The following is a 101,279-nucleotide window of genomic DNA, read 5'->3' on the forward strand; positions in this document are numbered from 1 at the left end:
ATGAGCCCCCATCTATGCACATAAAACATATGTACATTCCACAATGCAGAATGTCCCATAATATTCATCATTGAAGTATAATTGTCACCACTATTTTGCATAGTTATCATTTCGTTACTATTATAAAATCCGCGTATAATAAGAACGCGGTCATCAAAAAATACACCAATTTTACGAAATCGTTTATTTTTCGACATCACCGGTATAATAATAAACAAGATTTTTTTCTAAACATGTCGACATCACTGCGAAGTTCACTAGCTCCAATATAAACTTTATCAAATACCCATCCCTATGAAATTTAGAGATGAAACATAGTCCTGTTTATTAATTATTAGATCATACAGATACAAATTTGCAAATTGTAGGATATGACACACGAAGTATACTCCCACGAATTTTAGTTGTTGTTTTCCTCTTTGTAACAACTATACTCCAATAACGAACCAATATGAAACTTTCACTAATGAATGATGCACGTTCTGATATTTTATTTGAAATCTAAACAAAACTTACAAGTTAATTTGCAAGATTAGCGATAACACGTCCTTCTCTGACGATAAGGCGAAAACGACTGAACGATGTCACGTTAGAGTATTATGTATGTATGTATGTATGTATACATACATATGTGTACTCTCAACATTGATGATCATGCACATGTTTGCTGTTCCATGATGATGTTGTTGTTAAAGGCTTATAAAAACATAAACGTAAAGCTTTTGGTGATAAAAACACATATATAAGTACTTAAGTAAAGACTGAGTATATTAAAAAATTCTCATTGAGGCATCATTTACATAGTTTACTGAGTATATTAAATAATTTTCATTGAGGCATCCTTTACATCCTTTCATTGAGGCATCCTTTACTGCCGACGATCAAAATATAACAATATTTTTACGTACAACGTAGTTTAACTGGGTAATAAAGAGCATCATTGTGTTGGCGTAAATTACTCGCATAAAGTCATCACTATATCTTGATATTGTATGCCACTGATGATTAAATGGCGATCCATAATACTGACCTCTTGTTATAAATATGAAACATCTGTATAGAAAAATAAACTTTCTAAAATTAACTTAATATTTTGCTCCCAATAGGCATCTTCAATATACACTGGTATACAACGTTAGGAACTTACAGTATTATACATAAGTTGAACAAAAACCGATTAAATGTATACAGAGAAATATCATAATTGGAAATAAGAGCAATGCCGGTATTTATTTTAGATTTTACCTCTCCATATAATATGTACGTACATATTTATTCCTTGTTGTTATTTTATCAATTATTATCAGCGATAAATATGGAATATGAATAACATTAAAACACTACACCAGCGGCTCCTAACCTCTTTTGTTCCATTCCTTTTTTCTCCATAGTTCAGAATATAATTCTCCCCCTCTTTTTTTATCCAATACAATTTCCACCGTTTTGATCAAAATTTCCCCAATTGAATGTGGTTTTTTTTCTTTGCTATCTCTAGTGCTACAACATAAGAAGCTTCAATGATATTGTAACCAGTCATTTCAGCTTTTCCAATGTGGGAGGGCGGCAAAAATTTTGACCAGTAAAAAACTACTTTCTAGGGAGGGGGGGGGGGGTGTATTATATTTAAAAAATGAGTTTATATAAATTTTAGCTATTTCTTTTAATCATTTTTTTTATTTATATATTTTTATCAATAAAATTAATAGTAAAATAATTTTAAAAAATCTATTGAGAGTTTTGGGTATAAACGCATTTTTTATAAAGTACAAAATAATCTCCTTAAAATAGTCACAAATATCCAAGTCTGACCAGCGGCATTACAGATCTACTCAGAATAAATTATTTTCAATGGAGGTCAACTCAACGAACACGTCAATTCTCGGTACTAGGCAAAAACCCAACCACCGAGACATGCTGCTGGCTAATGGATATGCATACACGTGCGACCTCTCAAACATATGCATTCTGCATGTGCAACTACACCCGAATTTGGTTTGGGGAACACCCACTGTTTACGGTCACAGCGGGAAGCCGAGGACGTGACGTCCCATACCACCCAGTGTGTTTTCGCCCGAAAATACCTCTACGACAACTGTTGCGTCTCTCACTACGATCTCGTTCCTCTACACGTCCACTCTCCGTTATTTTAGTTGCATTTTTCTTGAAAATCCCTTGTTGAATCCTTCATTCGTTTTTTTACTTACCTCTTCTTACCTTGCCTTATGATAAGAATTCAGTAAAAATTTTGGCTCTTATCCGATCGTTTTCATACTTTGCCATTTTGCTCGGTTTGGTCATCAATATAAGTGGAAGTGTCATCCGCCATTACGATGGTGAAAAAAAATCGTATTAGACACGTTTGAAAATACTCCCTCGAACTTCTCACTGACGTTTATCCAGCGTTTTTTTAGCTTCTTCTCACTTTTTGAGCTTGTAATATGAAGATTTATGAGAAAAAATAACAATGAGAACCCAAGCAATTCAATAATTAGAATCCCCATCGGTTGGGAGCCCCTGCATTACACAAAGTATACTTACTACTCGATACTTTTTTCAATTAACGTGCATGAACTGCACTCGTGCACGTCATTCGAGAAAAACTTACCTATGTTCTTGGAAAACCAAAGAAAATGTATCAACCTCGTGTGGCACGATTCGTGTATACAGACTGTTTGAACTATTATTTATTTCAAAACGATCTTTCGCCATATTCCGTGTCCTTTTCATCGACCGATAATTTTATAATAGCCTCAAATGAAGGGCGTCAAACAATGGCCGATTGATTAAGCAAATTGAACACGTCAATGGCACCCTTGCTACTTACCAGTACGTGGAGTGCATATTTTTTTATCAGATTTAACCGTTGTGTGTTGAAAGTTTTTGATTTTAAAATCAATTTTTTCGACTGCAGACTTTATCGTATCGAAAAGGTGTTCGTGTTCGCGTGTTTCAGTTTTTTTTAGAATAATACGAGTATATTTTTATTATCACGAATTGAATTCTGCCTTTTGGTCGATCGTGTATAGATTGTTCAATTTTATTAATACCTATTAAGTACTGAAATTATGCGATTACCAATGATTACGAAATTGGTCGTGTATAAATACTTTCTTCGATAGTATAGCTTTGTAAGTCCACAGATTTTAATTTAGACTTTTATATATATTTTTTTTATTTTTAAATGCTTTTTATTATTACGAAATTATGTTCACAATACATCTTATATCTATTTTAATAGCTACTGATCTACTGATCATTTTCTATTTTACAATTTAATTTAATTTGGTTAGTAATCACAGTATTATATTATTCTAATGTTAATCTAAAGCATAATAGGAAAAAGAGCTCAAAAACCTATTTACAATCCTTAGTACTTTTATATGATTGAGATCATATGTATGAGATATATGTACATATGTTGAATAAATGCCACAATTAGACAATGCTTACAAAAACGGTTAGGTATGAGCAAATGCCTGAGGAACAGTTTCGGCCGTTTTTAAAAGCCTGAGAAATGCTGGTCAAGTTCGTATTATAGCTATGTACTATTCATATTTTTCAATCTTGAATCATCAATTTTGGTACTACAAATTCGACTGTAGATTTGATCATTTTAAAGGGGAATTACACTGAACTTTAATTCGCCTACTTTACACTTAAAATTTAATAGTATTCACTTTGTACACCCAAACTTTATTTCAAATAATCTTAACTTTAAAACAGATACTTGATACACTCGGTTATTTTATTAGAAAAAATAAACAAATAAAAAAAAAAATTGTTGTAATTTTCTACTGAAATTGTTTCTAACTAGTGTTGTACCCGATGATATATCATTGCATGGGTGTTGGCATATTAAGTTATTAAATTAAATAAAATATATGTCGTCGGTCATGAGTTAGATCCCCACATGGGCGAATTTTTTTCAAATACCTTTTAAATATATTTTTATTTAATTGTTTAATACGAAAAAACAGGTAAAAACTATCTACCTACCTACATTTAAACAATATAACCAGCAGCGTGGTTTAGTGGTGAGTGTTGTATTCTTTCGTGCAAAGTGTCACGGGTTCGATTCCCACTAGAATCTCGTTGTTGGACAGACCTTGGTATGTCGAGGTCCATCATTTCTTATCAGAATTTTCCAATTTTTCTGATTTTCATTGAAACGGTTCCTGTAAAACTGGCTTTCCTATCCAATTTTCTATTTCAAGCCTTGAGTTATTGTTATATCTCAGGATTCGCCAGAATTCTCTCCATAGATGTCTCTGTGGATGATTATTGAATGTAAAAATTCGTATTGTTACATGAAAAATGTTATTGATCGTATTGTTTACGATGCTTGTAATGTCTGATCATAGATGTTTAATGATTAATTGAAATAAAAATAAAATAAAGACCAATATAAAAATGAATGAATTAATTAAATAAACTTTCAATAGATGGCGGTATATTATTTCTGTCTATTTTCCTAACGGAAACATTCATATCGAACAGTATATATAGAACTTTTTTTCTTTTGTTATTATTTGTATTACATTGTACGTCATTTTGTTGGAAGCAGTATAACTTACGTACACATGTGTGTCGAATCGAAATGACTATTATAGTACAGCGAGCGTCATCTCAGACAGACACACATACGGAATAGCGCTATTATATACTTATACATATGTATGATGATAAAAAAAATACTGATGACTTTGTGGGATTTAGTGATTTTTAAGTGTAAATAAATAAATTAATTAATTAATTAATTAGTGTGATAATAATTTTTCTCAAGAATGTTGGAAAAATTTGTTTAATGTTGAATATATTTCGTAACTTAAGTTGAATAGTTTGTTTTCCATGCGATGTATTTGCTATGATGTACATTATTTTTATGAAAGTGAATGTGGTCAAAACTAAAGTTCCATTAATTAGCACCCATTTTTTAATGGCCGAGCAACGCTGGGCGATTCGACTAATCTTTATTAAAATACTTGCATACAACATGTATGTATATTCACAGGTACATACGTATTTACATACACATGTTTTTTAAAATCTGTATGTGTTCCAAATTTTATTAAAAATAATGCAGACTAATAATAAGTTCAATACATACACACTCGTTTAAAAATACATACTCATGTCAACTTGAAACTTTATTTTATTTTTCAAAGAAATTGTATTACGTGAGAAATGGGCGACGGAAGAGTTTGCATATTTTCGAATGGAAATTTAACGGTTTCGCGTGTAATATATATCCGAGAAGAACCTAAAATTAAGACATATCACCGATTCGAATCACCAATCAAACACGGTGTCTAATGTCCTCAACATGAAAAATTTCCCTGACAAAGTGTTGACTGTAGACTGTAGTATGTATTTATGTACATACATACATATGTATGTATGTATGTAGTGTTCGACCACTCGACATATGTACATGGGTAGGTTCATTCGATCGAGGTTTTCCCCATTGCTAATCATTTTAGAGTCGTGCAAATAATTTGTATTACCAAAATACACTTCAAAGAAATCGATCTCCCTTTTATTCAATTATGTATGTACATAAACACATTCATTGGAAAGTGGTGTAAGCCTATTTTTCTTGTATTAAATTAGTGATCATTTTTCTATGTATATATATTACATTACCTTTTATATCTTTCATGTTGAATAAATACCATCGCAGGAGTACGTCTTGTTAAAATGCCCAAAATACCATTTAATTTAGCTTATCATAAATTTAGTTAGATCTCGATTCTTATTTATCGACGAATATTATTATTAACCTTTAGCGTGCATGATTCATATTGGTCAGTCCATCATAACTGACTAAATTATATTAATTGTTAGCCTAAATGAAGTATAGATTGTGATGTTAGATGCTGATGAAAGCTAAAGAATTATAGACGCCTTTAAGATGTGATGCTAGAGGCGTATGCTTGAGAGTATTGTAAAGTGGGAACATGAGAGAGAGAGAGAGAGAGAGTATCCACTGTATAAGTGTATTCGTGGGTAAATAATAGAGACCCCGAATTAGACTAAAGGGACTTAGTAAGTGCCCGAACAAAAGATACGCTAGAGTTCTCACAGACCTGGGTGAGTATGTGCGTAAACAATAGACTCGCCAGGGTAGACCTTTGAGTGGCTAAACAATAGGCACATTAATGTATCGGGGAAGCTGTGCTGTGCAACTTGTTCTTTATAAGGAGTTACACGCGGTAGATCAGATTATTCTTGAGTGAGCGGTGGTTCCGTGTGGCCCTCTGGAATCGTTGAATAATTGCTGTGAAGCGACTTTGGCCTTCCATTTGGATTCTGAATCCACCTCTACGCAAAATATTTATGTACAGCAGGGAGAACAAATAGGACAGACAGGAGAACTGTCCTTCAGGAAGCTACATAAGATTGTCAATAGACCGTCATCAGTCTGATATCAAAGACTATTAGGCTTCTATGTAGTTAGAAGAGAGCCGAATAGCTTAGAAATACTACTTTGCATTCGGAGAGTTTTCGGAGAAGGTTAACTAATCGATAGACCAGACAGGTCCAAATCAATATTGGATCTTCTATGACTAAAACCATCTAGCGTAATATCAGAAAAGATGGAGACGAGCAACGAGATGGCTGATGGACTTCCACAGATAAAGAAGAAGACAGACTTGAGAAGAAGAGTGATGCTGAAACAACTTTTCTAGATCGGACCAATACTGGATCTCAGTGACGTCTTTCTAATCAAGTCTTCTTTTCAGTTCTATGTAGGTATCTATAGTAGGTCACCTTAGAAAATGGTATTGCCTTACCGAAAATACTGCTGAAACTAGGCGAGGCGATTTTTCAGCACGCAAATATTCCACATACATGTATATATTTTTAGGCTTAGAATCTCGATGAAATCGGTATTTGATTAAATCAGCTATTTCATTATTATTATGAATCCCATTATACCGAAAGTTCGCGAGATAAGGATCGAGCATTCGACACGCAAACCGACCCCTACCTAAACGCACGTTGTTCACATTTTCCACATTTTCGCGTTATCTGAGCTAATCGAGTATGACATTTATCAGAATTTCACTGTGGAGTAATATGCAGTAGCATCTAAATGTGTATTCTAGAAATATCCAGGGCCTTGAAGTAAGCACAGTCACTACAGGTACATTCATACGCATGCTCAAGTGGTATCCAAGAGAATATACAAAATCAAACTGTATTTGAAAAATGACATAAGAAGGTCTACTTGTAGATTTATCAGTTTTTGCTTTTTACTTTATGTATGTGCGTAGTAACAATATATGAAGTTTTGTGATCATGCGAAAATTCGAACTTAGAATCGATCACTGATCACGTTTTCATGTTCTAGAAAAAATTTGTCTATGAATTTTGGGGATTTTTTGAACACCGTTACTCCTATCAAACTGAAAATTAGTTTCGGTTACTGAAATTCTTATCTTAATTCTTAATATTTTTCAAATTTTTAAGTTAACCAGAAATGGTACTTCCCCTTATATGTAAGAGTCCTCTTTTTCTTAAGTTTTTGAATTCAATTATCTCCCAAACCGCTAATTGAATCAGACCAAATTTTTTACATTCATACAATAGAAATTATAAAATTTATACTGTAGCGTATGCTAAAAGGAGCCGCCGTTATAATTGTTTTCGAGGATTATCTCCAGGCTTAACTGCAAGTCGGCTAAACAATGAGAAACCCCCAAATGCACTTAGCGGCGATAACGGCACTCGGTCGCATTCCCGTGGAGTTCTTAGAACTGACAACGCCAAAGCGTGGGACTGCACATCCGAGTACGTGACTAAACAATGGGGAAGTAACCGGACGTCGAAGATGCCCTGAGCGACCTGTTCATTATAAGGAGGTACTTAGTCGATATCAAGACATTCTAGACGGAGCACTGCCAGTGTGTGTATCTCCTTAATCACCAATAAATGCTGTGAAACGAATTTGGCCTTTTACTTGGATCCTTCACCCACCTCTAAGCAACAATACCATAATATTTTTTGAAAATTTTTACCTCAACCGGAAATAGTACTTTTACTCTAGAGCATGGTTTTCCAAACTGTGTTCCGCTGAACCTTAATAGGTGTTCAATCAACATTGATGTTTAGATTAAATTTTAAAGTAGACGAAGAAGTTTCCAAAGTATTTTTAGAACACCTACATAGTAACTTGAAAACAGCTCGCTTGCAATATTTTCCGAAAACTAGTAAGGACGATTCCTGGGTTCGGAATCCATTTTCCGTGACAGCTAAACCAGTAGGCTTAAGTGCACGTGACATATGGAAATCTAATTGATTTAATTAGTGACTCTGATTTGAAAAAAATACAAATATCAGCCTTTAAATGATTTCTGGGTTAGTTCGTCAGAAGAGTACCCCAGTTTTTCAAAACATGCCATACCTAGTCAGCACGTACCGACTTCAGCAGGTATCCGGCCGTACGAAAAGTATTCTTTGGTACATTTTGTATGGGTATATTCATACCAACCGTCACGTTTACGCCACGGCAGGCTTACAGCAGTACCCGACATTTCCTGTTCATACCTTACAGCAACATCCGTCAACGTATCGTATCCGTTTTTTTGGCCATCGTGGAAATATACACGCGAGTTACGTGCCATGAGTCTGCCGCTTTGCTGTTTTGGACCAATTATCGATATTGACAGTTGACAGCTGTTCAATCCTTCGACATGGTTTTGGCGCAAATATTTAAAAAATATTTTAAAAAATTCAAAATTTTTTACGGAAATATTTAAAAAAAATTTGTTCATCATCCACAAGCTCCTTATACAGTGTCCAAAATTCTCCTTCGGTTTTTCTATTTTTTAACATGGGATGCACATCAAAACACTTCCGTGCTTTTTTATTGCCTTCTTGAGCTTCTTCTTCCAACAACAACGCGATTTTGCATAATTTTTCGTTCGATAAATGCCGAAACATTTTTGCTGACTTGTATTCTGACGCGTAGCTACGAATGCATGTGTATGCATTCATATTGTAAGTACTCGACAATACGACGTAAGCAATATTGCGCCGTATCGTCATGGCCTGTAATGTATAAGTATGCCAATTTTGCCTTGCACTCGGCCAAAGTGCTGTGAACGTGACGTGACCGCGACGTGTAGGTAGATATGAATAGAAATGTAATAAAATGACATATTTGAAACGGAGTCGTGCAGTGCTGAAGCCGTGCAGTGCTGTTAAGTATGAACAGCCCTTTACTGTTTCACTTATATTTCCTACAACCTATTTATGCGGAGCGGGATTTTCTTATTAAACTGCAACGAAGCAAAGTGCAGGAACAGGCTCGACGCCACACCAGATATTAAAATGCAACTTACCAATATTGTGCCCGATATCATGAAGATATTCAATTCATTCATTCAGGGCTTTATTTATTCATATTTTTATGTTTATATTATATTATAGTCTTATATTTAAAAATAATGACTAAATACATAATGTGTTTTAATAACATATTTTTTTAATTTTTACTAGTAGGGATTAAAAAATAAGTGTTAAATTGCGAAGTGTTCCATTGCAGAAAAAGTTTGGGAATCCCTGCTCTAGAGAATCAAGGTTTTTTTATGTTTTTCTCACAAATAGTTTATTGAACTGAAATTTCACTAAATTTAATAAACAGGAAGTGGGATAATTACTTTTAGAACGGTCAAAAATGTTCTGTCCACACCCCTGAACATATCAAGCTGAAAATTTTGTTTGTATTCTTTATGTAGTAACTTAGAGCTGAAAAGATTTTGGTCAGAATTCGTAAACCGGAAGTAGTATTTTTTTTTAAACAATATCTCATTAATTTATTTTTACATTTTAAAATATTTTAAATATTTTTAGTGATTTTAAGTAATGAAAAAAATTTGAACAAAATCCGACAACCGGAAGTAGAACTTTTGTAAGTTTCCTTACATTTGGACTCAATTTGTATCGAAAATTTTCTCATAACTGGTAAGTGTGAACGTGTATGTACATATGTTTAATTATCGAATTTTGTTTTTTATCCTTCTTATATTCCTCAAATAGAATCATGGTTTGGTCACAAATGAATTTTTAATTTTATGTTCGGTTCAACCACATTTCGGTATCGCTTCGACATATGATAAGACCAATGACAGATTCTTGATTTTAGATAACGACGGCCTCGGTGAATATAATGAACGCATGAGTTGAAGAGTGGAATAAATGATCATGATGATGATGCGAAGAATACGAAGTGAATAACTAATAAACCATGCATACCTCGGCTATTAGGTGCGAATTACATCATCAACGTAGCGTACATACATATAATTGAAAATTTAGTCATCGAAAATATGTGTATAAAATTCAACTTGTAATGATTATAAACATATTTAATGCATTCACCAAAATATCCTCAAATAATGCACATTATAAACTCAACATACACATACGATTGCCAAAGAATACACAAACTTTCCACACCGAGTGACACTCTAAACAAAAAAAACAATTTATACAATAAAATTATACTATACAATGTAAAACAATTTACGAGGAAAAATCGAAATCAATTTTATATTAAACGACGGAAATATTGGTTCAACACTTCACGGGTCGGATATTCTTGCAATGGGTGGTTGGGGACAATTTCTAATCAATTTCAATTTTGAGCAGTGTTTCTTGAACACGTTCTCAGCATATCTTGACAGAATTCGTCGCAAAATCATCGAAGCTGCCGGAGTACATTTGTCGATGCAACTTCTAACCATGCACGTGTTAAAATTGTGCCAGGAACTAGAACACGAAAATTTTTTAATCGATTGTAAATAAAAATAAAATTTAAAAAATCTTTTAAGCAATAATTTAACTTCCTTAGAAAGGAATACAGAAGAATAATTGGTTTTAATAATAATAATACTATTTTTTTTTATTCCAAATGATAGAAAGAATAGTGTAATCCCTATCGACCATATAAAAATAAATAAAATCACTATTCCATGTAAACACCTCTTAAATCAACTACTCCTGTAAAGACACTGCTCCTCTCTTAACAACCTTCCTGTTCATATTTACCTTTTATTTTTAACTAGTTGTTTTAACCGGCTTGTAATATAAACAACAGCTTAAAAATGGCGAATCTAATAGTAAATATTCATTTGTTTTTTTATTAGATTTATTTGCACCCCCCGGGGCTTTGTCCCCGGCGCGCCCCGGGCCTTATAAACTCGACGATGAAATACACCGAAAAATTTGGAAAAACGAGTCTGGAAATGGAACGAGGTAGACCCAAATGCTATCTACATAATATATTTTTCGAATATTTACTGTTTTAAAAAAATTCTCGACTATTAGTATTATATGTCCTGTTATGTTTGAAACACTGTATGTATTTGTGCAAATAAATTATCTAACCATATTTGTCGCATTGGGGTAATATCTGTCATGACACATATGATGTATGTAGTATGTACATATATGTATATGTAAACATAAAAAATAAGAATAAAAAGTGAACGCTGAATTTTCTAAATTTCGTCATACAAATTTTCCTGTATATATCCTTTCTAAATATTGAGATTTCTTTAACACTCCTTAAATATCATTAATATTTGATGCAAGTTTCCCATTTATACATGGTTTAATTTTATCATTAGTTCATTTTTTGTTATTGTACACTGTGCATTTCTGTCTAAATAAATAAAATAAAAATATAAAGCTTACCTTGAACGAAAAACCGGTTAAGAGTCATAGAATTAATTGTTCAACATGTTTTTTTTTTACATTTTTAAATGCCTTGAATCGTCCTAGATATATAATCCAAATGTGTGTATGTATGACGTACATAATTGTATATAAAAAAATCAAAAATGCGTAGGAGCATAGGTAGTAAATATTCATAAAAAAATCTGTAGACCATAAATTACACTCATCACTTTATCGATCATCCATTAGAACGAGATTGACCAGCCGACCATTTCCCACCTGAAGATATTATACTTGCGAGCATTATTTTTGCATTGTTTCTGTTTTGTATTACTTCGTCATACAAAACAGAGCTATACCGTATTCAAACGCGAATATTTGTGTCGGTGAAATTGGAATATCGCCAACGTTGACTTGACACGAAATTTAAAATAGCGAACGTTGATCGGTTTGTCTACCCGGGCTTTGAGGCCCTCCGTTAAATTTGCGAAACTCTACTAGAAATCAATTTTCATTTTCATTGATTTGGTGCATGCTTCATATCACTAGAAGCAAACAAATATTTCATCAAAGAAAAAAAATTAAACATCCACGATTGCTATGACGTATGTATGTATATATGTATAGCAATTATGTAACACTGTCAGATTTTAAAGAATGTCGTAACATATGTACATATGTAAAAAATCATCACCACATTATAAAAAGTCCTAAATTCATAAAAAGTTTGTGCTAGAATCACAAATTTTTCATTTGGTGTATCTTTTTAGATCAAAATGCTTCCGACGAAAAAAATCACACTCGCCACAATACAGTAAACATATGTATTACATTAAAAAATATGGTTTTTCATTGTAGAATATATAATGTTCCACAAAATCAGACTCATATTGTCCAATTATATATAAATCAGAAGATTTACAATTTGACATCGGATGGTTATTAGAGCAATGACAAATGACAATACACGGTCCAACAGTGTTTTATCAGGGCCCGGTCACACCGGGTGATTTGCGGGCAACTTGGTGGGTGACTTTGTTGCGCGAACGGATCAAATGTGTGCAGTTGTATGGAGCATGCCACACCGGGAAACTCACCCGTTGCCCGAGTCATAAAGTCGTACGGTCTGATCAGTCTAGAGCCCGGAATCTGAAGGGGCTGTTTATTGTTCGAAGATTGTAAATGCATTGTTAAAGGTTTGCCAAACCTTTTTAACAAAGGATTTACAACAATGGAACAATAGGCGGCACGTTTCCGGCCCCTTCAGATTCCGACCTCTACTGATCACGCTGATTTTAAGCAACTGACGCAATCCTTTAAAAGTTAAAGCGTTTTATTGAGAGATGTAATAAGAATAGAGGGGCCGTTACGAATAAATAATTGTTGTCAATTTTACGCGACACATCTCTATAAATACGCTACATCTCACGGAATACACACGGATAAATTTACTTATAAAAATGTATCCCATGCTATTTATTTTGTGTTTTTGAATGTATTGTGCAATTTTTACCGATGCTTGCCCATCTTGCGAGTAATATAAACAAACAGATAAGTTTTTATCGGACATACGTCGAACACCAAGCGGACAGATCTAAAATTATTTAGATCTGTCCGTGGACAGAATGTCACTTGACAACAAAAGAACACCTAAAGCCACTTCTATTAATTTACAATTACATTTCTCTGGGTGCCACCCTCCGTGATTAATTGCCGGTGACAAAAATGAAAAAAGGTTCCACCGTACGGCACAGACTCTGAATTGATGAAGACTCGAAAAATGAACTCGTACCAAAGCATTAAGATTAGGGGTGGGTGGGGGGGGGGGGTAGACGGTTTACGGGACAAGTACGCGTGTATGCGTGAGATTCATGGGAGGAGCTGACGAAACCGTCTATCCCCACTCCTAATATTAATTCTTTGGTACGGGTTCATTTTTTTCGAGTTCATTTTTCGAGTCTTCATCAACTCGGAGTTTATGCCGTAAGGGCCACCGATGAAAAAAATATGAACATGTGTCACACATTGAAAACACTTAATAGGTATTAGTGAGCGGATTCTTGGTCGCTTCTGGTTGCCCGAGCTGTATAACCAAGAGTGACCACGAGCAACTACGCTTGGACAACAATGTCACTCGCAAGTTACCCGGTGTGGCCCAAAGAAATTAATGTTGAAAAAGTTATTATAATCTAATATATAATTTCGTCTTTTCTTAGGCAAAAACCAAATGATCGCAATCAGATCAGAGAGCGGAGTAATAATTAGGAATAGAGAAGAAATCATAGACAGAGTTTACACGTTCTATGCAAAACTATATGAGAACGACAACGGCCAATTCCCCGCTCTGGAATCGACACACGGCCAAAGGGTTCCTGCAGTATTGCCTAGCGAAGTAGAGGCCGCGCTAAAAACTGCAAAGAACGGTAAAACCCCAGGGGAAGATAATATTCCCATTGACTTACTAAAATGTGGCGGCCCCCCCCTAATTAATATCTTAGCTAGGCTTTTCAGCAAATGCATCCAGAACCAAGCTATACCAGAAGGATGGAATAACGCAACTATCATTTTAATACACAAAAAAGGCGACAAAAGCGATATCAAGAACTACCGACCCATTAGTCTACTTTCAGCGGTCTACAAGCTCTTCACGAAGGTTATTACAGAAAGGCTGAAGAATATCCTCGACGAGAACCAACCTATAGAGCAGGCAGGGTTTAGGGCAAATTTCAGCACAATGGACCACCTCCAAGTAGTTGGCGAACTAATCGAGCGCGCCAACGAATATCAACGGCCATTGTGCCTAGGTTTCGTCGATTATGAGAAAGCCTTCGATACAGTTAGTCATAATGCAGTACTTAACGCTCTAAAAACACAGGGAGTGCCGGAACCCTATGTGGGACTGTTAGCTGCAATATATAAGAATGCCACAGCTTCGGTTAAAATTTTTTCAGGTACAGATAGATTTAGCATAGGAAAAGGAGTAAGACAAGGAGATACAATCTCGCCCAAGTTATTCAATGCGGTGCTTGAGGGAGTTTTCAGGAAATTGGATTGGGATACAGCCGGAGTAAGCATCAATGGTCGCTTTTTGAGTCACCTTCGGTTCGCAGACGATATAGTTCTAGTAGCTCGTGATTCAGCTGACCTACTTATCAGACTAACACAGCTGGACAGGGAAAGTAGAAAAGTAGGATTAAAAATTAACGTAGATAAGACTAAACTAATGTTCAATAGTTATTGCATGCCTGATAGCATCCCCTTAGATGATAAACCAGTAGAAGTAGTAAATAATTATTTATATTTAGGTCAAATAATTGACATGTCTGGTAGTAAAAATGAAGAGATAAAGAGACGTATGAAATTAGGGTGGAGTGCATTTGGACGGATGAATGCTGTTTTTAAATCAAAAATGCCACTCTGCCTGAAGAAAAGGATCTTTGATCAATGCGTTTTGCCAGTGATGACGTATGGATGTGAAACTTGGACACTGAACGCCAAGATGCAAAATAGAATCCAATGCACTCAAAGAAGTATGGAACGCTGTATGCTTGGCATAACGAGGAAAGACAGGAAGCGGAACACGTGGGTGAGAAATATGACAAGGGTAGTGGACATAGTGGATAGAGTGAAGAGATTGAAATGGCAATGGGCGGGTCACGTAGCTAGGAGGATGGACGAAAGGTGGACAAAAGAAGTGCTTGAATGGTACCCGAGAGAAGGCAAAAGAGTAAAAGGAAGACCGCAAGGAAGATGGGTGAACGAAATTAGGAAAATGTGCGGAATGAGATGGATGAGTGTTGCGCAAAACAGAGACGAGTGGAAGCGTGTTGGAGAGGCCTTCATCCAGCAGTGGATGGCGAATGGCTGTAAATGATGATGATGATGATATAATTTCGAAAGAGACTTTGTATGTTTGTAAGGTTTAAAGGTTTATTGGGAGCATCGAAAACAAATCAAAGTTTCTATGGCGACGACATCGATATCGTCGAATATTATTTTTTTTCGATTTAAATAAATTTAATAAAAAAAATGAATGCTTAAGCTGTTTATATTACAAATACTGAGCAAAGCCGGGTAAAACCACTAGTATATTATACATGTATCTGGTGTGGCTGGGCTCTAATGCAAGATAGCAATAAAAAAGATTTTCTACAACGTTAAAAATAGTCGATGTCTATTTATAATATAAATATAGTATCACTCTGAACAAGAAAAAACTTCATATACAATGGCATAAATAATTCAATGTAACCCATCAGTGACGTAGTGCTATATAAGAATAATCCCAGAGTAATGTTTAATTTTACGAAAAAATAATTAAGTTTTCAAAACTATTGGTTGATTGCATAAGTTCATGCCCGATTTCATATTCGGTTTTTGAACTGTAAACGGGCATGAACTTATGGAATCATCTAATATTTGGAATTTAGGTCTCATTTCTAAGCTAACTTAAATGTAATAAATAGTGAGTTGCGAAAGTAGACGGTGTTTTTGGGCTATGAGAATCAAAATATTGTAAATTGTATGTAAAATTGAAAAAAAATTGACCGAGTGATGACCTGATGTACTACAACATTGATATGTGCATTTTCTTAGGTAATCAATATGATCATAAATCAATTTTAAGAAAGTTTATTTAAAATTCTATACAATATAAAAAGAAGCATGCTTTCTAATATTCCATCTATTAGTTGAGAAACCATTATAAATATAAAATTATGAAAGAAGTTACTTATTTTGCTCACAAGCTCATCTACATAACTTCAGTATTCCATCTCATACCATTTTTAAAGAATACTTAGATTTCATATACGTATGTACATGTACATAAGTTTTTGAAGCAATGGCTTTGTATAAACGTGCCAATAAACAAGCAAAAAAAATTGCACTTATTAGATCACCTAAAACCTGACTAAAAGATATGTGAAATATCTGAAATCCATGAAAAAAAACTGCGTTCAATTTTATAGATGTTTGGATAGATTTGGAAATAATTGAACAATGATTAACTATTTGTGACCAAATTAAAGTAGTTTAATTTCTTTTTGTGACCAGTTTTTAGTATCGAACTACAAAATCGTTAGCATTTCCTTCCATCCATTCTGTCACATCCCAGAATACGTCACTCAATTGAATTCTAGTGGAAAATTAGGTATCGAAAAGTATTCACATTTAATACAATAGGACTGTAATTCATAATAATTTGATAAATCTTTACCAGCACAGATTCAACTTGACTTCTGTTGGTCCTTGAGAAGGTCTTGTATAATATTCTGCCATTTGTTGAAACGCTTCTGTACAAAGCCACATATTATCCCTGGCGCTGGCGAAACTTTTCGCCTCGTTTAGATACTCTTAAGTAATCATAATATTATACGTATAAGTAGAATACAAATATGCAAAAATACAGATTTTTTTCATTACCGTCGTTATAAAAAGTGTGCTGTTCACACATAAGATAAGCGACATGATCCATGATATGAAGCTGCTTGGTAACTGCACTTTTTTGAATGTCCGTCAAACAATTCACCTTCCATGTGTTAACACATTCCCAAACGTTATCATAGTATCTGTGAACCAATTCAATTAAATGTAAGAGAAGAGCGATTTAATTATCATTTGATATGTTGAAGTAGTGTGATTACTCGCATAGTATTAGCCTCTCTGACTCGTTGATGGGAAATTCGCTTATATTTTGAAATATTCTGTTCTGAATGCAGCTTGACATTCCTGTACACTTATTGACATGATCGCCGTTGATTAACGTGACAAGATCTAAAAATATCATGCATAAAAATGTCTGAGAATGTTCAAAAAATTGTAAGAAATTAAAAATAATTACCATTTACCATAGAAAATTATCAATAATGCAATGGTTCGAAACGACATATTTAATGGCAAATGGTAAGTGATCAAAAACAAGTGAAAAATACATATATTATCGTTTTACGTTTTTCAAATAAATGAATATATTTTTAAAATATGCACTCAAAACTGCATATCCACTAATATATGTACAATTAATCATGGCGTAATGTAAAAATTAATCTATGAATTTATATAATAATACACATAGCTAAAGATGTGCCACAGCTGCACATTATTGTGTACAAGGAAAATAGAAACAAAAAAAAAAATCATCATATATATACAGTGCCGGCCTTACACCCAATCGCCATGCGCCATCGGGCAATTTTTTCTAAACACCCTTAGAAAAAAAAAATGCCTTTATTTTGTATGGTTTTTGTTTTGTATGACTCTATTTTGTAAGGCTTTTGGCACTCTAATTTTAAATTTTAAAGCGCCTTTGACGCATCGAGTGGCGCCCTAACTTATTTGGGGCCCTCGGGCGCCGCCCGACCAAGGCCCCCCCCTAAAACCGGCACTGTATATATATAATATCGCAATTCTGTGTGTCTGTCTGTCTGTCTCTGTATCTGAGATAACGTTCGCCGTACTATAATAGTCGTTCCGATTCGGCATATATATGTACGGCACAGCTAAACCACTGCCAACAAAACATATACGAATATAATAACAAAGGAAAAAAACTTCGATATATACTGTTTGCTACCAATGTTTCGTCTAGGCAAATAGACGGCGCTAAGTCTCTGAACAATTAAATTTAAATATTTAACTAAATATATTTAAAAGGTATTTGAAAAAATGTTATTGTTTAATACAGAGAAATGTTATATTGATAGAAGTGGCGTCAGGCGTCATATTGTTGTCAAGTGACGATTGTCCACAGACAAATCCTAAATAATTTTAGCATCAGTCGTATTTGATGCTTGGAGCTCGACGTACGTCCGATAAAAACTTCTCTGTTTGTTTATATTACTCGCAAGATGGGCAAGCATCGGTAAAAATTGCACAATGCATTCAAAAACACACAATAAGCAACATGGGATACATTTTTATAAGTAAATTGATCCAATTGTATTCCGTGCGTATATAGAGACGTACCGCGTAATATTGACAACAATTATTTATTCGTAAGGGCCCTTCTATTATTATTACATTTATTTGGGTAAATATGAAAAAAAAATTGTAAAAACTACCTACATATAAACAATATAAAACACCAATAGAAAATTAATCAAGTAAATTTTCAATAGTCGGCGCTAATTCTCAGAGACTTACCTAGAGGAAAAATTAGTAGCAAACAGTATATATGTATATGTATATATAGAAGTTTTTTTCTTTCGTTATTACATTCATTGTGTTGACAGTGTTTTAACTGCGACGTACATATGTATGTATGTCGAATCGAAACGATTGTTATAGTACGGTGAGCGTTATCTCAGATACACACACACAGAGAATAGTGACATTATACATATATATGATAATTATGATGCAAATAATAGAACAAAGCGATTTTTTTTCCAAACACTTTTTTCTGTGCGTCATTGGACGGACACAACAGGTAAAATTACAAACAATTTTACAAAAACGACGGGACAAATGCAAAGCGCGTAAAATATGTGACTGTTCTAGCCAAGACGGAATCAAATTTTTAATGGATTATCGTTACGAAAATTTGTCTATAGCACTATTTATTAAAAATAAAAAATAAAATTAAGATGTAATAATGAGCTACTTTTTTATGATTGAAAATATTAATTATGATGATACACAAAAATATGTATTTGTTTTATTATTTTCCTTTTTCATAAACAAATAAAGCCATTAAGTGATCAATATTATACAATATGAAACTCACTAATCAAAACTAGCAAAATTAATAACCCGATAAATATTATATGAGTTCGTTGAAATACACCGATTCTAGCTCAATGTGATGAAATTAGAATTCTTTCAGATATTGTTTAAATCATCAAAGAAAATTCAAATATGAATACTAAAATTAAAAATGAACGCAAGTTTTTTTTCAAATAAAATCTTTAATTTCGATTACACAGTTTGACTACATTTATGACTCATTCACAAAGTCGTCTTGTTAATTAATGTGAATTCAGTTTCGTGCTAAGAATTTCGTAATGCGCTATATGAGGCCACATACTAATGCATAAATAAGGAATTACTTGAAAGTTCAACGTATTTAAAATTTGATTACAAGTCGTTAAAGTCAAAATTGATAGCCATAGAAATTATTAAATCGAAAAATTCAATGAAAAATGTATACATTAAGGGTTGTACATGTTCACAATAAACAGTTGAATTGAAAAGAAATGTATCAAATCGAAAAGGCAATGTTAAACCATATTTGAAACACAAATATATCATGTTTGCTCTGCTTCACGAATGCTTGGGTTTGTCTTTCGTAATTCTCGACACTACCATAATCCCACTGTTTTGAGGCTGCTGTACAATGCTCTAGTTAGGAGTATCTTGGAATACGCCTCTATGATCTGGAATCCTTCCACTAAATCTCTATCTATGAAACTTGAACTTATCCAAAGACGCTTTCTCCGACTGCTTTATAAGGAGCAATATGGGATTTACCCATATTTATTTCCTTCACAATTCGTCATGGGTATGGTACGCTACACTTCTCTTGACCACGGGAGGAGTGTTGCCCTCATCAAGTTCTTGTTTTCCATATTTAGAGGCTATATCTCCTGTCCGTCTATCCTGGCTGAGTTGGGCCTTCATGCTCCGGAGAGTGTGATATGGAGCCGCATCGTCCCCTTTTTCACACTCCTCTGACTAGAACTGTGGCTTTTAGTTATTCTCCCATTCCTCGTGGCCTCCGTTTCTTAAATTCACTGGATGGTGCCATTGACATTTGTCACATCTCTCTTCATTCACTGCACCACTTCCTAAGTTACGGAAATCGCGACCATTTAGAAAGATTGAGTTAGTTTATTTAATTATGAATTTATTAAGATTTTTTTTCTATGTCATGTTTTATTTATTTTTCTTTTCTTTATTTAAGTATTTTTAATTGTAAATTTCATGTACTTTTTTCCTTTTGTCCTTTCTTAATCTTTTTAGCACACTCGTCGCTTTGGATCAATCTGTTAGATGAGTGTGCTTGATTAATTGATGTTGTATAATAAAATAAATAAAATGTTCAATGTACATATATCATTTATATATACATACATATACACACCTTATAAAAACAGAAAAGTATCAATAAAACGTTGTTAGATGAAAATGATGGATACCCAACCCTGTTAATGACCCACAATCGAATCAGTGTGTCCTTCATAGGGTCACACCTTTATTACATTCGTCATTTTGTTTCACACCATTTCGAAGAACGGCTGATATCCAAAATACATGTTTAGAATTAACATTTTTTTAAATTAAAATTTGCATATGTAATTTAAGATTTGATTTATACAAATATGCATAATTTAAATACTCAAGAAAATGGGTACAAATCCAATTACGCCCAAAATCCCAATCAGAGACAGCAGATAGATAATTTGAAGAAAGTTAATGACAACAATGGAGGAAATGGTATATACATATGTAGTATTATAATACAAATCAATGTTTTTTAATTGAATTTCACTCGTAGCTTTGGATCCTGGGCTTGTACACCCTCAGATAACTGATAACGATGGCTATTTGCTGGAAAAGCATGACAGTTTCTATCATACAACCAAGAGTTTGTTGGTGCTCTTTCAAATTATGGGTGTTATGCCCATCATGAGAGTTCCATACGGTAATTTTTAATTTGAGTAAAATTTCTATATATACATATATACCAATGCTTTTATCGCACAACTTTACTAGCCTGTGCGTGAACAGGATACAAGGGGACCAGTTGACGTCATACCGAGTCCTCTTGTATCCTCCTCGCACACGTAAGTGAGCCTGTGCGATAAAAAGAGGGAGATTTCCACGGCACGCCATTGATACATACATATGTACATATGTAGGTCCTTCTTAACTAAATTTACTGTTACGTACAGAGAAAAAAACCGCAATTAGGACAACCTACAAATGGATTTCAGTTGCCACATTCTGGGCATATATAATATGGGGCCTTGAAAGTGTTGTAGTCATTACAGGTAAAATACTTTATTTTATAATAAATATTTATTTATAATTCTAAAAAAAATATACATTTATATATATTTTCAAGTGGCTAGAGATCGTTTAGGCACATTTATGAATAGCTCCGAAAAAAAGTTCGACGAAGTCATCTACAATGTTATATTTATCAGTATTCTCATTCCACATTTTCTGCTACCGATTGCCTCTTGGAGGCATGGACCTCAAGTAGCCATCTTCAAGAACATGTGGACGCACTATCAGGTAATACTATTTCAATAAACGAAATATTTAATCCTTTACGGAACAATACTAACGACAATGATTTAATTTTCAGCTCAAATTCTACCGAGTAACTGGTACACCGATAGTGTTTCCAAACTTATACGTTTTAACTTGGGTTTTGTGCTTCGTAGCTTGGGGTCTCAGTGCCGGCATTATACTGTCGCAATTCTATCTGCAAGATGATTTTGCTTTCTGGCATACATTCGCTTACTATCACATACTTGCCATGTTGAACGGATTCTGTTCTCTCTGGTAATAATACTCTCAATATACATACATAAATATAAAAAAATTCAGTTGAAGCTTACATAGATTTATACTCCTAGGTATATAAATTGCACTGCTTTTGGAACTGCCTCAAGAGGTTTGGCAGCCAATTTGCAAAAAGCCATAGAGAGCGATAATCCATCTTTGAAATTGGTAGAATATCGTCATTTATGGGTCGACCTGTCCCACATGATGCAGCAATTAGGTAATTGATTCTTGAAATACTCAATTCATAACACATAAGGATAGCTAAAATGTCTGTATGTCTTTTGATAGGTCGAGCCTATTCGAATATGTACGGTATATACTGCTTGGTCATCTTCTTTACAACGATCATGTCGCTTTACGGATCACTGTCTGAAATTGTAGAACATGGTTTGAGCTATAAAGAAATGGGATTGTTTGTGCTTAGTGGTTATTGTATGGGTCTACTTTTTATCATTTGCAATGAGGCATATCACGCTTCCAGAAAGGTTATTTTATGATTTAAATAAGATCCAATATTAAAAAACTGTATTAAAGTGTATTTTCCCAATAGGTTGGATATGAATTTCAAACGCGTTTGCTCAACGTAAATTTGGCTGCTTTGGATTACAATGCACAAAAAGAGGTTGAAATGTTTTTGATAGCCATTGATAAAAATCCACCAATAATGAATCTGAATCAATATGCCAATATCAATAGAGAGCTCATTACTTCAGTAAGAAATAGAATTTGAATGATTGAATGATTTTCAAAACGGCTTTCAGTATTTTGTTTATACATTTTTAATTTTTTTCCAGAATATATCTTTTCTAGCGACGTATTTGGTCGTTTTGATGCAATTTAAATTGACTCTTCTGAGACAAGCAGCTAAAAACAAAGTAAATATGCCCCCCATTGTTCCCGGCAATGTGACAGGAACTCACTAAAGATTGCATACATAATTTAATAGAAAATAGTTTATTGTATTTTCAAATATAATATTGTAGTTGCTCAATTGTTAGAATAAACGATGTTTATTACTTGTCTTTAGTTTTATTTAAAAATTTGTATTAAACCATGATGCCATTACGGTATTAACCCTTTGAATGCTGACCAACGCCAATCGGCGTTTTGCCAACAAGTCCATGGGTCTGAAAAACGCCGATAGGCGTTGTATTTTGAGCATGTACAAAGTAAACAAGAAAAACCTCCCGCTATGTCTTTCCAGGTAGCATTAAAAAAACTGCATTGAACATCGGTCGTGTAATCTGTGTCATTCATTTGTCAACGTTTATAAAGACTGGTTTACACCGGAATTTCTGAATTTATAACCATTGCAGAATTTCCCCATGGAAATCCCTAATTGCTGAGTATTTTAGACTGTGGCTTGGCATTTAGATTGTGGCTTGGCATTTAGATTGTGGCTTGGCATTTAGATTGTGGCTTGGCATTTAGATTGTGACTTGGCATTTAGATTGTGAGCATTACATTTTAACCACAATGAAGAAGATGGAACTAGTCTTGGAAAAATTCATTCATTAATAGACTTCTTTTGTTTATTTTATATTATTGCAAGATATATTAGAGTCTAAACACACCTTTACAAAACTCGAAATACTCGGCGGTAATTATCTAGGGTAGTGATCTAGGGTTTGTTTGGATTAGCTAAAATTTTTATACCTGCTTTCTATTGAATTTCTAAATAATTCTAGTTGGAAATGTTGGCGAAATTTTCAGCGAGGCGGGCTTTCAACAGAAAAGACGTCAGCACTCAAAGTGTTAAACACCCATGGTATTATACGTGTACATTAATAAATTTATAGTTTATCAATTTGAAATCATATTCAAATAGTAGGTAAGATGGTTTCCCATGATGTTATTTTCGGATTGTCTCTGAGCGTCATCTATGGTATTAAACTTGTACATATATAAATTAAAGAAATCATATTAAAATAGTAGTGACATAGTGAGTAAGGTGGTTTTTGCCAATTTTATGAGAACTGTTTCAACAATGAAATCAGATAAATTGACAAAATCTAATAGGAAACAATCGACTTGGGAGTCACAAATATCCACATCTGACCAGCAGCACTGCAGAAATGCTCCGAATAAATTATTTTCAATAGAGGTCAACCCAGGGCTTGAACCAAACATCTCGGTGATTAGCATTAACGCAACCACCGAGATATGCATACTTCTTGATTATATATTATCTTGAGAAACATTTAAGAATTATCACAAAAAAAAATCATGGTGAGATTCATAAAATATTTAATCATTTCAATATATAAAAAAAATATTGGTCAACTATAAAAAATAAACAGTAACTAATTTTAAACTACATGCTAAAACAAACTTGATAATCGACTGCTTCTAATAATGGAATGATTGAAATAATAAAAAATATAAGCATTGTTATAGTAATGAATACTTCTGATTCAACTGCAGTTAACTGCAATTACACGCAAGCTTAAATGTACGCCTAATTGCAGATATTTATTCACGTATGCTCGAATAGAAATAAATAAATTGAATTTTAACTTCAGTAAGAAATGTAAAATATTAATTTGTAAGCAATTTATAGTATTTTAAAAATATAAGTACATACATATATATATATATATATATATATATATATATATATATATATATATATATATATATATATATATATATATATATATATTTATATATATATATATATATATATATATATATATATATATATATATATATATATATATATATATATAGATTTAATTAAAAATTCAAAAATAAAAAAGGCTTAAAGTACTTACATACTAAATTTATTCATTTTTTGTAAGGACAATTTCTTTGGTATCCTTCATATTCAATATGAATATTGACATATTACGTAATATGTACAAACTTTGCAATTTTAAATGCAATCAAATAAATACATACATATAAGTATTACTTTTGAATTTTACAACAGTAAAACCTTCATTTAACATGCATGCTTATAATTTAACATAGGTGGAACAAAGTTGTGTACTTCTGGCTATTCAAATAGCAACATACCACTGTCGGATCCACGGTGGTGGCACGAGGTCAATGGCCACCACCCTAGAGAACTATATAATATTATACATATAAATAATAATTAAAATTCACATTCGGCGTTTAAAAACGCAATTTAACCGCGCCTTTTGGTCTAAAAAGTGAAATTATTAAATCGGGGGTGTGAGCAGACCACTCTGCCCTTCAGGTACAAAATGTTATCATGTTCATAATCAATACAGCTGATCCATAATCCTTCGCCTACACTGGGAATTTTCGCTTTTTTAGTTGAAATATTGGCTTCACAAATTAACAAGTTTACATGACAATAAATTAATAATATAACTGAATATACGCCTTATTTTTGAAAAAAATATGTGTATTAAAAATTAGAAATGGCCCCGACCCTGCAAATTTCCTGGATCCACCACTGCAACACACATACATGTATGTGTATGAAACCAAAATTCATTTAATAATAATTTGAAGAAGTTTACAGAGTACGTTTTAAGATTAAATAAAATAACAAAACAAAACTGCACATGTGTTGGCAATTTGATTACTACAGAGCAAGCGTTATAACGGAATGTATTATAATATGGCGAATTACTGATACCGAAATCACCACATCAAACGGAGTATAACATTAAAAGATTTTTGACTAACATTGAACTTTTCCACTGTCAAAAGTTTTCTGTAATAGGTATTTTATTTTAAAACAACGTTTTGCCAGTGTCTCTACAGTTGCCCAAAACGACACTGTGGCCAAACATTTAAACAAAAAATAATAATTAACGTGAAAAATACATAAATAAAAAAAAAAACAAGAATCAGCTAGGATGCTAGTTCTCGCTTTGACTTCCTGGAACAAAGGACGGGAGCATATGGGGGCCCATAGTTTCATCTCAAGAAGCACCGACGTGTTGTAAATTGTTGAGAGGTCAATCTGACCTCTCAACAATTTACAGAAGAGAAATACCAGCAGCAAATCTCTACTAGAAGATAGGGATTGAAAACCCAGAGCTCCCTGAACAAATGCACTTGGAAATAGTAAGGGATAGTAGCCAAACTCTCTCATGTACAGATAACGAAGAAGCTTTTTTTGTATTCGTTATATCTGTAAAGAGTATGTTACCTCCCTAGGATTCCAAATTAAGGATCCAGACTATAATATGTTGCGTACTAACGCGTTATAAAGAAGACAAACTATTCTCATGTTGTTAAAATTGTGAGCGTTACGGAAAACCAATCCCAACATCTCTGGGGCCTTATTGCAAACATTAGAAATATGAGTGGCAAATATCCACTTACTCTCAAATGAGTATATTGAAACACTTCAGGTGTAGAAGAATGAGAATAGGATACTAAATAGGCAAATGGTTAATAGCCGCCCAGTTCCATAAAGCGTACAAATCTTTTTGTAAAACAGCATAATTAGAAATGTTACGACTGCTGTTGAAAATTTTAAGGTCATCGGTATACATCAGGTAGCTGGAATCCAAAATTACCGTAATATCATTAAAAAATATCAAAAATAGCAAAGGGTCGAGATTAGAGCCCTGAGGTACACCAGAATAGGTGATATATTCATCCAAACATACATTACCATAACTGAAAAACTGTCTATGATTGTTAAGAGTTTTATCAGATTATTTGAGAATCCAATTTATGAACGAATATCTCATGATTTACTTTATCAAAAGATTTTTCGAAATCAGAATAAATAACATCAACCTGATGTCCCAAATCCAAGAATCTTGAAACAAATTTAGAGAATGATAAAAGGTTAGTTGTTGTATAAATATACATACATATGTATTAGATTGAAGCAATTTCAAGCATTTGATAAAAAGTTGAATAATACTAATCCACAGTCGCTTCACTAATTACATATCATTAAATCTTTGGTAAAATATAATTCTATTTAAATCCCAACAAATATTTAATTTAACAATTCTATAAATTTGATTGAATTTAAGTAGTGTTTGCATACTTTTTTTTTTGTTTTAGTAAAGTAACGAATTTGTGAAGTTTTAAAATACTAATGATATTTAAGAGAAAATAAAATTAAATGAAAAAATATACTTTTTCTGTAATTAATAAAAAAAATGGTGAAAATTTCACCTTATTTGGCCTTTTTGTTGGTATTTTTTTCTTTTCGTAATTTGCAAATAATATAATTGAAATAAAGTTGATAACCAAGGAAAATGATTCGAATAGGTATCAAACAAAACAGTTGCACAATAATGTCGATAGGGTCTAACGAAGATAGTCCGGTATAAGTCTTCAATAACCATCCTTCAAATCCTACAGCCGAATATGGTTTTCCACTCTAAATATAAAAAAAATTATAATTTACAGCTAAACATTAAAAAAAAATAGATCTTCTAATTATATACTCACCAAAGCATCAGAGATGAGTTGTTTAGCAACCACATTCGGAGAAAACAAACCGCCACTTCCAGATATCAATTTAGTTTCCGGCGGCTTAGAAGCTTCTTCAATTTCGAATCCCGGTGTATCGGTATCTGGTGGATAGCAAATGGTAACGTTGACTCCTGTCCCGATGACTTCCATTAGAATAGCTTCGCCCAATCCTCTCACGGCCCATTTTGTAGCTCCGTATGCACTATATCCGTATACACCTTTTCAACGAAACAAAACATCAATAACCCTCACAAAACTTATGCAGAAACTTAATATAATTGGAATTCATACCTAGAAGAGCTGCTTGAGTAGATACGAGTACGATAGAACCTTCACCTCTAGTTTTCATCGAGGGCAACACAGTTCTCACAGCCCACAAAGACCCTAAGAAATTAAGGTCATTCATATGTCGCACGTCTTTCTCAGAAACATCCTCTAGCCTTCCGCATATGGCCGTTCCAGCACAACTTACTAGCATAGATACAACTCCAGCCTTTCCTTCCGCTTCGGAGATAGCTTCTTTAATTACCTCCAAACCTTTATTAACGTCCAATGATAGAGTATGCACTCGTTGCTGTGACCCAGGATGTTTCGATATGATTTTAGCTGCCGCTCGTTCTAATTTGACAGCGTCTCTAGCAGCAATCGTCACAATTGCACCCAAGCCCAAAACTTCCTCAGCTACCGATAAGCCAATGCCGCTGGATCCACCCAATATGAGGACGTGGTTGCCCTTCAAATTCATCGGCTTTCGACTGAACCATTTCTTTAGATAGTATGCACCTATTATAGCTATTATACATCCAACTATAATCATTTGATAATTTGGCACTTTCGAGTCTAATATCATACTGGTAAGTGATGATATATAGAACCTGTAATTATGTTTTTTATTATAATCAATTTTAAGTATGCAAAAAAGGATTGAATAAAAAAGTTTGAGTGCGTTAAAAAATATTATAAATGAATTTGTTATCGCCCAAATAAATCATAACTATTGAATTCATATATATTTCTATATATGTTCCGTTATCTAATTCGAGATAAATGCATGTAGTTAAATTTATTTCATTATTATGACTAAAATGCAATTTCGTATTCACTTATTTCTAGTCTCTAGAAAAGAATGAAAATACTCGACTACATTTTATGAATAAATGAATTACCTATCACTAGGTTTATCAACGAACGGTAGAACAGACAACGCCTTTTCAGCTGTCAAGTGTTAGCGATTGTCAAACGGATTCTCGTTTTAAGGCCTAAAAATTGTAATTAACACCCTAAAAATTAATATGGGTAAAAAAGAGACATAAAAATTATATAGATATTTATTTTCTTAATTAATCTACATACATTTTCGTGAACTATTTCAGATTTTTTTTTTTGTTTTACTTTTTATTAATTCATCATAGTTGAATTTCTCAGCGTTGTTCAAGTGGATGAAAATTAAAATAAAATACTCTTCAATTCTGAAACCTTTCAAAAAAAAATTGTGGTCTTAAGTTAAAATCCAGTGAGATATCAGATCAAATTTGACATTTATAATTTGAAATCAATAAAGTTGGATAGCAAACGAGTAAATAATTTTTAATAATAGACGACTTAATTTAGAAATAAACTTGAGTCTCAAACCAAATACCATTTGTGCACCCAATGGTGCTTCTGATCATTGTTGACAGATAGAGATGTGGTAAATCAGCACACGTGCACAATTTTAGCAATTTATGATCAAAAAACGACCCTTGCACCAAACGTTTTTCTCGGTCAGTAGCAGTTGTTATTTAACCATCAGTTGAGCAGTCGACGCACACAGCTACGTGATATATATATATATATACATATGTACAATCTCAATATAGCAATATATTAATATATCGTCAGTTGATATTACTGTATTATTTCAACCGAGTGACCAACGACTACAGCATGTGTCAAAGACTATAGTGCTTCATATAAATAATTCGCTCGACGCTGTGTTTTTACAGCGTTTAAATTAAACTCAGACGTATTGATTGGAAAAATTACAAAAAATATTGTGCAAAAAACGAAGCGATACAAGGCCGTCGAAAAGCGTATTACGATTAGAAATTGGCAAACGTCAGTATGTCGACCGCGTCCCTGTTCCCCCTCTCGCAGCCAGTCGGGCTCGGCCTGTGTGGAGTGAGGGGTGGGTTTGCGTTTCTGCGTTTGCACTTTGCAGCCTCTTTGCACTTTGCAGCCCCATCTCCGCCCCCACGCCTTCCCTCAATTAAACCCCTCCCCTCCCCCCTCCCCCATTCGCCTCCCTCCCCTCCCCTCGACGCAATTGTATTAGATTACAAGTGCAGCCTCTGCTCTGCTGCATTCAGCACTACCCTTCTCTATAACGAGTCTCGATGTTCGGAACGAATGATACATAACCTCAATTCAAAAACAAACACAACATTTTTGCATGCTTCAATTTCTATATACATACTTATATATATATCTTTTGATTTTGTAACTCGCGTGTAAATTCGCGTTGCTGAAATTCAGCAGTGTTGCACGATTGCATGGCTTCGACGCCTACATTCGTTTCGGGTACACGCTGTAGCTGATGCTTCGGTGTCGGTCAAATATTATTTAGTACCGATGCCACACGAGTTACATAATTAATATTTGCTAGAACATTATGTATACGAAATTTTGATACAATATCAAAATTGCACATTTTATAATGTTTTTTTTAACTGTTTATAACGTTAATGTGAGATGGAGAGATAAATCACACTCATTAAAGTGTATATGAATTACATCTTCGATCATTTTTTTTTATGTTTTTACAGCTAGCTTACATATCTTTTCAGTTTTGAAGAGTGGTTTTAAAATCAGTTCCTTTTACAAAAATCTGTTTCATAAATTTTATCATTACTAGGTTTTTTTTTAAATTAAATTGATAAATGCATTTGAATCAGCAGCAGAAAATCAAAATTTTGGAATTCCATGCTAAAAATATGTTCATTTTCCAATGACTATTTTGATACATACATTTTTATATAGAAAAGCTTCAACATATGTATTATTTTTAATAAAAAGCACAACTTTTTCACTGTCTTTTTTTATAAAAGGAACTAAAAAATTTGGTATAAAATCGCATCTTTAAACATAAAACAATAAAATTTGCAAGTTTTAAATTAAAAAAAAATATTTAATACCTTAGATATACAGGTTTTTCATTCCAAATTGACAATTTTCATTCAATTTCAAATTAAACCTTTTTCATTCCAAATTGATCCCTTTTCATTTCAAATTGACCGTTTTTCATTTCAAATTGACCCTTTTTCATTCCAAATTGATCCTTTTTCATTTCAAATTGACCCTTTTTCATTCCAAATTGATCCTTTTTCATTTCAAATTGACCCTTTTTCATTTCAAATTGACCGTTTTTCATTTCAAATTGACCCTTTTTCATTTTAAATTGACCGTGTTTCATTTCAAATTGACTCTTTTTCACTTCAAATTGACCCCTTTTCAAGGTCAATTTGAAATGAAAAAGGGTCAATTCGGAATGAAAAACTTACATATATTATATGATACAGGTTTTTCATTCCAAATTGACCCTTTTTCATTTCAAATTGACCCATTTTCAATGTCAATTTGAAACGAAAAAGGTTGAATTTGAAATTTAAAGGGTCAATTAGAAATGAAAAAGGGTCAATTTGTAATGAAAACCCTATATTAAAACTGCAAAAGAGAAGTACAGGTCTGTTACCGAGAGTTGGCGCGAACAAATGCGCTTGTGTTGTATCAGTGCATTAAATATTAATAAAAAGACGCTCTGTCCCTTTCGCACGCTTCTAAGCGAGTACAAGAACGCGCCAACTGTCAGTAACAGACCTGTATAACCTATTAATTTTTTGTTAAAAACAATTTTAAATCATTTTTAAAACACACACTTAGTTTGCATCGGAGAGTTTGTTCACTTTTGATTTAAATTTATTCACAAATTCAACACTCTTCTTAAGGACGAACAGTTGAAATCATTACTACGACTACCTACTACAAATATCAACTTCATGACATGTCACAAAACAGACTGCAATCACGAATAATACAAGTCACCATATCACACACTCACATTGTGCGATAAGATCAGTTTCGATTTATTTTTTCTCATACCATCGCCAATTCTAAAACAAACACCACAACATACATTGGATTTCACTCTCGAGATTATTCCTAATTTTATTTGTTTTCGGCGAAAATTTATCAGTAGAATGTGTGTGCGCTCGTCCGCTCGTTGTAGACATTTAACGAAGTGTGCGCGGATACAGTTTAGTTTCATTTGAAAAGCATCACGATAATAAAACCACATTAAAAAAAAACTGATCTGATAAGACGTGCGATAACATAATATCTTCAATGGTGTATGTAAGAAGGAAACTGCTCAGTTTAGGCCGAACATTCAATTACGTGTGTGCTGCGTCTTACTCGGGCCTCACCAGAAGGTTGACTGTGAAAATGGTGGACAGTAGTTACATGAGAGATTTTATAAGACAGCCGTCGTTGCCGTACGATGGCGAGTTCCCGGGCATCGGAAGAAAATGGTACCGGAAAGCGGCTCATCGGTGAGTGATTTCAAATTTTCCATCATTCACATCATCAATCTCATTTCACACACTGTACTAAAACGTTCCGACGTGCTACATATCACGGCACACTTGAAATGATAAACACTCCGTTGGGGGTAGCTTGATATGGTATTCACGGTGCATCAGACCTTTAGGGTCACGGCGATAACTCTTGTTGTTTGTTGTGCTTCAAGCGTCATAGAATGTTTTGCTCTGACCCGTCGTCTTATTGCTGATCCATTTATAATTGCAACAGCTGTTTTGAATTTGAATTTTTGAGCATTTTCATCATTATTCATTGTGGAGAACTGATCGGTTTTGTTTATGACTAGCATTGAAGTATAATGTATAGAATAGTCATTCCTAACAAAGTATCGCTTAAAAGCGAGCCATCGAAGAGAGAGACGGAAAGTCAGAAGAGAGACAAAAGAGTGAGGAAAAAAAATTCGTGGAAGTGATCGTCCCTTACAACAACTGGACAAAATAGCTGACATCTCCGGGCACACGGATTTTTTGTGGCAACATTTTTAGGGGCTGAGAGCAATTCTATGCATACTACTTCAATGTAGATAAAGTAATAATTAGTTTTAAAAAATAATACGGTGTACGGCCCTGTTTTTCAATGAGTGAGGCTGGTCCGAACATCTAGCACGTGCACATACAGATGTTCGGACTTTGTCGAACTAATATTACCACACAATTTCACTAGTAGAGCTTATTTCAAAGAGATCCTACTGCTACAGAGCTTAACAAACAACTGAGCAAAACAGCCGAAATCTCCGTCTGCACGGAGTTTTTGTAGCAACATTTTTGGAAGCTGAGAGCGCTTCTACCCATTCTACTTCAATGATGACTAGGCATTTGGTGGATGCTCGAATGTGGGTCAAATATTTAATTTTGTATGTTCGGATAATATAGTATTTAATATAATACTTTAATATAGTAATGCCTATTTGTATTTGCAGTACAGTAAAAGTGGGTTAAATAAGGACTAGAATGAATACTGACTCATAAAAATGTTGACTTTATTGTTCGTTGTTGAGTCATTCATTTATCTGACTCAAAATCTTATGATGTTCAGTGGTTTTTATTATTTTAACTCTCACACTGTTTAGATACTAGTGTTATGCCCGTTGATATTTCAAAAGGTGGTTTTGGAAAGGAATTTTGCTTAATTTTAAAATGATGTTTACATAAATGAAGTAAGAAAATTTATCAATTTCAATTTCTGATATATTTATGTCTAATTTGTTGCAATTTCTGTAAAGCCACAATGGTTCAAAGTTTAATTAAATAAAACATTTCGTATCGCTTCAAATTCTGCTATAACGAATGTCGAAATGATAAAATTTCTAATATAATGAATTATTATCAAAGTTGAGCGCAAAACTTTCAGCTTTTTCCAGTTTCATTTACTAATGTTTAGTACATATAAAATTAAATTAACCAGCAATATAGATCAGTGGTTAGCGTGTAATGTTTTCGATTGCATGATCACCGGTTATATCCAGTGGTGTCATTCTATTGGTTTCCGTGGGTTTCTGGAAACCCGTTGTTTCAAATCAAAAATTTATGTCATTTTTATTGTTAAAAATTATACAAATGTTCAAACAACTTCAAAAATATTGTTTTATTCGTAGTCGAATACATAGCAGGTATAAGGAAGTACCTTCTTTTCCGTTATGCACTAGCAAAATTAACTGTTAGTTAACTGCACTGCTGTACAACGTTGACAATAGATGTCGTGTTAATAAAATGGGTGTATACCTGTATAAATAAATAAATAAGTAATTTAATAAGTCTCTAGAAGCGTCATTTATAACGAAATTCGATTGTATTATTATTTAAAAAACAAAAAAATGTTTGTTTGCAAATGCAAACCTACCGTTTTTAATTTGGAACCCTTAAATTTGGTACAAATATCTCATTACATAAATCGGATGAGTAAGTTTACAATCTAAGTTTTTTCCTTCGAATTTCACCAGCCTGAGTAAGGCCAAGCAATTTGGCTATAAGTTATAAATAATATATTAAACATTACTTTTCATTCGAAAAATTTTAAGAATAATTTGTTGAAACCGTTTCCAATGACGTCAGATAAATTGGCAAACTTTAAAAGGAAACGATCGACCTTGGAGTCACAAATCCAAGGTCTAGCCAGCAACAAAGCTAGGGATACAACCCGTGATCATACAATCGAAAACATTACAAGCTAACCACTGATCTATGTTGCTGGTTAATTTCATTTTATGTACTGAAATTAGCAAAGTAAATTAGAAAGAGCTGAAAGTTTTGCGCAAAACTGTGATAATGATTCATTATATTAGAAATTTCATCACTTCGGCACTTGTTATAGCATAATTAGAAGCAATGTGAAATGTTTTATATATTTAAAGTTTGGACCATTGTTGCTATACAGGAATTGCAAAATTTTCCTACTTCATTTAAACATATTGTATATATACATATGTATATTAATCATTTTAGAATTAAGCAAAATTTTACTGCAAAGATGTCTTAAACACTTGGAATGACAAACCTTTTAGCTGGGATATGTTAAAAATAGCTTTTAATAGCTTCCAATTAGTTTATTCGTACTAAATCAAAGTTTGACACTGGTTTGGTAAAAAATTATGCACATATATATAGAGAAAATGAACTATAAACTTTACTGTAAACATGCATTATCAATGAATGCATAGTTTCTGACAATTATACTTAATTAGCAATTAATAAATGTACAATAATAATTATTAATTATATTTTCAACTATCTTTTATATTTAATCACAATATGATATGCTAGAATATGATAAACTAGCAGACTAGGATACGTACCTTTTATTTATTGTTCACTTCCGAGATAAGAATCTAATTTTATTGCATAAAAATGCATTGTATCTACACACATATATACATATTTCGTTTTTTGTGCATAGAACTTTTCTTTGCAATATTTATTATGAAATTACATTTTTAATCTAAAATAATTGAATCCGCTAATTACATTCTTAACGTATTGACTTAAATATGTTATGGAGTTGATGATGCAATATCTGTATGTGAACAGTATGATGAAACTATATTATGATATTTTAACTACGTCTATAAAATCGAATTTTGATTAGTATATTAATTTGTTCTAATTACTGTCATTGAATAATGTATTATGTACATATAATTTGTAAGATTGCAATTATCGAGACATTTGTGGAACAAGTGCTAAAAACAATTTAATGCCATCATACGATGAACGACCTATTATCAGTTTGCGTGATTCATCTTTATATTGTTCCAATTTTATTCCGTTTGCAATGTTTTTTGAAATGTATCCACTTCCAGATGTTTTAATTTTTGCATCCCATTCCGCGGCCTTCAATTTGGTCTATGAATGACCGTTGTAATGGAATTATTCGCATGAATTTTGTCATTTTGTGTGCATTTTGCTTATTGACAGTGTTCAATGTGATGGTTCATTTATATACTTTTAAGTTGTTATTGTCATTGTGACGTTCCACATCTTGAAATGATTATTTAGGTCGTAAACATGACGTTTTCTATAAATAATCGCCGATGATTTGGTTTTATCTGAACTATGCGATAAACAGATTCTTGATATATGGTTTAATTTTGAGTATATTTTCATTTAGCATGTACATGTGTATATATATATGTATGTATATATGCAATTTCTTGGTTAGATAAAATTATACATATGTATGTATAATTTGTTTTTTTAGTAAATAATTTTTGTAGACAATTTTCTGATGGAAAATTATATACCTTTATATAAAATAATAGTATTTTGTTTCATATTAATTTCAATTTTAGATTGTTGAATCGTTGACTATATCGAAGAAGGGTGGGGGGGGGCATGAGATGATGGTGCATTACTTTTATGGTATTTTTCAAGATTTTATTGACTTAAAAAATAATAAAAAAACATCTCACTTTGGGGGGGGAGGGGGGGGGGGAGCAAAAGTTTATATGTAGTTTAGTAGTTACAAAACCTTTTTTTTTTTTGAGGAAGCTTCTGATCGACTTGTTTAAACCTATTAACGAAAAATCGATTTGATCAAGATTCATAGTATTTTATCAAATGACATGCTTGTTCCTGGCCTGGACAAATCTAAGAATATAAATTTTTTTTTTTTTTAATAATGTGATTTTGAAAATCTGGCAGTCCCATTCTGTGTAGGATGATTTTTTTTTTTTTAAAGAAAATGATTTACAGATTTGTTCTTATTTAAAGACATTGAAACTACTAAATTGTTAACTATAATATAAATGTGATTTGATGAAACAAATGAAATAAATTCAATACTTGTTCTAATTTCGACAAAATACTTAAATTCAACATTTTAATTAGAAAGTATAAGATGAATTTTCGGAGGCCATGCGACCGCCCACTCAATATTTCCTTCACGCACATGTTCCACGCAAACTGTTATACATAAGTATAACAGTTTTTTTGGAAAACAAATTATAATATTATAAATATTTTTATATTTTTATATTATAATATTTTAACAATTGTTTAATGTAATTATAAAACCTTTAAATCAAAAATGCCACTTTGCCTGAAGAAAAAGATCTTCGATCAATGTGTTTTGCCAGTGATGACGTATGGATGTGAAACTTGGACATTGAATGCTAAGTTGCTAACCAAAGTCCAATGCACTCAAAGAAGTATGGAACGTTGTATGTTTGGCATAACGAAGAAAGACAGGAAACGGAATATGTGGGTGAGAAGTATAACAAGGGTTGTGGACATACTGGATAGAGTGAAGAGATTGAAATGGCAATGGGCGGGCCATGTGGCTAAAATAATGGGTGAAAGGTGGTCAAAAGAAGCGCTATAATGGTACCCTAGAGAATGCAAAAGGGTAAAAGGAAGACCGCAAGGAAGATGGGTGGACGAAATTAGTAAAGTGCTCGGGGTTAGTTGGATGATAGTTGCGCAAAACGGAGACGAGTGGATGTGTGTTGGAGAGGCCTTCATCCAGCAGTGAATAGTACCATCAGTGGCGGATTATCGCACAGCGGAGCTGGTACAAATCTGTGGCCTCCAAATCGTTCAAAGAAAAAATATCATATTTCGGAATTTACTACGCATTTCACTACAAAGCATTGGAGTTTAAGTGCAAAGTTTTGCAAAGTACGACTTTTCTAGGTAAATTTGCCTACTCCCAGCAACAAAAGCAGAAATTCCCGCGTGGACACGCTGCAGCTGCAGCAATAACAACATTTTTAAGAATTTTAATATGATGCAAAACAGCAGATCATATTAAAATTTTTAGAAACTATTTCGATAGATATTTCTAAATGTAGGGGACAATCATATGACAACGTAGCAAATATGGCTGGAAAATACAAAGGATACATCATTGTAATACAGCCACCTTTATACCATGTTCTAGTCATACCTTACATTTAATTGGGAACTATGCTACGGAATTGATTTTATTCAAAATGTGTACGTTTTTTTTTTCATCATCGACTCGACGATGGAATATTGTTTTAAGTAATATTTCGAATAACCAACATTTAAAAAGAATAAATAGTACGCGATGGGCATCTAGAGAAGATGCTGGTTTGTTTTATAATCAAACTATCAAAATATTAAACAAGCTCTTATTAATAAAATCAGTACGTACGAATTTGAAAAAACCTATGGGAAAATTGGAGGCAAAAATGTTAGCAGCATTTATATTTCGATGAATAACTACTTTGTGGGGTAAATTATTACCAAAATACCAAAACGCCCATTTGGACCATTTTCGGTAAAATTTTATCGTTTTGAACTCGGTTCTCCTACATTTTTTCAAATATGTGATACACCGAAAATGGTCCAAAGGGTCGTTTTGGTATAAATCACTGTCAAGCAAGGATAAACACTACTATACAATTTCAACGAAACAGCTCAAATGTTTCGTTTCGTACCAGGTATGGGACGATGAACGCCATATTTTTTCTATATGTTTAAAACTATCTAAAAAAACCCACGTCCTACATCCCACGCTGTGTGATTTCGCCCTTATTACACTTTTTATAATGCACAATTAAAAAAAAAAACTAAAAAATGTTCACTTTTTAATTGGTGGGGGGGGGCTTCTAAATAACATTCCGCCTGTGGCCTCCGAAGTGCTTAATCCGCCACTGAAAATACCATACATATGTTGAATTGCCAAATATGATATCTCTCAATAATAATTGTCAAAAATAAATAACGTATCCGTTTTGTACGACTGTAAATTTAACGTTCCGTATGCGATAAAGCAAAGATAAACAAGAGGCGTGATGATACAAACGGCAGATAGAATATGGTATTTATTTGTGCCTGGTTCGCGAACGCACTTCATTCTGTGCGCGAACGCCATTCAAATCGGTCGTACTCGTGATTCAAAATATTGCAAAGCAAAAAAAAATAGCAACAAAGAACATTGTTAAACTCAAGTGCTACCCGGCAATCAGAACATCTCTCAGTGTAATTATTTTTATTCATTCTCATTAAATAGTGGAAAAACTTTCCAATCCGTGCCTCATTATTTATTTATATATTCGATTCGACCGATATGATGCTCTATTTTTTTTTTTCAATGCGAATTCACCTCAAATCGAAATTTTCATACGCTATTTTTATTATATGTATTTATCACATATATGGTAATAATATTTATTATCGTTGTGTGTATACCTATCAATGACTTTCGTTTGTTTTTTTTCCGGATGATTCGCTAATGACGTATTTACACAGTTTAATTGAATCATTATCGTTATACAACTTGTATACAATAAACACGTTTTGTTTGCACTTTGTGCAGTGAACGTGCTCTCCGATGCAAATAGAGACAATGCAGTACGTTGATCCAGTGCGAATGTGTTTTTAATACCCTATTTACCGTGCAATGATATATCAAAATTTGGTTTATTTATATCTCATTCGAACTGTTTGGATACAGAGTACATAATATGTATGCAAATTACAAGTTTAAAATGTGTTAAGATAAATGCTTCTTGGCCTTGAAATGATTAAATGATAGATTCGTAGAAATTTTTATTTATTTGTGTTTGTTGCCTTCTTGATTTTATAAGTTGAAAGTAATTATATGTTTTAAATTTTTTGCTCGTTTTGATGATATATTTAATCGGTGAAACACTACATGCGGTAGTCGTTGGCCGCTTGGATCAAAATAACACCATTATGTTTGGAATAAACATCATTTGAGTACTGGAGTACCATCGAGGGCACAAATTATTGCTGAAAAATTCAATCAAAATCATTTTAAATCCAAAATTACAGATGATAATCGTCATTTATGGCCATTCGCTGTCTGACACGCTTCCAATAGTCTCTGTTTTGAGCAGCCCTCATCCATCTCAACTAGGGATCTCAAATCTGTGTATTCGAATACTTTTTAAACAATTTTTTTTTTACACATTTTATTCTCTTTGATGTACCAGAACAGTATTTTCTTTAAATTTTAATAATATCTTTACTTTTTAATATATTGAATATTTGAATATATTCGAATATTTGGTAACCCTAATCTCAACCCACACATTTTTATTTAATTTCATCCATCCATTTTCTCTATGGCCTTCCTTGCACTCTTTTACATTCTCTTGGGTACCATTTGAGCATTTTTTAATTTTATCCACCCATTTTCTCTGTGGCCTTCCTTGCACTCTTTTACATTCTCTTGGGTACTATTCGAGGATTCTTTAGTCCATCATAGTTTTTCCAATATATCAACTGTTTTTGTTATACTTATCAGTTTATCACCCATGTATTCTGTTTTCTATCCCTCCTTGTTATGCCGAGCATACAGCGTTTCACACTTCTTTCAGTGCATTTGACTTTCAATGCCCAAGTTTTGCTTCCATACGCCATTACTGGTAAAACTCATTCGATCGAAGATCTTTTTCTTGAGGCAAAGTGGTATTTTGGATTTGAAAACGGCTCTCATTCGTCCAAATGTACTCCATGCTAATTTTATACGTCTCTTTACTACCGGACATGTCAATGATTTAACAAATTATTGCTAACTGCTACTATCTTCTTCTTCTACTTAGTATTTTAATTATTCTATGCTTCAAATCTGATAACTTTTAACTAGAGACCTTCGCATTGAAATTAAAATCGAGCACGACTCTTTTATAGCATGACGTTTTAAGAATGCTCCACTGCATTTGAATCAAATGGTTCGTTGTTTAATTGCAGATTTTTCTTAAAAAAAATTAAAAAAAAAACCAAACTTTGATACCCAAGTGCTGAATTCAACCATCTGAGTAGAGTTGATGCCTGAAACTTCACCGATGTCTTTGTTCGTCGGCGTATATCCGGTGACTCCACCGATCACACCCGGAGAGTTGAGGGCCAGGGCCAACTCCTCGTCGAAGAATCGGTCACCCATGACGTTCGCCATCGAAGACGACGTCAGACCCAGGAGAGTGTCTACGGCCAGCTCCAGGCTGAGCCGTAACGATAGGAGCGAGAACGACTTGGATGCTTTCGCCGAGGGGATGTTCGTCAACGAGAACACCTGGCTGGACAAGAGGGAACTGGATCACAGGTATAATAAATTTCGTTTCCATGCGGCTTTCTCCGTTTGGAAGTTGTCGAGTGGATGCTCAGAACGAGGCCACGACGACCTGAAAGTCGTAGGAATTTGATTGCGCTCTGGGCGACTCTTGGGCAACGATCGGTCCCTTCGGATTGGCCTTCGCATTTGAAGAGTACTGCCCATTATTATCGATTTATCACTAAGGCCTTAATGTAATCGCTTTCCCATTCGTGGATGAGAATTACGTGAGAGCTTAATCTACGTGCATCTTATCTGCTATTGGCTCAACAATTTAAATTTTAATACCATAGTGGTTCAAGAAGGCTTTCATTTTTTGAAAGTTCACCAGTCTATTACTTGGTTTTTATTGTTCTATTCTAATAGGTACGAATTAATAAATGTTTAAAATGGTAAAACTTTTTCAAGCACATCATCCCGGGCTCTGATCTGATCTGCCATAATTGAGGAAGAGAGAAGTCTAATACGTTTGTATGGACAAGGCCTAACCCCAGCAAAAACAAATTTACATTAGAAATACCTAAATATTATCTGTATGTGATGCTTGCGTCAATGCAATGATGAATCCAGCAAGCCTATCGACTAGCACTGGTCACTGTCATCACTAGAGGTAGGATAGTCACAGTGCTATCCATTGTTGTAAATCCTTTGTAAAAAAGGTTCGGCAAACCATTTACAACCTTTGAACAATACGCGGCACCTTCTGGGTCCGGTGACTAGTCATCACTCATGGTGACAGTGACCAAGTAGACAAATTCCACTATCCAAAAAGGATTGAATATATTTCAATAGAAATTAACAATTGTGAGCCATTTTTTTGCCGTCGAGCATCTTGTCCGCCGGTCTTAGTTGGTTGCGATGCTTTTGGCACAAAAAACTATTGTCAACCATACTTTTTTGCTCTCTTGATTTGAATACTAATGGAGCAGTCTTTATGTTATTTGTCGAGCCAACCAAGCCAACGCCGAAAAAACCACGTTTAAGGCTTGTCAAACTTTTCCCTGCCAGATTTATGGAACTTATGTATTATACTCGCAGGCACTACACTGGTACATATCGATTTTATGAAGGACTCGTAAATGGCACTCTATGTACAATGGGCGATTCTCAATCCGAATGAAATTTTTTTATGATATACATAAACATATTCTGACTGTTCTGCGAAATCGTTTATACTTCTGACGATTCTTGGAATGAGATAGTACCTATAGGTTTCCGACTTTTTTGTATATAACAGTTGCTTCCAACGTTTTTTGACTCCTGTATATCTTAGCAACCCATTATTACAAATTCTACTCATCATATTAGAAACATTTCTGAGATGTCGTGAAGTGAGCCTATATAGGGAGCCGCCCCATGTAACTTTTGGCAAAATAATATAATATATTTTTATTATTTATGATGTTCAAATTGTCGCATAGTCATAGTGTGAGATTATTTTATGTTTTGACCTACTGACCGATAGGATAGGTATAAGGATATTGAGTGGCATTGATTAATCACTTTCCTTTATGTGGCTTGTATCGTATGGGAATATAAATTCAATGTTATTCTGTGTTATCTCGTTAATGTTGTTGACAATTCGATCTGTTTTCTGTCGCTTCGATTTTATGGTGCTTCTGATAACTTCTCAGCGTGGAAAAGTGTAACGTAATTGGCTTTTTCTTTCACATGGGAACCGTGTCTTAGCATATCGAATGATTTGACGATGTTGTTTTGTTGACTTTTGTTGTTTTCTAAATCAATATAATCTCGTTTGTTTGGAATTTGCCTCGGAGAAAACACATATTTCTGCGTTTGCGCGTATTCAGAGAAAATAGTCGAAATCGTTTCCGATTCTATGCAAATCCGTTTAAGAATCCAACCGTCATATACATATGTATGTATAACGGTGCTTTAAAATTCTTCACGCATTTTTTTTTAAATAAATAATGAATTTATGATTAAAATTGATAATCAGTGTATGGGTCTGTAATTAAGGTAATTTGTATGTTCAAAGATCTTAAACCAAAATTTGGTGTAGATTCATTATATTATACCTATTCAAGTATCAAAGATCTGAAAGCCTCAATCTATTATCTCTAAGAGATCTACTCTTGAACACTGCCTCAAAAAATCTTCAACCGTTCTTCGTTACATCAGCTATCTCTCTTCTTCTTCACGTGTCATGTCCTCCTTGAACGTTGGCAATTAGAACTCCCAATCGTACTTTTTTGGCGGTTGCTCTAAATAGTGCTTATAATAGGGCTGTACCATAGTATAAGATTTTTCAACATTGATGTCTTGATAACTTGATATCTTTGCCTGGATAATCAGGCGCAGGAGATCGTATTTCTAGTCCCACATAATATGTCCAAGATACTGTAACGTAGGTGATTGGTACTAGTTGACCACTGGCTTAGTAGCGCTGATCACCTGATTTCGCGTTCATGTCATAAGTCCTCACCGTATACAACAGCCAATAAGATCTTGAGACCCATCGACCAATGACCTCTCTGTGTTGATCAATAACACTAAACTGCCACTACACGCTGCGTCTTTTACTCCCTCGAATAATTTGATTAGATAATTTTGATTTCATTGGTAATATGTAACAATATGTGAAGGTGTCCATAGATACATTGATCTTTCAGACAATCAATTGGGCAATTTAACATACATATGTTGCTACAAACTTATATCTGGTATTTTAAGGTCTCAAAATAATACTAGACGCTTTAGTAAGTTGGGTTAAAATGTACTTTTTTTATTACGAACCTCTTCTAAGTATGCCTTCGCTCGTTCGTCTGACAACATTTGGATTTGATATCCTATGTACATTCTTCCCATCGTTTTGAAACTTTGCTATTTTGCGCGGTTTGGTCAACAATATATATTCAAATCAAATCCGCCAGTACGATAGTGAAAAATGTTACAATTTTGACCGTATCGACGTCTAATGGTAAGTTGCCGTATTTATTTGCCTTTCTGCCACCCTCTCGCTTTGTCTTTCACACTATATCTTATGAAATTTGCATTATAGGCTCTCATTATCTCTCATATATATTTTTCCTTCACTCATAGGTTATTACTAACTGCAGTCTAGTATGATATCAAAATTGTAACAGACAAAAGATTTAGAACGAACTTGCTTTTTCTGTATCATTAGTTGACATTTCATACAAATTCTATGTACGCATTAACAATAGACAAAGCTTTGTGATCGTGCGAAAATTCTACCTTGAGATTTTGACTGATTTGAACTCAGAATCGATCACCGATCACGTTTTCATGGCTTACTAAAAATGCCTGTGTGTTAATAGGTGTGGCTGTGTATTTTGGAGTAATTCGAACACCGTTAATCCTATCACACCGAGATTTAAGTAGTATCAGTTACCGAAATGCTTATCGTTTCGATGTATAATTTTTGGTTGATCGGAAGTTGTACCTTCAATGTCTCCTTTTTATGTCTTTGAATTTGATTGTTTTATTTAAAGTTTGGACCATTGTATTATCTCCTAAGCAGCTCAGCTATTGGACTGCAATCTAAATTTGATGAATTTCATACACTGGCTATTTTTTTTATTATTTTGAATTTATTTGAAAAGTTCCATTTAACCTGCATACATATGAATACAATGTATGGTTGCTTTTGTATTGAGCTCGCTGTACCTGTGACAACAAGATTCGTTATCAGTAGGCGCCTTTGCTCAAACGAAGTGCTCCAGATCGAGCAAACGTATGTATGATGTGTATTTTATTGGTATTAAAGTGAAGACAAACATTCAATTTTCCTTTCAGCTGGAAAATTTCAATGCGAATCTTTCGCACGGCTATAGATTTAAATACTGTTTCCGTTCTCTGCTTAAAATCCATGGCGTGTTTTACTTGCTTCCAGTTTGTACGTCACGTCGTGTTACAATAGAATTTCCTTTGTTCTCGGCGTTCACTATTCAACTACCGTTTGCTGAGGATGTGATGTACATATTTGGATCAAGGAAAAGGGACCAAGGCCTACTATAGTCTAGCCGAAGACCAATTTTGGGGTGGGTTTGCGCATTTGGCTGTGTGCCATGCGAGCTCACATCGACGAAAACCTTCTACGGCCTCAATACAGAATTTGTTCTAGGATTTTTTGTTCCGTGTGGCGTAACATACGCCTTTTTTGGGAAGGGATGATTGGAAAGGTCGGAAACCTTTTGGCCGAGAGCCAGAGTAGACCCACAATATATTTTATGATTTGATTTGAGGCTATTATGTGCTGGTGGTTGATTGAGAATGGGATGAGTAATTTGTTTCTTGTATTTAGATAATTGATCTATTGTCTAATTTGAAAAAATGAAATAATGGTGAGATGTTGAAATGAAACTGATTGAGAATGAGTAATATGTGTAAGGTTTACGAATGAAAGTCTAGTGGTTGTATCAAAAATGATACTGCAATAAAAGATTTGGGTAGGTCATTCGAGAAACTTTGCAAAGGACAGGCTTAGAAATTAATGGTTGATATTCTAGAAACAGACTCTACTTCAGGATCTGAATGAAGGTTTTAGAACCTGATTGAAAAATTGAATAAAAAATTATAGTTTTGCTCAATTTTGCTATTGACATTCTCAAACGTAAGTTTTATAAGGTTTCTTTTATACTGCACGAAAAATGTTCATGAATGGGCAGATTTCAAAAGATTACTACTTACGTGGGCTAGTTTTATTGCGTCTATTTAAGGCGCAAACACACTGAATCGTACGGCATGCACGTGCTCATGGTTTCCAGCTAGAAAGAGCGTTTCTTCAGGATATTGTTGATTCGAACGATCTTATCATTTCGACAAGTTTCTACTTTTTAAAATATTGGAATTACCGCTATCGATCACTGTCAAGACAAGAATAAAATATCGTGTAAAAAACTCCAGAGGGTGGGTTTTGCCAAGGATTGCGGTGGCATAGATTAGGCGTGCTAGGCTTATTAATCTAAAAAATAATCTATTGCTAAATTAAAAACGTGCATATTTATATGTACGAGAAAGCATAAAAGCTTATAATTTATATGATAGGGAAAAAAGTAACTTTTACCACTGTTGAATTGAGTTGTGAAGGGGCTGTAGAAAGCCGCGTTTGAAAAGCTAGATGTCAAGATTGCTATGTAATTTTGTGTGGGTTCGTTAATGATTAAACTCCCCTAGCTTCATATCGGAGACATTAGCTTACTTCAATGTTAGCTAACCCGCGTATGTCGGTAAGAATTCAATGCGACCTGAAGAGTGCAAGTGGTTGAAAATCAGATCGCAAATTTTTGTGGGTTAAAGCATCTTGGCCGCTTAGTCTGGTTATCACTAAAGGACGAAGCCTCATTAGGGGAATATGGTTTTGCTATTTTTGACTTCTTTGAAAAGCATTTTTTGTTCTTTGCTTTGAACATTGTTGGTATCCAGTTATCACTAGTCTTCGGCGGTGGAGCGTGCTTTTTACAGGAAACAGGGCAAACTACAAAGCTAGAGAGCAAAAAAAGGTTCACCATAAAAATGAACAATGGTGCGTAGGGTTGCGCCGGCCTGGTTATCCTTATTACTAGAGGTAGGACCGGAAGCGTGCTTTTTCTAGGAAACAGGGCGTTTTGGGCTTACTTTCTAGGAAATAGAGCAAACTACAACGCTAGAGTGCAAAAAAAAGGTTCATCATAAAAATGAACAAAGCACGGCGAACAATGAACAATGAACGGCGCCAACTTGGTCCGCTCTTTACTTATTACACGTCGAGCCAGAGCCAGAGCGATTGATACATATTTTAATATGTTGTTATACAATGTTTTTGTTTAACGCATCAGATCATACTGAGTCTCATATGTGCGGATTATATGAATCCATAAGTATGTATGTACATTTTGATTGTGTATTATTTATTGGTATTTCCAGTATTATGTGGTATGCAATCAAAGATTGAAATTATACAAGTCGAATTGTTATTTTAACCTTATTTATCTTGATTTTTTAAATTTATTTTTACGATAAGATAAATCCTTATTCTAAAGTACACTCGATTTTCATTGTTTGAAAGTATGTACGTATACGCAAATATCGATTTACATACTCCAAAAATTAACTAAAATTAGACTGATCGCAGTGGCTGTTAATGTGGTGGAATAGTTACGTAAAGTAAGCATTTTCATGTATCATATATTTTTATTTTTTTCTTAATCGGGATGTATATGTAATATAATATACGCTTTTTAAAATGGTTGTTTTATATAATGTGGTTCAAATCTCATCACTCGATTAAATTGCCTGGGGCGATTTTCTCATATTATATTACTTAGCAACAGCTATAGTAGTAATTTTATGCAAATAGTGAAATTTTCCAATTAATCTATATACATAAATTAATATCGACGTATTTCTAATTTATTCATCGAATTATTTATCATTTATTAGATCGTTATCGCCGTTACAATATTTGATCAATAAAAATCGTGTCGCAATTTGGACAACCTCTCAATTTAGCCGCGAACTAAAGCAGCGTTTACACAGATTACTTTATTTTTATATAATGTTGCAGGCAGAATTACTCCAGATTTCCCGTTTGTTGACTTCGAGAAACGGGCACTTTTCCGCGAAAGGGTCACTCCAAATATTGATATGCAAATTTTTCGGATTTCAATGGTCGTCGGCACAATGGACCTATTCTCTTCCATTTTCTACCCTACTTTCTTTCTTGCTTTTTTTTTTGACAAATAAATTACTCTTCTCCGGTTCGTTCGCTCTGGCCTTTTTACCTTTTTTTATTAAAGTGAAAAAAAAAACATTTTTTTTATAGTTGCACTATTGATTTTCTTGAACAGGAAGTTCAAAAGACCCTCACGGACCGTTCATCATTTTGATAGGGAAAAGGGAACGAACAATATATATCTCATATTTTACACTTTCTCGCATAACTAACTATCTCTAATATTCCGAGTGGAGATATCGATTTTGTACTTGCGTTGTTGAAAGTTATGCTAAAAAGCGTTCGAAAACTCTACCAATTTGGCAAAGAGCTGTCAAATCCAACATTTCAAAAGTTTACCTGTACGCTCCATCTCAACAGTTGCTAATCGGCTTTTTATCAAAACCAAATACGTAATCGAATCAAGCCAAAATACTAGTAAAAAATTGAATTCGGCGAATTATTTTTTTATAACGTGGAGATATCGATTTTAAACTTGCAGTCCAAGACCCTACCAACCTATGTAAGTCAAATCTAGAATGCGTGGACAAGTATGGAGATTACAAAAAAACAAATTTTAGAATACAAGGAGTATACGTTATGCATAGGGATGTGGGGTGACGACCGAGACGCGGGGAAGTGGGGGGTGTGGAGCGTCTGGCATGTGCTCCTGATATTGAGTGCCTGACTTGGAACGGGTGGCGTCAGCGTCAGATGCGCCTAAGAATGCGCGGGAGCGTACACACATACACACATCCGAGAAGACACGCACATTAATTGATCATTTTGACGTGGGCGTATAATGGGCGCACTCGACTTTTTACTTTAAATACACGTGCGTGCCTATAAATTACTGTACATTATATTTGTATATAACATATAACTTTATTTTAATTCAATTCCTTTCCGAAACCACCCGTTGAAATCAATGGGCACAACACTAGTGATTATATAATATATTAAAAACGTTAATATCAGTTCGTTCGGAAATAAACTTTTTTTTAGTCGATGCTTACATTGATTTTTTCACTTTCCATTACAGTTATTAATTTTCCTCATTTACTTTTGTATTGCGCGTTATTGTCGGTGCTTAGTTAGTTATTTTGCGCGCAATTGTCGGAAACAAACTTGTCTGCAGGCAAATCTTAATGCGATTTTGTGCAAAATGGTCAATATTCTGGCATATATTGTATACTTAATATGTAACGAATCGATTGTGTTATATGTATTTAAAAACCTCTTTATTAATATTGTATACAGACTTCATGAGCGGAACATTTTTAAAATCATCTAAGACAAATGTGCACGTCCGTTTGCAACAATCGGTATTTGCAAGGGTAATCATAGGACGTTCGTATGTGACAGTGATTTACTTAAATATGTAGAACATTGTTTGCGAATGGATTTTATCGTTAAATCGTTATCGGTCCGTAGGCGTCATCTAAGATCAGTCCTTCAAATGTACCGCAATGTTTTATGCACGAACAATGTTGGGTGTTTAATGCAAATATTGTATGTATGTATAATACTACGTGTATTGATTTTTTTAGGTACATACATATATGTATGGTGTGAGAATCACTATGACATTGCCGTGTGTAAATTCGATGTGCGAGTTTAAAGTTTAGTTGAACTTTTTCTCTTTACGGTCAGCCGTTCGTTTATCTCGTTTTGGCCCGTGTTTTCACCTAATTCCAGTCGGTATTGCCTTACCACTTCTCAAACTGTGTATTGGTTTCAATTTAGACTTTGATTTAATGGTGTGACAGTGAATTTGCATGCGAATTCTTGCAATGTTTTCACTGCTTGGATTTTCCTTGTGGATCTACGATTGTCAAACCTTTCCATTATTTCCTACCGTTATATCCGACTAATCAAAACTTAAAATTAGCATGTGTATGCACATATATATTAAAGTCCGTATTCACTCCGGTTGGTTCATGAATCTGCTAGTTTATTCTTACACAAACTTAATTTGGGTTTTAGTGCTAACTTAAAAAAACTATTTTTAAATAGACTATTTGATCAGATCTATTTGAAAATAGCTGTCCAAACTTTTGAGCTTCAAATGGAAAGTATTTTAAAAGAAAATCCTATAGAAACCATATTGTTTGTAACAAGTTGTCGTATGAAACTTAGCTGTCAAAACTATTGGGCTATTTGGAACTTTTTTATTAATTTCACTGATTGTTTGTCCGTGGCGCAATATTTGAACCATTTACACTCTTTCGATCGCTTTTACATGTAAATGCCTCCAAAATAACCCTCGATGAATTTAATCATTAACAAAATCGACTGTCAGATCGACGTGATGACAGCTAGCTATCCAATGGACCTTTCTGCCAACTCACAGGCCAAATTGAACAGTTATTACTAGAGGCCGGAATCTGAAGGGGCTGTTTATTGTTCAAAGATTGTAAATGCATTGTTAAAGGTTTACCGAACCTTTTTTACAAAGCATTTACAACAATTGAACAATAGGCGGCACGTTTCCGGCCCCTTCAGATTCCGACCTCTAGTTATTACAGTTACTTTTTACACACTATCTCATTGAAATATTACAACCCAGGGTATGCACACATATAATGGAGAATGGGGCAAAGATTGATACTACTAAGTATTGTATTGAATGACGCCAAAGACTTTTTTTAGGTATTCGTAAGAATATAAAATATATCAAGTTTTGAACGTCTATCTAATCTAATCGGGTTAGTATCTTAACTACATATTTTTAAACATGTTTTAAACAAAGATCATTTTTACAATACTCCATAGTTAACATTATCGTTTTATCTGCCCGAAATCAAATCGTCATAAGATCAAAGTTTACAGTGTGGTAGGCTTTTGAACTGTTTTATATTATCAATCTATTCATCGATTATAAACTAACTTCAGCAAGAAAATTGGCAACTTTACCACATTCAGATTGTATAATTAAATAAATTTAATACTTGGGAAAGGCGGCATATCCGATCGATCCAATTTTATATTTTCATTTTTCAATTTTATATATGCAAACTTTGATAGGAAACGGTCGACTTGGAGTCACAAATATCCAAGTCTGACCAGCACTACAGACAATACTCGGAATAAATTATTTGCAATCGAGGTCTACCCAGGGCTTGAACTAAGGAACCTCTCCTTAATTCACATTAACGAAACTACCAAGCTATGCTGCTAGCTTTAAGTTTATAACTTATCAATTATAAGTCTTTCTGTACATAAATAATAACCAACAGCATGGACTAGTGGTTAGCATATCTTGCTATGGTCAGCGTGGTTATGAGTTAGAGTCACACTGCTTGCTGCTGGCCAGACCTTGGTTTATAACCAGGTCTGTAATCGGTCGTTTCTTATTAGAGTTTGCCAATTTTTCTGACTATTGCAACGATTCCTGCAAAATTGGCTTTCCCTCCCAATTTCTGTCGCGAAATCTTGAGTTATTGTGCTATATCTCAGGATTCACCGGGTTTCTCTCCATAAATGTTTCTGTGGATGTTTATTGTATAAATTCGTAATGTTGTATAAACATGTTCATTGATCGTATTGTATACAATGTTTGCAATGTCTGACCATAGATTTCATGTATGGTTTCGAATTGTGTAATGATTATGTATGAAATATATATATAATTTCTTGATGTGTATAGTACACTCGTAGTATTGGAGCGATCTGCAACGACGAGTGTACATTGATTGAATAAAAAATAAAATAATAGATATCGCGACGGCCTCAATCTCGGCCTCGTGCATTTTATTTTGGGTTACATCACATGCAGTTTAACGGTAACTATTACATATTTTAGCAATAAAAATCATTAGTCTAAATCTGTCTCTACATATGTAGATTAATTTACATTATAAAAAATCAAGCCTATAAATTATACAGATTGATCAAGTATTCAAACGTCGTTACGCATAAACGTCTCATGATTATATGTGACGGTATGTAAATTTGGAATATGAACATGCATACATACCTATACATAATTGCATTCCATATTTCGTTCCCCACCATTTGAGAAGCGCTCGTTTGCTCCCCCATCTTTTCGCTTTTGATCCTGAACTACGCTCAGTTGCGCATTGTCCGTCGCATTGCGAACACTATACGCGAAATTTCATTCCTTTTATTTGTTTTTTTTTTTTTTTTCATGTACTTTTAATATTTGCGTGTACGTCTAGTGTTCTACAGTATATTAATCATTTTCAAGAGAAAAAAACGCTTTTCTATATCGAACTATACATACAGTAAAATATTCTTTCTCTTATTCCTGGGAATTTCTCAATCAAGAGTCAACCCTTACACGTCCGTTCACTGTCATTTTATATCGTACAAATAATTTCGAGGTCACCGCTTTGCTATATTGACTTTTACAATGCGAGACCTTCAAATGAAGTTTTCCCGTATCGGCTTGCATGTGTTCAAATTTGCACGTTAACACATTGCGTGCCCATTTTCATCGTGCGGGGGGGAAAACAATGGTCTGCTAACGTGTCAACGGCCAAAATTGTTTATATTTGCGTTTTTAATCCGCATTGGCAGGATAAACTTTGCGACTTTCATTCGAGCAAATTAGACAAAAGTCGGTTTAATTGAGCACGTGCTCGATTCGATGAAGATGTGATGTAAATAACTTAATTGATTAAATTTTGAATTGCCAGATCTGATTATATTATATGATGCATGTATATGTATTCGACTTATCGGTCGAATCTATTTAAATGGCGATTTTAATTCGACTATAGTCGTTTTTTATCGTCGCACATTGTCAATTGGCTTTAACATTTAATAATCGCATCAAATCTTTTCATCCTTGCCAATTGTCCTGTTCCATCGCTCAATTGGATTGATAATGGCTCCTGTTTAATGATTTGAACTGACGAAATTGCGCTTAGAACTTTTTTTTCGCACCACTTCCTTTCTGTACGAACACTTATATAATATAAATATTTGCTGTTCAGTCAAAACCGCGCCGACATAAGATATCGGCGTCAAAGCCGCGCGGACATAAGACATAATAGCGCGGCGACAAAATGCGCAAATAATATATGAAAAATTTAAGTAGTAGTTAAAATCATACAGTAGAACCTATGAATACTTGGTACCCCGATTTCTGCGCGCGAGAGAATGTCAAATCGAAGTCTTTTTTAAAACAATTATAGTTATTTGATCTTGAAATAATCTTGATCGTTAAAGAAAATTTATAAAAAAAAAACCGTCTAAATAACGACAGTATTTATATAAACTCATTTTAAATTATACATTTTATTTTTCAAAATCATCAATAAATCAAATTTTACGATAACTTTGAAAATGCATCATTACTCAATAGTAATGATGCATTTTCGATAATCGTAAAATTTGATTTATTGATGATTTTGAAAATTAAAATATATAGTTTAAAATGAGTTTATACTGTCGTTCTTTTGACGGTATTTTTCAATGGGCAATAAATCGTTTATTTGACGATCAAGACTCTTTCAAGATCAAATAACTATAATTGTTTTACTCAGACTTCGATTTGACATTATCTCGCGCGGTTTTGTACCGGGCACTGAAATCGTGGTACCAAATATTAATAGGTTTTATAAAAGTGACCGGATGATTTATAAAAGTGACCGGACGTTGAACGGTTGGAATTAAGCCGCGAGTTTTTTCCCGATTCGCTAGTGTTTAATGCATCGTTTGCGTGACAGTTTGTGAAAATATACAAATACACATACATATATAAACCAGCTGTTCACAAATTGCGTGTAATAAATATATAATGCTTGTGAAAGATCAAACAGTGAATGGCGGATGCGGTTTTGACGCATCCGTCAACAATGGACACGGTGGCCAGTCAACTGTCAAACATTCCACGAACATGAGAAGAAAAGCGCCAAATGAGTAAGTTTTGATTAATGCAAATAACTTGAATCGAATTATTAAAATCGAAAACGATTAGTATTTAGAAAATGTAATTTTTAATTGAAAAAAGCTCTACACATGTATTGATTTATGTAGACCTATTTGAGTGACAACTGTATTTTAGAAAAAAACAACTCAAACTACTGATTATTTTAATGACCTAATTTTTTTGTCTCAAATTTTCATATACAGAGTTCTGTGATCCATTTATATTGTACATATGTATGTATGTATGTAGGTAGCAAATTCACTAAATTTCTTCAGAAGAGATTTTTTTCTTCATATTTTACCATGATGCCGTTACGGGGTTTTCCCCTGAGCGCTACCTATAGTATTAAACTTGTAAACATGTATATAAAGTGGTTACAAATAGTAGTAGGGTGGTTTTGCCAATTTGATGAGTGACCGTTTCAACAATGAAATCACATAATTTGACGAACTCTGATAGGAAACGATCGACTTGGAGTCACAAATATCCAAGTATGACCAGCAGCACTGCAGAAATACTCGGAATAAATTCTCTTCAATCGAGGTTAACCCAGAGCTTGAACTAGGAAACCTCTTTTTGGTCTTATGCAACCACCGAGTTATAATGCTGGCTAAGTAGTTGGTATCAATACCCACACATACGTATGTGAGGAGGGTAGAATTCTCATTCAAATCTCAATTCGTTCAAAAGATCGTTTCATTGATTTGAACTCTAATCTCATCCAAGATTATCATATCTGAAATATCAAACTATGTAATCTGCAAAATTGTTTCAACTACTTTTCTTTCTCGTTTGCTCAATGCTGAGCGTCGTAGTCATTTCTATGGTCTGGAATCCACTGCTCCCAGTCTTGTGCCAGCATTTTGGAACGATTCTGTCAGTTCTTTAATTTGGTCTGACCATCTTATGGGAGACCGTTCCTTTCTCACCTTCCCTCTAGTGTTCCAGTGATTACCAGTTTCTCTAGACTCCATATTCTTCCTGGCAATACGGCCAGAGTAGAAAATAATTATTTTTCTTTCTGAAACTGCCAGCTCTTTGAGGATAGATATGTTCGTGCGTTTTGCGGTCCATAGAAATGCACAGTATCCGCATTCGAAGGCATCTTCTATGTCTCTTTATCTATTTTTTAATGTCCATGTCTCGACTCCATACAATGCAATCCAGCTAAGTTTCACCCAAATCTTTCTGCGCTACCTTTTGGTACATCCAAAGATGTTTGCATGTCTTTAAAGGCATCAATTTCATACACAAAGAGTGTCTTAGTAGCAACCAACAGAATCAAGAACATGGTTTAATATTTTAAGTAGCCCATTGAATTTACAACGAGCTATCATATATCCAACTCGATGTAAACATATTACTTTGCCAGTATACTTTGTCGTAGTACTTCGACCATTCGTAAAGGTATACTTGCATTGCTGAATAGAGCAAGAATTGTACTTTTAAACAGTAATAATTAGTTGACTTGGTGACTTGCAGCCAGTCTCCAACGTTAAAATCTATAAAATTTAGTACGAAGAATTTACTTCAGTGTGATTTTTACTTATTTGTGTATTTATAAATATTGAATATGTGTCAGCAGTAATTATTATCAGCTTTCCGGTTATCTAAGTGCGGCTCGACCGTGTAGGTGTTCGATAAACAACGTCGACCGAGAAATAAATTAACATAATAAATAGTTCGAAGGGGGGTCCTGTGTATAATATAAACGCCGATTTTCATCGCATTATCAAAGGGGGCAAGGTCTAGGATTGAGCAACCCAGCAACCAACCGTTCAGACTTAATTTAATCGACAGCGACCGCAATTTGACGATAACCGTTGCCGACGCTCGATTTACCTACTGAGCTGTCAGACGCATGTCAACAGACCAGTCAAGGGGATGAAAGTAAGAAGGGGTGACCTTTATCCAAATCTTCCATCTATATATGATCGAAAATATATAATTGAGACTTAAGTTTTAATAGGACTGGGGTTAGAAAGTTTGGTTGGTTCATTGAGTAAAAGCGATTTCCTTTTCGTCCTTCTACATTTTCAGTCGCCGGGGGCCTTTTCTGGGTTGTGAGCAATTTGGAAAATTCATTTCATCCAAACTGAAAAAGACTATCGTTTTTTTTATAAGGAACTATTTGTATTCAGAAAAGATTTTGCACTATCTAAAGCATGTCACGGTCATTGTTTGTTTACTTCCTCGCTCATTTTTATTTCAAGCCGGTTGCTAAGATTAAGATAAGCTTTATTCTTTATATATTCTACCCAACACTTCTTAAATAGATAAATGCTACTTCTTAAAATTTGGCATACGTTGTCTGCATTATGAAGGACGTGTAGGTACCTAATTGAGGACAATTTTAATTAAAAATATACTGTAAAACAATTATATGCTAAATTGAGTCCACTTTGCCCATCGCAAGTGTCCAAAATCATATCTCAATGCATTGGGTTGCACCGATAGATACAAGATTATCAAATGAGCTTTATTTATTTTTATTTCAATCGAACATGTACTCTGTCCTTTACAGATTGGTCTAAAGCGACGAGTGTACTAATACACGATACAATCAATACGAGCATTTTTGTAATGCGAATTCATACAAACATCATCCACAGTGATATGTATAGAGAATTTTTTGTAGCATTTTAATATATAACCTCAAGACGCTGAATAACCTGCAAGACAGATTGGAAAGAATATGCCCAATCCAAAGGAACCGTTTCAATTAAAATCAGGAAAATTGGCAAACTCTGATAGGAAACTATCGACCTGGAGCCACAAATCAAGGTCTGGTCTGCACCTACGAGTGGGAATCGAACCGTGACCACTCTGCTCGAAAGCATAATATACTAACCCACAAGTCCACGCTTAGATGATATCCTTATGATTTTTTTTCATATTCTCATTCATATTTTTAAACGAGCTCTTATTTTATAATAGTATGTTTATATATTTTTCAGTTTTTTCCTCTAAAACTAGACACGATTTTTCCTAATATTTTCACATCCTCTAATTCGTGTCGAAATCTGTCCGAACGTGTCGAATAATGGCAGCTGAGTCTAATTTTTTTGCCTACCCTTACCAAAAATTATGTACATACGTTGCAAATATCACTTGTTTACTGAGCAAAACTCGGGTCATTTTTTAAGTCATACTAAATGTCAGTTTCGATGTTCTGGAGAAGAAGATTCGAGATCGGATTTACTATTGAACGTTGGACCAAGGTCAATAAGCTTCTCAAAGCTGGTAAACCGAAGCTTCTGGAGACAAACAGTGATCGTATTGATTAATTATTCCTTATTAGATGGTTAGATTTAATTATATATTACAGATCTTTCTTTATCTAAGCAAAAATTGTTACTACGTACATATTATACATAGAAAAAGTAAAAATGTTAAAATTACATTCACAAAAATTATTCTGTGATTAATTTTGCGGATAAGCCAGTTGTCGCATAATCCCACGACCTTAATTAGTGCCGCATATCTGTTGGCTAATATTAATTTTTTGCCTTATCTAAAATAAATTAACAAACACCCAGCGCAGTTTGGACGCACGTAAATAAACCGCAAATTTAACACCTAGATTCGTATACATCCGATCGACGATAGATTTTCATAGCAATTTTCAGCTGAAAATAACGATCCCAACTAGGTACTAATGCGGCACCTATGCGGCACTCTCCAGCGTTTTATATCAGAGTGCGCGTGTAGGTATACATAGGAGTGGATTCAAGGACAACGCCGATTTTCACGGCCAACTATGAACGAGGGAAAAGGCTTTTCAAACTTTTCCGGCGCTTATCCGACGACCTTGGTTCAAAATCTCAGATTAATCCGACTCGTTCTTCACGCACAGTTTCGTGGAAAAATGTTCCCCCTTTATCATCGGATCTGGCTCACGTTTCCTCTCAAAGTAGAATCAATACTGAGAATGATTATTTTTTGATATAAATTAACTTTCATTGACTGAACTTGTTTTTTTTTTCTTCAAATGTATGAAAATAGTTTTTATGCTATGCACTATAGCTGAATCTCTTTGTTGGTCGCCACGCAAGCTATATTTGGGCGAAGTTCATTTTTCCAGGTTTATCCTATTGGCTTATTTTTTTCCACAAATGTACTTGACAGGGACTTTCAATATAAAATACTAGTGTTTTTACCCGGCTTCGCTCGGTATTTGTAATATAAACCCCTTAAATCCAATGGTCAATCAAATAATAGTACACTTTATTAAATTTATTTGAATAGTTTTATTTTATTATATTTATTTAAATATTCATTTGTTTTTCTACGAACCAACAATAGTTACATACAAAGTCTCTTTCGAAATTATATATTAGATAATATGTATTTTAATAACTTAAATAAACAATTACTATGTATTGTAATAAAATCATATACATATACAATATCGCTATTCTGTCTGTCTGTCTGTGTATCCGAGATGACGCTCGCCGTACTATAATAGTAGTTTCGATTCGACATACATATGTATGTCACAGCTAAACCACTGCCAACAAAACGTATATGAATATAATAACAAAAGAAAAATCTTCTATATATACTGTTTGCTACCAATGTTTCCTCTAGACAAATACGCGGCGCTAAGTCTCTGAGCACATACCGCCATCTATTGAAAATTTATTTAATTAATTTTTATATTTGTGTTTTATATGTAGATAGGTAGGTAGTTTTTACCATTTTTTTTTCATATTAAGCAAGTAAATATATTTAAAAAGTATTTGAAAAAAATCAGACCGCGTGCGGATCGAACACAGGACCAACACATTTATTTTAATTTTTTTTATTTAATAACCTTATATGCCAACACCCATACGATGAAGTTTCATCGGGTACAACACTAGTATTTTTACTAACCTCTTCTTATTATATTTTGATACCCCAGCCAACTTGATCGAAATTTTGTAGTTTTGACGGTTCTATATAAAGAAATTCCAATTTCTGTCTCGTCCCATTACTTACATATTTATATATCTACCACACGGGGGGGGGGGGGGGGGGAGAAATTACGGTGTGGTTTAGTGCACGGCTCCTTAACATGACGGTCGGGAAAGAAGTAAAGCGGTAGCCACCAACATGATCGAATCAGTCTCAACTCACAGGATGGCGATCCAAACTCGACCATATCGTGCACTAATATTGATTTGAGGACTTCAATAATTACAAATATAATTACGCTATTCTGTAAAAATATAACAAAACATAATTATTTTATCACAAGGACGGCATTGACCATTAACCTTGACCTTAACATATGCAAAATTTAACAAAATTTAAGAACCTGCCTCAGGGAAGTTGAGCTACTTTTGTCTATGAGCAGTGAGCTTATTTTATTATGACAGCGAAATTCCCCCAAAGGTATATTCCCCCAAGGGTATATTTGCTATCGACAGAACCATCACGTAGCCCACAAGAGGCAAGTAATACCTGACTAGCACAATGTACGTATACATACCCCTATTTAATTCGCAATCCCTTTGATCCGCGAATTTCGATTTAACTTTTGGTCCCGCGATAACATTGAATCGTAAATAGATAAATCTGCGATGATCGTTTCGCTTTCTTGCGATCGCTATCCATCCAATGTCGATCTTGATATACGAGTTTTCGCATGACGTCGAAAACTTCTATTATTACCGTTTCTGGGTGTTCGTTTCGAAGGAAACTTTGCAGCACGTGCAGCGTTTGGATACAACACGTGCCAACTGCTCGTCAAGCTGTCAGATTGTCTCAATCTGTATCACGGATCTGCCAAAACTGCTACCGTATCTGATCTGATGTGAGAATGGTTGGTTTCGAAGATCTGTTTACGTGAGAGCTTGCATAATCGTTGTGCATTGTGCAATTCTGTTCTGTGCTCGGTGTGATGTCATTGCTACTAGTGACGCCCGTTCCTATTTAATTATTGATTTATTGTAATCAATAAGGTTTTTTTTTTTTCGTTTTCTTATCGTACTATGTAGTGTTACGATTAAGCTTTTTTTATTGTTCACACGCACATGTTCTTTCCGAAATAAAATGCCTATTGTACATCAATTATAATATAATAATCAAGCATTGTGATTATCTGAAAGAAGTTAGAATCTTATTTCAAGATTTGGTCATAATTCAACTAACATAAATTGTCACAAAATGAATATCAATGTAAAAGTTTTGGTCCAATCTATTGATTACACCCTAACCTACATGTTTTTTTTTAAGTTGGACTAAATTTGGTTTCAAACTTGGCTCCTTGTAGTTCTTAAGTCTGCTTAATCTTTGCCTTTTTGTTATGTTAATTTTAATCTGACTTATCAAGCAGACAAAAGTTCAAATAAATTATGTACGCTCACGTGTTGTTTTAGATAGTTTTGCACATTAAAAAAAAAACACTAGCATCTATACTTTCGCAATCAGCAAAAATCACCCTCTGAAGTGCTTTCGGTGATATTTTTCTTTGTATTTATTTATTTATTATACATATGTGTATACATATGTACATATATACTAGGAAGGTCTAACGGGTAAACCTCAATGCGCCATTCTAGCCAATTAAAAATATCAATAACAATTACATCACTATGAATAAATTTTGACAAAAAAAAGTTCGAGAAAGCCATGAACTCGAATTTTTGCGAGAGACAGGAAAGGTTGACAATTTGGTGGAACCGTACTTAGATAAATTGGAAAACTCTGATAAGGAATTGATCGACCTTTAGTCACATATCCAAGGTCTGGCCACCAAACAACGAGTCAGGGAGCGAACCCATGACCACTCAGTTGAAAGCATCACTCGCTGGCAACTGAGCTATTATTTTAATTCCCATATTTAAAGAAATGTAAGAGAAACTTGTCGAAATAATAAGTTCGTACGAATTAACTATGACATGAAGATACGCCCATCACAATTGGGAACCACGAACACGTTCCATGCCGTACTTCTCAGTGTGGTCTTACCATAAATGCTGCTCCATTGTGTATGTGCTCGTCATATGAACTTGTTGAAAGTATTGGATCAAGTATCGATTCATTGTAATTTAGCTAAGCTACATACATATAGGTACATACGACAATATTTTTTGAATATAAAAGTAAGCATTGTCTATATATGTACCTACATAGATCTGTTAGATTGAAATTTATCTAGCAAGTTGATTTAAATTATGTTCGTTTGATGTAATCAGCAATCAGCTGATGGAATGACTCTGATTTACAATAGTGCACGTCATCTAATCTACACATTTACATAGGTTATTTATTTTGTATCTTTATCTTATAGATTAAATCAAACCCAATGTTTTGATCAAAGATCGTCGTTGGGTCGATGCTTATTGCGCAAAATATGGTTCAATATTGTCATTACTATTGTCAATTATGCTTTTTTGCTGTTTTGCTTTATGTAGGAGCTGTCTATGGTTATTTTAAAAGCACCAACACTTATGTCTGGTTATGATGACGTCACATATTTATTGTGATCTATAATGAGAAGGGTTCTCGGAAAGATGCACTAAATTGTACTGAATGGTAGCGCAGTTTCGTGAAGTCATAATTTTCAAAGGCGCTCAAAAAGAACTTACGCAATAGAATTCCACAAAAAAAAATTTAGCACCCTCGGATAACTTACAAATAGCCCTTGACGCTTTTTTGTGGAATTCTATTGCGTTAGTTCTCCTTGAGCATCTTTGAAAGTTTGGATGTCTCGAGAGTGCAACTATCTCGAGCGCATTTTTCCGGTCACCAATTAGTGCTAGGGTTTGTAACATTGTGCACCTATTTTTCAACCTTACATACTATCTGCATATAGTTGAGAATAGAATACAATGTCCTTCTCATTCTATTGTGTGAACAATACAGTACAGTATTGTAAACAATCTATATGTATAAAATAAAAAAAATGTTTCACATTTCATGGGAAACGGTATGCGTTCACAGAACATTCTACACTTCTTAGTAGGTAAACAAGTGTTTTTGTCGATATTTTCCTCGAAAACATCTCGAAATAGTCGATATGCCAAAAGGACGTTCGCTCTATTAATAATTTGAATTTACACCGTCGACGATTAGTGGCACCAGACAGGTGATCCGACTTCTGATCTCGGCCCAGCTTCTCATATTCTAAACCACATCGCCAGGTCTAGAAATAGCAGATGCACACGCACTTTCACAAAAATCAACTGCGCTTGATATTTATCCAATCGAAAAAAAAAGTCATCCGGTAGGACAATAGCACTTCACGGGACTTTTGGCAGCGGCAGATGCTACTGCAAACTTCTGGGTCACGGTCAAATTCCCCTCACTCAGATACCGAGACGATTCATTACCCACGACATATGCACATACGTACAAACATATCTCCGATATTCAATCGAGGTTTTCAGATCATCAGTTTGTAGGTACCCTTTTAGAAGACCTTTCGCTGTAGCAACAGTCGGTTCGTGTCTGGTAGCTCGTATTTGCGACCTTGCTAGGCATTTCGGCCGTGAAACTTCTCACGACGATGCTACGTACTAAGCTGAAGCTTTCCTGATACACCAAATGCTCACACTGGGTGGTTTCTCAACTACTTCCAGTCACGCAAGCTCGTGTCAAAACAAAAGCTCTTCGACACTAACTTGTGAGTTTCGGGTACGGTCACGCACCAGGCAATATATGTAGTATACCAATAAGTCTTATGGATAGACATTTGCCGCCATTTCCGTAACATTGCAGGTCTAAATTGAGAACGATTCGAAAATATCCTAATGGCGTTTCGCTATATTTATCGTTGGAAATTCAAAACGTATGTACGCAGTTTTAAGTGGCAAGTCATCATGTCGATCGTCCCACGTTTGCTCTTCAGCTCAGCTGGGAGATTTTGTCTCTTTAATTAATTTCAGTCGTTTTATGCAAGATTTCAGATGGGTCCGTGGGACGTGCTCGTCATTATACTACTAGTGTTGTACACGATGACATATCATCGCATGGGTGTTGGCATATCACGTTACTAAATAAATAATAATTAAAAGAAATGTGTCGTCGGTCATGTGTTCGATCGATTTTTTCTGTCGAATATTTTTCAAATACCTTTTAAATATATTTAATTTAATATTTATATTTAATTGTATATGAAAAAAATGATAAAAACGTGTGTGTGTGTGTGTGCTTATGTACGCATATACATACATGTATGTTTACTTGAGATGTGCGTGCATTGCACGGCACATTTCAGGTATCAATTCCTAACGCATGTGCGCTTTATGTGTTCATGCGTTGTTGTTTATTTTGTACTTGGTTATGTATAGTGTGGTTTTTTTTTTATTAGAGCAGTGATGTGCGGTTGTTCTTGTGCGATATTCATGAACAACCGTCTCGTTCTCCGACGAAAGGGTTTCTTAGACTGAAGTGGGTGGTGGCCTCATATTGAAGGCTTTAAGGGTCTAATTCCTTGACCTTTAAAGCGGGCTTAGTACCTACCTACCTACCTACATATAAATAATATAAAAATGAATTAATTAAATAAATTTTCAAATGATGGAGGTAAATTCACAGAGATCTGGCGCTGTCTGTTTTTTAAGATGAAACATTGGTAGCAAACAGTATATATAGAAGTTTTTTTCAAATTTCGAGATGCCTAGAAACTCTTAAGTTTGCGAGACATTTAAAGACAAATTTGCAGCATTTTTATACGATTCAGCGAAAACTCGAGAAATGGGTAAAGGTTACTAATTTGTTGGAACCGTTTCAATGAAAATCAGATAAATTTCCAAACTCTTATAGGAAACGATCGACCTGGAGTCACAAACCAAGGTCTGGCCAAGGTCTAGGGATTTCCATTTGGGAATTTCTGATATGGTTATAAATTCAGAAATTCCGATGTAAACCAGTCTTTCTAAACGTTGACAAATGAATGACACGGATTACACGACCCATGTTCAATGCATTTTTTCAGTGCTACCTGGAAAAGCTTAGCGGGTAGTAACCTTTTTCAGACCCATAGACTTGTTGGCAAAACGCCGATCGGCGTTGGTCAGCATTGAAAAGTTTAAATACATCGCAAATACATTAGATCCTTGCCTAATAGAGCGTTCATTGCTGGCACGTGCATACAGGCTATATAAGAATGTAATTAAAGTGTAATCAACTTGTAATACATTCACATACAGTCGTGAAAAATGAATTTAAATGCTGATTAACTTGCATGTTACATGCTGATTGCAAGTTGTAATTTACATTCATCGGTGGTATCAAAACGTGGATGCAATATATTTAATGAGTCAATATTTATAAACGATTGGCATTCATGTAAAACAAAATATGAGGACGCATGATGAAGAAAGGTCAACAACTCGGAATGTATTATATATACATGTGTATACATACATACTCCTGGCACATGCGAATTATACTAGCTGACCCCAAATAACGATAACATGACTAGGATAAAGAAAAATGTCGAAAAAAAATCGTAAATAGTTCATCGTATTCGAATTATGTAGATATAATGTGAATCAACTCGTGAATTGTTAAGAGGAATATATAATTGAACTTCATTTTAAGATAGTATTCACTTAGATAGTACACTGAACTTTAATCCGGCGCTTTACACTTAAAATTAGATACTATGCACTAGGTACACCTTCTTTTAATATATTAAAATGAATTTTTCAATAAAGCATACACAATTTTTATCATTTGATGAAGATTCTAACTATCAGTAAAAGAACGATTCAATTAATCATCGTAAAGTTCAATTTAAGTACATACAATATTAGATGGATTATTTTTAATTTAACAAAAATACTGTTGTGTCAGGGAGGTTTCAGGATCCAAATGAAAGGCCAATGTCGCTTCACAGCATTTATTCAACGATTCGGGAGGTCCACACAATAACACCGTTCACTCCAGAATTATAAAGAGCAAGTTGCATATCACAGCTTCCCCGATCCTTTAATGTGTCTATTGTCTAGGGCCTAGACCTTTAAATGCCTAGACTCTAGGCATTTAAAGGTCTACCCTGGCAAGTCTATTGTTAACGCACGCACTCACCCAGTTCTGTAAGAACTCCAGCGTATCCTTTGTTTAGGCACTTTCTGAGTCCTGTTAGCCTAATCCGGGGTCTCTATTTTTCACCCACGAATGCACTTAGACAGTAGATACTCTCTCTCTCTCATGTTCTCATGTTACAATACAAACCATGTGTGCCAAAGCCTTGGAATGGGAGTATTTTTTGCGTGAATAATTGGGAGAGTTTGCCAAATGCAAAATATGTAAAATGGTTCTAAAAACGTTCATTATATTTTTGAAAATAAAAATAAAAATATGTGTAAAAAATACATTCAGATTCACAGTGGGATCCCGGGATTGGAAGCACTAACTGGTACATACATGTATTATTAATAAAAATTTAAAGCAAGAAAAGGAGCACTTAAAAGTATCAATATAAGAGGTAATATTGTTAAAAGAAGAGCAAGATCTATATAAAAAGGAATTACAGGAATAGTTAGTAGAACCGGGATTGATGTGAAATTATGAAGAATTACGTGGGACTCTAATTCGACATTGGAATAGGATCTTACTTAATAAATCAGGACTATTACTTGTATAATTCAAAAACTTAAACAAAAATATAAATCATAAATTTTCCTACTAGATTGTAAGGGAAGAAAATACTCTAAATTATAAACATATACGCGATAGAAATAATTCCAAACAGTACTAGCAAATTCCAGATGACTTCTTACAAATGAATTGAATAATATTCAAATATTTGTGTTCATTATTTTTAATAGAATGTTACCAATTATTAAATATTTCCTCTGTTTAATTTGTATTCAATTCGAAAATTGTTATTTATTTTATATTATAATGTTGAAATAAGTTCTAGACTAATTGAGATATTTGTCTTATTTTTAATCTATTTTTATATCACATTATCGCTGTGCCTTGTACGTGTCTACTCTTCACTTTTTTCTTCTAACGGGATGTAAAAGTCGATAGGTCAGCGTGCATACATACATATATACAGATCAAAGTTCTTTCTGTTGCCTTATCAAAATGTATTTTTAAACTGAATCTATAGTAAATCGTTAGTCCTGAGAGAAAATTTTTCTGCATAATAAGAACGTCTTAGTACAGTCACTTTCATTTTCATACTAAAATAAATAAATACGCTTTCTTTAAACTTTCCATTGTGTTTTATACTAGAAATTATTCAAAATGTTGTATTTACTTTTTGCAGAATATTCGTCAACCGATCGCTTCACTTGGAGAACATCAAGTTCTATGGATTCGATATGGACTATACTTTGGCCGGTATGATTTAAATATTTTCGTCTATTTTTTTAACAGGTTTTAAGCTTAATTTAACGTGTTTGTATGTGTACATGTTTTAGAATACAAATCGCCTCAGTACGAAACGCTTGGTTTCAATCTGGTCAAGGAGCATTTGGTCAATCTTGGCTATCCACGGGAAATATTAGAGTTCGAATACGACCCGTCTTTTCCGATCAGGTATAACATAATACAGACACATATTTTATTAAGCTGTTTAAACATTTACACGTTATTTATGGGCGAATTCAAATTCTGTTTGCAGAGGTCTGTGGTTCGACACGTTGTTTGGTAATCTCTTAAAAGTAGACGCTTACGGAAATATTTTAGTGTGTGTGCATGGATTCGAATTCCTGAAACAGTGAGTATATTTTTACATGTACTGAATATTGATGATTTCAAATTTGTTTTATGTTTCTAATAATAATAATAAAAAAATCACCTTTTCAGTTCACAAGTATACGAACTATATCCTAATAAATTTTTACAACTAGACGAATCTAGAGTTTACGTATTGAATACATTATTTAATTTACCCGAAACGTACTTACTAGCATGTCTCATCGACTTCTTTACGAATTCTCCACAATATACAAGGTAATTCTATGCTATATTAATAGTATAAACTTACATATATAAATGTAATGGCGTCTATAATGTGGTGATGATATTTCAGAGAAAGAACCGGCGTCCGTGGAGGAGACTTAGCCATGTCTTTTAAGTCAATATTTCAAGACGTGCGAAACGCCGTAGACTACGTTCACTGCCAGGGTGATCTTAAGACTAGAACCATTGAAAACCTCGGAGAATATGTGAAGAAAGATGAAAAACTGCCAATGTTCTTGACCAGAATTAGAGAGAGTGGAGCGAAAGTCTTCCTATTGACGAATAGTGGATATAAGTTCACCGATAAAATAATGACTTATCTTTTCGATTTTCCCCACGGTGCCAGAGTAAGTACACCTGCAACCTTTTTATTATTATAAAAACTAGCAAAAGTTTCTAAAATGTTGTTCAATTACAGCCTGAAGATCCTCACCGGAATTGGAAGACATACTTTGACATCATCGTGGTAGATGCGTGCAAGCCGTTGTTCTTCGGCGAAGGTACCATTCTTAGACAAGTCGATACGCGTACGGGAGCTTTGAGAGTAGGAACTCACATGGGTCCATTGCAGAAGGAACAAGTCTACTCTGGTGGTACGTAATCAGTAGCTTCTCTTTATTTTATATATTTTTGATATTGTATAAAAAACATTGTTGGAATTGTTTGTAGGTTCTTGCGACGTGTTCACCGAATTGATCGGCGCCAAGGGTAAAGACGTGCTGTACATCGGTGATCACATATTCGGAGATATTCTCAAGTCGAAGAAGATCAGGGGATGGCGCACGTTCCTCATCGTTCCCGAGCTGGTGCAAGAGTTGCACGTTTGGACCGATAAATGTCAATTGTTCGCCGAACTTCAATCGCTCGAGATTATGCTCGGCGAAATGTATAAGTAAGCTATATATTTGCTATTTTTTAATTTAATATATATATCGTATTTATCGATGTTTGATTTGTTATTTTTTCTATTTCAGAAACTTAGATTCCAGCACAAAAGAAAAGCCTGATATATCGAAACTACGCACTTCTATGAGGGATGTCACACACAAGATGGATTTGGCTTACGGAATGATGGGATCTCTGTTCAGATCTGGTTCCAGACAAACATTCTTCTCCTCACAGGTATGTTTTCGTAATGAAAATACTATAGTAGTTGTTTGAATATTGATCGACTCATTCTTGGTAGTGACGTATTATTCATTTAGAATGTCAACCTGTTCTTTGTTGAACTGTATAAGGAACATGTTTAATGTATCAATCTTACTTGCATTATACATGCATACTGGGAAATTTACTTCACTTATCCTTTACAAGTAGGGACCTCAAAGCCTCAATCTATAATATCACCTCTAAGAGATCTACTCTTGAAATGCCTCAAAAAATCTTCAACCTTTCTTCATTTAACTATCTCTCTTCTTCTTCACGTGCCATGTCCTCCTAGAAGTTGGCAATTAGAACTCCCACCCGTACTCTTTCGACGGCTGCTCTTAATAGTGCTGTACCACTGCCGAAGATTCTTCAACCTTGATGTTTTCTGCCAGCTCCAACTGCATTGTCCTATTATCCTTCCATGTATAACTAGTTGCAGGAGATCGTATTTCTGGTCCCGCATAACTTGTCCAAAATACTGTAACATAGAGATTAGTTGATTGGTGCTCTTCGATCACTGGTTTGGTAGTGCTGATCACCTAATCTCGCGTTCGCACCAAAAGTCTTCGCCGTATAAAATAGCTAATAAGTTCTCAGAACCCATCGACCAATGACCTCTCTGTGCTGAGAGTCCACGCCGTACTTCGTTCGGAGCTGGCTGGCAGACAGATCAAGACCACTAAACTACCACTACACGCTGTGTCTTTCACTCAGATATCGAAAACCCCTCTACACGTTCACGTTACAATACCACAAGTTCGTTTAGTGAGACAATTTTGATTTCATTGATAATCTAATAAGTTCAACTCTCTGGTACAATATGTGAGAGTGTCCATAGATGCATTGATCTTTCGGGTAATCAATTGGGCAATTTAACATATTTCTAGTCACGCATAACATGTCCAAGATACTAGATGATTGGTGCTCGTCGACCACTGGTCTAGTAGCGCCCGAGATCACCCAATCTCGTGTTCCCACCAAAAAGGCCTTGATGTATGAACAAGCTATATATAACAGCCAATAAGGTCTCGCGACCCATCAACCAATGGCCTCTCTGTGTTTAGAGTACCCACTGGGTACTCTCTGGGTAAATATTAGGCAGTTTTGGTCCGTTCTTGATTCGGAGCTGGCAGGCTGACGGATCAAGAACAATAAACTACCTCTACCACTACTGCTACGTTTTTCATTCCGATTTCGGAAACCCTTCTACACGTCCACGCTACAATACTCTAATTTGCGCCCTTTCACATTGTTGAGCACTTTGACACGTTTTCCCATCAGTTCTATGCGCCTACCTCTGTATGTCCTCATCTTAAAAGCATGCAGCTTTTCTTTCCCATACAGAAAGACGCTGAAACTACCAAGTCCTAATTCATCTTGTCTTTTGCTTCGGATACCCTTTTCAATGACAAATTATATTGATTTAATGATAAATTATAATAATTTGATACCAAAAGGTTACCATAATTATTAGTTTGTAATATTACCACTTACTATTATCCTTATTATTACCACTTCTCAAGAATTCATTTGATTATACATATATATCTACAAAATATCTTAAACCTAACCTAACCATTCTAAATTTCATTATAGGTTGTACGCTATGCTGATTTATATGCCGCATCATTCTTGAATCTGATGTACTATCCATTCTGCTACATGTTCCGGGCCCCGGCCATGCTACTACCTCATGAATCCACCGTCGCTCACGAGCAACGATTCCAAATGGACGCACCAACTATCGATAGGTATTTTCATCACCGTTAAAATACATATATGCATTCATACAAATAATTTTTTCTAACCCGTTCATATTCATATTTCAGATCTAGGCAGTCCAGCAAGGGATTCAACATCTTGCCAATGTCTCCCGGAAGCGACAACTTTGAAAACCTCACCTATCCAATTGATGAAGTATGTCTATAAATCTTAATAAAACTTTTCATATTCAATTTCATATATGTGTGTGTATTGTTTCTATTGATCGTTCATTTTCTTCAGGCAACTCATGCTCCGGGTGTGCCTACAATACCTCACGTCCGACCGGAAACTCCTCGGACGTTGACGCACACCCACGACGAAGATTGCTCGGAGGATAGCAGCGAAGACGGAGCCAACGAAGAAGTTACAGACAAAGTTTAAATGTTGACACTTTATTTATTTAAGTAGTATTTTTTTTTTTCACTATTTATGTCCAATCGCCTTGCCTTATCAATTACTTATAGTGTACGTTCAATAGGCATTTTTATCGAAAGCGTTGTTGTATTAACAGTCATATTACATACATAATATAGCGGATGAGGCTCGTTCAGATCGTTCTGAATAGTTGGGAATGTATTTTTATTTCTTATATGACCATCACATAACCTGTGTAACGTACGTACCATGCGGGGAAGTTTTATTTATATATAAATATGTATATTAATTTCAAATCTTGTCTCGTCATAGTTTTTAAGTCATAACCAGTCATTAGGTTCGTTTTTGTCTGCTGAGTTAATTACTTCGTTCACTTTCCAGTACAAAAATGTTATGCCTGACGATGAAACGATACATTACGTATACTTTTTACTGAATCTAAGCATGTTTCATTTCATACATGGCTTACAAGCACTGACCAAAAGTGAAATTTTACTAATAGTGTTGCTCACTTTGAAAGCTAGAGTTCTCTATACTAAGGATGTAATAAAATGTATATTTTAATTTTTAGTGAATACCATATAAACATTCCTTGGTGTTTATAAACTTATTTCAAATGCGTGCAAGTGACGCCGTCGAGATGATTTATCCGAGTTGGGTTGATTCTAGGAGGCCATACGACTGCCCGCTTTATATTCCCAATGGAAACATTCCCACCTAGCGACGTGGGCGGTCCTATGGCCTCTCCAACGTATATTTTTTAGACCTGCTTAAATGAGAATATATATGTGAGTCATCTCGACAGCTTCAATATGAGTAAAACAAAACTTAACAATTTATATTATACTACGTAAGATTAGTTTTGAGATTAAATAATAGATCTTTTTCGGACTCAAAGAAATATCTACCTGAAATTTGTTAACACTAATATCAGAATAAAAATTTTATGTATAATATATAAAACCTATTTAAGACGAGTGTTGTTATGTGTATATGAATAATATTGATTTTTTTTATATACATACATACATTAAATATTCTAAATAGCATTGTTTGATTGTATGTATGTACCTCATTTTACTTGTGTTTATTTTTTTTCTTTGTCAAATTATTTATTTTCACTCATAATTTTTGTATGAAATAAATTCTATATTATTTATTTGTTTTTATTTAAGATTTTACTATAAAAAAAAAAAAACAATCTACAGAGACACCCATTTAAATTGAAAAGGAGTAATTTAAAATAAAAGCTTTATCAAACAGTTTTACTATATTTGCTACTTGAATGTATTTTTGCAAAGAAATTAATAGCGCACTTATACAATAAATTCAATTAATATAATAAAAAATACAGTCTACAAACTATTTTCCATACTAGATTACAATAGTGGTCGATTTTAAGGGTTACATATATTTTTGTTTGTGTTCACCGATGTAAGCATCGCATTGACTACAACGATCAGTAGAAAAATCAGTGGCGTAACTCAAATTCTAAGAATTCAAACCGCGATTGAGTCAAAGATATGCGTAAATAAAAATATCGCTCGGATTATTATTAATGTGTTTTGAAAACAAAAGCTGGAAATTTTACATTAAAATAAAAGAAGAAGAGGGCCTACGATTCGACATAGTTATGCCACTGCATCGTGCATATTTCGCAACGCACAAACTATTGTGAAATCTTATACTCATACAGGAAGCAGTCGTTAGATTTTTATTAGACCAGCGCTTTTCAAACTGCGTTACAAGCACTAAATCTCTCCATGTAGCGAATATCACACGTACAGGTTTGTTACTGAGAGTTGGCGCGAACAAATGATGTATGGCGTGTTGTCTCACTGCATTCAATAGCAAAAAGACGCTCCGTCCCTTTCGCACGCTTCTGTGTGAGTACGAGAGCGCGCCAACTCTCAGTAACAGACTTGTATGAGACCAGCTTGAGAAACGCTGTTTTAGACAGCATAGTTGACAATACGCCTGGCCGACGATATGAATTCACATATTGTATTTGTCAAATGAGAACTAATATAGTACATATATACCTATTTGTAATTTTCTCTTTTGGCCAGCAGTGATTTGTGTAATTGTTGACATTTTAAATCGTTACTTAGATACACTCTTCCTGTATGTCATATGGATTAGAATTTTAGGCATAATTTATACCATATGTTTGTATGATATGATAAATAAAGCCATTGTTTTGTAAAAACTGTTTTTATTTTATAGATTTGTACTCTCGGAAATTACATTATAAGAGCAAGTCTTCTAAGTATGATTGGAATTCATCTTCTCTAGTTTTTTCTTCGGGTTCATGTCCTGAAATAAAATTTAAGAATGTATACAAATTCGATACACGTGTAAAATGTATTGCAAAAAGATCAAACCTTTCTTCCACGGCTCTTCGACAGGAACGTTTTTATGCCGACTGACTTCAGAAGTAGATGCTTCGACTGATTCCGTACTAGACATGACTTCCGTTCGCAAATCATCATCATCAGACTTGCTTCCTGCAACGTTTGGCATATTCTTTGACTTTTTCAATCGTTTTATTTCCTTTTTCTTTTTATGATAATTCAATTTTGCCGAACATTCAACACAAAGTCCTAAAAACAAACAATTTCACATCAAACTGAATTAAAAATAAACACCAACAGTATCAAATACTAACTCAATTTCACTAATGCATTCTTCTTTTCATTGTTTTCCACATAAGCAAAGTTCACTTCCCAAGACCGGAGACTTTCTTTATCATTGCACACTTTATTCCCGCATGCGAACTGACCTTTACCGGCAATAACTTCATGTTCGATCCTCCAACGGAGAGCAACCTTGAAAAATCTTCATTGTAACAACTCAACGACAATAGTTTTATTACATAATAATATAACAGTCTTACTTTATTCTCCTTGTATCGGCTTAGATCACATATGCAATACTCCTTGAAGAGTTTGTCGTAGTATTTCTTTGCCAATTGTTTCTCCCACGTGTCGGCAGACTCGTCGTCCCACAGAAACCGGTGATTCTCTCGTATCACGTCGATGTCTCTCTTGTCTCTGGAAGTGTCACGGCTGAGAATTTTCGTCGAACCTTTCTCAGTCAGCACATACTCGTTTATAAGAAGCTTGTGCAAGTCATAAGCGTTCAACCCTTTCAGCCGAGACATTACAATCTGAAACAATGGCCGAGAGATAATATTTAAGTTCACTTTTTGAACATCGGGCAATAGTTTGCAGTACTTACATACTAGTGGATAAATGCTAAATCCAAATAAGAGTGGATAACATTTTTTCTTAAGGCACATAAAGAAGGCTGCAAATAAATCCATTTACATACATACGAGTATGATTGTGTGGGCATAAAATATATTGTAACGTGAGAGTGAATTAGTGGGTGAGTAATAGAGACCCCGGATTAGGCTAACGGGACTCAGTAAGTACCCGAACAAAGGATACGCTGGAGTTTTCACAGAACTGGGTGAGTGCGTGCTTAAACAAGACTCGCCAGGGTAGACCTTTAAGTGCCTAGAGAATAGACACATTAATAGACCGGGGAAGCTGTGATGTGCAACTTGTTATTTTTAAGGAGGTACACACGGTAGATCAGATTATTCTGGAGTGAACGGTGGTTCTGTGTGGACCTTAGGAACGTTGAATAAATGCTGTGAAGCGACTTTGGCCTTTCATTTGGATCCTGAACCCGCCCCTACGCTACAATATAATACAAAATAGCAAAGAAAAACATATAGACTAACAGATTTATTTGTTATAATAATAGAATCTGTTCGGTGCAGACCACAAGAAGGTGGAAGCTAGAATGCCCGATTTATATTGGGCATTTCAACCGTCGTTCGCAGACTGAAAATTTTCTGTCGGCTACCGAATGACGGCGAAACTGTGCTTGGCGCACTTTCGGAAATGCGCACGTGCGCGCATAAACGCATTGACTTTTACAATCGCTTGCGATATTTTGAGAACCATAGAAGTAAAACGTTATTTGCACACCGACTTAAAAGCGTGGATAATGAGATACCTGCTATAAACATGTTCTGGCCAATAAGTACAAATATGGAGCTTCTCGGAAATGAGATGCATTTAGCAAAATAAAGAACGCTTTTTGTCGTTTCAGAAAGTGATGCAACTTTCGTGATGTCGCATTGGATTGGTATAGAAAAGCTATAATTCATTAAAAATGTATTTTTAAAAAATGCTAAGGTCCCTTGTTCAACCCGCGTGTAAATCCGCTACTGAAAGTAATTAGGGCGAAACACACTGAGTGGTATTGGACATCATGTGTCCCGCTGTGACTATAGATATTGAGTGTTCCCCAAACCGAATTCGGGTGTACTTGCACGTGCAGAATGCATATATTTGGGAGATCGCACGTGAATGCATATCCACATACAACCGACAAGTTTCTCCTGCATTTCTTCAAATATGGGATTCACCGTTAACGATCACTGTCAAGCAAGAATAAATACAAGAATAAAATATCACCGAAAACACTTCAGGGGGTGATTTTTTGGGACTGTGTACCATGTATATGAGTTAGGGGTGCTGCGTTTTTTTACAAATTTTAAAGTATCTAAAGAAAACACGTACTACTCAGTGTGTTTCCGCCCTTATACAGAGCTAATAACGAGTTGCTCAAAGACTTTGGTTTGCTCTTCAACCACCGCATTGTTTTATTTCATAATAAGTATTTGCCTTCAAATGATAATAAAATCTGTTGTAGCAAAAAGAGATTTCTTTATTACAAAAGGTACAATACACTTCTACATACATTCAACATGCATTTAAATATAAGAAACTTACAAATTACATTTATCTTGGCAGTAGGAAAAGAGATTTCCAATTCCAATTGGCTATTCAAAGCTAAAATGATCCGAAAGTTGAAAACGAAGCTCATTGACGAATAGAAATTGAGATCCGCACTGCTAAGATGAATGCATCGGAGTATACATATGTACATAAGGAATATTAAAACCAAAAGCTAAATATTAGGGGGTTCAGGAATTCAATGTTTTAGTTTCATTTATAACATGACAAATGAAGCTGTCCTTAGCATAATAAGGGGAGGCGAGGAACTTCTTTCTGTCATCAAGCAGAGAAAGATGGAGTACCTCGGATATATGATACAGGCTCCAAGATATGAATTTCTCCGTTTGATAACCCTGGGGAAAATATAAGGTAGGAAATGGATTGGCAGGAAGAAGTTGTTTTGGTTTCGAAACATGTAGATATCAACAAATAATCGACGAGCTGATCGCCAATGTCCAGATGCGAACAAGACATTAGAAGAAGAAGAATAGCATAACCGCCTCAGATTTCAATACATCAATAATGGTGAGGAATAAATGAGGCGTATATTCGTTCAAGAAATAAAACACAAAAAATCAACAAACAATTTTTTTTAATATGAGAAAATAAATTACATGTAATTTTCGCATGAAATACAATATATAATTTATATATTACTTTACAAAAGAGTTGTTTCATAGAAATATTCTTAACGTCTAATTGTCATGAGTTTGTAACAAGGTGCATCGCATGTGTATAAATATATTCAATATGAAGACAAAATCTTCATACAAAAAAAAAACGAGTAAACACCCCTTTGTGCTCAAAAATTATTGACTTTGCTTTTGTAGAACATCCTCAACTTTTTTTGGTCAGTCTTGTAATTTTTTTTGTGTTGTTTGACAAAAAAAAACTAACAATCTAAAATTGCTCTCAAAATTCCTTTACACAATTAAACTAAAAAGAAAAACCGAGTCATGCAATCTTTTTTTTTTGTGTAAAAACTATACATACAAAATAAATATTGCTTAAAATTAGACTAAACTAAGTGATAACTAGAAATTGATAAATCTTAGGTATTTTTTGATAACTCACAGACTTTCGCACGGTACGATCGTGTTCGCGCCCCAGACCAACCGTCCGTCGAATTAAAGACTAAAATACAAACGCGCAACGTTTGAAACGCGGCGGCCATCTTAAAACGTTTATTGCTCGCTGAATACAACTACTAGAAGGCAACTTTGGATATGGATATCGATACTTTCTAAATTTATACCATCATTATTACTAACAATATTTATTTAGCACCCGCTATCTCGTTATTCCAATCGTCAACTACAGGTGCCTCGATAACTACATAGATATAATATTATATCAAATATTTGTACAAAAATTGGCACTTTTGGACAAAAAAAAATATCAGTTTATATTTATTATAACAATTGCCTAAAAAAATTTTTTTATTAATTTTTTTTTGTTGGTAATAAACAGTTCTATACCATTGAAACATTTCACTATTTCAGAGCGAAGGTCGCATCGAGAGTAATTTATGTATTTAATTATTGCTGTTGTTTTTAAATTTTGATATGTTACAGTCCAAGTCTACATTACGTTTGTCCATAAACATACTAATTTGTTCATCCACGAACCAATCTGGCCAGTTATAGTGTACAAAAAAGAACAAATTGACAAACGACCTAGTTTGTTCATCCACAAATCAATCCGGCCAGTTATAGTGTACAAAAAAGAACAAATTGACAAACGACTTAGTTTGTTCATCCACAAACCAATCCGACCAGTTATAGTGTACAAAAAAGAACAAATTGACAAACGATCTAGTTTGTTCATCTACGAACCCATCTGGCCAGTTCATGTACAGAAAAGAACAAATTGACCTAGTTTGTTCACCCACAAACCAATCAGGCCAGTTATAGTATAAAAAAAGAACATATTGACAAACGACCTAGTTTGTTTATGCACATTATTAGGCATAAGTTTGAGTATTCTCAATCGTTTCTTCATCCTCTATTTAAATGTTACAGTAAAAGCGTCAAGTCTCGCAGATGTATACATTGGTCTAGTAAATGCATAGACTAGCTTTGATTTTTAGCTACGGCTTACAACGCCAGATTTCACAGATAATCTTACTAGATGAGGTATACACTGGCTAGAAAGTTCATGAACTTACCGCTGTGCATCGGTAAATTTTCTGATCAAAGTTTGACAAACAAGCTGGTTTCGACATTAATCTTTTAACGAATTTTACGCTCAATAATGGAACCGATTGTATTTATTTTTGGATTGATACGAAATAGACAATAATTATCAAGATTCAATCTATTGTATAAGTTTTACAACTACAACTATGATTTTAAGTTAGAGTAAAGATGTGTCTCCCATGTAAACTGTTGTATTAGACGATGCATGCACATACTAGACAATGTATACATCAGCGAGCTTTACACTCTTACTGTAACATATACATACTTACCCTAGGTTGCAATATTTTAAAAACTAACGAAAACCGGAATTTTAGCAATGTAGTTTCCATAGGATTTTCCTTCTAAATACTTGATGTACTTGCAATACTTGACTTGACAAAGGTTTTAACAGATAAAAGTTTTATGCGAAACCTAGCGAGTCTTTTTGAAGTTAGCTTTTGACTGTTAACACTTTAAATAATACCAATAATTCGAGTATGACCAAACTAGTAGGTTCATGAACAAACTGGAGAACATTTGGATGGTAACCGATACATTTTATCTTCAAATACTAATTATAAATTTTGATAATGCATTAAAAATAGGATCAAATTCAAGCCTAAGCCTACATATGGCATTCGCAAAGCGATATATAATATAATAATATAATAAAAATTCAAATTATAAATTTTGAAAAAAAAAAAATACATATCTATACGATTCATGTTCCGGTGTTATTACATAGCAATATATAGCTTACAAATAAAAATCAAATGGTTGTTATATGCGTTAACTTATAAATTATCAACATCACACATGTATAAATAGCAAAACTTATCTAAAAACAGATTTGTATAATAACACGCATTGTTTTGGGTTATAAATAATTGTGCTTTGGTTTTTTTTTTTTAAATTCAATTTAAACATCAATATTTTGACAAAAATATTAAACAGCAAAAATTTTAAAAGTCTTAAGAAAGTGTATATAGCAAAAATTCCCCTCCAATAAACCTAATTATCATTCCAATACTAATTTTAATACAGGCCCGTTTGCTTATATTCATACATTAGCGACGTTTGTTCGTTAACAATAGGTAACTTGTATATAGAAAAAAAGGGCATCATAAAGTTTCCACATTACTATCAATTAACACATTCAACGCAGAATATACTATTGGTGAGCTTTGTCTACACAAAACCATAAGGGCTATCGAGTATATCGTTATTAAAGATTTCCTCACCAAAAACACCTGAATAAATGTAACATCATTACAAAGGCACATATCGAGTACATAGACGTAGAAAATATCATGTTTACAACAGTTAATCAACACTAGAATACTGAAAATACATTCTGTAATTTGTGCAAAGGCGATTTTTAAATCCGTTTATATTATTTGGCGTCAAAATATTTGGTTTCGTGCAAAAAAACAACATACAAAGTATAGTCATTTCGAGTGAAATGAAGAAATTTTAAACATTATCACATTTGAATACGTATATCAAAATTTGGTTTCGGGTATATCTGACTGTATATCTTTAGGCACACTTACATTTTATGATACATACATGTGAGTTACAAATATCGTACAGAATGGTTCAAAGAAGTGAGTCGGCGACTTCAAACAGTGAATCATGCATACGAGTCGGTGTTACAAAAATACAAACCGGACCACCGAAAGTAAGGATACAGTTTACAATTAGAAATCAACGCATTAATTAGATCTGGATTTGGCTTCAACGATGGACACGAGTTCTGTAAAGAGCTCCGACTATCGGTATAATAAGAAATGTCTTAAAAAGATTCTTAAATTTGACTAGTGTTATATTTTAAATGTATAAATATTAATTTTAAAAATTTTGGTATCAAAATATATAGACTAAGACACGATTACGATACTTTTGTTCAATAATATGAGACACTTTGGTTTTGCACAATTAAAACGATCAATTCAAATTGACGATTGTGATGGTTTACAGTTCCGTTCAACAGTACTTTATATATATATATATCAATAAAATGTTAAAAATTACAATGAAAAGGTGTCAATAAGTTACTTGTATATAAATATATAATATATTAAAAAAATTTATCTTTGACATTTGAAAAATTGCCGTATAAAATAGACATCTTTGGAAACGTGTTCGCTAATAAGGCATATTTTTTTACAACCTTCGCTGTCGATTGGGTCACCGAGTTTACAAAAATTTGTCGAGAATCATAATATAATACAATAATAGACAGATTAGCTCAACGTTTCAACACACATCATACTAATTTATATGTCATTTTAGTATAGATTGAACAAGTAAAGCTACCAAGGCGTACAAGAACCTTTGAAGGTCTTATAATTATTGGTACGTCTTTCTACTGCTATAATATAATTGCAGAATTCGGTTTTCAGTATGAGCCGATGTGTTGAGCTAAATTCCATTACCGTAATCGGTGGCTTGAAGAATAATATCTCAAATAATAATAGATAATCGGCAACCCCAATTGTATACATCAAAACCTATAAAATACATATAAAATAGAAAAGAAAAACTTTCGCACACAATTAAAAAACTAGAATTCCAAAAATAATATATATAGTCGCAACTGACAAAAAATAGTTATAAAGCTAAACCAGTCCCCTACTCTCAGGGAGTGCTCGTCACCCGTGTGTTTTCTCGTGTTTCTTCATATTGTCGGAGCGGGTGAAGGCCTTGTCGCAGACGCCGCAGTAGTACGACTTCTGCTTGGTGTGCACCGTCATGTGCCTGGACAGTTCCGATTTGGTGACAAACTTCTTGTCGCACACGGTGCAAACGTGCTTGCGCACGTTCAAGTGAAACTTCATGTGTATAGAGAGGCTGCTCGACTGCGAGAACGCCTTGCGGCACAGCTCGCACACGAACGGCCGCTCGCCCGTGTGCTTGCGCAAGTGGTTCATGAACCCCGTCTTGGTGTAGTCCTTCTGGCACAGGTGACAGAAGCTGGATTTGGAGTCTAGCATGCCGGGGAAGTGAGTGTTGATGTGCTTGCGCAGCTCGTAGTACGTGGGGAACTTTTGAACGCAAACGTGACAACCGTGTTGCTTCTTGTCGTCGGCGGCGGCGGGCTTTTGAGCGGGGCAGGCGTGAGCCGTCAGTTCCGTCTGAGTGGGGAACGTCCGGTCGCAGTGGGAACAAACGTGCGGCGGCGTGGAGTCCGAGTCGGTGAACAGAGTCACCTCTAAATACTCGTCTATGGAGAGGCTGTTGTCGATGGAGTTGTCGTTGTCGTCGCACGCCGGCGGGGTCTTGGGAGAGTCTTGGCGGGGAGGCGTCGGGGGTGGAGTCGGAGTGCGAGGGGGGATCGACTCGATGAAGGGAGGCGTGTGGGAGGGGGGGAGGCTTTTGGTGAGCGAGGCTTTTGAAGGGGGCGAGTCGTCGGTGAGGCGGGGGGGCGTGCCGAGGAGCTGCGACGAAGGGGAGGGGGGCGTGTGAGGGGAGAGGAGGTGCGAGTGCGGTGGGGGTGGGGGCGAGCTGTCATTCTCGCTGTCGTCTTCGATGATCTCGACGTCGGAGTCGTGCCTGTTGGAGGAGAGGTCGTCGAACCTCAGCACGTCGACGGACAGTTTGACTCCGACGATGGCCTGGATGGCCTGCCACGAGAGCTCGCGCCACGGCCGCTGCATGCCCCCTGCCTGCACCCGCTCGCCTCTCCTTCTCTAACTGCACCGACACCACCACCACTAACTCTACACTCGGCTGCAGCTGCAGCGGGAGCCGCGCCGCCCCAATGACATGTAGTCGCGGTCTAAAAATATATGACATTTGTTGCCAACCGAGAAAAATACGTACGGAGCGCGTCGGCCCCGAGCGCGCCTTCGCCCTCCAGCTGCCGTCCTTCAAACGTCGGCCTTCGCCCTCGGCCCCTCCGACCGACGAGGAGTCGCTTCCGAGCGGTGGCGGCCTTCGCGCGAAACCCCCTCCGCTCCGAACGGCAGCTGTCAGCGTCGACGCGCGCCCAATTTTTCCACCCGGCAACACTGCCCTCGACCCCTTCCTTTGTCGGCGTCTTTTCGCCACTGCTGCCAAGCGCTTTATTATGCCAACCAACTCGCCCTTTTTGTGCAAGCTGACACAATGACACGTTGTGTCATTGTGCAAATTGTGCTACTGTGCTCAACATGTTTAATGGCTACGTCTACACTACCGATATCTACACCCGATATTTACGAATGTTTCCATAACCAGTTCCTAAATAGTGTTGCGTAAGGGTGGGTGGAGGATCCAAATAAAAGGCCAACAGTCGTTTCACAGCATTTATTGATGATTAAGGAGATACACGCAGTGTCACGGCTAAGTCCAGAATGATCTGAGATCGCTTACGTACCGCCTTATAAGGGGTAGATCTCTCAGGACGTCTAATCTGTTTACCTACTATATAGTCACGTATTCGGATACGAATTTTTCCACAACCAGTTCCTAAATAGTGTTGCGTAAGGGTGGGTGGAGGATCCAAGTAAAAGGCCAACAGTCGTTTCACAGCATTTATTGATGATTAAGGAGATACACGCAGTGTCACGGCTAAGTCCAGATTGATCTGAGATCGCTTACGTACCGCCTTATAAGGGGTAGATCTCTCAGGACGTCTAATCTGTTTACCTACTATATAGTCACGTATTCGGATACGAATTTTTCCACAACCAGTTCCTAAATAGTGTTGCGTAAGGGTGGGTGGAGGATCCAAATAAAAGGCCAACAGTCGTTTCACAGCATTTATTGATGATTAAGGAGATACACGCAGTGTCACGGCTAAGTCCAGAATGACCTGAGATCGCTTACGTACCGCCTTATAAGGGGTAGATCTCTCAGGACGTCTAATCTGTTTACCTACTATATAGTCACGTATTCGGATACAAATTTTTCCACAACCAGTTCCTAAATAGTGTTGCGTAAGGGTGGGTGGAGGATCCAAGTAAAAGGCCAACAGTCGTTTCACAGCATTTATTGATGATTAAGGAGATACACGCAGTGTCACGGCTAAGTCCAGAATGATCTGAGATCGCTTACGTACCGCCTTATAAGGGGTAGATCTCTCAGGACGTCTAATCTGTTTACCTACTATATAGTCACGTATTCGGATACGAATTTTTCCACAACCAGTTCCTAAATAGTGTTGCGTAAGGGTGGGTGGAGGATCCAAGTAAAAGGCCAACAGTCGTTTCACAGCATTTATTGATGATTAAGGAGATACACGCAGTGTCACGGCTAAGTCCAGAATGATCTGAGATCGCTTACGTACCGCCTTATAAGGGGTAGATCTCTCAGGACGTCTAATCTGTTTACCTACTATATAGTCACGTATTCGGATACGAATTTTTCCACAACCAGTTCCTAAATAGTGTTGCGTAAGGGTGGGTGGAGGATCCAAGTAAAAGGCCAACAGTCGTTTCACAGCATTTATTGATGATTAAGGAGATACACGCAGTGTCACGGCTAAGTCCAGAATGACCTGAGATCGCTTACGTACCGCCTTATAAGGGGTAGATCTCTCAGGACGTCTAATCTGTTTACCTACTATATAGTCACGTATTCGGATACGAATTTTTCCACAACCAGTTCCTAAATAGTGTTGCGTAAGGGTGGGTGGAGGATCCAAATAAAAGGCCAACAGTCGTTTCACAGCATTTATTGATGATTAAGGAGATACACGCAGTGTCACGGCTAAGTCCAGAATGATCTGAGATCGCTTACGTACCGCCTTATAAGGGGTAGATCTCTCAGGACGTCTAATCTGTTTACCTACTATATAGTCACGTATTCGGATACGAATTTTTCCACAACCAGTTCCTAAATAGTGTTGCGTAAGGGTGGGTGGAGGATCCAAGTAAAAGGCCAACAGTCGTTTCACAGCATTTATTGATGATTAAGGAGATACACGCAGTGTCACGGCTAAGTCCAGAATGATCTGAGATCGCTTACGTACCGCCTTATAAGGGGTAGATCTCTCAGGACGTCTAATCTGTTTACCTACTGTATAGTCACGTATTCGGATATGTATTCCCACGGTATGAGAAGTGCAATCATTGTTTCATGCACTTAGCTTGTCGCTAATCCTTAAAACCCACTTATACCAGTCGCACGGTATGCATTTAGTTAATCCGTTAACAGATATCCGTTACAGATAATCTTTGAACGGTCACACAGTCTCTGGGATTCTATTCGCTTAATCCGCGGCGTACGTAACAATAGCAACCACAGGTTGCAATATGGAAACTGGATATGGAAAATTCAAAAATATCGGTAGTATGGACGTAGCCATTGGCTACGTTTACACTACTGATATCTACACCCGATATTTAGGAATTTTTCCATAACCAGTTCCTAAATAGCAACCACAGATTGCAATATGGAAAATTCGAAAATATCGGGCGTAGATATCGGTAGTATGGACATAGCCAATGGCCAAGATTTAGGAAAAATACAGAAATTACAAAATAAAACTATGAGAGGTATTTTTAATGGTAATTGGATTATTCATTGCGATGGTTACAAAGACCATTTTTGCCATGAAAATCGCGAATACACAATATTTGGCACTCAAGTTCTCGTTAGTATGATAGTTATCGTTAGTATGATGGACTTTTCGGCTGCCACATGTTCCGTTATAGAGATTTTAGTGACTTTGTGACCAGTAATCACCAACCCATTTTGAATGTGGGTAAATTAAAAAGTATTTGTTGTATTATGGGGACTGCCTAGAGTTGTGATGTATCTCATAACCAGCCACCATGTTGTTTTGAGACAGATTCGTCTGTGGGGACCTGACGTGTCCAGTAGTGGAAATACGGTAGTATGTTTGAATAAATTATGTTTTATTATAGTTTTGGGTATACAAGCTATGGGGGATGAACGAATGAAGGTCTGTTCATACTTAACAGCACTGCACGGCCTCAGCACTGCACTACTCGGTTTCAAATATGTCATTTTATTACATTTCTATTCATATCTACCTACACGTCGCGGTCACGTCACGTTCACAGCACTTTGGCCGGGTGCAAGGCAAAATCGGCTTACTTAATTACAGGCCATGCCGATACGGCGCAATATTGCTTACGTCGTATTGTCGAGTACTTACAATATGAATGCATACACGTGCATTCGTAGCTACGCGACAGAATACAAGTCAGTAAAAATGTTTCGGCGTTTATCGAACGAAAAATTATGTATAATCGCGTTTTTGTTGGAAGAAGAAGCTCAAGAAGGCAATACAAAAGCACGAAGGAGTTTTGATGTGCATCCCATGTTAAAAAATAGAAAAACCGAAGGAGAGTTTTGGAAACTGTATAAGGAGCTTGTGGATGATGGACAATTTTTTTTTAAATATTTCCGTAAAAATTTAAAATATGAACAGGTATGAACAGACCTTTGGTTTAAATCTTGGTACATTGTCTTTTGTTCATAAGTTAGATCATAAGCTATGATCAGAATGTGCACCCACGAAAAAGTATAAATTCTTTCAATGCAGTGTCCGAGTTCCGGATTTCCGTTACTAGTTTATGACTTTTTATAATTTTACATGAGCCACAGTGAAAAAAAATGAAATGGTCCTTATGCTATTTAAGCTAATCCCAAACATGTGTCACCCTAGGTTTGACCAGCTCACAAAAGTGATTAAAATAACTATAACTTGCGTTCATCCACTCAGTTTAACGACAACGTCTGAGACGATGCTTTCAAAATATTTTTTTATTACGTACAGATTATCGATATTATACAGAACATCGTCTAAGAACTATGAAAACTAATTGAATACAACTAGTATTCACAGCTGTAGCCAGAATTGTAGGGGGGGGGAGGGGGGGTTGAAATACAGTACATATTCTTCGGCACATTTAAAATAAATATGTATTCAATAAATTTATACGACTAGTATATCGTATTTTTAGAGTTAAAAAAAATGTTTATGATAATATTGCTGGTCGATTATAATACTGTTATGTTAACACCAAACTGTCAATTCAATTGGAGGGAATGCAAAACCTATATTGACGTTTTATGTGTTATGTGTTTTGTGATTGTCGTAGTAAACTTAATATATTAAGATAAAATGAGTGTAGATTCTAATAGTTTAAGTGAAATTAAAATGGTCGATTTAAAGTTAACGGGGGGTGCTCTGCCCTCTGGTCCCTGCATTCTTGGGGTAGACGAAGCTGGACGAGGACCCGTACTAGGTATGCTCTGAATAATTCCGTAAAATATTCATCCAAAATCCACATTTACTTGTAATATTTAAATATATTTTCAAAACTATTTCAGGTCCAATGGTTTATGGAATCGCATTTTGCCCCATATCAGAAGCGGCCATCCTTAAAGATTTAGGTTGCGCCGATTCCAAAACTTTAACTGAAGAGAAGCGAGAAGTGATATACGAAAAAATGTTGAACGATGAAAATGTAATTGACAAAGTTGGTTGGATGGTCGACGTCATAACTCCAAACCACATCAGCAACTGTATGCTTCAACGAGCCAAATATTCACTAAATGAGGTTATATTTGATTGCATTTGACTTGAAATATCGTCATACATTTATCAATTAACTTTTTCTTGATTCAGATTTCAATGAATTCGGCGATCAATTTAATAAAGAAAGCTGCAGAATCTGGAGTGGATATAACTGAAGTTTATGTTGACACCGTTGGCCCGCCGGAAAAGTACCGAGATAAACTTTTACAAATATTCCCAAATTACAAAATCACGGTTGCCAAAATTTTATGAATATAATCGAATATTTTATGGTTTATACAATTGTATGATAACGTTGATCGATTTATTTAGGTAGCCAAAAAAGCCGATTCTACATATCCGATAGTTTCAGCAGCCAGTATTGTCGCTAAAGTGACGAGAGACAGGGCTCTTCGAGATTGGCAATTCAAGGAAGGTTTAAATCTTACACAGAAAGATTTTGGAAGTGGATACCCTTCAGGTTTATTTTACTTATTTGATTGTGGATGATATTTTTTTCTGAAAAATTGAAAAAAAATTATAATTTTAATGTAAAATTTCAGATCCAACCACTAAAAAATTTATTAAAAATCAATTTGATCAAGTATTTGGATATCCAGACATAGTTCGATTTAGCTGGTCTACAGCCGAACTCGCATTGAAAGATTTAGCTTTTTCTTGCACATGGGAAGATGAAGAAGAGTTGGAAGAGAAAAAGAAAAAAACCGGATCCAAAAGAATTAGCTCATTTTTTGCTGCCACAGAAGAAAATGGATCGGTTAAAAAGAAGAGACATTTATTTTTTACTGAGCGACAACTCGAGTTAGCAGAAAAGTTTTAATTGAATCCTATTTTTATAACTATTACAAACTATATTCTAATTTAATTGAATTATGACAATTTTTAAGAAATTATGTACGATATTTTTGAATTTGAATGGTATCTTATTATATTTACAATAACTCCAATCGTAGTTTTCATTTCCTCCGTATGTAAAGTGTTAGAAACCTACATTTGAACTATTGACAGTCGAGTTGAACATTGGAATCTGAGAATGTCAAATAGATTTACAATTTCAAGATGCAGTCGCGTCTTGCGAATACCAATGCTGTAAGCACTTGCTCCTGATATAACGATGGCAGTAGAAAATCAGGACACGCTACAAAAATTTTTTACTAACGGCGTTCTTACTGACCTAGGGTAATGTTAAGTGTGAAACTCTTCATGCATACAATGTATAAATGAAACATTCTCACTTGTAATTTTTTGATTGGAGCTCAACTGAATTCTAAATTCATACCCAGTAGGTTTTTAATTAATTTTGTGTTCTGATCCAGATAATTATGTATGTATGTATGTATATTTGTTGCCATATACATACATATAATGCAATTCCACTACAAAATTGTCTTGAATCAGAAGTTGGTATTAATTTCAATTTGGATTCTGCACATACTGATTTCACAATAATTACTGCTACTCATTGAATACTGGGATTGTTCTTAAATTTGAATCTCGAAGGTATCTCAATTATTTTCCTATTATAAACATACTTCTTTTAGTTTAACTTTCTATTGACAATAATTATGCATTTTACATCCTAAAATTCTACAGTTTTAAATTTTGAAGCATTTGAATGATTCTTTCCGATTCAAACCTTCTGAGTCCCATTCCTATGAGATTCATGTTTTTTACAATTAGGTGACAAAAATCACACCCATCGAGAGACACAGCAAACGAGAATTAAAGTGCCAGATATTTCGTATTCGCGATTTTAGTGGCAACGATTGTCGTTTGCGAAATTGTGAAATTTTACTGCTTTTTTTTGCATATTATTCTTCGAATTATTAAATGAAAATCATGTGTAGGAACTCTACGACTTGGTCGAGTTTGGGTTGTCATCATTGATTCGACCATGTTAGTGGCTTCCACTTTCCTTCCCGGCCGTCATATTAAATAGTCGTGTTATTAAACCTCACCATTTTATCCCTTCCGCCCCCCGTACATTTTTATTATTTTTAAAAAATATTAGTTGTTTTACCCGGCTTCGCTCAGTATTTGTAATATAAACAGCTTAAACATGGCGAATCTAATAATAAATATTTGATTTTTTATTAAATTTATTTGAATCAAAACAAAACGGAAGTAAACAAAGATAAAAATAAAATATGAAACAAATAAATCATTATATAAAAACAAATATAATATTAGAGTACATGGATATGCATACACGTGCGACCTCCCAAACTTATGCATTTTGCACGTGCAAGTACAGCCGAATTCAGTTAGGGGGAACACCCACTGTGTACGGTCACAGCGGGTCGCCAAGGACACATGACGTCCCATACCACTCAGTGCGTTTTCGCCCTAAAATATCGTGTACATAAGTATATATGAGTAATCTTTGTAAATTTATAGATATCTACTTGATAGTGAAAAGAGAAATAGAAAATTGTTCAGCTAAAGTGTTTTGTTTAACCCTTTGAATGCTGACCAACGCCGATCGGCGTTTTGCCAACAAGTCCATGGACCTGTAAAACGCTGATAGGCGTTGTTTTTTGAGCATGTACAGGGTGTGTCAAAAGAAAGTTTATAATTGAATTCAGAGCGTTATGTGGAGATGTTAGACGACTTCTTGGTGCCTGAACTGCAAAACTTTCCTGGCTATAACCAAAGAACATGGTTCCAGCTGGACGGAGCAACGTCACACACGTCCAATACGTCTCTGCCACGAGTTCGTGAAAATTTCCCAGGCAAACTGATCTCCAGGAGAGGTGACATAAATTGGCCTCCACGCAGTCCTGATTTAGCCCCTATGGACTTTTTCCTATGGGGTTATCTTAAATCTAAAGTTTACGTCAATAAACCGACTGCCCTGGCGCATTTGAAAAAAAATATCCGTCACGAAATGGCAGCCATCACTGAGTCCACCTGCCGAGCCGTCATAAATAATTTTACTGTTCGATTAAATGAGTGCCGCGAACGCGAGGGTCTACATTTGGACGGTATTATTTCTAAGAAATAAATTCCCAAATTGTGTACTTTAATAATTAATAAACATTTTTTCGATACACGGCTTACTTTTTTTTTAATCGATCCACTAAATATAAACTTTATTTTAAGACACCTTGTACAAAGTAAACCATAATATTACTTGCTAAGCTTTTCCAGGTAGCATTGAAAAAAATTCATTTAACATGGGTCCTGCAATCCGTGTCATTCATTTGTCAACATTTATAAATACTATTTTATTCCCGATGGAAATCCCTAACTGCTGAGAATTTTTTATTGTGGCATTTAGATTGTGAGCATTAAATTTTAACAAGAATGAAGAAGATGGAACTAGTTTTGGAAAAATACATTCATTAATAGACTTCTTTTGTTTATTTTATATTGTTGCAAGATATATTAAAGAGTCTAAACACACCATAATAAAACTCGAAATCCTCGGCCGTAGTTATCTAGGGTTTGTTTGGATTAGCTACAATTTTTATACCTGCTTTCTATTGAATTTCTAAATAATTCTAGTTGGAAATGTTGACGAAATTTTCAGCGTGGCGGGCTTTCAACAGAAAAGACGTCAGCACTCAAAGGGTTAATAGGAACTTTGCCAAAGTCCGCATTGCGCATATGTTAGAGGCTCCTTAGTGTAAAAAATCTTGTCAACCAAAAGGAGTCGATATCCAGAGTTTTCCTTCTGCCAATAATTTGATTTTGATTTTTAAATGCTTTTTATTATTACGAAATTATGTTCACAATACATCTTATATCTATTTTAATAACTACTAATCTACTGATCATTTTCTATTTTACAATTTTAATTTAATTTTGTTAGTAATCATAGTATTATATTATTCTAACGTTAATGCACAGCATAATATGAAAAAAAAACCTATTTACAATTCTTATAAATGCTCATAATACATCTAATACATAATATTAATTAAAGACTCTCTAAAGTCGATGACCTAAAGCAGATTGTATTTAGGCAATCTGTGTTTATACATGAAGGGTATAGACATTTTGTTGAAATCAACGAGACTCTTCACAAGTGTGTTAGTATGGTTATTACTCATTAGTGATTCTGTCATGAAATCTACTGGTTAGTTGGTTAGTAATGTCTGTAACGAACGGAATATTTATGGCATTCAATTTTTTCAAGTTAGTATATATGGGTGTATTATAAATTATTTTTAGCACCAATATAAATAAAATAGAGTGTAGTGTTGATGCTTGGCAGGAATCTACACATTAAGAGAGCTGTACACCCGAAACCTTAATTTTATTGCCGTTCCTTTCTTCGATATATATATTGAGTGAATGTATATATTGAAAGAATGCGACAATATATATGTATATAAGAATGCGACAGTTGCGCTTCGACCAGATAATACGTATTTTAAATCGACAAAATCGAGGTTTCGTATTTTCCTATTTTCTCCTTCAAAACTGGACCAATTTTTAAAAAAAATTCATCATCGGTATGAGAAAGATATTTTCTGTGCAACTGTGCGCGTATTTTTTTTTAAATCGAACGTTAAATAAGCACGCTGGACTCTTTTCGTGGGTGTAAAAAAGAAGCGATGCTAATAGCTCATATAAAAAATAACTAATCAAAAAAATAAAACGATAGATGCATCCCAATAGTGGATATTTATAGCATATTAAAAAATAATTTCTCTAGTGCCATCATTGAGGAAGGGAGAAGTCTAATACGTTTGTATGGACAAGGCGCTAGTGTTCAGCCCTCTTAATGTCTGTAACAAACGGAATATTATTTATGGCATGCAATTTTTTCGAGTTAGTACCTATATATATGGGTGTATTATAAAATAGAGTGTAGTGTTGATGCTTGGCAGGAATCTGCACATTAAAGATTAGTATTCTATTAGTATACAAACTCAGATTAGTATTCCTTACATGGGTACCGTCAAAGGGTCCACAGATCGATTAAGCCAACACTTCGACTTGTGTACTAGTGGTTGTTTTACTTCTTTTGCCTGTTCTTCGGACGATCAAAGTTGAATCAATTATCGGTCTCAATTGAACCCAATAGATCCAAGTTTCGTTGCACGTGCATCCCTCCGATTTTGGTCCTATTGCAATTGGGTCGTCGACGACCCTACTGACATGGCGACCCGGTTGTTCGTTGATTTGTCGGTCACATTGTTTCCGATTAGCATGCGAGACGCGACGTCGGCGCACTGCTATCCTTTTTAAAGTGAAATATGCGGAACCGACCTCTCAATTATCTTTCAGTCTTTTGTTTATATGTTCGATTCGCGAGGATAGCAGTTTCAGTCTGCTGCTGTCGTTCGACATACCCACAACTAGCATTTACTGCCTGCTGAATCATCTCTTGACTGCTCTCGACGTACTTGCGACCCTTGCTATATCGCGAGTGAGACGATTTTGAGAGCACCACTTTCAATCAGTACATTTAAGATGTTATTGAGAAGCTGTACTTTAATGTGCTTCCTATTTTTGCTAAAAACAACAACAATCAACGGAGAGGACGACAAAAATGCCACATCACCGAGACAGTTACAAGATTCTTACATGGCAGCATTGGCCAATTCACGAAAAACGGCCAAAGCAGATAAAGGAGTAGTTTATGTGACGGCCAACAGCAACCAACAACCATCGAAAACAAATCCTCCGATCAGACGAGAAGATTCTTCACACGACACTGGACCATATGCTGAACCGACTGGTTACAGTTCATACGCAGCTCAAGATTCTTCAGCCAACTCCTACTACCCCCAAAACGACAACGCTCTGGCGGATAGTTACTTACCTCAAAATAATTATGGACCTCCTAAAAAATATGGACCTCCCAGTCAACACTATGGTGCTCCTCATCATGCATACGGAGCCCCTTCACATTCTTATGGCCATCCAAATCCCATGTACGGACCTCCTAAGCCTGTATATGGAGTACCTTACGAAGCCCCCTCGTTCTTTGATAAATTTGACTTCAAATTTGATTTGATAACCTTGGCTAAGATTCTACTCAAGGTCGTTATATTTAAGAAGATCGTCAAATTCATCGCTATTGTGTGCCTGTTAATGTTTATACCCAAGTTGATACACCTTAAAAAGGGCAAAGAGGACGATGAGGAGGAAAGAACCGTGTCTGTATCCAGCAAAGAAGGTATTAACTATTAAATTGCAAGAACTGTTAACTTTTGGGTGCAATTAAGCTAAGTTGTATTTGATTTCCGACAAGACTTTAAATATTGATGAAAGTTTGTTTTTTCTTTTTATAGGAAAAATGTCTGAAAGGATTAACATTTTGGCTACATTTTTACGTCAAGCAGTGGAGACATATTCCGTACAAGAAAAGGGGTGTGAAGACGTTGGTTGTCGTGTCAAGAGAGTGTTGGATGACGTTGATGACAATTACACATTTCCAAGGTAATTTTCAGCCATTTTCTTCGGTCAACTTTCACGCTGAAAGCATTAGAGTCACGGTCATCTAAAAAAGCGATCATTTTACCCGGTAGCGTGAGTGTACATAAACGTCACATTGACTATTGTTCTACAATTATAGTTCATCAATCATTATAGTTTGTGGACACGAGTCAATTTCTCAACCCCAATTTAATAATGTAACCGTCGAACTTTCTATTTTTTTCCGTTCCAGTTCTTCTAATTTATTCATTTCATTGTTATGTTTCTTTCAGCATGGTCGAAATGTTCCGAACCAGAGACGACTGAAAACTTGCCAAAACTCAACCGCAGACAGACGTGATGGATCACATTTCAAACTGCACACTCACCATCTATTGTTGTTAAATTTATTTATTCTAGAATATAATTAATATAGCCTTGAAGTAAATCTTCAGAATATATGAAGTCAATATTTGATTTCTAGTACTTTTCCACGATTTACTTCGACGTTCAAAGTAAATGCGATGAAAACGATCTAAATCGTATTGAATTTTTAAAAACTATTTATTTTTGTTACGTTTGAATCTATAGTCGAATTATGTTCATATTTTAAGAATGCGAAATGCATTCTGTGCCACGAAATATAATAAATATTTATACCATACAAAATATTCATCATTATATTGAAATTCAATTTGTGTTGTATCAAATAGCCCCGAATCCAAAATATTGGTAATATCCTATCCCGGTAACTATTCAAAGGGTTAGTCATCTTACTACCAATGTGTTCAAATGAAGACTTACCAAAGCATCGATGTCTGTTACAGTCCGAGTGTATGATTTCATTGGTTTATATACATACTAGTTTGTTCATACACTAACCAATCTATCCTGTTATAGTGTACAAAAAATAGCAAATCGACAAAGGAACTAATTTGTTCATGCGCAAACGGGTACCATGGTATACTTAAATTCTCGTTAAATGAACTATCTGTTTCCACACTTGTGTCGTCGACTTGGTAGTAAGATCAGCATAGTAATCATTCCAGAAAAATTCTCCAATATCTCCACTATGTTATGATTTATCTTAACTTTTAGTTCAATATTTACTTAATCCAAATTAATTATTTTAAATAAAATTGTTAACCTAGAATTTTCAATTTTACATACATATTATACATGCATACGCATGTAGCTGTAATATACATAAAATTATTAATCATATTCAAAATTAATAGTATAGAAACGAGAAGTTAATTTAACAAGAATTGGAGAAATCAGGCCCACTGCTAGTCTGTACATAAACTAACCAATCTATCCAGTTATAATGTACACAAAATAGCAAATTGACAAACGAATTAAAATTAATTTAACTTATGCATAATAGTTTGTTCATGCATAAACTATTAGGCATAAGTTAAAGTATTCTCAATCGTTTTTCCCAACGTACATACATATGCTTACTCTGGGTTGCAATATTTTTAATATTAACAGAAACAAGAATTATAGCAACGTTGTAATGCGGTTGCCATAGGATTTCCCTTTCAAATATTTGGCGTTTTGACATCTCAAAGGTTTTGACAGCTCAAAAGTTTTGACAACTGTCAACTTCAAATATACCTGGTGAGTCTATTTGAAGATAGCTTTTGACTTAAATTAAAACCAATGGTTCGTGTATTAACAAACTAGTGCGTTCATAAACGAACTGGAGTGAACACTTGTACTGTAACATATGTACATACATATCTCATTTCAGTCAACTGGGCAGTAAGAAGAAGTTTACGCGATTCCTTTTGGTCAGCTAACAAGTTCTAATTAATTGGTATCGCATACTTGCATACAAAGGTACAGCAGATATCTTGTAATCAAACGTTCTAAGTTTAATATGCTTTTTACAATGAGTTGTTTAAATCTCTCACCGATGTATCTATTCTACATAAGTTACAAAGGTTCTTTATTTTTCTTGATCTTAATGGTAGCAAAAGTGTTAAGCAATGCTTCCAAAATAGCAAAGTACATTTCAAATCGGAAATAACCACGGCAAAGGTCACCGTTTGAAGTTTTCAAGCCGAAGAAGCAATGACAATTGAACGTAACGGTGTTTGCACGCCACTGACATTTATTAGCATAATGTTGACATGGATTTCGTGGCGTGCGGCATTAAATCATACGCACACTGAATCCCTAATCAGGCTCGGCGGTGAATAGTGAATGATTTTGGGGGAGAGTAAAACGGAATCTGACTTTCTTCGATTCCTTGACCCTGATTTCTTCGAGTCGAATCCTGCAAGAAATCATCTGATACCGTGCATACTACTAATCTCTCTCTCTGTTAATTGGGCGTGACTAGTTTTTCAAATTGGAGTAACTTGAAACTACTACGCTGTCCAATATGAATGTTGATCAATAAGTAGATCAATACTGAGAAACTGTAGAACGAGACGAATTATATTTTGCACTAGCTAGAAATTTTCATAATTACGGCATATGCAGACTGCTATAATGTTTATAAAGAATTCTGGAGACTAATTTATGTAGGTATGTCCATATGTATATTGGAATTCTACGAAAAGCCTATACTTTTTATACCTACATACTACATACAATTTATCATATATATGTATATTTTGAAGAATATAAAAAAATAAAGTATTATTTATTAATCAGAAGGACAGCTATTCAATGATCTATTTTTGTCAGAGATGTTTAACCTAAAACTTTTTATATTGAAAGTTTCAAATATTTAGGAGTGGCAATTTCATTTAATGAAAGACAGACCTAGACCAAATATTGACAAGTAGGAGTTGAGATCCATTTATAAATCTATTGTTAGCCTAAAGAAAATTGTCATTACATGTAAGCTAGAAAACTAATACACCGACATAAATTTTGGATCCTAGTGGACAGTATCAAATCTAGGGTTCAAGAAGAAGAAATTTATATATACATATATAAGGGAAGTAGTGTTTGATAAAAGGTTGCTGAAAAAGAGTGTCTGGAGAACGCCGGTACGTATAAATACTCTAAAGCCGAAAATACATACACTATACAAATAAAAAATACGACATGCACGAGCTCAGGGTTTCCAGTTGGGAAGGGTGTTTCTTCAGGTTTTTATTGATCCGTACGATCTTATTATTTCGACAAGTTTCTCATACATTTCTTCAAATATGGGAATCACTATTATCGATCAATGTCAATACAAATATAAAATATCAATGAAAACACTCCAGGGATGATCTTTGGCCTGGGTGCCATATCATAGATGAGGCGTGCTAGCGTTTTTTTTACATGTGTATAACTATCTAAAAATCTCTGTGTGTAAGAACACAGTCAAAAGTGCGACACGGAACGCATACGTGGACTCCAGCAGTGAGAGGCGTATCTTCATGTCATTATTTATTAACGATTTAATTATTTCTTCAAATATGGGAATCACGATTATTGATCACTTTCAAACCTATGTCAATACAAGGATAAAATATCACCAAAAGCACTCCAGAGGTTGAGGCTTGTGAAGGGACACGGCGTCACAGATTTGGCGTACGTCTAGCGTACAAAAAAACTGTGTGTCTTTAGTTTTACTTTAAGATAAGTGAGATAACCCAGATGCTGTTGAAATAAACAGATAAACTCAATCTGTGAAAGACTAGGAATCCACTGGGAGTACAATATTCTCTAAAATTGTTTTGAAGGAACTAGGGACATCGATTTAGCCTTGAATATAGAAAAGAAGAAGGCAGAAGAAAATTGCACAATAATCATTCAGGATCACTTTCATTTATGAACATGCAATAGTCAAATATTCAAATGCTTAGCCATTTTAGATCTAACGTTACATAATTGAGCGATTTTAGGCGAATAAATTTGCCGTTTATATTCAAAGCATTTTCAGCGAACTAAAACGGAGACGACCTGCGTTGCCATTGAAACATTATGCAAATATTGCAATAAAGTGCACAATAAAGTGCCTACGCTCGCCAATGGTAAACAGTTGCACTTTGCACGACGGCACTTCCTGAAATTTTATTTCCATATATCAAAATTCAAACGTTCATTTTCACATCGGATATTTTATAATGGCTGACCCCATAAAGGTCGCGTACAGTGGGTTGGTTCGTTTTAATTCCACGAGGTTTGAATCATCTGAATTGGCTTAATTATTCCCTTCCGAAAATCCATGGACGTAACGTGCCGCTTAATATAATGCTTACTTTACTAATCACAATTTTTATTTTTAAATTTACTTGTCTTTGCGACAGCTACTACTTAGTATTTGCAAATATATATTTATATAGATTCACCATTATTAAATATGATATTTTTATATCTCAATATATGTATTTAAAATTAGGATCATTGTGGCATTACAGGAATTCCTAATGCGCCACAATGGTCGAAAATATAATAAAGAAGAAATAAAAAATATATTAATTATACAGAAATAAAAAATATATAACTATACAGAAATAAATACATCAAAAAATAATAATCGCATAAATTCAAACAATAAGAGAAGCCGCTACAAAACATAATAATAGTTAAATATATATGATAGTGATTAATAAATTTTTCACAAGTAGCAAATACTAGTGGTTTTACCCGGCTTCGCCCGGTATTTGTAATATAAACTGCTACAAAATGACTAATCTAATAGTAAACATTTTATTAAATCTATTTGAATAGTTTTATTTTATATAAATTTATTTGAATAGTTTTATTTTATATAAATTTATTTGAATATTCATTGTTTTTTTTTTTATTAAATTGACTGTCACGAACAAACAAACATATACACTAAGTCACCCTACGTGGCCTTCGCCCCCGGCGCCATTCGGGACTTCGCCCCCGGGGAGTTCGCCTCCGGTGACTTTCCCCCTAGGCCTTCGCTCCTTGGGCCTTCGCCCCCGGGACTTTCGAATCCTTTGAATCGAAACAATATATATCGAATATGTTGTTTACGAACCAACCAACTAAGGTTACATACATACATATATACAAAGTATCTTTCGAAATTATATATATATATATATATATATATATATATATATATATATATATATATACATATATATATATATATATATATATATATATATATATATATATATATATATATATATATATATATATATATATATATATATATTATAAAAAATGATTTTATATAAATAGCTAAATGTTCAAAGTATGTACATGTGTTTTTTTACATTTCGTTCGGCAAACCTTTAACAATGCATTTACAACATGTGAACAATGAACAGCGCGCTCTGGCTCCGCTCTTTATAAATAGCACATAATGTAGAAATTTTCTATATTTTTCAAAAAAGAAATATATTTACATTAATATGGATTTATAAGATCCGTTATATTTTTTGAATTCATATATAATTCATTAGAATATATGTACCACAAATAAAGATATTTCTTTCTTGTGTTATTAATAGAGTGAGCATACGTCCCGTTTTGGCGGGGCAGTCCCGTTTTTTATGTGCTTTGCGGTCGTCCCGTCGTTTTCGTAAAATTATTTGATTTGTCCTTGTTTTACTAAATAAATTTGTTTACCAAAAACAAATATTATTATATAACTATACATTTACATACAATACATTCATTTTAAAGTAACATTTAATTACTATGTTACATGATTCATTTTATATGTTTCTGAAAAGAAATCGCTTTCTGCTATTATTTTCATTATAATTATTTTAAAATAATTGTAAAATAAAATATTATATTATATTTATTTTTTATCTTGTTTAATTTTGTTTTTATAGAAATGTACGTTTTGATAAAAAAAATATTATGTATTTAGCAAAAGAAGAAACTAAAATGAAAGAAATCAAAATTTTCAGATTTACATATTAGATTTTGTAAGTATTTCACATAAACATACAAAATATTCAGATATACAGATATAAACCGAGAATGTAATTTGGAAAATTTGTAGTTATTTTATTTTTTAGATTTACAAGTTTCAGAATAAAAACAGCCTTCGTCATTTATTACATACATATGTAATAATGTACCTACATACATATGTAACATCAATTATTACATATACATATATGTATATATTTTACTTGTATACAAGAATTGTACATTCTAAAAATCAATAATTAGAATTATAATGGTTATTTGAGGAAAAAATTTTTGGAAGTGCAATACATTTTAATTTATAAATTAAATATGGTCACCCTAGTTATTGACCAAGTGAGATCAGTTTAACAGAGATGACTACTGCGAATTTTATATGTAAATATAGCTGCATTTTTGAAATTTCTTCTCTAAAAATCTATCAGCTAAAATGTAACCAAATAGCAGTAGAAAATGCTATTAAGCTCTCTTCTACCATATTTTTATATCAAGATTTTTTATGACTCACTTTTTTATGTTAATATATTTAGTGTGAACTTACAGTGAAAGTATGCGCAGTTTTCAGACGAAGCATAGTTTATTTTTACTCGCTAGTAAGTATCAATCATCGATTCTAGTCTGGATAGACTCATGAAGAGACTGATGAAAAACATGGGTATTTTATTATAACATAATTAAGCAGCAAACGAGGAACATGCTTCTCGGAAATGTCTTATCGAGGCATCTATTTATACGGCGATGATGTTGATGCGAACCACTCTAATGAACAACATCTTGGTACTAAAAAAATCCGATCTTAACTAGCAACATTTGACGTGTTTACTTATCACCCGATGATTTTTACAGTATTAATTAGATTGAGTAAATTTTTCTATGGCGGGGGCTTGGTCTCGTTGACTTGCATCATCGCTTTTAATCAACAAAGGCCCTGGAACTACAATGGACGAAAAGTGGAATTGGACTATACAACTGGTGGACACTCGCAAAAATATGTGCATATTACGACGCAAATTCTAAATATATTTCAGAACGTCTGGGATCCCAACTCCCAGACCCAGTGGTTATTCTTTTATATGTATTTTTATCATGTCAGTGAACTTCGTGGTGTCTTTCAGTATTTTTTTTAATATTATGGGAATTCCATTGAAGTTATTCCCGAAAAACTTTTTGGAATTGTTTACATTTCTAATTTTATCTTGTGGTAATGACAATTTTTTGACCTTTGTGACATTGTATTACAGTATAAGACAATCAATGTATGAATCAAACGAACAAATAATTACAGATAATAAGCTGTAGCTGCTTATGATATACATATGTATAGGGTTTCGATACCTTTGTTTAGAATTGGAAGTAACTTAGTATGAATGTGGTACCTGGAAATGATTGTAATATATTACAGCATTGAGTCAGACGGTGATTTGAGTTTTTTGTGCTTTAAGGTGTAAAAAATGGTACGTATAAAAATAGCATAATTACAAACGTGGATTAAAATCAATGTTCGACCATTTCTTGGAATATTGGGTATATTGTTAGTATTTCCAAGCAAAATGGTAACTAGTGCGTTAACCGTGAAGGTCTCATATATACATACATACATATATCATCAATATGAATGTTTTTGAATTGTACAAATTTTTGCAACACCCTGTTTTGAAGAATTTTTAAAAAGAGGATATTGCACATGTGCAAATGACGTTCGGCCTTCTTACGAATGAAATTTTCCGACTATGCATGCCGGTTTCACTTTTATAAATTGCATGCACGTGTCCGCCGCTTAATGTTATCGCCGTTGAATGGGATCAAAAAATCTTCGACTTTTATGTTTTATTTTTCCAGGAACGTTAATGGTACCTACGCTCACATTTGAGCCAATTTCTGGCGAATTAACAAAACGCAATCATGACAACAGGATGTTCCAAAATGCTTTGACTTTTTTTTAAAAACAACAAATGACACTTTTTGAAGATATATTTAACAGTTAGCGACGTGTCTCTTCATGAATTCAATCCAACATGTATTATATATTAAGTTTCGAATGTGCTACATACATATATCCACCTCATAATGATAGACATTTTTTTATGTGACTGTAATTTTGTAGTTGTTTTTGATTAGACAAAGAATAAATTTATAAATCAGAATATTCGAGATACTAAAAACTAGAATTTTGCGAATGATATGACAAGGTTGCTAATTTTTCGGTACCATTTCAATGAAATTAGATGAATTGGCAAACTTTGATATGAAACAACCGATTTGGAGTCACATATGCAAGGTCTGAACCCGTGACCACTTAGTTGAAAGCATTACACGCTAACTACTAATCTATGCTGTTAGTTACTTAGTTACTAAGGAGGATACCCAAAAGTATAAAGAAATTTACACTCAATTGGAATTTGACATCAGAACCTATTTACATATGTATGTATGTACATATAAACCATAATCTACCGGATCGTTAAATAAGCACGCTGAACTCGTTTCGTGGGTGTAAAAAATAGGTGATTCTATAGATGTTTGGCGGCTCCTAGATCCTATAAAAAATAATTAATCAAAAAAATAAAACGATAGATACACTCCAATGGTGGATATCCATAGCATATTAAAAAATAATTTCTCTAGTGCCATAATTGAGGAAGGGAGAAGTATAGTACGTTTGTATGGACAAGGCGCTGCTGTCCAGCCCTCTTAAAGGTTTGCCGAACCTTTTTTACAAAGCATGTACAACAATTGAACAATAGGCGGCACGTTTCCGGCCCCTTCAGATTCCGGCCCCTAATGATTACTAACGAAAATAAAATAAAATTGTAAAATATAAAATGATCGCTAGATAAGTAGCTATTAAAATACATAGATATAAGATGCATTGTGAACATAATTTAGTAATAATAAGCATTTAAAAATCAAAATCAATCAAATATGAAGATGCAGAGTACATTTGTGTAAAAATCAACGATTTCACAACTTATATGAAGATTACCCAGATTACCCAAAATTATTGAAATTGGTTGAATCATAGCACGAGAACTATACTTACATATATGAGTTTGTACTCAAATTCAAACTAATGTATCGACATATTTCTAATAAATAATAATTTTCCATATACTACATCATTATCACAATTCAGTTCAGTTTTTAGTTCTAAACATACTAAAATAAAATTATTGGTATTGTTGCGTATGGGTGGGTGGAGGATCCAAGTAAAAGGCCAACAGTCGTTTCACAGCATTTATTGATGATTAAGGAGATACACGTATTGCCAGTGTTCAGTCCAGAATGACATGATATCGCCTACGTACCGCCTTATAAGGGGTAGATCTCTCAGGGCGCCTAATCTGTTCACCTGTTGTATAGTCACGTATTCGGATATGTATTTCCACGACATTGGGTCTTCCCGTACCGATTATGAGAAATAACTAATAACGGTCATTGTTTAGCCTAAATGCACTTAGAGTCCAGATATAATCCTGGAAGTAAGTGCAAGCACTTACATAGTTAATCCGATAACAGATAACCCTTGAACGGTCACATAGTCTCTGGGATTCTATTCGCTTAATCCGCGGCGTACGTAACAGTATTTTTATTCAAAATAATTACTACTTATTAAATTATCTTTGTATTTTATTACTCATTTAAATTTTCATTTATCCGCCATTTTATTACTTAACTGTTTTTTTTATGATTGTGTTTAAATGTTGTATTTTATCTTTTATTTTTTTTTAATATTATTTTTTGCTTTTGCTTTTTGTTCTATATATTTATTTTTTGTTTTTCTCCCTCTCTTGTTTTATCATCTAGGCCATTGTAGCGCGTTAGGTTCTTCTTGTAATGCCACAATGGTCCAAAACTTTTAAATAAATAAATAAATTTCGAGTTCATTTTTCGGGTCTTCATCAACTTGGGAGTTTGTGCCTTAGAGTGGACCCCAGTATAGGCTTTGCAATTTTTAGCGACA

General features: G+C 34.5%; 8 protein-coding genes and 1 long non-coding RNA gene across 15 annotated transcripts in view; 4 read left to right on the plus strand and 5 right to left on the minus strand.

The window, feature by feature from the left end:
• The window catches only part of LOC143916384 (uncharacterized), a 19,957-nt gene extending 19,284 nt beyond the window's left edge, over nt 1-673 (minus strand). Inside the window, exon 1 of the mRNA XM_077437462.1 lies at nt 517-673. The gene's annotated coding sequence lies outside the window, so the exon portion shown is untranslated. The remainder of the gene's footprint in view (nt 1-516) is intronic.
• Nucleotides 674-11,159: 10,486 nt separating this feature from the next.
• Nucleotides 11,160-23,219, plus strand: Gr21a (Gustatory receptor 21a). 2 transcript variants are annotated; one of them, XM_077437469.1, is made up of 10 exons: nt 12,102-12,294; nt 20,989-21,120; nt 21,182-21,328; nt 21,579-21,677; nt 21,752-21,924; nt 21,998-22,197; nt 22,272-22,417; nt 22,489-22,685; nt 22,751-22,912; nt 22,995-23,219. In XM_077437469.1, the coding sequence occupies exons 2-10, from the start codon at nt 21,006-21,008 to the stop codon at nt 23,121-23,123; spliced, it is 1,368 nt and encodes a 455-aa protein (XP_077293595.1). In that variant the 5' UTR covers nt 12,102-12,294; nt 20,989-21,005; the 3' UTR covers nt 23,124-23,219. The 2 variants fall into 2 exon arrangements, with proteins under 2 accessions (XP_077293596.1, XP_077293595.1); XM_077437470.1 differs by lacking the exons at nt 12,102-12,294; nt 20,989-21,120 and adding an exon at nt 11,160-11,262.
• Nucleotides 23,220-26,733: 3,514 nt separating this feature from the next.
• On the minus strand, nt 26,734-28,898 carry Kdsr (3-ketodihydrosphingosine reductase). The gene is made up of 4 exons (XM_077437486.1): nt 28,791-28,898; nt 27,916-28,499; nt 27,601-27,842; nt 26,734-27,529 (listed from the first exon to the last, which is right to left on the minus strand). The coding sequence occupies exons 2-4, from the start codon at nt 28,472-28,474 to the stop codon at nt 27,323-27,325; spliced, it is 1,008 nt and encodes a 335-aa protein (XP_077293612.1). The 5' UTR covers nt 28,475-28,499; nt 28,791-28,898; the 3' UTR covers nt 26,734-27,322.
• Nucleotides 28,899-29,701: 803 nt separating this feature from the next.
• Nt5b (5' nucleotidase B) lies at nt 29,702-70,909 on the plus strand. 5 transcript variants are annotated; one of them, XM_077437464.1, is made up of 13 exons: nt 29,702-29,791; nt 32,039-32,210; nt 65,590-65,663; nt 65,744-65,861; nt 65,947-66,042; nt 66,132-66,278; nt 66,358-66,634; nt 66,706-66,880; nt 66,957-67,179; nt 67,262-67,409; nt 69,033-69,187; nt 69,266-69,353; nt 69,441-70,909. In XM_077437464.1, the coding sequence occupies exons 1-13, from the start codon at nt 29,728-29,730 to the stop codon at nt 69,579-69,581; spliced, it is 1,878 nt and encodes a 625-aa protein (XP_077293590.1). In that variant the 5' UTR covers nt 29,702-29,727; the 3' UTR covers nt 69,582-70,909. The 5 variants fall into 5 exon arrangements, with proteins under 5 accessions (XP_077293590.1, XP_077293594.1, XP_077293592.1 ...); XM_077437468.1 differs by having other exon boundaries at nt 29,708-29,791; nt 32,022-32,210; XM_077437463.1 differs by lacking the exons at nt 29,702-29,791; nt 32,039-32,210 and adding exons at nt 38,592-38,699; nt 40,437-40,788.
• A 784-nt stretch (nt 70,910-71,693) lies between these two features.
• Nucleotides 71,694-80,620, minus strand: LOC143916387 (protein FRA10AC1 homolog). Of its 2 annotated transcripts, none has more exons than XM_077437471.1 (5): nt 80,398-80,620; nt 72,472-72,744; nt 72,244-72,403; nt 71,960-72,178; nt 71,694-71,891 (listed from the first exon to the last, which is right to left on the minus strand). In XM_077437471.1, exons 2-5 carry the CDS (start codon nt 72,736-72,738, stop codon nt 71,824-71,826), a joined length of 714 nt encoding a protein of 237 aa, XP_077293597.1. In that variant the 5' UTR covers nt 72,739-72,744; nt 80,398-80,620; the 3' UTR covers nt 71,694-71,823. The 2 variants fall into 2 exon arrangements, with proteins under 2 accessions (XP_077293597.1, XP_077293598.1); XM_077437472.1 differs by having other exon boundaries at nt 71,778-71,891; nt 80,382-80,587.
• Nucleotides 74,975-76,426, minus strand: LOC143916473 (uncharacterized). The gene is made up of 2 exons (XR_013260979.1): nt 76,267-76,426; nt 74,975-76,068 (listed from the first exon to the last, which is right to left on the minus strand). It is a non-coding gene; the product is annotated as an uncharacterized LOC143916473 (long non-coding RNA).
• Nucleotides 79,227-80,231, minus strand: LOC143917315 (uncharacterized). Its single transcript, XM_077438799.1, has one exon. It carries the CDS (start codon nt 80,229-80,231, stop codon nt 79,227-79,229), a length of 1,005 nt encoding a protein of 334 aa, XP_077294925.1.
• Nucleotides 80,621-84,540: 3,920 nt separating the features above from the next.
• On the plus strand, nt 84,541-86,015 carry LOC143916398 (ribonuclease H2 subunit A). The gene is made up of 5 exons (XM_077437490.1): nt 84,541-84,776; nt 84,862-85,091; nt 85,160-85,303; nt 85,382-85,529; nt 85,612-86,015. The coding sequence occupies exons 1-5, from the start codon at nt 84,653-84,655 to the stop codon at nt 85,887-85,889; spliced, it is 924 nt and encodes a 307-aa protein (XP_077293616.1). The 5' UTR covers nt 84,541-84,652; the 3' UTR covers nt 85,890-86,015.
• Nucleotides 86,016-90,493: 4,478 nt separating this feature from the next.
• LOC143917316 (uncharacterized) lies at nt 90,494-92,106 on the plus strand. The gene is made up of 3 exons (XM_077438800.1): nt 90,494-91,202; nt 91,318-91,465; nt 91,735-92,106. Exons 1-3 carry the CDS (start codon nt 90,494-90,496, stop codon nt 91,766-91,768), a joined length of 891 nt encoding a protein of 296 aa, XP_077294926.1. The 3' UTR covers nt 91,769-92,106.
• The last annotated feature ends 9,173 nt before the right edge of the window (nt 92,107-101,279 follow it).

The sequence above is a fragment of the Arctopsyche grandis genome, chromosome 9, assembly GCF_051622035.1.
Source record: "Arctopsyche grandis isolate Sample6627 chromosome 9, ASM5162203v2, whole genome shotgun sequence".
Lineage (NCBI taxonomy): Eukaryota > Metazoa > Arthropoda > Insecta > Trichoptera > Hydropsychidae > Arctopsyche > Arctopsyche grandis.

Excerpts from the sequence above, each read along its gene's own strand:
- Gr21a (XM_077437469.1), top strand. The coding sequence starts at position 21,006 with ATGCATAATTTAAATACTCAAGAAAATGGGTACAAATCCAATTACGCC. Across the intron at positions 22,198-22,271 it reads AACGGATTCTGTTCTCTCTG|GTATATAAATTGCACTGCTT; the intron begins GTAATAATACTC and ends TTATACTCCTAG. Across the intron at positions 22,686-22,750 it reads CATATCACGCTTCCAGAAAG|GTTGGATATGAATTTCAAAC; the intron begins GTTATTTTATGA and ends TTTTCCCAATAG.
- Kdsr (XM_077437486.1), bottom strand. The coding sequence starts at position 28,474 with ATGATATTAGACTCGAAAGTGCCAAATTATCAAATGATTATAGTTGGA. Across the intron at positions 27,843-27,915 it reads TACTCAAGCAGCTCTTCTAG|GTGTATACGGATATAGTGCA; the intron begins GTATGAATTCCA and ends TTCGTTGAAAAG. Across the intron at positions 27,530-27,600 it reads AACTCATCTCTGATGCTTTG|AGTGGAAAACCATATTCGGC; the intron begins GTGAGTATATAA and ends TTTTATATTTAG.
- Nt5b (XM_077437463.1), top strand. The coding sequence starts at position 40,514 with ATGCCTGAAACTTCACCGATGTCTTTGTTCGTCGGCGTATATCCGGTG. Across the intron at positions 65,862-65,946 it reads GACCCGTCTTTTCCGATCAG|AGGTCTGTGGTTCGACACGT; the intron begins GTATAACATAAT and ends TTCTGTTTGCAG. Across the intron at positions 67,180-67,261 it reads ATGCTCGGCGAAATGTATAA|AAACTTAGATTCCAGCACAA; the intron begins GTAAGCTATATA and ends TTTCTATTTCAG.
- LOC143916387 (XM_077437471.1), bottom strand. The coding sequence starts at position 72,738 with ATGTCTCGGCTGAAAGGGTTGAACGCTTATGACTTGCACAAGCTTCTT. Across the intron at positions 72,404-72,471 it reads GCCGATACAAGGAGAATAAA|GTTGCTCTCCGTTGGAGGAT; the intron begins GTAAGACTGTTA and ends AGATTTTTCAAG. Across the intron at positions 71,892-71,959 it reads CGAAGAGCCGTGGAAGAAAG|GACATGAACCCGAAGAAAAA; the intron begins GTTTGATCTTTT and ends ATTTTATTTCAG.
- LOC143917315 (XM_077438799.1), bottom strand. The coding sequence starts at position 80,231 with ATGCAGCGGCCGTGGCGCGAGCTCTCGTGGCAGGCCATCCAGGCCATC.
- LOC143916398 (XM_077437490.1), top strand. The coding sequence starts at position 84,653 with ATGAGTGTAGATTCTAATAGTTTAAGTGAAATTAAAATGGTCGATTTA. Across the intron at positions 84,777-84,861 it reads TGGACGAGGACCCGTACTAG|GTCCAATGGTTTATGGAATC; the intron begins GTATGCTCTGAA and ends AAACTATTTCAG. Across the intron at positions 85,304-85,381 it reads TCCCAAATTACAAAATCACG|GTAGCCAAAAAAGCCGATTC; the intron begins GTTGCCAAAATT and ends CGATTTATTTAG.
- LOC143917316 (XM_077438800.1), top strand. The coding sequence starts at position 90,494 with ATGTTATTGAGAAGCTGTACTTTAATGTGCTTCCTATTTTTGCTAAAA. Across the intron at positions 91,203-91,317 it reads GTCTGTATCCAGCAAAGAAG|GAAAAATGTCTGAAAGGATT; the intron begins GTATTAACTATT and ends TTCTTTTTATAG. Across the intron at positions 91,466-91,734 it reads GACAATTACACATTTCCAAG|CATGGTCGAAATGTTCCGAA; the intron begins GTAATTTTCAGC and ends TGTTTCTTTCAG.